The sequence below is a fragment of the Garra rufa genome, unplaced genomic scaffold, assembly GCF_049309525.1.
Source record: "Garra rufa unplaced genomic scaffold, GarRuf1.0 hap1_unplaced_001, whole genome shotgun sequence".
NCBI classification, from domain to species: domain Eukaryota; kingdom Metazoa; phylum Chordata; class Actinopteri; order Cypriniformes; family Cyprinidae; genus Garra; species Garra rufa.
In genome coordinates, this window is record NW_027394276.1 from 22,266,208 (window position 1) to 22,410,386 (window position 144,179).

Sequence of the window (144,179 nt, forward strand, 5' to 3'; positions counted from 1 at the left end):
GCTAGTAAAGACTGTTTCATATGGTCTCATCGTTTGAACCACGTTAGTTCAACAAAGTACGGCTGTTGTTAAAGACCTCACCAACTAATAACTTATATGCTATTTAACTGATTAGAGTTCTCAAAAAAAATGCAACTGTATTGAACATATAATCACTCATTTAATATTTTTTGTTCCCTGTCATTTCGCTGTATTTTCTGTTTGATTTAGCACAGGTTCCCTCTTACGTCATACTCCGAAAGTTCCCTTAGGCATTTGTGCGCATGCGCACTACTCATAAAGGGTGATTTAATAGAGGACGCACAAAAATACAGATTAAAATCATTTATATTTAGGTTAAATATAAGATATGACTTGTAGTGCATGTTAGCTTGCAAATTATGCCCAAGAACATAATTTATTATGCCATATGTCTTACTAACAAGCAACAATGCCTCTAACCACAGGTCACGTACGAAAAATAATGCCCCGTTTAAGGCATTCCACTCCACTGAAGGTGTGGAGCTGAAAATGAAAATAAATACGGCCTTTTAAAATTTAAATGTTCCAGCGATTTCATTCCGTCAACCCCTTAGAACACAGCAAGAGCTAAACTCAGGTGTTTGCAAGTAGTTTTATTCAAAACGGAGAGAGCTGCCTTCAGCCAGTGTTTTCTGTTGTACTGACATGAGAGTCAAGGATCCGAGCTCTCGGTCTGCGAGCTACATCACTAAGCCTCTTTTAAAAGCATTTAAATAAAAACAGTCCAGCGACTGTACACAATGTAAACAGTTTATCATTTTAAAGAGCTAAGCGCATATGAGCTGTTTTATGTGGTTTACGGATGAGCTTCGGGGCTGGCGTTTCTTCGTCCGTGTTCACAAAACTACATATTTTAAAGGCATTAAAAAAAAAAAAAAAAAAAAAAACACTCCAGCGATTGAACAATAATAGTAGATTAGTGTATTTAAAACGTTAAAATGCTTGCTTATTTGTGCTGCATTTTTGTGGAAACGAATAAGCTAGTAAAGACTGTTTCATATGGTCTCATCGTTTGAACCACGTTAGTTCAACAAAGTACGGCTGTTGTTAAAGACCTCACCAACTAATAACTTATATGCTATTTAACTGATTAGAGTTCTCAAAAAAAATGCAACTGTATTGAACATATAATCACTCATTTAATATTTTTTGTTCCCTGTCATTTCGCTGTATTTTCTGTTTGATTTAGCACAGGTTCCCTCTTACGTCATACTCCGAAAGTTCCCTTAGGCATTTGTGCGCATGCGCACTACTCATAAAGGGTGATTTAATAGAGGACGCACAAAAATACAGATTAAAATCATTTATATTTAGGTTAAATATAAGATATGACTTGTAGTGCATGTTAGCTTGCAAATTATGCCCAAGAACATAATTTATTATGCCATATGTCTTACTAACAAGCAACAATGCCTCTAACCACAGGTCACGTACGAAAAATAATGCCCCGTTTAAGGCATATCCACTGAAGGTGTGGAGCTGAAAATGAAAATAAATACGGCCTTTTAAAATTTAAATGTTCCAGCGATTTCATTCCGTCAACCCCTTAGAACACAGCAAGAGCTAAACTCAGGTGTTTGCAAGTAGTTTTATTCAAAACGGAGAGAGCTGCCTTCAGCCAGTGTTTTCTGTTGTACTGACATGAGAGTCAAGGATCCGAGCTCTCGGTCTGCGAGCTACATCACTAAGCCTCTTTTAAAAGCATTTAAATAAAAACAGTCCAGCGACTGTACACAATGTAAACAGTTTATCATTTTAAAGAGCTAAGCGCATATGAGCTGTTTTATGTGGTTTACGGATGAGCTTCGGGGCTGGCGTTTCTTCGTCCGTGTTCACAAAACTACATATTTTAAAGGCATTAAAAAAAAAAAAAAAAAAAAACACTCCAGCGATTGAACAATAATAGTAGATTAGTGTATTTAAAACGTTAAAATGCTTGCTTATTTGTGCTGCATTTTTGTGGAAACGAATAAGCTAGTAAAGACTGTTTCATATGGTCTCATCGTTTGAACCACGTTAGTTCAACAAAGTACGGCTGTTGTTAAAGACCTCACCAACTAATAACTTATATGCTATTTAACTGATTAGAGTTCTCAAAAAAAATGCAACTGTATTGAACATATAATCACTCATTTAATATTTTTTGTTCCCTGTCATTTCGCTGTATTTTCTGTTTGATTTAGCACAGGTTCCCTCTTACGTCATACTCCGAAAGTTCCCTTAGGCATTTGTGCGCATGCGCACTACTCATAAAGGGTGATTTAATAGAGGACGCACAAAAATACAGATTAAAATCATTTATATTTAGGTTAAATATAAGATATGACTTGTAGTGCATGTTAGCTTGCAAATTATGCCCAAGAACATAATTTATTATGCCATATGTCTTACTAACAAGCAACAATGCCTCTAACCACAGGTCACGTACGAAAAATAATGCCCCGTTTAAGGCATTCCACTCCACTGAAGGTGTGGAGCTGAAAATGAAAATAAATACGGCCTTTTAAAATTTAAATGTTCCAGCGATTTCATTCCGTCAACCCCTTAGAACACAGCAAGAGCTAAACTCAGGTGTTTGCAAGTAGTTTTATTCAAAACGGAGAGAGCTGCCTTCAGCCAGTGTTTTCTGTTGTACTGACATGAGAGTCAAGGATCCGAGCTCTCGGTCTGCGAGCTACATCACTAAGCCTCTTTTAAAAGCATTTAAATAAAAACAGTCCAGCGACTGTACACAATGTAAACAGTTTATCATTTTAAAGAGCTAAGCGCATATGAGCTGTTTTATGTGGTTTACGGATGAGCTTCGGGGCTGGCGTTTCTTCGTCCGTGTTCACAAAACTACATATTTTAAAGGCATTAAAAAAAAAAAAAAAAAAAAAACACTCCAGCGATTGAACAATAATAGTAGATTAGTGTATTTAAAACGTTAAAATGCTTGCTTATTTGTGCTGCATTTTTGTGGAAACGAATAAGCTAGTAAAGACTGTTTCATATGGTCTCATCGTTTGAACCACGTTAGTTCAACAAAGTACGGCTGTTGTTAAAGACCTCACCAACTAATAACTTATATGCTATTTAACTGATTAGAGTTCTCAAAAAAAATGCAACTGTATTGAACATATAATCACTCATTTAATATTTTTTGTTCCCTGTCATTTCGCTGTATTTTCTGTTTGATTTAGCACAGGTTCCCTCTTACGTCATACTCCGAAAGTTCCCTTAGGCATTTGTGCGCATGCGCACTACTCATAAAGGGTGATTTAATAGAGGACGCACAAAAATACAGATTAAAATCATTTATATTTAGGTTAAATATAAGATATGACTTGTAGTGCATGTTAGCTTGCAAATTATGCCCAAGAACATAATTTATTATGCCATATGTCTTACTAACAAGCAACAATGCCTCTAACCACAGGTCACGTACGAAAAATAATGCCCCGTTTAAGGCATATCCACTGAAGGTGTGGAGCTGAAAATGAAAATAAATACGGCCTTTTAAAATTTAAATGTTCCAGCGATTTCATTCCGTCAACCCCTTAGAACACAGCAAGAGCTAAACTCAGGTGTTTGCAAGTAGTTTTATTCAAAACGGAGAGAGCTGCCTTCAGCCAGTGTTTTCTGTTGTACTGACATGAGAGTCAAGGATCCGAGCTCTCGGTCTGCGAGCTACATCACTAAGCCTCTTTTAAAAGCATTTAAATAAAAACAGTCCAGCGACTGTACACAATGTAAACAGTTTATCATTTTAAAGAGCTAAGCGCATATGAGCTGTTTTATGTGGTTTACGGATGAGCTTCGGGGCTGGCGTTTCTTCGTCCGTGTTCACAAAACTACATATTTTAAAGGCATTAAAAAAAAAAAAAAAAAAAAAAAACACTCCAGCGATTGAACAATAATAGTAGATTAGTGTATTTAAAACGTTAAAATGCTTGCTTATTTGTGCTGCATTTTTGTGGAAACGAATAAGCTAGTAAAGACTGTTTCATATGGTCTCATCGTTTGAACCACGTTAGTTCAACAAAGTACGGCTGTTGTTAAAGACCTCACCAACTAATAACTTATATGCTATTTAACTGATTAGAGTTCTCAAAAAAAATGCAACTGTATTGAACATATAATCACTCATTTAATATTTTTTGTTCCCTGTCATTTCGCTGTATTTTCTGTTTGATTTAGCACAGGTTCCCTCTTACGTCATACTCCGAAAGTTCCCTTAGGCATTTGTGCGCATGCGCACTACTCATAAAGGGTGATTTAATAGAGGACGCACAAAAATACAGATTAAAATCATTTATATTTAGGTTAAATATAAGATATGACTTGTAGTGCATGTTAGCTTGCAAATTATGCCCAAGAACATAATTTATTATGCCATATGTCTTACTAACAAGCAACAATGCCTCTAACCACAGGTCACGTACGAAAAATAATGCCCCGTTTAAGGCATATCCACTGAAGGTGTGGAGCGGAAAATGAAAATAAATACGGCCTTTTAAAATTTAAATGTTCCAGCGATTTCATTCCGTCAACCCCTTAGAACACAGCAAGAGCTAAACTCAGGTGTTTGCAAGTAGTTTTATTTAAAACGGAGAGAGCTGCCTTCAGCCAGTGTTTTCTGTTGTACTGACATGAGAGTCAAGGCTCCGAGCTCTCGGTCTGCGAACTACATCACTAAGCCTCTTTTAAAAGCATTTAAATAAAAACAGTCCAGCGACTGTACACAATGTAAACAGATTATCATTTAAAGAGCTAAGCGCATATGAGCTGTTTTATGTGGTTTACGGATGAGCTTCGGGGCTGGCGTTTCTTCGTCCGTGTTCACAAAACTACATATTTTAAAGGCATTAAAAAAAAAAAAAAAAAAAAAAAACACTCCAGCGATTGAACAATAATAGTAGATTAGTGTATTTAAAACGTTAAAATGCTTGCTTATTTGTGCTGCATTTTTGTGGAAACGAATAAGCTAGTAAAGACTGTTTCATATGGTCTCATCGTTTGAACCACGTTAGTTCAACAAAGTACGGCTGTTGTTAAAGACCTCACCAACTAATAACTTATATGCTATTTAACTGATTAGAGTTCTCAAAAAAAATGCAACTGTATTGAACATATAATCACTCATTTAATATTTTTTGTTCCCTGTCATTTCGCTGTATTTTCTGTTTGATTTAGCACAGGTTCCCTCTTACGTCATACTCCGAAAGTTCCCTTAGGCATTTGTGCGCATGCGCACTACTCATAAAGGGTGATTTAATAGAGGACGCACAAAAATACAGATTAAAATCATTTATATTTAGGTTAAATATAAGATATGACTTGTAGTGCATGTTAGCTTGCAAATTATGCCCAAGAACATAATTTATTATGCCATATGTCTTACTAACAAGCAACAATGCCTCTAACCACAGGTCACGTACGAAAAATAATGCCCCGTTTAAGGCATATCCACTGAAGGTGTGGAGCTGAAAATGAAAATAAATACGGCCTTTTAAAATTTAAATGTTCCAGCGATTTCATTCCGTCAACCCCTTAGAACACAGCAAGAGCTAAACTCAGGTGTTTGCAAGTAGTTTTATTCAAAACGGAGAGAGCTGCCTTCAGCCAGTGTTTTCTGTTGTACTGACATGAGAGTCAAGGATTCGAGCTCTCGGTCTGCGAGCTACATCACTAAGCCTCTTTTAAAAGCATTTAAATAAAAACAGTCCAGCGACTGTACACAATGTAAACAGTTTATCATTTTAAAGAGCTAAGCGCATATGAGCTGTTTTATGTGGTTTACGGATGAGCTTCGGGGCTGGCGTTTCTTCGTCCGTGTTCACAAAACTACATATTTTAAAGGCATTAAAAAAAAAAAAAAAAAAAAAAAAAAAAAAAAAACACTCCAGCGATTGAACAATAATAGTAGATTAGTGTATTTAAAACGTTAAAATGCTTGCTTATTTGTGCTGCATTTTTGTGGAAACGAATAAGCTAGTAAAGACTGTTTCATATGGTCTCATCGTTTGAACCACGTTAGTTCAACAAAGTACGGCTGTTGTTAAAGACCTCACCAACTAATAACTTATATGCTATTTAACTGATTAGAGTTCTCAAAAAAAATGCAACTGTATTGAACATATAATCACTCATTTAATATTTTTTGTTCCCTGTCATTTCGCTGTATTTTCTGTTTGATTTAGCACAGGTTCCCTCTTACGTCATACTCCGAAAGTTCCCTTAGGCATTTGTGCGCATGCGCACTACTCATAAAGGGTGATTTAATAGAGGACGCACAAAAATACAGATTAAAATCATTTATATTTAGGTTAAATATAAGATATGACTTGTAGTGCATGTTAGCTTGCAAATTATGCCCAAGAACATAATTTATTATGCCATATGTCTTACTAACAAGCAACAATGCCTCTAACCACAGGTCACGTACGAAAAATAATGCCCCGTTTAAGGCATTCCACTCCACTGAAGGTGTGGAGCTGAAAATGAAAATAAATACGGCCTTTTAAAATTTAAATGTTCCAGCGATTTCATTCCGTCAACCCCTTAGAACACAGCAAGAGCTAAACTCAGGTGTTTGCAAGTAGTTTTATTCAAAACGGAGAGAGCTGCCTTCAGCCAGTGTTTTCTGTTGTACTGACATGAGAGTCAAGGCTCCGAGCTCTCGGTCTGCGAGCTACATCACTAAGCCTCTTTTAAAAGCATTTAAATAAAAACAGTCCAGCGACTGTACACAATGTAAACAGTTTATCATTTTAAAGAGCTAAGCGCATATGAGCTGTTTTATGTGGTTTACGGATGAGCTTCGGGGCTGGCGTTTCTTCGTCCGTGTTCACAAAACTACATATTTTAAAGGCATTAAAAAAAAAAAAAAAAAAAAAAAAAAAAAACACTCCAGCGATTGAACAATAATAGTAGATTAGTGTATTTAAAACGTTAAAATGCTTGCTTATTTGTGCTGCATTTTTGTGGAAACGAATAAGCTAGTAAAGACTGTTTCATATGGTCTCATCGTTTGAACCACGTTAGTTCAACAAAGTACGGCTGTTGTTAAAGACCTCACCAACTAATAACTTATATGCTATTTAACTGATTAGAGTTCTCAAAAAAAATGCAACTGTATTGAACATATAATCACTCATTTAATATTTTTTGTTCCCTGTCATTTCGCTGTATTTTCTGTTTGATTTAGCACAGGTTCCCTCTTACGTCATACTCCGAAAGTTCCCTTAGGCATTTGTGCGCATGCGCACTACTCATAAAGGGTGATTTAATAGAGGACGCACAAAAATACAGATTAAAATCATTTATATTTAGGTTAAATATAAGATATGACTTGTAGTGCATGTTAGCTTGCAAATTATGCCCAAGAACATAATTTATTATGCCATATGTCTTACTAACAAGCAACAATGCCTCTAACCACAGGTCACGTACGAAAAATAATGCCCCGTTTAAGGCATATCCACTGAAGGTGTGGAGCTGAAAATGAAAATAAATACGGCCTTTTAAAATTTAAATGTTCCAGCGATTTCATTCCGTCAACCCCTTAGAACACAGCAAGAGCTAAACTCAGGTGTTTGCAAGTAGTTTTATTCAAAACGGAGAGAGCTGCCTTCAGCCAGTGTTTTCTGTTGTACTGACATGAGAGTCAAGGATCCGAGCTCTCGGTCTGCGAGCTACATCACTAAGCCTCTTTTAAAAGCATTTAAATAAAAACAGTCCAGCGACTGTACACAATGTAAACAGTTTATCATTTTAAAGAGCTAAGCGCATATGAGCTGTTTTATGTGGTTTACGGATGAGCTTCGGGGCTGGCGTTTCTTCGTCCGTGTTCACAAAACTACATATTTTAAAGGCATTAAAAAAAAAAAAAAAAAAAAAAACACTCCAGCGATTGAACAATAATAGTAGATTAGTGTATTTAAAACGTTAAAATGCTTGCTTATTTGTGCTGCATTTTTGTGGAAACGAATAAGCTAGTAAAGACTGTTTCATATGGTCTCATCGTTTGAACCACGTTAGTTCAACAAAGTACGGCTGTTGTTAAAGACCTCACCAACTAATAACTTATATGCTATTTAACTGATTAGAGTTCTCAAAAAAATGCAACTGTATTGAACATATAATCACTCATTTAATATTTTTTGTTCCCTGTCATTTCGCTGTATTTTCTGTTTGATTTAGCACAGGTTCCCTCTTACGTCATACTCCGAAAGTTCCCTTAGGCATTTGTGCGCATGCGCACTACTCATAAAGGGTGATTTAATAGAGGACGCACAAAAATACAGATTAAAATCATTTATATTTAGGTTAAATATAAGATATGACTTGTAGTGCATGTTAGCTTGCAAATTATGCCCAAGAACATAATTTATTATGCCATATGTCTTACTAACAAGCAACAATGCCTCTAACCACAGGTCACGTACGAAAAATAATGCCCCGTTTAAGGCATATCCACTGAAGGTGTGGAGCTGAAAATGAAAATAAATACGGCCTTTTAAAATTTAAATGTTCCAGCGATTTCATTCCGTCAACCCCTTAGAACACAGCAAGAGCTAAACTCAGGTGTTTGCAAGTAGTTTTATTCAAAACGGAGAGAGCTGCCTTCAGCCAGTGTTTTCTGTTGTACTGACATGAGAGTCAAGGATCCGAGCTCTCGGTCTGCGAGCTACATCACTAAGCCTCTTTTAAAAGCATTTAAATAAAAACAGTCCAGCGACTGTACACAATGTAAACAGTTTATCATTTTAAAGAGCTAAGCGCATATGAGCTGTTTTATGTGGTTTACGGATGAGCTTCGGGGCTGGCGTTTCTTCGTCCGTGTTCACAAAACTACATATTTTAAAGGCATTAAAAAAAAAAAAAAAAAAAAAAAAACACTCCAGCGATTGAACAATAATAGTAGATTAGTGTATTTAAAACGTTAAAATGCTTGCTTATTTGTGCTGCATTTTTGTGGAAACGAATAAGCTAGTAAAGACTGTTTCATATGGTCTCATCGTTTGAACCACGTTAGTTCAACAAAGTACGGCTGTTGTTAAAGACCTCACCAACTAATAACTTATATGCTATTTAACTGATTAGAGTTCTCAAAAAAAATGCAACTGTATTGAACATATAATCACTCATTTAATATTTTTTGTTCCCTGTCATTTCGCTGTATTTTCTGTTTGATTTAGCACAGGTTCCCTCTTACGTCATACTCCGAAAGTTCCCTTAGGCATTTGTGCGCATGCGCACTACTCATAAAGGGTGATTTAATAGAGGACGCACAAAAATACAGATTAAAATCATTTATATTTAGGTTAAATATAAGATATGACTTGTAGTGCATGTTAGCTTGCAAATTATGCCCAAGAACATAATTTATTATGCCATATGTCTTACTAACAAGCAACAATGCCTCTAACCACAGGTCACGTACGAAAAATAATGCCCCGTTTAAGGCATTCCACTCCACTGAAGGTGTGGAGCTGAAAATGAAAATAAATACGGCCTTTTAAAATTTAAATGTTCCAGCGATTTCATTCCGTCAACCCCTTAGAACACAGCAAGAGCTAAACTCAGGTGTTTGCAAGTAGTTTTATTCAAAACGGAGAGAGCTGCCTTCAGCCAGTGTTTTCTGTTGTACTGACATGAGAGTCAAGGATCCGAGCTCTCGGTCTGCGAGCTACATCACTAAGCCTCTTTTAAAAGCATTTAAATAAAAACAGTCCAGCGACTGTACACAATGTAAACAGTTTATCATTTTAAAGAGCTAAGCGCATATGAGCTGTTTTATGTGGTTTACGGATGAGCTTCGGGGCTGGCGTTTCTTCGTCCGTGTTCACAAAACTACATATTTTAAAGGCATTAAAAAAAAAAAAAAAAAAAAAAACACTCCAGCGATTGAACAATAATAGTAGATTAGTGTATTTAAAACGTTAAAATGCTTGCTTATTTGTGCTGCATTTTTGTGGAAACGAATAAGCTAGTAAAGACTGTTTCATATGGTCTCATCGTTTGAACCACGTTAGTTCAACAAAGTACGGCTGTTGTTAAAGACCTCACCAACTAATAACTTATATGCTATTTAACTGATTAGAGTTCTCAAAAAAAATGCAACTGTATTGAACATATAATCACTCATTTAATATTTTTTGTTCCCTGTCATTTCGCTGTATTTTCTGTTTGATTTAGCACAGGTTCCCTCTTACGTCATACTCCGAAAGTTCCCTTAGGCATTTGTGCGCATGCGCACTACTCATAAAGGGTGATTTAATAGAGGACGCACAAAAATACAGATTAAAATCATTTATATTTAGGTTAAATATAAGATATGACTTGTAGTGCATGTTAGCTTGCAAATTATGCCCAAGAACATAATTTATTATGCCATATGTCTTACTAACAAGCAACAATGCCTCTAACCACAGGTCACGTACGAAAAATAATGCCCCGTTTAAGGCATATCCACTGAAGGTGTGGAGCTGAAAATGAAAATAAATACGGCCTTTTAAAATTTAAATGTTCCAGCGATTTCATTCCGTCAACCCCTTAGAACACAGCAAGAGCTAAACTCAGGTGTTTGCAAGTAGTTTTATTCAAAACGGAGAGAGCTGCCTTCAGCCAGTGTTTTCTGTTGTACTGACATGAGAGTCAAGGATCCGAGCTCTCGGTCTGCGAGCTACATCACTAAGCCTCTTTTAAAAGCATTTAAATAAAAACAGTCCAGCGACTGTACACAATGTAAACAGTTTATCATTTTAAAGAGCTAAGCGCATATGAGCTGTTTTATGTGGTTTACGGATGAGCTTCGGGGCTGGCGTTTCTTCGTCCGTGTTCACAAAACTACATATTTTAAAGGCATTAAAAAAAAAAAAAAAAAAAAAAAACACTCCAGCGATTGAACAATAATAGTAGATTAGTGTATTTAAAACGTTAAAATGCTTGCTTATTTGTGCTGCATTTTTGTGGAAACGAATAAGCTAGTAAAGACTGTTTCATATGGTCTCATCGTTTGAACCACGTTAGTTCAACAAAGTACGGCTGTTGTTAAAGACCTCACCAACTAATAACTTATATGCTATTTAACTGATTAGAGTTCTCAAAAAAAATGCAACTGTATTGAACATATAATCACTCATTTAATATTTTTTGTTCCCTGTCATTTCGCTGTATTTTCTGTTTGATTTAGCACAGGTTCCCTCTTACGTCATACTCCGAAAGTTCCCTTAGGCATTTGTGCGCATGCGCACTACTCATAAAGGGTGATTTAATAGAGGACGCACAAAAATACAGATTAAAATCATTTATATTTAGGTTAAATATAAGATATGACTTGTAGTGCATGTTAGCTTGCAAATTATGCCCAAGAACATAATTTATTATGCCATATGTCTTACTAACAAGCAACAATGCCTCTAACCACAGGTCACGTACGAAAAATAATGCCCCGTTTAAGGCATATCCACTGAAGGTGTGGAGCGGAAAATGAAAATAAATACGGCCTTTTAAAATTTAAATGTTCCAGCGATTTCATTCCGTCAACCCCTTAGAACACAGCAAGAGCTAAACTCAGGTGTTTGCAAGTAGTTTTATTTAAAACGGAGAGAGCTGCCTTCAGCCAGTGTTTTCTGTTGTACTGACATGAGAGTCAAGGCTCCGAGCTCTCGGTCTGCGAACTACATCACTAAGCCTCTTTTAAAAGCATTTAAATAAAAACAGTCCAGCGACTGTACACAATGTAAACAGATTATCATTTAAAGAGCTAAGCGCATATGAGCTGTTTTATGTGGTTTACGGATGAGCTTCGGGGCTGGCGTTTCTTCGTCCGTGTTCACAAAACTACATATTTTAAAGGCATTAAAAAAAAAAAAAAAAAAAAAAAACACTCCAGCGATTGAACAATAATAGTAGATTAGTGTATTTAAAACGTTAAAATGCTTGCTTATTTGTGCTGCATTTTTGTGGAAACGAATAAGCTAGTAAAGACTGTTTCATATGGTCTCATCGTTTGAACCACGTTAGTTCAACAAAGTACGGCTGTTGTTAAAGACCTCACCAACTAATAACTTATATGCTATTTAACTGATTAGAGTTCTCAAAAAAAATGCAACTGTATTGAACATATAATCACTCATTTAATATTTTTTGTTCCCTGTCATTTCGCTGTATTTTCTGTTTGATTTAGCACAGGTTCCCTCTTACGTCATACTCCGAAAGTTCCCTTAGGCATTTGTGCGCATGCGCACTACTCATAAAGGGTGATTTAATAGAGGACGCACAAAAATACAGATTAAAATCATTTATATTTAGGTTAAATATAAGATATGACTTGTAGTGCATGTTAGCTTGCAAATTATGCCCAAGAACATAATTTATTATGCCATATGTCTTACTAACAAGCAACAATGCCTCTAACCACAGGTCACGTACGAAAAATAATGCCCCGTTTAAGGCATATCCACTGAAGGTGTGGAGCTGAAAATGAAAATAAATACGGCCTTTTAAAATTTAAATGTTCCAGCGATTTCATTCCGTCAACCCCTTAGAACACAGCAAGAGCTAAACTCAGGTGTTTGCAAGTAGTTTTATTCAAAACGGAGAGAGCTGCCTTCAGCCAGTGTTTTCTGTTGTACTGACATGAGAGTCAAGGATTCGAGCTCTCGGTCTGCGAGCTACATCACTAAGCCTCTTTTAAAAGCATTTAAATAAAAACAGTCCAGCGACTGTACACAATGTAAACAGTTTATCATTTTAAAGAGCTAAGCGCATATGAGCTGTTTTATGTGGTTTACGGATGAGCTTCGGGGCTGGCGTTTCTTCGTCCGTGTTCACAAAACTACATATTTTAAAGGCATTAAAAAAAAAAAAAAAAAAAAAAAAAAAAAAAAAACACTCCAGCGATTGAACAATAATAGTAGATTAGTGTATTTAAAACGTTAAAATGCTTGCTTATTTGTGCTGCATTTTTGTGGAAACGAATAAGCTAGTAAAGACTGTTTCATATGGTCTCATCGTTTGAACCACGTTAGTTCAACAAAGTACGGCTGTTGTTAAAGACCTCACCAACTAATAACTTATATGCTATTTAACTGATTAGAGTTCTCAAAAAAAAATGCAACTGTATTGAACATATAATCACTCATTTAATATTTTTTGTTCCCTGTCATTTCGCTGTATTTTCTGTTTGATTTAGCACAGGTTCCCTCTTACGTCATACTCCGAAAGTTCCCTTAGGCATTTGTGCGCATGCGCACTACTCATAAAGGGTGATTTAATAGAGGACGCACAAAAATACAGATTAAAATCATTTATATTTAGGTTAAATATAAGATATGACTTGTAGTGCATGTTAGCTTGCAAATTATGCCCAAGAACATAATTTATTATGCCATATGTCTTACTAACAAGCAACAATGCCTCTAACCACAGGTCACGTACGAAAAATAATGCCCCGTTTAAGGCATTCCACTCCACTGAAGGTGTGGAGCTGAAAATGAAAATAAATACGGCCTTTTAAAATTTAAATGTTCCAGCGATTTCATTCCGTCAACCCCTTAGAACACAGCAAGAGCTAAACTCAGGTGTTTGCAAGTAGTTTTATTCAAAACGGAGAGAGCTGCCTTCAGCCAGTGTTTTCTGTTGTACTGACATGAGAGTCAAGGCTCCGAGCTCTCGGTCTGCGAGCTACATCACTAAGCCTCTTTTAAAAGCATTTAAATAAAAACAGTCCAGCGACTGTACACAATGTAAACAGTTTATCATTTTAAAGAGCTAAGCGCATATGAGCTGTTTTATGTGGTTTACGGATGAGCTTCGGGGCTGGCGTTTCTTCGTCCGTGTTCACAAAACTACATATTTTAAAGGCATTAAAAAAAAAAAAAAAAAAAAAAAAAAAAAACACTCCAGCGATTGAACAATAATAGTAGATTAGTGTATTTAAAACGTTAAAATGCTTGCTTATTTGTGCTGCATTTTTGTGGAAACGAATAAGCTAGTAAAGACTGTTTCATATGGTCTCATCGTTTGAACCACGTTAGTTCAACAAAGTACGGCTGTTGTTAAAGACCTCACCAACTAATAACTTATATGCTATTTAACTGATTAGAGTTCTCAAAAAAAATGCAACTGTATTGAACATATAATCACTCATTTAATATTTTTTGTTCCCTGTCATTTCGCTGTATTTTCTGTTTGATTTAGCACAGGTTCCCTCTTACGTCATACTCCGAAAGTTCCCTTAGGCATTTGTGCGCATGCGCACTACTCATAAAGGGTGATTTAATAGAGGACGCACAAAAATACAGATTAAAATCATTTATATTTAGGTTAAATATAAGATATGACTTGTAGTGCATGTTAGCTTGCAAATTATGCCCAAGAACATAATTTATTATGCCATATGTCTTACTAACAAGCAACAATGCCTCTAACCACAGGTCACGTACGAAAAATAATGCCCCGTTTAAGGCATATCCACTGAAGGTGTGGAGCTGAAAATGAAAATAAATACGGCCTTTTAAAATTTAAATGTTCCAGCGATTTCATTCCGTCAACCCCTTAGAACACAGCAAGAGCTAAACTCAGGTGTTTGCAAGTAGTTTTATTCAAAACGGAGAGAGCTGCCTTCAGCCAGTGTTTTCTGTTGTACTGACATGAGAGTCAAGGATCCGAGCTCTCGGTCTGCGAGCTACATCACTAAGCCTCTTTTAAAAGCATTTAAATAAAAACAGTCCAGCGACTGTACACAATGTAAACAGTTTATCATTTTAAAGAGCTAAGCGCATATGAGCTGTTTTATGTGGTTTACGGATGAGCTTCGGGGCTGGCGTTTCTTCGTCCGTGTTCACAAAACTACATATTTTAAAGGCATTAAAAAAAAAAAAAAAAAAAAAAAAAAACACTCCAGCGATTGAACAATAATAGTAGATTAGTGTATTTAAAACGTTAAAATGCTTGCTTATTTGTGCTGCATTTTTGTGGAAACGAATAAGCTAGTAAAGACTGTTTCATATGGTCTCATCGTTTGAACCACGTTAGTTCAACAAAGTACGGCTGTTGTTAAAGACCTCACCAACTAATAACTTATATGCTATTTAACTGATTAGAGTTCTCAAAAAAAATGCAACTGTATTGAACATATAATCACTCATTTAATATTTTTTGTTCCCTGTCATTTCGCTGTATTTTCTGTTTGATTTAGCACAGGTTCCCTCTTACGTCATACTCCGAAAGTTCCCTTAGGCATTTGTGCGCATGCGCACTACTCATAAAGGGTGATTTAATAGAGGACGCACAAAAATACAGATTAAAATCATTTATATTTAGGTTAAATATAAGATATGACTTGTAGTGCATGTTAGCTTGCAAATTATGCCCAAGAACATAATTTATTATGCCATATGTCTTACTAACAAGCAACAATGCCTCTAACCACAGGTCACGTACGAAAAATAATGCCCCGTTTAAGGCATATCCACTGAAGGTGTGGAGCGGAAAATGAAAATAAATACGGCCTTTTAAAATTTAAATGTTCCAGCGATTTCATTCCGTCAACCCCTTAGAACACAGCAAGAGCTAAACTCAGGTGTTTGCAAGTAGTTTTATTTAAAACGGAGAGAGCTGCCTTCAGCCAGTGTTTTCTGTTGTACTGACATGAGAGTCAAGGCTCCGAGCTCTCGGTCTGCGAACTACATCACTAAGCCTCTTTTAAAAGCATTTAAATAAAAACAGTCCAGCGACTGTACACAATGTAAACAGATTATCATTTAAAGAGCTAAGCGCATATGAGCTGTTTTATGTGGTTTACGGATGAGCTTCGGGGCTGGCGTTTCTTCGTCCGTGTTCACAAAACTACATATTTTAAAGGCATTAAAAAAAAAAAAAAAAAAAAAAAACACTCCAGCGATTGAACAATAATAGTAGATTAGTGTATTTAAAACGTTAAAATGCTTGCTTATTTGTGCTGCATTTTTGTGGAAACGAATAAGCTAGTAAAGACTGTTTCATATGGTCTCATCGTTTGAACCACGTTAGTTCAACAAAGTACGGCTGTTGTTAAAGACCTCACCAACTAATAACTTATGCTATTTAACTGATTAGAGTTCTCAAAAAAAATGCAACTGTATTGAACATATAATCACTCATTTAATATTTTTTGTTCCCTGTCATTTCGCTGTATTTTCTGTTTGATTTAGCGCAGGTTCCCTCTTACGTCATACTCCGAAAGTTCCCTTAGGCATTTGTGCGCATGCGCACTACTCATAAAGGGTGATTTAATAGATGACGCACAAAAATACAGATTAAAATCATTTATATTTAGGTTAAATATAAGATATGACTTGTAGAGCATGTTAGCTTGCAAATTATGCCAAAGAACATAATTTATTATGCCATATGTCTTACTAACAAGCAACAATGCCTCTAACCACAGGTCACGTACGAAAAATAATGCCCCGTTTAAGGCATATCCACTGAAGGTGTGGAGCGGAAAATGAAAATAAATACGGCCTTTTAAAATTTAAATGTTCCAGCGATTTCATTCCGTCAACCCCTTAGAACACAGCAAGAGCTAAACTCAGGTGTTTGCAAGTAGTTTTATTTAAAACGGAGAGAGCTGCCTTCAGCCAGTGTTTTCTGTTGTACTGACATGAGAGTCAAGGCTCCGAGCTCTCGGTCTGCGAACTACATCACTAAGCCTCTTTTAAAAGCATTTAAATAAAAACAGTCCAGCGACTGTACACAATGTAAACAGATTATCATTTTAAAGAGCTAAGCGCATATGAGCTGTTTTATGTGGTTTACGGATGAGCTTCGGGGCTGGCGTTTCTTCGTCCGTGTTCACAAAACTACATATTTTAAAGGCATTAAAAAAAATAAATGAAAAAAAAAAACACTTCAGCGATTGAACAATAATAGTAGATTAGTGTATTTAAAACGTTAAAATGCTTGCTTATTTGTGCTGCATTTTTGTGGAAACGAATAAGCTAGTAAAGACTGTTTCATATGGTCTCATCGTTTGAACCACGTTAGTTCAACAAAGTACGGCTGTTGTTAAAGACCTCACCAACTAATAACTTATGCTATTTAACTGATTAGAGTTCTCAAAAAAAAATGCAACTGTATTGAACATATAATCACTCATTTAATATTTTTTGTTCCCTGTCATTTCGCTGTATTTTCTGTTTGATTTAGCACAGGTTCCCTCTTACGTCATACTCCGAAAGTTCCCTTAGGCATTTGTGCGCATGCGCACTACTCATAAAGGGTGATTTAATAGAGGACGCACAAAAATACAGATTAAAATCATTTATATTTAGGTTAAATATAAGATATGACTTGTAGTGCATGTTAGCTTGCAAATTATGCCCAAGAACATAATTTATTATGCCATATGTCTTACTAACAAGCAACAATGCCTCTAACCACAGGTCACGTACGAAAAATAATGCTCCGTTTAAGGCATTCCACTCCACTGAAGGTGTGGAGCTGAAAATGAAAATAAATACGGCCTTTTAAAATTTAAATGTTCCAGCGATTTCATTCCGTCAACCCCTTAGAACACAGCAAGAACTAAACTCAGGTGTTTGCAAGTAGTTTTATTTAAAACGGAGAGAGCTGCCTTCAGCCAGTGTTTTCTGTTGTACTGACATGAGAGTCAAGGCTCCGAGCTCTCGGTCTGCGAACTACATCACTAAGCCTTTTTTTAAAAGCATTTAAATAAAAACAGTCCAGCGACTGTACACAATGTAAACAGATTATCATTTTAAAGAGCTAAGCGCATATGAGCTGTTTTATGTGGTTTACGGATGAGCTTCGGGGCTGGCGTTTCTTCGTCCGTGTTCACAAAACTACATATTTTAAAGGCATTAAAAAAAAAAAAAAACACGCCAGCGATTGAACAATAATAGTAGATTAGTGTATTTAAAACGTTAAAATGCTTGCTTATTTGTGCTGCATTTTTGTGGAAACGAATAAGCTAGTAAAGACTGTTTCATATGGTCTCATCGTTTGAACCACGTTAGTTCAACAAAGTACGGCTGTTGTTAAAGACCTCACCAACTAATAACTTATGCTATTTAACTGATTAGAGTTCTCAAAAAAATGCAACTGTATTGAACATATAATCACTCATTTAATATTTTTTGTTCCCTGTCATTTCGCTGTATTTTCTGTTTGATTTAGCACAGGTTCCCTCTTACGTCATACTCCGAAAGTTCCCTTAGGCATTTGTGCGCATGCGCACTACTCATAAAGGGTGATTTAATAGAGGACGCACAAAAATACAGATTAAAATCATTTATATTTAGGTTAAATATAAGATATGACTTGTAGTGCATGTTAGCTTGCAAATTATGCCCAAGAACATAATTTATTATGCCATATGTCTTACTAACAAGCAACAATGCCTCTAACCACAGGTCACGTACGAAAAATAATGCCCCGTTTAAGGCATATCCACTGAAGGTGTGGAGCTGAAAATGAAAATAAATACGGCCTTTTAAAATTTAAATGTTCCAGCGATTTCATTCCGTCAACCCCTTAGAACACAGCAAGAGCTAAACTCAGGTGTTTGCAAGTAGTTTTATTCAAAACGGAGAGAGCTGCCTTCAGCCAGTGTTTTCTGTTGTACTGACATGAGAGTCAAGGATCCGAGCTCTCGGTCTGCGAGCTACATCACTAAGCCTCTTTTAAAAGCATTTAAATAAAAACAGTCCAGCGACTGTACACAATGTAAACAGTTTATCATTTTAAAGAGCTAAGCGCATATGAGCTGTTTTATTTGGTTTACGGATGAGCTTCGGGGCTGGCGTTTCTTCGTCCGTGTTCACAAAACTACATATTTTAAAGGCATTAAAAAAAAAAAAAAAAAAAAAACACTCCAGCGATTGAACAATAATAGTAGATTAGTGTATTTAAAACGTTAAAATGCTTGCTTATTTGTGCTGCATTTTTGTGGAAACGAATAAGCTAGTAAAGACTGTTTCATATGGTCTCATCGTTTGAACCACGTTAGTTCAACAAAGTACGGCTGTTGTTAAAGACCTCACCAACTAATAACTTATATGCTATTTAACTGATTAGAGTTCTCAAAAAAAATGCAACTGTATTGAACATATAATCACTCATTTAATATTTTTTGTTCCCTGTCATTTCGCTGTATTTTCTGTTTGATTTAGCACAGGTTCCCTCTTACGTCATACTCCGAAAGTTCCCTTAGGCATTTGTGCGCATGCGCACTACTCATAAAGGGTGATTTAATAGAGGACGCACAAAAATACAGATTAAAATCATTTATATTTAGGTTAAATATAAGATATGACTTGTAGTGCATGTTAGCTTGCAAATTATGCCCAAGAACATAATTTATTATGCCATATGTCTTACTAACAAGCAACAATGCCTCTAACCACAGGTCACGTACGAAAAATAATGCCCCGTTTAAGGCATATCCACTGAAGGTGTGGAGCGGAAAATGAAAATAAATACGGCCTTTTAAAATTTAAATGTTCCAGCGATTTCATTCCGTCAACCCCTTAGAACACAGCAAGAGCTAAACTCAGGTGTTTGCAAGTAGTTTTATTTAAAACGGAGAGAGCTGCCTTCAGCCAGTGTTTTCTGTTGTACTGACATGAGAGTCAAGGCTCCGAGCTCTCGGTCTGCGAACTACATCACTAAGCCTCTTTTAAAAGCATTTAAATAAAAACAGTCCAGCGACTGTACACAATGTAAACAGATTATCATTTAAAGAGCTAAGCGCATATGAGCTGTTTTATGTGGTTTACGGATGAGCTTCGGGGCTGGCGTTTCTTCGTCCGTGTTCACAAAACTACATATTTTAAAGGCATTAAAAAAAAAAAAAAAAAAAAAAAACACTCCAGCGATTGAACAATAATAGTAGATTAGTGTATTTAAAACGTTAAAATGCTTGCTTATTTGTGCTGCATTTTTGTGGAAACGAATAAGCTAGTAAAGACTGTTTCATATGGTCTCATCGTTTGAACCACGTTAGTTCAACAAAGTACGGCTGTTGTTAAAGACCTCACCAACTAATAACTTATATGCTATTTAACTGATTAGAGTTCTCAAAAAAAATGCAACTGTATTGAACATATAATCACTCATTTAATATTTTTTGTTCCCTGTCATTTCGCTGTATTTTCTGTTTGATTTAGCACAGGTTCCCTCTTACGTCATACTCCGAAAGTTCCCTTAGGCATTTGTGCGCATGCGCACTACTCATAAAGGGTGATTTAATAGAGGACGCACAAAAATACAGATTAAAATCATTTATATTTAGGTTAAATATAAGATATGACTTGTAGTGCATGTTAGCTTGCAAATTATGCCCAAGAACATAATTTATTATGCCATATGTCTTACTAACAAGCAACAATGCCTCTAACCACAGGTCACGTACGAAAAATAATGCCCCGTTTAAGGCATTCCACTCCACTGAAGGTGTGGAGCTGAAAATGAAAATAAATACGGCCTTTTAAAATTTAAATGTTCCAGCGATTTCATTCCGTCAACCCCTTAGAACACAGCAAGAGCTAAACTCAGGTGTTTGCAAGTAGTTTTATTCAAAACGGAGAGAGCTGCCTTCAGCCAGTGTTTTCTGTTGTACTGACATGAGAGTCAAGGATCCGAGCTCTCGGTCTGCGAGCTACATCACTAAGCCTCTTTTAAAAGCATTTAAATAAAAACAGTCCAGCGACTGTACACAATGTAAACAGTTTATCATTTTAAAGAGCTAAGCGCATATGAGCTGTTTTATGTGGTTTACGGATGAGCTTCGGGGCTGGCGTTTCTTCGTCCGTGTTCACAAAACTACATATTTTAAAGGCATTAAAAAAAAAAAAAAAAAAAAAAACACTCCAGCGATTGAACAATAATAGTAGATTAGTGTATTTAAAACGTTAAAATGCTTGCTTATTTGTGCTGCATTTTTGTGGAAACGAATAAGCTAGTAAAGACTGTTTCATATGGTCTCATCGTTTGAACCACGTTAGTTCAACAAAGTACGGCTGTTGTTAAAGACCTCACCAACTAATAACTTATATGCTATTTAACTGATTAGAGTTCTCAAAAAAAATGCAACTGTATTGAACATATAATCACTCATTTAATATTTTTTGTTCCCTGTCATTTCGCTGTATTTTCTGTTTGATTTAGCACAGGTTCCCTCTTACGTCATACTCCGAAAGTTCCCTTAGGCATTTGTGCGCATGCGCACTACTCATAAAGGGTGATTTAATAGAGGACGCACAAAAATACAGATTAAAATCATTTATATTTAGGTTAAATATAAGATATGACTTGTAGTGCATGTTAGCTTGCAAATTATGCCCAAGAACATAATTTATTATGCCATATGTCTTACTAACAAGCAACAATGCCTCTAACCACAGGTCACGTACGAAAAATAATGCCCCGTTTAAGGCATATCCACTGAAGGTGTGGAGCTGAAAATGAAAATAAATACGGCCTTTTAAAATTTAAATGTTCCAGCGATTTCATTCCGTCAACCCCTTAGAACACAGCAAGAGCTAAACTCAGGTGTTTGCAAGTAGTTTTATTCAAAACGGAGAGAGCTGCCTTCAGCCAGTGTTTTCTGTTGTACTGACATGAGAGTCAAGGATCCGAGCTCTCGGTCTGCGAGCTACATCACTAAGCCTCTTTTAAAAGCATTTAAATAAAAACAGTCCAGCGACTGTACACAATGTAAACAGTTTATCATTTTAAAGAGCTAAGCGCATATGAGCTGTTTTATGTGGTTTACGGATGAGCTTCGGGGCTGGCGTTTCTTCGTCCGTGTTCACAAAACTACATATTTTAAAGGCATTAAAAAAAAAAAAAAAAAAAAAAAACACTCCAGCGATTGAACAATAATAGTAGATTAGTGTATTTAAAACGTTAAAATGCTTGCTTATTTGTGCTGCATTTTTGTGGAAACGAATAAGCTAGTAAAGACTGTTTCATATGGTCTCATCGTTTGAACCACGTTAGTTCAACAAAGTACGGCTGTTGTTAAAGACCTCACCAACTAATAACTTATATGCTATTTAACTGATTAGAGTTCTCAAAAAAAATGCAACTGTATTGAACATATAATCACTCATTTAATATTTTTTGTTCCCTGTCATTTCGCTGTATTTTCTGTTTGATTTAGCACAGGTTCCCTCTTACGTCATACTCCGAAAGTTCCCTTAGGCATTTGTGCGCATGCGCACTACTCATAAAGGGTGATTTAATAGAGGACGCACAAAAATACAGATTAAAATCATTTATATTTAGGTTAAATATAAGATATGACTTGTAGTGCATGTTAGCTTGCAAATTATGCCCAAGAACATAATTTATTATGCCATATGTCTTACTAACAAGCAACAATGCCTCTAACCACAGGTCACGTACGAAAAATAATGCCCCGTTTAAGGCATATCCACTGAAGGTGTGGAGCGGAAAATGAAAATAAATACGGCCTTTTAAAATTTAAATGTTCCAGCGATTTCATTCCGTCAACCCCTTAGAACACAGCAAGAGCTAAACTCAGGTGTTTGCAAGTAGTTTTATTTAAAACGGAGAGAGCTGCCTTCAGCCAGTGTTTTCTGTTGTACTGACATGAGAGTCAAGGCTCCGAGCTCTCGGTCTGCGAACTACATCACTAAGCCTCTTTTAAAAGCATTTAAATAAAAACAGTCCAGCGACTGTATAGGAAACAGTAGTGTATGTTTGATATTTTACTTACTAGATCATTGGTTTAAAGCACTTTGGAGAAGAAGGTTCACTCTGAGTCTGCTGATGTGCAACAGGCCATCATCATGGAAGAATCTAGGAACAAAACATGCAATTTGTCACAGAGACCACAATATTTAATATGCAGTTGCTGGTTTATTAGAAGGATAAACAAGTTAAAGTACAGGTACAATGCAGAATATATATATATATATATATATATATATACCACATTTAGCTAACAGAATATGTTTTTAGTTTTAAGTAGAGTTACATTTAACTGTGAAAAGCTTCTTAAAATTACAATAATAAATAAACATTTAATTTTGCAAAAGAAATTAACTAACACATGGTTATATAGGTTAAATATATTGTGGGGGAAATGCATTAAGTTATTTTTATGAGCTTCTTCAGTTCACCTGTATTTCCTGCTTCTGTCAGCAGCTCTCTTAAGATATTTTGAAACTTTTGAGCTTCCCTTCCGTTGTGGAGGCTTTATTTCTGTCCCCCTGAAAGAATCTATTTTGTCAGTATGTGTTTACCTTACAAGATCAAAAAGCATTTTCACTTGTTTTCAGCCATTTAGGTTCAATAAACGAGCCTACTTCCAATAACCCACAGACAAACTGTCAGCAAAAAAGCTAAAAGTTTCCTAAACAAGAGCTTAATCTCTAGAGTTAGCATACCTCGTCTGTGAGATGCTCACGGACTTTTTCGAGGACGATAAAACGTGTGAATTACAGTAAGGAACAGTTTTATGTAATAATTGTGTGATTTTAAGTACTAAACTTACCTAAAAGCAGCGACAACATCAGACTGAGTTTTTGTGTCTGGTGTCGTGCTGCCGCCCCGTTTCCACGGCAACCTCTCCAAACTTTTAGACAATCAAAATATTAAAATACGTCAAAGTCACGCAGTATTTACAAAAGTAAACATCTAGAATTAAATCATTACATTATTAATCTAGTTTCATTCATTATCCAATAATGAATTTAAAACAGCAGATTTTTAGTTTAAAAAAGAACCGCAACAATAGCTGGCTCACCTCAGGGACGGAGACTTTCTGGCTGGCAGCCTGTAACAGTAAAAAAAACACGATGAAAAACGTTAGTTAGGACAAAATAGTGTAACACTACTGAAATAAAAACTAAAAACAAACTCTGAGCTAAGCTTTTTGCTGATCGGTGTCTAACGTTAGCTCGTCCCCTCAGAGAAACTGATGGAAACACAGTAAAATAAAATCTCTTAACGTTAGCTAAACATGTTAACGTTATTTGGAAATGAGCCAAAGTCTCAAGTAGGGCTCACGGTGTTTTTACCTGTACTACAGTGCACCAAGCGCCTTACTAGTTATGAAGTGTCACAGAATTAACAAAATAATATATTTTTTCCAATTTAACTCAAGTGAAAACTTACCTGAAAGCCACGGATGTCGCCGGAGGAGTCGCCATCTCCCTGGTGGGTTGCTAAGAGACGAATAACCGTACAAGTTCAAACAGAAAAGCGCGGCAACGGCCTTCTGTAGTGAGTCGGACTCAGGGCCGACCTTTGATGAGCTGGCAAAAAAGAGCACTGACCGAATTACACCCGCCTAACGTTACGCCTGGCCGATCCTTTTTAGATCTTAGAGTTTATGAGGCCGACGTTCTGCTCACGGGCCGACATTGGCCCGACGTACGTGTGCTGTCTGGGTAATGTTACTGTCTGTATCTATCTCGATCATCTTCTGAACTCAAAGGGAAAAAACCCAGCGTGCTCGTTTCCACGGACGCGGTCGGATCCGCTTTGTTGTTCCCGCCCACTGAAACCCGGGCTGAATCCGTGTTACAGCACTGAAACGGATGTGGATTTGCCGGTTTGAAAACGGATCCGGCACGGAGTCAGCTGCTGTCTGGGCTCATTTCCACGGACGCGGCCCGGGTCCGCTCTGCGACTGTTGTTCCTGCCGACTGAAACCCGGGCTCGGGCCGAATCCGTGTTACAGCACTGAAACAGATGCGACTGTTATGCGGATTTGCCGGTTTGAAAACGGATCCGGCACGGAGTCAGCTGCTGTCTGGGTAGTTGGTGAGGTCTTTAACAACAGCCGTACTTTGTTGAACTAACGTGGTTCAAACGATGAGACCATATGAAACAGTCTTTACTAGCTTATTCGTTTCCACAAAAATGCAGCACAAATAAGCAAGCATTTTAACGTTTTAAATACACTAATCTACTATTATTGTTCAATCGCTGAAGTGTTTTTTTTTTTAATGCCTTTAAAATATGTAGTTTTGTGAACACGGACGAAGAAACGCCAGCCCCGAAGCTCATCCGTAAACCACATAAAACAGCTCATATGCGCTTAGCTCTTTAAAATGATAAACTGTTTACATTGTGTACAGTCGCTGGACTGTTTTTATTTAAATGCTTTTAAAAGAGGCTTAGTGATGTAGCTCGCAGACCGAGAGCTCGGATCCTTGACTCTCATGTCAGTACAACAGAAAACACTGGCTGAAGGCAGCTCTCTCCGTTTTGAATAAAACTACTTGCAAACACCTGAGTTTAGCTCTTGCTGTGTTCTAAGGGGTTGACGGAATGAAATCGCTGGAACATTTAAATTTTAAAAGGCCGTATTTATTTTCATTTTCAGCTCCACACCTTCAGTGGATATGCCTTAAACGGGGCATTATTTTTCGTACGTGACCTGTGGTTAGAGGCATTGTTGCTTGTTAGTAAGACATATGGCATAATAAATTATGTTCTTGGGCATAATTTGCAAGCTAACATGCACTACAAGTCATATCTTATATTTAACCTAAATATAAATGATTTTAATCTGTATTTTTGTGCGTCCTCTATTAAATCACCCTTTATGAGTAGTGCGCATGCGCACAAATGCCTAAGGGAACTTTCGGAGTATGACGTAAGAGGGAACCTGTGCTAAATCAAACAGAAAATACAGCGAAATGACAGGGAACAAAAAATATTAAATGAGTGATTATATGTTCAATACAGTTGCATTTTTTTTGAGAACTCTAATCAGTTAAATAGCATATAAGTTATTAGTTGGTGAGGTCTTTAACAACAGCCGTACTTTGTTGAACTAACGTGGTTCAAACGATGAGACCATATGAAACAGTCTTTACTAGCTTATTCGTTTCCACAAAAATGCAGCACAAATAAGCAAGCATTTTAACGTTTTAAATACACTAATCTACTATTATTGTTCAATCGCTGGAGTGTTTTTTTTTTTTTTTTTTTTTTTTTTTTTAATGCCTTTAAAATATGTAGTTTTGTGAACACGGACGAAGAAACGCCAGCCCCGAAGCTCATCCGTAAACCACATAAAACAGCTCATATGCGCTTAGCTCTTTAAAATGATAATCTGTTTACATTGTGTACAGTCGCTGGACTGTTTTTATTTAAATGCTTTTAAAAGAGGCTTAGTGATGTAGTTCGCAGACCGAGAGCTCGGAGCCTTGACTCTCATGTCAGTACAACAGAAAACACTGGCTGAAGGCAGCTCTCTCCGTTTTAAATAAAACTACTTGCAAACACCTGAGTTTAGCTCTTGCTGTGTTCTAAGGGGTTGACGGAATGAAATCGCTGGAACATTTAAATTTTAAAAGGCCGTATTTATTTTCATTTTCCGCTCCACACCTTCAGTGGATATGCCTTAAACGGGGCATTATTTTTCGTACGTGACCTGTGGTTAGAGGCATTGTTGCTTGTTAGTAAGACATATGGCATAATAAATTATGTTCTTTGGCATAATTTGCAAGCTAACATGCTCTACAAGTCATATCTTATATTTAACCTAAATATAAATGATTTTAATCTGTATTTTTGTGCGTCATCTATTAAATCACCCTTTATGAGTAGTGCGCATGCGCACAAATGCCTAAGGGAACTTTCGGAGTATGACGTAAGAGGGAACCTGTGCTAAATCAAACAGAAAATACAGCGAAATGACAGGGAACAAAAAATATTAAATGAGTGATTATATGTTCAATACAGTTGCATTTTTTTTGAGAACTCTAATCAGTTAAATAGCATAAGTTATTAGTTGGTGAGGTCTTTAACAACAGCCGTACTTTGTTGAACTAACGTGGTTCAAACGATGAGACCATATGAAACAGTCTTTACTAGCTTATTCGTTTCCACAAAAATGCAGCACAAATAAGCAAGCATTTTAACGTTTTAAATACACTAATCTACTATTATTGTTCAATCGCTGGAGTGTTTTTTTTTTTTTTTTTTTTTTTTAATGCCTTTAAAATATGTAGTTTTGTGAACACGGACGAAGAAACGCCAGCCCCGAAGCTCATCCGTAAACCACATAAAACAGCTCATATGCGCTTAGCTCTTTAAAATGATAAACTGTTTACATTGTGTACAGTCGCTGGACTGTTTTTATTTAAATGCTTTTAAAAGAGGCTTAGTGATGTAGCTCGCAGACCGAGAGCTCGAATCCTTGACTCTCATGTCAGTACAACAGAAAACACTGGCTGAAGGCAGCTCTCTCCGTTTTGAATAAAACTACTTGCAAACACCTGAGTTTAGCTCTTGCTGTGTTCTAAGGGGTTGACGGAATGAAATCGCTGGAACATTTAAATTTTAAAAGGCCGTATTTATTTTCATTTTCAGCTCCACACCTTCAGTGGATATGCCTTAAACGGGGCATTATTTTTCGTACGTGACCTGTGGTTAGAGGCATTGTTGCTTGTTAGTAAGACATATGGCATAATAAATTATGTTCTTGGGCATAATTTGCAAGCTAACATGCACTACAAGTCATATCTTATATTTAACCTAAATATAAATGATTTTAATCTGTATTTTTGTGCGTCCTCTATTAAATCACCCTTTATGAGTAGTGCGCATGCGCACAAATGCCTAAGGGAACTTTCGGAGTATGACGTAAGAGGGAACCTGTGCTAAATCAAACAGAAAATACAGCGAAATGACAGGGAACAAAAAATATTAAATGAGTGATTATATGTTCAATACAGTTGCATTTTTTTTGAGAACTCTAATCAGTTAAATAGCATATAAGTTATTAGTTGGTGAGGTCTTTAACAACAGCCGTACTTTGTTGAACTAACGTGGTTCAAACGATGAGACCATATGAAACAGTCTTTACTAGCTTATTCGTTTCCACAAAAATGCAGCACAAATAAGCAAGCATTTTAACGTTTTAAATACACTAATCTACTATTATTGTTCAATCGCTGGAGTGTTTTTTTTTTTTTTTTTTTTTTAATGCCTTTAAAATATGTAGTTTTGTGAACACGGACGAAGAAACGCCAGCCCCGAAGCTCATCCGTAAACCACATAAAACAGCTCATATGCGCTTAGCTCTTTAAAATGATAAACTGTTTACATTGTGTACAGTCGCTGGACTGTTTTTATTTAAATGCTTTTAAAAGAGGCTTAGTGATGTAGCTCGCAGACCGAGAGCTCGAATCCTTGACTCTCATGTCAGTACAACAGAAAACACTGGCTGAAGGCAGCTCTCTCCGTTTTGAATAAAACTACTTGCAAACACCTGAGTTTAGCTCTTGCTGTGTTCTAAGGGGTTGACGGAATGAAATCGCTGGAACATTTAAATTTTAAAAGGCCGTATTTATTTTCATTTTCAGCTCCACACCTTCAGTGGATATGCCTTAAACGGGGCATTATTTTTCGTACGTGACCTGTGGTTAGAGGCATTGTTGCTTGTTAGTAAGACATATGGCATAATAAATTATGTTCTTGGGCATAATTTGCAAGCTAACATGCACTACAAGTCATATCTTATATTTAACCTAAATATAAATGATTTTAATCTGTATTTTTGTGCGTCCTCTATTAAATCACCCTTTATGAGTAGTGCGCATGCGCACAAATGCCTAAGGGAACTTTCGGAGTATGACGTAAGAGGGAACCTGTGCTAAATCAAACAGAAAATACAGCGAAATGACAGGGAACAAAAAATATTAAATGAGTGATTATATGTTCAATACAGTTGCATTTTTTTTGAGAACTCTAATCAGTTAAATAGCATATAAGTTATTAGTTGGTGAGGTCTTTAACAACAGCCATACTTTGTTGAACTAACGTGGTTCAAACGATGAGACCATATGAAACAGTCTTTACTAGCTTATTCGTTTCCACAAAAATGCAGCACAAATAAGCAAGCATTTTAACGTTTTAAATACAGTAATCTACTATTATTGTTCAATCGCTGAAGTGTTTTTTTTTTTATTATTTTTTTTTTTTAATGCCTTTAAAATATGTAGTTTTGTGAACACGGACGAAGAAACGCCAGCCCCGAAGCTCATCCGTAAACCACATAAAACAGCTCATATGCGCTTAGCTCTTTAAAATGATAATCTGTTTACATTGTGTACAGTCGCTGGACTGTTTTTATTTAAATGCTTTTAAAAGAGGCTTAGTGATGTAGTTCGCAGACCGAGAGCTCGGAGCCTTGACTCTCATGTCAGTACAACAGAAAACACTGGCTGAAGGCAGCTCTCTCCGTTTTAAATAAAACTACTCGCAAACACCTGATTTTAGCTCTTGGTGTGTTCTAAAAGGGGTTGTCGGAATGAAATCGCTGGAACATTTAAATTTTAAAAGGCCGTATTTATTTTCATTTTTCCGCTCCACCCCTTCAGTGGAGTGGAATGGCCTAAACGGGGCATTATTTTTCGTACGTGACCTGTGGCATTGTTTCGTGTTAGTAAGACATATGGCTTAATAAATTATGTTCTTGGGTATAATGTGCAAGCTAACATGCAGTACAAGCAATATCCTACGTTTAACCTAAATATAAATGATTTTATTCAGTATTTTTGTGCGTCCTCTATAAAGCACCATTTATGAGTAGTGCGCATGCGCACAAATGCCTAAGGGAACTTTCGGAGTATGACGTAAGAGGGAACCTGTGCTAAATCAAACAGAAAATACAGCGAAATGACAGGGAACAAAAAATATTAAATGAGTGATTATATGTTCAATACAGTTGCATTTTTTTGAGAACTCTAATCAGTTAAATAGCATAAGTTATTAGTTGGTGAGGTCATTAAAAACGGCCGTACTTTGTTGAACTATGTGGTTCAAACGATGAGACCATATTCATGAAACAGTCTTTACTAGCTAATTCGTTTCCACAAAATTGCAGCACAAATAAGCAAGCATTTTAACGTTTTCAATACACTAATCTACTAGTACTGTTCAATCGCTGGAGTGTTTTTATTTTTTATTTGTTTTAATGCCTTTAAAATATGTAGTTTTGTGAACACGGACGAAGAAACGCCAGCCCTGAAGCTCATCAGTAAACCATATAAAACAGCTCATATGCGCTTAATATAGCTCTTTAAAATGATATTATGTTTACATTGCGTACAGTCGCTGGAGTGTTTTTATTTAAATGCTTTTAAAAGAGGCTCAGTGATGTAGTTCGCAGACCGAGAGCTCGGAGCCTTGACTCTCATGTCAGTACAACAGAAAACACTGGCTGAAGTCAGCTCTCTCCGTTTTAAATAAAACTACTCGCAAACACCTGAAATTAGCTCTTGGTGTGTTCTAAGGGGTTGATGGAATGAAATCGCTGGAACATTTAAATTTTAAAAGGCCGTATTTATTTTCATTTTTGAATGGCTTTAACGGGGCATTATTTTTCGTACGTGACCTGTGGTTAGAGGCATTGTTTCTTGTTAGTAAGACATATGGCTTAATAAATTATGTTCTTGGGTATAATTTGCAAGCTAATGTAACCCATATTAGGATTGAGCTGGTTAGAGGAAATTAACTATAAATTAGTATGAATTTATTTTCACAAAAGAATATTAATTTCTTTTAAAAATAGTCTAAAAAAGGCTATTCTGAAAAGTGAAAACTAAAAAAATAATAATTTTTAACTAAAAAGAAAGCATAATGTTTTGTCATATGGTCGGCGCTCTGTGTGATGTCACTGTGATGAGACGCATAGCGAGAGAAGAGAAACACGCTAGAAAATCGCGGGTGTCAGAAGAGAGATTAAAAGTGTGATGTTTGATGATTGAAGCGGATGCTAGTGGATCGTGAGGCCTGTATCTCCAGATGCGGTTTATAATTTGATATTGATATCACCCGGATTTGGTGAGTTTTAAACCAAACAATGTTTAATTTGTTGTAATTTTGAGTCAATGTGTTATATTGGCATTCTAATGTGTTTATGTGAGTGTATATGTAGTTACTGTTAAAGGTTGTGTGTTAATATACTATGCACTTAAGAATGTACTGGTGTATGTGATGAAATGCTTACTAGCTCTGCATTATTATCACACATGTGAATGTTATAATTGCACATTAAGTGACAAAAGTGCTCAGATTGTATTTTTATAATCACTGTTGGTGTTTAAATGTCATTTTCTTGAGCTGTGAGGGTAATACAGTCATATAAATTGTCTGAAATATTTGTGATCCTGTTTGTGTAAACAGGTCAAGTTTTTTTTTGTGAGGTTGAAACTGTGATCTGAGATGGCGAGCCACCCGGAACCGTAGGCAGAGACGAGAGGGATTTCTGTTCTACATTGTGATCTGTGCCTTAATTGCTGTTACCAACGGGATTCATCTATTGTGTGGTATTTCTCATCCGTTACTCTACCACTAAGTTCTATAAAGAGTTGTCCGTGCCTGGTTGGACATTACACCACAAGAAATGCACTACCATTACTGCACCAAGAGACTTTACATTCGTTGGATTCATTCGATTTCAAGGCACTTTCGTTACATTTGCATATACACACACACTGACACTCACTCATTTCATGGACTAAAATTGTTTACATTGAATTACTGTAAGTTTTTACAGTCAAGTGTTTTTTTTTTTTTTGTTATACAAATCTGATTGTTACAGCTGTTTCATATTGTGGGTTTTGTTTTGAGTCAGGTTTATTCAAAGAAACAATTTAAACCTCAAAGGAAACCACCTAGCAGAAGTTAAAATATACCAGTATTAAAGTAAAATAAATTGAAATATAAGTAATATTATACATATCAAAATAAATAGTCCAGTGAACAAATACATCATAAATAGATGTTTGGAAAATAACCCCCAAAAAAAGCATACTTTCCTGGAGGAAAAAAGAAGAACTCATTATTGTATTTTATTTTATTTATTCATTTTGCTGTCATTACATTCCATTATTTTACTCATTTCAATTTAAAGTAAAAAGTTACATTGGTAAAGTCATTCTCTTGGTCTGTCTGGTCCTTGTGTTGATTTAATTGCCTAATTTTTGCCCTCCATAGCGAATCTGGTGATCTGGCCTGTTACTGTGTGTCCTATCATTCATATTGATACACAAGGGAAGTAGAGTATCTATTGTACACTAGGTGTTACTGGCTACACTATAATGCAGTACAAGCTATATCCTCCGTTTAACCTAAATATAAATGATTTTATTCAGTATTTTTGTGCGTCCTCTATAAAGCACCATTTATGAGTAGTGCGCATGCGCACAAATGCCTAAGGGAACTTTCCGAGTATGACGTAAGAGGGAACCTGTGCTAAATCAAACAGAAAATACAGCGAAATGACAGGGAATAAAAAACATTAAATGAGTGATTATATGTTCAATACAGTTGCATTTTTTTGAGAACTCTAATCAGTTGAATAGCATAAGTTATTAGTTGGTGAGGTCATTAAAAACGGCCGTACTTTGTTGAACTATGTGGTTCAAACGATGAGACCATATACATGAAACAGTATTTACTAGCTAATTCGTTTCCACAAAAATGCAGCACAAATAAGCAAGCATTTTAACGTTTTCAATACACTAATCTACTATTATTGTTCAATCGCTGGAGTGTTTTTTTTTTTTTTTTTTTAATGCCTTTAAAATATGTAGTTTTGTGAACACGGACGAAGAAACGCCAGCCCCGAAGCTCATCCGTAAACCACATAAAACAGCTCATATGCGCTTAGCTCTTTAAAATGATAAACTGTTTACATTGTGTACAGTCGCTGGACTGTTTTTATTTAAATGCTTTTAAAAAAAGGCTTAGTGATGTAGTTCGCAGACCGAGAGCTCGGAGCCTTGACTCTCATGTCAGTACAACAGAAAACACTGGCTGAAGGCAGCTCTCTCCGTTTTAAATAAAACTACTTGCAAACACCTGAGTTTAGTTCTTGCTGTGTTCTAAGGGGTTGACGGAATGAAATCGCTGGAACATTTAAATTTTAAAAGGCCGTATTTATTTTCATTTTCAGCTCCACACCTTCAGTGGAGTGGAATGCCTTAAACGGAGCATTATTTTTCGTACGTGACCTGTGGTTAGAGGCATTGTTGCTTGTTAGTAAGACATATGGCATAATAAATTATGTTCTTGGGCATAATTTGCAAGCTAACATGCACTACAAGTCATATCTTATATTTAACCTAAATATAAATGATTTTAATCTGTATTTTTGTGCGTCCTCTATTAAATCACCCTTTATGAGTAGTGCGCATGCGCACAAATGCCTAAGGGAACTTTCGGAGTATGACGTAAGAGGGAACCTGTGCTAAATCAAACAGAAAATACAGCGAAATGACAGGGAACAAAAAATATTAAATGAGTGATTATATGTTCAATACAGTTGCATTTTTTTTTGAGAACTCTAATCAGTTAAATAGCATAAGTTATTAGTTGGTGAGGTCTTTAACAACAGCCGTACTTTGTTGAACTAACGTGGTTCAAACGATGAGACCATATGAAACAGTCTTTACTAGCTTATTCGTTTCCACAAAAATGCAGCACAAATAAGCAAGCATTTTAACGTTTTAAATACACTAATCTACTATTATTGTTCAATCGCTGAAGTGTTTTTTTTTTTCATTTATTTTTTTTAATGCCTTTAAAATATGTAGTTTTGTGAACACGGACGAAGAAACGCCAGCCCCGAAGCTCATCCGTAAACCACATAAAACAGCTCATATGCGCTTAGCTCTTTAAAATGATAATCTGTTTACATTGTGTACAGTCGCTGGACTGTTTTTATTTAAATGCTTTTAAAAGAGGCTTAGTGATGTAGTTCGCAGACCGAGAGCTCGGAGCCTTGACTCTCATGTCAGTACAACAGAAAACACTGGCTGAAGGCAGCTCTCTCCGTTTTAAATAAAACTACTTGCAAACACCTGAGTTTAGCTCTTGCTGTGTTCTAAGGGGTTGACGGAATGAAATCGCTGGAACATTTAAATTTTAAAAGGCCGTATTTATTTTCATTTTCCGCTCCACACCTTCAGTGGATATGCCTTAAACGGGGCATTATTTTTCGTACGTGACCTGTGGTTAGAGGCATTGTTGCTTGTTAGTAAGACATATGGCATAATAAATTATGTTCTTGGGCATAATTTGCAAGCTAACATGCACTACAAGTCATATCTTATATTTAACCTAAATATAAATGATTTTAATCTGTATTTTTGTGCGTCCTCTATTAAATCACCCTTTATGAGTAGTGCGCATGCGCACAAATGCCTAAGGGAACTTTCGGAGTATGACGTAAGAGGGAACCTGTGCTAAATCAAACAGAAAATACAGCGAAATGACAGGGAACAAAAAATATTAAATGAGTGATTATATGTTCAATACAGTTGCATTTTTTTTGAGAACTCTAATCAGTTAAATAGCATATAAGTTATTAGTTGGTGAGGTCTTTAACAACAGCCGTACTTTGTTGAACTAACGTGGTTCAAACGATGATACCATATGAAACAGTCTTTACTAGCTTATTCGTTTCCACAAAAATGCAGCACAAATAAGCAAGCATTTTAACGTTTTAAATACACTAATCTACTATTATTGTTCAATCGCTGAAGTGTTTTTTTTTTTATTATTTTTTTTTTTTAATGCCTTTAAAATATGTAGTTTTGTGAACACGGACGAAGAAACGCCAGCCCCGAAGCTCATCCGTAAACCACATAAAACAGCTCATATGCGCTTAGCTCTTTAAAATGATAATCTGTTTACATTGTGTACAGTCGCTGGACTGTTTTTATTTAAATGCTTTTAAAAGAGGCTTAGTGATGTAGTTCGCAGACCGAGAGCTCGGAGCCTTGACTCTCATGTCAGTACAACAGAAAACACTGGCTGAAGGCAGCTCTCTCCGTTTTAAATAAAACTACTCGCAAACACCTGATTTTAGCTCTTGGTGTGTTCTAAAAGGGGTTGTCGGAATGAAATCGCTGGAACATTTAAATTTTAAAAGGCCGTATTTATTTTCATTTTTCCGCTCCACCCCTTCAGTGGAGTGGAATGGCCTAAACGGGGCATTATTTTTCGTACGTGACCTGTGGCATTGTTTCGTGTTAGTAAGACATATGGCTTAATAAATTATGTTCTTGGGTATAATGTGCAAGCTAACATGCAGTACAAGCAATATCCTACGTTTAACCTAAATATAAATGATTTTATTCAGTATTTTTGTGCGTCCTCTATAAAGCACCATTTATGAGTAGTGCGCATGCGCACAAATGCCTAAGGGAACTTTCGGAGTATGACGTAAGAGGGAACCTGTGCTAAATCAAACAGAAAATACAGCGAAATGACAGGGAACAAAAAATATTAAATGAGTGATTATATGTTCAATACAGTTGCATTTTTTTTGAGAACTCTAATCAGTTAAATAGCATAAGTTATTAGTTGGTGAGGTCATTAAAAACGGCCGTACTTTGTTGAACTATGTGGTTCAAACGATGAGACCATATTCATGAAACAGTCTTTACTAGCTAATTCGTTTCCACAAAATTGCAGCACAAATAAGCAAGCATTTTAACGTTTTCAATACACTAATCTACTAGTACTGTTCAATCGCTGGAGTGTTTTTATTTTTTATTTGTTTTAATGCCTTTAAAATATGTAGTTTTGTGAACACGGACGAAGAAACGCCAGCCCTGAAGCTCATCAGTAAACCATATAAAACAGCTCATATGCGCTTAATATAGCTCTTTAAAATGATATTATGTTTACATTGCGTACAGTCGCTGGAGTGTTTTTATTTAAATGCTTTTAAAAGAGGCTCAGTGATGTAGTTCGCAGACCGAGAGCTCGGAGCCTTGACTCTCATGTCAGTACAACAGAAAACACTGGCTGAAGTCAGCTCTCTCCGTTTTAAATAAAACTACTCGCAAACACCTGAAATTAGCTCTTGGTGTGTTCTAAGGGGTTGATGGAATGAAATCGCTGGAACATTTAAATTTTAAAAGGCCGTATTTATTTTCATTTTTGAATGGCTTTAACGGGGCATTATTTTTCGTACGTGACCTGTGGTTAGAGGCATTGTTTCTTGTTAGTAAGACATATGGCTTAATAAATTATGTTCTTGGGTATAATTTGCAAGCTAATGTAACCCATATTAGGATTGAGCTGGTTAGAGGAAATTAACTATAAATTAGTATGAATTTATTTTCACAAAAGAATATTAATTTCTTTTAAAAATAGTCTAAAAAAGGCTATTCTGAAAAGTGAAAACTAAAAAAATAATAATTTTTAACTAAAAAGAAAGCATAATGTTTTGTCATATGGTCGGCGCTCTGTGTGATGTCACTGTGATGAGACGCATAGCGAGAGAAGAGAAACACGCTAGAAAATCGCGGGTGTCAGAAGAGAGATTAAAAGTGTGATGTTTGATGATTGAAGCGGATGCTAGTGGATCGTGAGGCCTGTATCTCCAGATGCGGTTTATAATTTGATATTGATATCACCCGGATTTGGTGAGTTTTAAACCAAACAATGTTTAATTTGTTGTAATTTTGAGTCAATGTGTTATATTGGCATTCTAATGTGTTTATGTGAGTGTATATGTAGTTACTGTTAAAGGTTGTGTGTTAATATACTATGCACTTAAGAATGTACTGGTGTATGTGATGAAATGCTTACTAGCTCTGCATTATTATCACACATGTGAATGTTATAATTGCACATTAAGTGACAAAAGTGCTCAGATTGTATTTTTATAATCACTGTTGGTGTTTAAATGTCATTTTCTTGAGCTGTGAGGGTAATACAGTCATATAAATTGTCTGAAATATTTGTGATCCTGTTTGTGTAAACAGGTCAAGTTTTTTTTGTGAGGTTGAAACTGTGATCTGAGATGGCGAGCCACCCGGAACCGTAGGCAGAGACGAGAGGGATTTCTGTTCTACATTGTGATCTGTGCCTTAATTGCTGTTACCAACGGGATTCATCTATTGTGTGGTATTTCTCATCCGTTACTCTACCACTAAGTTCTATAAAGAGTTGTCCGTGCCTGGTTGGACATTACACCACAAGAAATGCACTACCATTACTGCACCAAGAGACTTTACATTCGTTGGATTCATTCGATTTCAAGGCACTTTCGTTACATTTGCATATACACACACACTGACACTCACTCATTTCATGGACTAAAATTGTTTACATTGAATTACTGTAAGTTTTTACAGTCAAGTGTTTTTTTTTTTTTTGTTATACAAATCTGATTGTTACAGCTGTTTCATATTGTGGGTTTTGTTTTGAGTCAGGTTTATTCAAAGAAACAATTTAAACCTCAAAGGAAACCACCTAGCAGAAGTTAAAATATACCAGTATTAAAGTAAAATAAATTGAAATATAAGTAATATTATACATATCAAAATAAATAGTCCAGTGAACAAATACATCATAAATAGATGTTTGGAAAATAACCCCCAAAAAAAGCATACTTTCCTGGAGGAAAAAAGAAGAACTCATTATTGTATTTTATTTTATTTATTCATTTTGCTGTCATTACATTCCATTATTTTACTCATTTCAATTTAAAGTAAAAAGTTACATTGGTAAAGTCATTCTCTTGGTCTGTCTGGTCCTTGTGTTGATTTAATTGCCTAATTTTTGCCCTCCATAGCGAATCTGGTGATCTGGCCTGTTACTGTGTGTCCTATCATTCATATTGATACACAAGGGAAGTAGAGTATCTATTGTACACTAGGTGTTACTGGCTACACTATAATGCAGTACAAGCTATATCCTCCGTTTAACCTAAATATAAATGATTTTATTCAGTATTTTTGTGCGTCCTCTATAAAGCACCATTTATGAGTAGTGCGCATGCGCACAAATGCCTAAGGGAACTTTCCGAGTATGACGTAAGAGGGAACCTGTGCTAAATCAAACAGAAAATACAGCGAAATGACAGGGAATAAAAAACATTAAATGAGTGATTATATGTTCAATACAGTTGCATTTTTTTGAGAACTCTAATCAGTTGAATAGCATAAGTTATTAGTTGGTGAGGTCATTAAAAACGGCCGTACTTTGTTGAACTATGTGGTTCAAACGATGAGACCATATACATGAAACAGTATTTACTAGCTAATTCGTTTCCACAAAAATGCAGCACAAATAAGCAAGCATTTTAACGTTTTCAATACACTAATCTACTATTATTGTTCAATCGCTGGAGTGTTTTTTTTTTTTTTTTTTAATGCCTTTAAAATATGTAGTTTTGTGAACACGGACGAAGAAACGCCAGCTCCGAAGCTCATCCGTAAACCACATAAAACAGCTCATATGCGCTTAGCTCTTTAAAATGATAATCTGTTTACATTGTGTACAGTCGCTGGACTGTTTTTATTTAAATGCTTTTAAAAGAGGCTTAGTGATGTAGTTCGCAGACCGAGAGCTCGGAGCCTTGACTCTCATGTCAGTACAACAGAAAACACTGGCTGAAGGCAGCTCTCTCCGTTTTAAATAAAACTACTTGCAAACACCTGAGTTTAGCTCTTGGTGTGATCTAAGGGGTTGACGGAATGAAATCGCTGGAACATTTAAATTTTAAAGGGCCGTATTTATTTTCATTTTCCGCTCCACACCTTCAGTGGAGTGGAATGCCTTAAACGGGGCATTATTTTTCGTACGTGACCTGTGGTTAGAGGCATTATTGCTTGTTAGTAAGACATATGGCATAATAAATTATGTTCTTGGGCATAATTTGCAAGCTAACATGCACTACAAGTCATATCTTATATTTAACCTAAATATAAATGATTTTAATCTGTATTTTTGTGCGTCCTCTATTAAATCACCCTTTATGAGTAGTGCGCATGCGCACAAATGCCTAAGGGAACTTTCGGAGTATGACGTAAGAGGGAACCTGTGCTAAATCAAACAGGAAATACAGCGAAATGACAGGGAACAAAAAATATTAAATGAGTGATTATATGTTCAATACAGTTGCATTTTTTTGAGAACTCTAATCAGTTAAATAGCATAAGTTATTAGTTGGTGAGGTCTTTAACAACAGCCGTACTTTGTTGAACTAACGTGGTTCAAACGATGAGACCATATGAAACAGTCTTTACTAGCTTATTCGTTTCCACAAAAATGCAGCACAAATAAGCAAGCATTTTAACGTTTTAAATACACTAATCTACTATTATTGTTCAATCGCTGGAGTGTTTTTTTTTTTTGTTGTTTGTTTTTTTTAATGCCTTTAAAATATGTAGTTTTGTGAACACGGACGAAGAAACGCCAGCCCCGAAGCTCATCCGTAAACCACATAAAACAGCTCATATGCGCTTAGCTCTTTAAAATGATAATCTGTTTACATTGTGTACAGTCGCTGGACTGTTTTTATTTAAATGCTTTTAAAAGAGGCTTAGTGATGTAGTTCGCAGACCGAGAGCTCGGAGCCTTGACTCTCATGTCAGTACAACAGAAAACACTGGCTGAAGGCAGCTCTCTCCGTTTTAAATAAAACTACTTGCAAACACCTGAGTTTAGCTCTTGGTGTGTTCTAAGGGGTTGACGGAATGAAATCGCTGGAACATTTAAATTTTAAAAGGCCGTATTTATTTTCATTTTCCGCTCCACACCTTCAGTGGAGTGGAATGCCTTGAACGGGGCATTATTTTTCGTACGTGACCTGTGTTTAGAGGCATTGTTGCTTGTTAGTAAGACATATGGCATAATAAATTATGTTCTTGGGCATAATTTGCAAGCTAACATGCACTACAAGTCATATCTTATATTTAACCTAAATATAAATGATTTTAATCTGTATTTTTGTGCGTCCTCTATTAAATCACCCTTTATGAGTAGTGCGCATGCGCACAAATGCCTAAGGGAACTTTCGGAGTATGACGTAAGAGGGAACCTGTGCTAAATCAAACAGAAAATACAGCGAAATGACAGGGAACAAAAAATATTAAATGAGTGATTATATGTTCAATACAGTTGCATTTTTTTGAGAACTCTAGCATAAGTTATTAGTTGGTGAGGTCTTTAACAACAGCCGTACTTTGTTGAACTAACGTGGTTCAAACGATGAGACCATTATGAAACAGTCTTTACTAGCTTATTCGTTTCCACAAAAATGCAGCACAAATAAGCAAGCATTTTAACGTTTTAAATACACTAATCTACTATTATTGTTCAATCGCTGGAGTGTTTTTTTTTTTTTTTTAATGCCTTTAAAATATGTAGTTTTGTGAACACGGACGAAGAAACGCCAGCTCCGAAGCTCATCCGTAAACCACATAAAACAGCTCATATGCGCTTAGCTCTTTAAAATGATAATCTGTTTACATTGTGTACAGTCGCTGGACTGTTTTTATTTAAATGCTTTTAAAAGAGGCTTAGTGATGTAGTTCGCAGACCGAGAGCTCGGAGCCTTGACTCTCATGTCAGTACAACAGAAAACACTGGCTGAAGGCAGCTCTCTCCGTTTTAAATAAAACTACTTGCAAACACCTGAGTTTAGCTCTTGGTGTGATCTAAGGGGTTGACGGAATGAAATCGCTGGAACATTTAAATTTTAAAAGGCCGTATTTATTTTCATTTTCCGCTCCACACCTTCAGTGGAGTGGAATGCCTTAAACGGGGCATTATTTTTCGTACGTGACCTGTGTTTAGAGGCATTGTTGCTTGTTAGTAAGACATATGGCATAATAAATTATGTTCTTGGGCATAATTTGCAAGCTAACATGCACTACAAATCATATCTTATATTTAACCTAAATATAAATGATTTTAATCTGTATTTTTGTGCGTCCTCTATTAAATCACCCTTTATGAGTAGTGCGCATGCGCACAAATGCCTAAGGGAACTTTCGGAGTATGACGTAAGAGGGAACCTGTGCTAAATCAAACAGAAAATACAGCGAAATGACAGGGAACAAAAAATATTAAATGAGTGATTATATGTTCAATACAGTTGCATTTTTTTGAGAACTCTAATCAGTTAAATAGCATAAGTTATTAGTTGGTGAGGTCTTTAACAACAGCCGTACTTTGTTGAACTAACGTGGTTCAAACATGAGACCATATGAAACAGTCTTTACTAGCTTATTCGTTTCCACAAAAATGCAGCACAAATAAGCAAGCATTTTAACGTTTTAAATACACTAATCTACTATTATTGTTCAATCGCTGGCGTGTTTTTTTTTTTTTTTTTTAATGCCTTTAAAATATGTAGTTTTGTGAACACGGACGAAGAAACGCCAGCCCCGAAGCTCATCCGTAAACCACATAAAACAGCTCATATGCGCTTAGCTCTTTAAAATGATAATCTGTTTACATTGTGTACAGTCGCTGGACTGTTTTTATTTAAATGCTTTTAAAAGAGGCTTAGTGATGTAGTTCGCAGACCGAGAGCTCGGAGCCTTGACTCTCATGTCAGTACAACAGAAAACACTGGCTGAAGGCAGCTCTCTCCGTTTTAAATAAAACTACTTGCAAACACCTGAGTTTAGCTCTTGGTGTGTTCTAAGGGGTTGACGGAATGAAATCGCTGGAACATTTAAATTTTAAAAGGCCGTATTTATTTTCATTTTTCACTCCACCCCTTCAGTGGAGTGGAATGCCTTAAACGGGGCATTATTTTTCGTACGTGACCTGTGGTTAGAGGCATTGTTGCTTGTTAGTAAGACATATGGCATAATAAATTATGTTCTTGGGCATAATTTGCAAGCTAACATGCACTACAAGTCATATCTTATATTTAACCTAAATATAAATGATTTTAATCTGTATTTTTGTGCGTCCTCTATTAAATCACCCTTTATGAGTAGTGCGCATGCGCACAAATGCCTAAGGGAACTTTCGGAGTATGACGTAAGAGGGAACCTGTGCTAAATCAAACAGAAAATACAGCGAAATGACAGGGAACAAAAAATATTAAATGAGTGATTATATGTTCAATACAGTTGCATTTTTTTGAGAACTCTAATCAGTTAAATAGCATAAGTTATTAGTTGGTGAGGTCTTTAACAACAGCCGTACTTTGTTGAACTAACGTGGTTCAAACGATGAGACCATATGAAACAGTCTTTACTAGCTTATTCGTTTCCACAAAAATGCAGCACAAATAAGCAAGCATTTTAACGTTTTAAATACACTAATCTACTATTATTGTTCAATCGCTGGCGTGTTTTTTTTTTTTTTTTAATGCCTTTAAAATATGTAGTTTTGTGAACACGGACGAAGAAACGCCAGCCCCGAAGCTCATCCGTAAACCACATAAAACAGCTCATATGCGCTTAGCTCTTTAAAATGATAATCTGTTTACATTGTGTACAGTCGCTGGACTGTTTTTATTTAAATGCTTTTAAAAGAGGCTTAGTGATGTAGTTCGCAGACCGAGAGCTCGGAGCCTTGACTCTCATGTCAGTACAACAGAAAACACTGGCTGAAGGCAGCTCTCTCCGTTTTAAATAAAACTACTTGCAAACACCTGAGTTTAGCTCTTGGTGTGTTCTAAGGGGTTGACGGAATGAAATCGCTGGAACATTTAAATTTTAAAAGGCCGTATTTATTTTCATTTTCCGCTCCACACCTTCAGTGGAGTGGAATGCCTTAAACGGGGCATTATTTTTCGTACGTGACCTGTGTTTAGAGGCATTGTTGCTTGTTAGTAAGACATATGGCATAATAAATTATGTTCTTGGGCATAATTTGCAAGCTAACATGCACTACAAATCATATCTTATATTTAACCTAAATATAAATGATTTTAATCTGTATTTTTGTGCGTCCTCTATTAAATCACCCTTTATGAGTAGTGCGCATGCGCACAAATGCCTAAGGGAACTTTCGGAGTATGACGTAAGAGGGAACCTGTGCTAAATCAAACAGAAAATACAGCGAAATGACAGGGAACAAAAAATATTAAATGAGTGATTATATGTTCAATACAGTTGCATTTTTTTGAGAACTCTAATCAGTTAAATAGCATAAGTTATTAGTTGGTGAGGTCTTTAACAACAGCCGTACTTTGTTGAACTAACGTGGTTCAAACGATGAGACCATTATGAAACAGTCTTTACTAGCTTATTCGTTTCCACAAAAATGCAGCACAAATAAGCAAGCATTTTAACGTTTTAAATACACTAATCTACTATTATTGTTCAATCGCTGGAGTGTTTTTTTTTTTTTTTTTTTTTTTTTTTTTAATGCCTTTAAAATATGTAGTTTTGTGAACACGGACGAAGAAACGCCAGCCCCGAAGCTCATCCGTAAACCACATAAAACAGCTCATATGCGCTTAGCTCTTTAAAATGATAATCTGTTTACATTGTGTACAGTCGCTGGACTGTTTTTATTTAAATGCTTTTAAAAGAGGCTTAGTGATGTAGTTCGCAGACCGAGAGCTCGGAGCCTTGACTCTCATGTCAGTACAACAGAAAACACTGGCTGAAGGCAGCTCTCTCCGTTTTAAATAAAACTACTTGCAAACACCTGAGTTTAGCTCTTGGTGTGTTCTAAGGGGTTGACGGAATGAAATCGCTGGAACATTTAAATTTTAAAAGGCCGTATTTATTTTCATTTTCCGCTCCACACCTTCAGTGGAGTGGAATGCCTTAAACGGGGCATTATTTTTCGTACGTGACCTGTGGTTAGAGGCATTGTTGCTTGTTAGTAAGACATATGGCATAATAAATTATGTTCTTGGGCATAATTTGCAAGCTAACATGCACTACAAGTCATATCTTATATTTAACCTAAATATAAATGATTTTAATCTGTATTTTTGTGCGTCCTCTATTAAATCACCCTTTATGAGTAGTGCGCATGCGCACAAATGCCTAAGGGAACTTTCGGAGTATGACGTAAGAGGGAACCTGTGCTAAATCAAACAGAAAATACAGCGAAATGACAGGGAACAAAAAATATTAAATGAGTGATTATATGTTCAATACAGTTGCATTTTTTTGAGAACTCTAATCAGTTAAATAGCATAAGTTATTAGTTGGTGAGGTCTTTAACAACAGCCGTACTTTGTTGAACTAACGTGGTTCAAACGATGAGACCATATGAAACAGTCTTTACTAGCTTATTCGTTTCCACAAAAATGCAGCACAAATAAGCAAGCATTTTAACGTTTTAAATACACTAATCTACTATTATTGTTCAATCGCTGGCGTGTTTTTTTTTTTTTTTTTAATGCCTTTAAAATATGTAGTTTTGTGAACACGGACGAAGAAACGCCAGCCCCGAAGCTCATCCGTAAACCACATAAAACAGCTCATATGCGCTTAGCTCTTTAAAATGACAATCTGTTTACATTGTGTACAGTCGCTGGACTGTTTTTATTTAAATGCTTTTAAAAGAGGCTTAGTGATGTAGTTCGCAGACCGAGAGCTCGGAGCCTTGACTCTCATGTCAGTACAGCAGAAAACACTGGCTGAAGGCAGCTCTCTCCGTTTTAAATAAAACTACTTGCAAACACCTGAGTTTAGCTCTTGGTGTGTTCTAAGGGGTTGACGGAATGAAATCGCTGGAACATTTAAATTTTAAAAGGCCGTATTTATTTTCATTTTCCGCTCCACACCTTCAGTGGAGTGGAATGCCTTAAACGGGGCATTATTTTTCGTACGTGACCTGTGGTTAGAGGCATTGTTGCTTGTTAGTAAGACATATGGCATAATAAATTATGTTCTTGGGCATAATTTGCAAGCTAACATGCACTACAAGTCATATCTTATATTTAACCTAAATATAAATGATTTTAATCTGTATTTTTGTGCGTCCTCTATTAAATCACCCTTTATGAGTAGTGCGCATGCGCACAAATGCCTAAGGGAACTTTCGGAGTATGACGTAAGAGGGAACCTGTGCTAAATCAAACAGAAAATACAGCGAAATGACAGGGAACAAAAAATATTACATGAGTGATTATATGTTCAATACAGTTGCATTTTTTTGAGAACTCTAATCAGTTAAATAGCATAAGTTATTAGTTGGTGAGGTCTTTAACAACAGCCGTACTTTGTTGAACTAACGTGGTTCAAACGATGAGACCATATGAAACAGTCTTTACTAGCTTATTCGTTTCCACAAAAATGCAGCACAAATAAGCAAGCATTTTAACGTTTTAAATACACTAATCTACTATTATTGTTCAATCGCTGGAGTGTTTTTTTTTTATTTTTTTATTTTTTTTTTAATGCCTTTAAAATATGTAGTTTTGTGAACACGGACGAAGAAACGCCAGCCCCGAAGCTCATCCGTAAACCACATAAAACAGCTCATATGCGCTTAGCTCTTTAAAATGATAATCTGTTTACATTGTGTACAGTCGCTGGACTGTTTTTATTTAAATGCTTTTAAAAGAGGCTTAGTGATGTAGTTCGCAGACCGAGAGCTCGGAGGCTTGACTCTCATGTCAGTACAGCAGAAAACACTGGCTGAAGGCAGCTCTCTCCGTTTTAAATAAAACTACTTGCAAACACCTGAGTTTAGCTCTTGGTGTGTTCTAAGGGGTTGACGGAATGAAATCGCTGGAACATTTAAATTTTAAAAGGCCGTATTTATTTTCATTTTCCGCTCCACACCTTCAGTGGAGTGGAATGCCTTAAACGGGGCATTATTTTTCGTACGTGACCTGTGGTTAGAGGCATTGTTGCTTGTTAGTAAGACATATGGCATAATAAATTATGTTCTTGGGCATAATTTGCAAGCTAACATGCACTACAAGTCATATCTTATATTTAACCTAAATATAAATGATTTTAATCTGTATTTTTGTGCGTCCTCTATTAAATCACCCTTTATGAGTAGTGCGCATGCGCACAAATGCCTAAGGGAACTTTCGGAGTATGACGTAAGAGGGAACCTGTGCTAAATCAAACAGAAAATACAGCGAAATGACAGGGAACAAAAAATATTAAATGAGTGATTATATGTTCAATACAGTTGCATTTTTTTGAGAACTCTAATCAGTTAAATAGCATAAGTTATTAGTTGGTGAGGTCTTTAACAACAGCCGTACTTTGTTGAACTAACGTGGTTCAAACGATGAGACCATATGAAACAGTCTTTACTAGCTTATTCGTTTCCACAAAAATGCAGCACAAATAAGCAAGCATTTTAACGTTTTAAATACACTAATCTACTATTATTGTTCAATCGCTGACGTGTTTTTTTTTTTTTTTAATGCCTTTAAAATATGTAGTTTTGTGAACACGGACGAAGAAACGCCAGCCCCGAAGCTCATCCGTAAACCACATAAAACAGCTCATATGCGCTTAGCTCTTTAAAATGATAATCTGTTTACATTGTGTACAGTCGCTGGACTGTTTTTATTTAAATGCTTTTAAAAGAGGCTTAGTGATGTAGTTCGCAGACCGAGAGCTCGGAGCCTTGACTCTCATGTCAGTACAACAGAAAACACTGGCTGAAGGCAGCTCTCTCCGTTTTAAATAAAACTACTTGCAAACACCTGAGTTTAGCTCTTGGTGTGTTCTAAGGGGTTGACGGAATGAAATCGCTGGAACATTTAAATTTTAAAAGGCCGTATTTATTTTCATTTTCCGCTCCACACCTTCAGTGGAGTGGAATGCCTTAAACGGGGCATTATTTTTCGTACGTGACCTGTGGTTAGAGGCATTGTTGCTTGTTAGTAAGACATATGGCATAATAAATTATGTTCTTGGGCATAATTTGCAAGCTAACATGCACTACAAGTCATATCTTATATTTAACCTAAATATAAATGATTTTAATCTGTATTTTTGTGCGTCCTCTATTAAATCACCCTTTATGAGTAGTGCGCATGCGCACAAATGCCTAAGGGAACTTTCGGAGTATGACGTAAGAGGGAACCTGTGCTAAATCAAACAGGAAATACAGCGAAATGACAGGGAACAAAAAATATTAAATGAGTGATTATATGTTCAATACAGTTGCATTTTTTTGAGAACTCTAATCAGTTAAATAGCATAAGTTATTAGTTGGTGAGGTCTTTAACAACAGCCGTACTTTGTTGAACTAACGTGGTTCAAACGATGAGACCATTATGAAACAGTCTTTACTAGCTTATTCGTTTCCACAAAAATGCAGCACAAATAAGCAAGCATTTTAACGTTTTAAATACACTAATCTACTATTATTGTTCAATCGCTGGAGTGTTTTTTTTTTTTTTTTTTTTAATGCCTTTAAAATATGTAGTTTTGTGAACACGGACGAAGAAACGCCAGCTCCGAAGCTCATCCGTAAACCACATAAAACAGCTCATATGCGCTTAGCTCTTTAAAATGATAATCTGTTTACATTGTGTACAGTCGCTGGACTGTTTTTATTTAAATGCTTTTAAAAGAGGCTTAGTGATGTAGTTCGCAGACCGAGAGCTCGGAGCCTTGACTCTCATGTCAGTACAACAGAAAACACTGGCTGAAGGCAGCTCTCTCCGTTTTAAATAAAACTACTTGCAAACACCTGAGTTTAGCTCTTGGTGTGATCTAAGGGGTTGACGGAATGAAATCGCTGGAACATTTAAATTTTAAAAGGCCGTATTTATTTTCATTTTCCGCTCCACACCTTCAGTGGAGTGGAATGCCTTGAACGGGGCATTATTTTTCGTACGTGACCTGTGGTTAGAGGCATTGTTGCTTGTTAGTAAGACATATGGCATAATAAATTATGTTCTTGGGCATAATTTGCAAGCTAACATGCACTACAAGTCATATCTTATATTTAACCTAAATATAAATGATTTTAATCTGTATTTTTGTGCGTCCTCTATTAAATCACCCTTTATGAGTAGTGCGCATGCGCACAAATGCCTAAGGGAACTTTCGGAGTATGACGTAAGAGGGAACCTGTGCTAAATCAAACAGAAAATACAGCGAAATGACAGGGAACAAAAAATATTAAATGAGTGATTATATGTTCAATACAGTTGCATTTTTTGAGAACTCTAATCAGTTAAATAGCATAAGTTATTAGTTGGTGAGGTCTTTAACAACAGCCGTACTTTGTTGAACTAACGTGGTTCAAACGATGAGACCATTATGAAACAGTCTTTACTAGCTTATTCGTTTCCACAAAAATGCAGCACAAATAAGCAAGCATTTTAACGTTTTAAATACACTAATCTACTATTATTGTTCAATCGCTGGAGTGTTTTTTTTTTTTTTTTTTTTAATGCCTTTAAAATATGTAGTTTTGTGAACACGGACGAAGAAACGCCAGCTCCGAAGCTCATCCGTAAACCACATAAAACAGCTCATATGCGCTTAGCTCTTTAAAATGATAATCTGTTTACATTGTGTACAGTCGCTGGACTGTTTTTATTTAAATGCTTTTAAAAGAGGCTTAGTGATGTAGTTCGCAGACCGAGAGCTCGGAGCCTTGACTCTCATGTCAGTACAACAGAAAACACTGGCTGAAGGCAGCTCTCTCCGTTTTAAATAAAACTACTTGCAAACACCTGAGTTTAGCTCTTGGTGTGATCTAAGGGGTTGACGGAATGAAATCGCTGGAACATTTAAATTTTAAAGGGCCGTATTTATTTTCATTTTCCGCTCCACACCTTCAGTGGAGTGGAATGCCTTAAACGGGGCATTATTTTTCGTACGTGACCTGTGGTTAGAGGCATTATTGCTTGTTAGTAAGACATATGGCATAATAAATTATGTTCTTGGGCATAATTTGCAAGCTAACATGCACTACAAGTCATATCTTATATTTAACCTAAATATAAATGATTTTAATCTGTATTTTTGTGCGTCCTCTATTAAATCACCCTTTATGAGTAGTGCGCATGCGCACAAATGCCTAAGGGAACTTTCGGAGTATGACGTAAGAGGAAACCTGTGCTAAATCAAACAGAAAATACAGCGAAATGACAGGGAACAAAAAATATTAAATGAGTGATTATATGTTCAATACAGTTGCATTTTTTTGAGAACTCTAATCAGTTAAATAGCATAAGTTATTAGTTGGTGAGGTCTTTAACAACAGCCGTACTTTGTTGAACTAACGTGGTTCAAACGATGAGACCATATGAAACAGTCTTTACTAGCTTATTCGTTTCCACAAAAATGCAGCACAAATAAGCAAGCATTTTAACGTTTTAAATACACTAATCTACTATTATTGTTCAATCGCTGGAGTGTTTTTTTTTTTTTTTTTTTAATGCCTTTAAAATATGTAGTTTTGTGAACACGGACGAAGAAACGCCAGCCCCGAAGCTCATCCGTAAACCACATAAAACAGCTCATATGCGCTTAGCTCTTTAAAATGATAATCTGTTTACATTGTGTAGTCGCTGGACTGTTTTTATTTAAATGCTTTTAAAAGAGGCTTAGTGATGTAGTTCGCAGACCGAGAGCTCGGAGCCTTGACTCTCATGTCAGTACAACAGAAAACACTGGCTGAAGGCAGCTCTCTCCGTTTTAAATAAAACTACTTGCAAACACCTGAGTTTAGCTCTTGGTGTGTTCTAAGGGGTTGACGGAATGAAATCGCTGGAACATTTAAATTTTAAAAGGCCGTATTTATTTTCATTTTCCGCTCCACACCTTCAGTGGAGTGGAATGCCTTAAACGGGGCATTATTTTTCGTACGTGACCTGTGTTTAGAGGCATTGTTGCTTGTTAGTAAGACATATGGCATAATAAATTATGTTCTTGGGCATAATTTGCAAGCTAACATGCACTACAAATCATATCTTATATTTAACCTAAATATAAATGATTTTAATCTGTATTTTTGTGCGTCCTCTATTAAATCACCCTTTATGAGTAGTGCGCATGCGCACAAATGCCTAAGGGAACTTTCGGAGTATGACGTAAGAGGGAACCTGTGCTAAATCAAACAGAAAATACAGCGAAATGACAGGGAACAAAAAATATTAAATGAGTGATTATATGTTCAATACAGTTGCATTTTTTTGAGAACTCTAATCAGTTAAATAGCATAAGTTATTAGTTGGTGAGGTCTTTAACAAAAGCCGTACTTTGTTGAACTAACGTGGTTCAAACGATGAGACCATTATGAAACAGTCTTTACTAGCTTATTCGTTTCCACAAAAATGCAGCACAAATAAGCAAGCATTTTAACGTTTTAAATACACTAATCTACTATTATTGTTCAATCGCTGGAGTGTTTTTTTTTTTTTTTTTTTAATGCCTTTAAAATATGTAGTTTTGTGAACACGGACGAAGAAACGCCAGCTCCGAAGCTCATCCGTAAACCACATAAAACAGCTCATATGCGCTTAGCTCTTTAAAATGATAATCTGTTTACATTGTGTACAGTCGCTGGACTGTTTTTATTTAAATGCTTTTAAAAGAGGCTTAGTGATGTAGTTCGCAGACCGAGAGCTCGGAGCCTTGACTCTCATGTCAGTACAACAGAAAACACTGGCTGAAGGCAGCTCTCTCCGTTTTAAATAAAACTACTTGCAAACACCTGAGTTTAGCTCTTGGTGTGATCTAAGGGGTTGACGGAATGAAATCGCTGGAACATTTAAATTTTAAAGGGCCGTATTTATTTTCATTTTCCGCTCCACACCTTCAGTGGAGTGGAATGCCTTAAACGGGGCATTATTTTTCGTACGTGACCTGTGGTTAGAGGCATTATTGCTTGTTAGTAAGACATATGGCATAATAAATTATGTTCTTGGGCATAATTTGCAAGCTAACATGCACTACAAGTCATATCTTATATTTAACCTAAATATAAATGATTTTAATCTGTATTTTTGTGCGTCCTCTATTAAATCACCCTTTATGAGTAGTGCGCATGCGCACAAATGCCTAAGGGAACTTTCGGAGTATGACGTAAGAGGAAACCTGTGCTAAATCAAACAGAAAATACAGCGAAATGACAGGGAACAAAAAATATTAAATGAGTGATTATATGTTCAATACAGTTGCATTTTTTTGAGAACTCTAATCAGTTAAATAGCATAAGTTATTAGTTGGTGAGGTCTTTAACAACAGCCGTACTTTGTTGAACTAACGTGGTTCAAACGATGAGACCATATGAAACAGTCTTTACTAGCTTATTCGTTTCCACAAAAATGCAGCACAAATAAGCAAGCATTTTAACGTTTTAAATACACTAATCTACTATTATTGTTCAATCGCTGGAGTGTTTTTTTTTTTTTTTTTTTTTTTTTAATGCCTTTAAAATATGTAGTTTTGTGAACACGGACGAAGAAACGCCAGCCCCGAAGCTCATCCGTAAACCACATAAAACAGCTCATATGCGCTTAGCTCTTTAAAATGATAATCTGTTTACATTGTGTAGTCGCTGGACTGTTTTTATTTAAATGCTTTTAAAAGAGGCTTAGTGATGTAGTTCGCAGACCGAGAGCTCGGAGCCTTGACTCTCATGTCAGTACAACAGAAAACACTGGCTGAAGGCAGCTCTCTCCGTTTTAAATAAAACTACTTGCAAACACCTGAGTTTAGCTCTTGGTGTGTTCTAAGGGGTTGACGGAATGAAATCGCTGGAACATTTAAATTTTAAAAGGCCGTATTTATTTTCATTTTCCGCTCCACACCTTCAGTGGAGTGGAATGCCTTAAACGGGGCATTATTTTTCGTACGTGACCTGTGTTTAGAGGCATTGTTGCTTGTTAGTAAGACATATGGCATAATAAATTATGTTCTTGGGCATAATTTGCAAGCTAACATGCACTACAAATCATATCTTATATTTAACCTAAATATAAATGATTTTAATCTGTATTTTTGTGCGTCCTCTATTAAATCACCCTTTATGAGTAGTGCGCATGCGCACAAATGCCTAAGGGAACTTTCGGAGTATGACGTAAGAGGGAACCTGTGCTAAATCAAACAGAAAATACAGCGAAATGACAGGGAACAAAAAATATTAAATGAGTGATTATATGTTCAATACAGTTGCATTTTTTTGAGAACTCTAATCAGTTAAATAGCATAAGTTATTAGTTGGTGAGGTCTTTAACAACAGCCGTACTTTGTTGAACTAACGTGGTTCAAACGATGAGACCATTATGAAACAGTCTTTACTAGCTTATTCGTTTCCACAAAAATGCAGCACAAATAAGCAAGCATTTTAACGTTTTAAATACACTAATCTACTATTATTGTTCAATCGCTGGAGTGTTTTTTTTTTTTTTTTTTTAATGCCTTTAAAATATGTAGTTTTGTGAACACGGACGAAGAAACGCCAGCTCCGAAGCTCATCCGTAAACCACATAAAACAGCTCATATGCGCTTAGCTCTTTAAAATGATAATCTGTTTACATTGTGTACAGTCGCTGGACTGTTTTTATTTAAATGCTTTTAAAAGAGGCTTAGTGATGTAGTTCGCAGACCGAGAGCTCGGAGCCTTGACTCTCATGTCAGTACAACAGAAAACACTGGCTGAAGGCAGCTCTCTCCGTTTTAAATAAAACTACTTGCAAACACCTGAGTTTAGCTCTTGGTGTGATCTAAGGGGTTGACGGAATGAAATCGCTGGAACATTTAAATTTTAAAGGGCCGTATTTAATTTCATTTTCCGCTCCACACCTTTAGTGGAGTGGAATGCCTTAAATGGGGCATTATTTTTCGTACGTGACCTGTGTTTAGAGGCATTGTTGCTTGTTAGTAAGACATATGGCATAATAAATTATGTTCTTGGGCATAATTTGCAAGCCAACATGCACTACAAATCATATCTTATATTTAACCTAAATATAAATGATTTTAATCTGTATTTTTGTGCGTCCTCTATTAAATCACCCTTTATGAGTAGTGCGCATGCGCACAAATGCCTAAGGGAACTTTCGGAGTATGACGTAAGAGGGAACCTGTGCTAAATCAAACAGAAAATACAGCGAAATGACAGGGAACAAAAAATATTAAATGAGTGATTATATGTTCAATACAGTTGCATTTTTTTGAGAACTCTAATCAGTTAAATAGCATAAGTTATTAGTTGGTGAGGTCTTTAACAACAGCCGTACTTTGTTGAACTAACGTGGTTCAAACGATGAGACCATTATGAAACAGTCTTTACTAGCTTATTCGTTTCCACAAAAATGCAGCACAAATAAGCAAGCATTTTAACGTTTTAAATACACTAATCTACTATTATTGTTCAATCGCTGGAGTGTTTTTTTTTTTTTTTTTTTAATGCCTTTAAAATATGTAGTTTTGTGAACACGGACGAAGAAACGCCAGCTCCGAAGCTCATCCGTAAACCACATAAAACAGCTCATATGCGCTTAGCTCTTTAAAATGATAATCTGTTTACATTGTGTACAGTCGCTGGACTGTTTTTATTTAAATGCTTTTAAAAGAGGCTTAGTGATGTAGTTCGCAGACCGAGAGCTCGGAGCCTTGACTCTCATGTCAGTACAACAGAAAACACTGGCTGAAGGCAGCTCTCTCCGTTTTAAATAAAACTACTTGCAAACACCTGAGTTTAGTTCTTGGTGTGATCTAAGGGGTTGACGGAATGAAATCGCTGGAACATTTAAATTTTAAAGGGCCGTATTTATTTTCATTTTCCGCTCCACACCTTCAGTGGAGTGGAATGCCTTAAACGGGGCATTATTTTTCGTACGTGACCTGTGGTTAGAGGCATTATTGCTTGTTAGTAAGACATATGGCATAATAAATTATGTTCTTGGGCATAATTTGCAAGCTAACATGCACTACAAGTCATATCTTATATTTAACCTAAATATAAATGATTTTAATCTGTATTTTTGTGCGTCCTCTATTAAATCACCCTTTATGAGTAGTGCGCATGCGCACAAATGCCTAAGGGAACTTTCGGAGTATGACGTAAGAGGGAACCTGTGCTAAATCAAACAGGAAATACAGCGAAATGACAGGGAACAAAAAATATTAAATGAGTGATTATATGTTCAATACAGTTGCATTTTTTTGAGAACTCTAATCAGTTAAATAGCATAAGTTATTAGTTGGTGAGGTCTTTAACAACAGCCGTACTTTGTTGAACTAACGTGGTTCAAACGATGAGACCATATGAAACAGTCTTTACTAGCTTATTCGTTTCCACAAAAATGCAGCACAAATAAGCAAGCATTTTAACGTTTTAAATACACTAATCTACTATTATTGTTCAATCGCTATAGTGTTTTTTTTTTTTTTTTTTTTTTTTTTTTTAATGCCTTTAAAATATGTAGTTTTGTGAACACGGACGAAGAAACGCCAGCCCCGAAGCTCATCCGTAAACCACATAAAACAGCTCATATGCGCTTAGCTCTTTAAAATGATAAACTGTTTACATTGTGTACAGTCGCTGGACTGTTTTTATTTAAATGCTTTTAAAAGAGGCTTAGTGATGTAGCTCGCAGACCGAGAGCTCGAATCCTTGACTCTCATGTCAGTACAACAGAAAACACTGGCTGAAGGCAGCTCTCTCCGTTTTGAATAAAACTACTTGCAAACACCTGAGTTTAGCTCTTGCTGTGTTCTAAGGGGTTGACGGAATGAAATCGCTGGAACATTTAAATTTTAAAAGGCCGTATTTATTTTCATTTTCAGCTCCACACCTTCAGTGGATATGCCTTAAACGGGGCATTATTTTTCGTACGTGACCTGTGGTTAGAGGCATTGTTGCTTGTTAGTAAGACATATGGCATAATAAATTATGTTCTTGGGCATAATTTGCAAGCTAACATGCACTACAAGTCATATCTTATATTTAACCTAAATATAAATGATTTTAATCTGTATTTTTGTGCGTCCTCTATTAAATCACCCTTTATGAGTAGTGCGCATGCGCACAAATGCCTAAGGGAACTTTCGGAGTATGACGTAAGAGGGAACCTGTGCTAAATCAAACAGAAAATACAGCGAAATGACAGGGAACAAAAAATATTAAATGAGTGATTATATGTTCAATACAGTTGCATTTTTTTTGAGAACTCTAATCAGTTAAATAGCATATAAGTTATTAGTTGGTGAGGTCTTTAACAACAGCCGTACTTTGTTGAACTAACGTGGTTCAAACGATGAGACCATATGAAACAGTCTTTACTAGCTTATTCGTTTCCACAAAAATGCAGCACAAATAAGCAAGCATTTTAACGTTTTAAATACACTAATCTACTATTATTGTTCAATCGCTGGAGTGTTTTTTTTTTTTTTTTTTTTTTTTAATGCCTTTAAAATATGTAGTTTTGTGAACACGGACGAAGAAACGCCAGCCCCGAAGCTCATCCGTAAACCACATAAAACAGCTCATATGCGCTTAGCTCTTTAAAATGATAAACTGTTTACATTGTGTACAGTCGCTGGACTGTTTTTATTTAAATGCTTTTAAAAGAGGCTTAGTGATGTAGCTCGCAGACCGAGAGCTCGAATCCTTGACTCTCATGTCAGTACAACAGAAAACACTGGCTGAAGGCAGCTCTCTCCGTTTTGAATAAAACTACTTGCAAACACCTGAGTTTAGCTCTTGCTGTGTTCTAAGGGGTTGACGGAATGAAATCGCTGGAACATTTAAATTTTAAAAGGCCGTATTTATTTTCATTTTCAGCTCCACACCTTCAGTGGATATGCCTTAAACGGGGCATTATTTTTCGTACGTGACCTGTGGTTAGAGGCATTGTTGCTTGTTAGTAAGACATATGGCATAATAAATTATGTTCTTGGGCATAATTTGCAAGCTAACATGCACTACAAGTCATATCTTATATTTAACCTAAATATAAATGATTTTAATCTGTATTTTTGTGCGTCCTCTATTAAATCACCCTTTATGAGTAGTGCGCATGCGCACAAATGCCTAAGGGAACTTTCGGAGTATGACGTAAGAGGGAACCTGTGCTAAATCAAACAGAAAATACAGCGAAATGACAGGGAACAAAAAATATTAAATGAGTGATTATATGTTCAATACAGTTGCATTTTTTTTGAGAACTCTAATCAGTTAAATAGCATATAAGTTATTAGTTGGTGAGGTCTTTAACAACAGCCGTACTTTGTTGAACTAACGTGGTTCAAACGATGAGACCATATGAAACAGTCTTTACTAGCTTATTCGTTTCCACAAAAATGCAGCACAAATAAGCAAGCATTTTAACGTTTTAAATACAGTAATCTACTATTATTGTTCAATCGCTGAAGTGTTTTTTTTTTTATTATTTTTTTTTTTTAATGCCTTTAAAATATGTAGTTTTGTGAACACGGACGAAGAAACGCCAGCCCCGAAGCTCATCCGTAAACCACATAAAACAGCTCATATGCGCTTAGCTCTTTAAAATGATAATCTGTTTACATTGTGTACAGTCGCTGGACTGTTTTTATTTAAATGCTTTTAAAAGAGGCTTAGTGATGTAGTTCGCAGACCGAGAGCTCGGAGCCTTGACTCTCATGTCAGTACAACAGAAAACACTGGCTGAAGGCAGCTCTCTCCGTTTTAAATAAAACTACTCGCAAACACCTGATTTTAGCTCTTGGTGTGTTCTAAAAGGGGTTGTCGGAATGAAATCGCTGGAACATTTAAATTTTAAAAGGCCGTATTTATTTTCATTTTTCCGCTCCACCCCTTCAGTGGAGTGGAATGGCCTAAACGGGGCATTATTTTTCGTACGTGACCTGTGGCATTGTTTCGTGTTAGTAAGACATATGGCTTAATAAATTATGTTCTTGGGTATAATGTGCAAGCTAACATGCAGTACAAGCAATATCCTACGTTTAACCTAAATATAAATGATTTTATTCAGTATTTTTGTGCGTCCTCTATAAAGCACCATTTATGAGTAGTGCGCATGCGCACAAATGCCTAAGGGAACTTTCGGAGTATGACGTAAGAGGGAACCTGTGCTAAATCAAACAGAAAATACAGCGAAATGACAGGGAACAAAAAATATTAAATGAGTGATTATATGTTCAATACAGTTGCATTTTTTTTGAGAACTCTAATCAGTTAAATAGCATAAGTTATTAGTTGGTGAGGTCATTAAAAACGGCCGTACTTTGTTGAACTATGTGGTTCAAACGATGAGACCATATTCATGAAACAGTCTTTACTAGCTAATTCGTTTCCACAAAATTGCAGCACAAATAAGCAAGCATTTTAACGTTTTCAATACACTAATCTACTAGTACTGTTCAATCGCTGGAGTGTTTTTATTTTTTATTTGTTTTAATGCCTTTAAAATATGTAGTTTTGTGAACACGGACGAAGAAACGCCAGCCCTGAAGCTCATCAGTAAACCATATAAAACAGCTCATATGCGCTTAATATAGCTCTTTAAAATGATATTATGTTTACATTGCGTACAGTCGCTGGAGTGTTTTTATTTAAATGCTTTTAAAAGAGGCTCAGTGATGTAGTTCGCAGACCGAGAGCTCGGAGCCTTGACTCTCATGTCAGTACAGCAGAAAACACTGGCTGAAGGCAGCTCTCTCCGTTTTAAATAAAACTACTTGCAAACACCTGAGTTTAGCTCTTGGTGTGTTCTAAGGGGTTGACGGAATGAAATCGCTGGAACATTTAAATTTTAAAAGGCCGTATTTATTTTCATTTTCCGCTCCACACCTTCAGTGGAGTGGAATGCCTTAAACGGGGCATTATTTTTCGTACGTGACCTGTGGTTAGAGGCATTGTTGCTTGTTAGTAAGACATATGGCATAATAAATTATGTTCTTGGGCATAATTTGCAAGCTAACATGCACTACAAGTCATATCTTATATTTAACCTAAATATAAATGATTTTAATCTGTATTTTTGTGCGTCCTCTATTAAATCACCCTTTATGAGTAGTGCGCATGCGCACAAATGCCTAAGGGAACTTTCGGAGTATGACGTAAGAGGGAACCTGTGCTAAATCAAACAGAAAATACAGCGAAATGACAGGGAACAAAAAATATTAAATGAGTGATTATATGTTCAATACAGTTGCATTTTTTTGAGAACTCTAATCAGTTAAATAGCATAAGTTATTAGTTGGTGAGGTCTTTAACAACAGCCGTACTTTGTTGAACTAACGTGGTTCAAACGATGAGACCATATGAAACAGTCTTTACTAGCTTATTCGTTTCCACAAAAATGCAGCACAAATAAGCAAGCATTTTAACGTTTTAAATACACTAATCTACTATTATTGTTCAATCGCTGACGTGTTTTTTTTTTTTTTTTAATGCCTTTAAAATATGTAGTTTTGTGAACACGGACGAAGAAACGCCAGCCCCGAAGCTCATCCGTAAACCACATAAAACAGCTCATATGCGCTTAGCTCTTTAAAATGATAATCTGTTTACATTGTGTACAGTCGCTGGACTGTTTTTATTTAAATGCTTTTAAAAGAGGCTTAGTGATGTAGTTCGCAGACCGAGAGCTCGGAGCCTTGACTCTCATGTCAGTACAACAGAAAACACTGGCTGAAGGCAGCTCTCTCCGTTTTAAATAAAACTACTTGCAAACACCTGAGTTTAGCTCTTGGTGTGTTCTAAGGGGTTGACGGAATGAAATCGCTGGAACATTTAAATTTTAAAAGGCCGTATTTATTTTCATTTTCCGCTCCACACCTTCAGTGGAGTGGAATGCCTTAAACGGGGCATTATTTTTCGTACGTGACCTGTGGTTAGAGGCATTGTTGCTTGTTAGTAAGACATATGGCATAATAAATTATGTTCTTGGGCATAATTTGCAAGCTAACATGCACTACAAGTCATATCTTATATTTAACCTAAATATAAATGATTTTAATCTGTATTTTTGTGCGTCCTCTATTAAATCACCCTTTATGAGTAGTGCGCATGCGCACAAATGCCTAAGGGAACTTTCGGAGTATGACGTAAGAGGGAACCTGTGCTAAATCAAACAGGAAATACAGCGAAATGACAGGGAACAAAAAATATTAAATGAGTGATTATATGTTCAATACAGTTGCATTTTTTTGAGAACTCTAATCAGTTAAATAGCATAAGTTATTAGTTGGTGAGGTCTTTAACAACAGCCGTACTTTGTTGAACTAACGTGGTTCAAACGATGAGACCATTATGAAACAGTCTTTACTAGCTTATTCGTTTCCACAAAAATGCAGCACAAATAAGCAAGCATTTTAACGTTTTAAATACACTAATCTACTATTATTGTTCAATCGCTGGAGTGTTTTTTTTTTTTTTTTTTTTTAATGCCTTTAAAATATGTAGTTTTGTGAACACGGACGAAGAAACGCCAGCTCCGAAGCTCATCCGTAAACCACATAAAACAGCTCATATGCGCTTAGCTCTTTAAAATGATAATCTGTTTACATTGTGTACAGTCGCTGGACTGTTTTTATTTAAATGCTTTTAAAAGAGGCTTAGTGATGTAGTTCGCAGACCGAGAGCTCGGAGCCTTGACTCTCATGTCAGTACAACAGAAAACACTGGCTGAAGGCAGCTCTCTCCGTTTTAAATAAAACTACTTGCAAACACCTGAGTTTAGCTCTTGGTGTGATCTAAGGGGTTGACGGAATGAAATCGCTGGAACATTTAAATTTTAAAAGGCCGTATTTATTTTCATTTTCCGCTCCACACCTTCAGTGGAGTGGAATGCCTTGAACGGGGCATTATTTTTCGTACGTGACCTGTGGTTAGAGGCATTGTTGCTTGTTAGTAAGACATATGGCATAATAAATTATGTTCTTGGGCATAATTTGCAAGCTAACATGCACTACAAGTCATATCTTATATTTAACCTAAATATAAATGATTTTAATCTGTATTTTTGTGCGTCCTCTATTAAATCACCCTTTATGAGTAGTGCGCATGCGCACAAATGCCTAAGGGAACTTTCGGAGTATGACGTAAGAGGGAACCTGTGCTAAATCAAACAGAAAATACAGCGAAATGACAGGGAACAAAAAATATTAAATGAGTGATTATATGTTCAATACAGTTGCATTTTTTGAGAACTCTAATCAGTTAAATAGCATAAGTTATTAGTTGGTGAGGTCTTTAACAACAGCCGTACTTTGTTGAACTAACGTGGTTCAAACGATGAGACCATTATGAAACAGTCTTTACTAGCTTATTCGTTTCCACAAAAATGCAGCACAAATAAGCAAGCATTTTAACGTTTTAAATACACTAATCTACTATTATTGTTCAATCGCTGGAGTGTTTTTTTTTTTTTTTTTTTTAATGCCTTTAAAATATGTAGTTTTGTGAACACGGACGAAGAAACGCCAGCTCCGAAGCTCATCCGTAAACCACATAAAACAGCTCATATGCGCTTAGCTCTTTAAAATGATAATCTGTTTACATTGTGTACAGTCGCTGGACTGTTTTTATTTAAATGCTTTTAAAAGAGGCTTAGTGATGTAGTTCGCAGACCGAGAGCTCGGAGCCTTGACTCTCATGTCAGTACAACAGAAAACACTGGCTGAAGGCAGCTCTCTCCGTTTTAAATAAAACTACTTGCAAACACCTGAGTTTAGCTCTTGGTGTGATCTAAGGGGTTGACGGAATGAAATCGCTGGAACATTTAAATTTTAAAGGGCCGTATTTATTTTCATTTTCCGCTCCACACCTTCAGTGGAGTGGAATGCCTTAAACGGGGCATTATTTTTCGTACGTGACCTGTGGTTAGAGGCATTATTGCTTGTTAGTAAGACATATGGCATAATAAATTATGTTCTTGGGCATAATTTGCAAGCTAACATGCACTACAAGTCATATCTTATATTTAACCTAAATATAAATGATTTTAATCTGTATTTTTGTGCGTCCTCTATTAAATCACCCTTTATGAGTAGTGCGCATGCGCACAAATGCCTAAGGGAACTTTCGGAGTATGACGTAAGAGGAAACCTGTGCTAAATCAAACAGAAAATACAGCGAAATGACAGGGAACAAAAAATATTAAATGAGTGATTATATGTTCAATACAGTTGCATTTTTTTGAGAACTCTAATCAGTTAAATAGCATAAGTTATTAGTTGGTGAGGTCTTTAACAACAGCCGTACTTTGTTGAACTAACGTGGTTCAAACGATGAGACCATATGAAACAGTCTTTACTAGCTTATTCGTTTCCACAAAAATGCAGCACAAATAAGCAAGCATTTTAACGTTTTAAATACACTAATCTACTATTATTGTTCAATCGCTGGAGTGTTTTTTTTTTTTTTTTTTTAATGCCTTTAAAATATGTAGTTTTGTGAACACGGACGAAGAAACGCCAGCCCCGAAGCTCATCCGTAAACCACATAAAACAGCTCATATGCGCTTAGCTCTTTAAAATGATAATCTGTTTACATTGTGTAGTCGCTGGACTGTTTTTATTTAAATGCTTTTAAAAGAGGCTTAGTGATGTAGTTCGCAGACCGAGAGCTCGGAGCCTTGACTCTCATGTCAGTACAACAGAAAACACTGGCTGAAGGCAGCTCTCTCCGTTTTAAATAAAACTACTTGCAAACACCTGAGTTTAGCTCTTGGTGTGTTCTAAGGGGTTGACGGAATGAAATCGCTGGAACATTTAAATTTTAAAAGGCCGTATTTATTTTCATTTTCCGCTCCACACCTTCAGTGGAGTGGAATGCCTTAAACGGGGCATTATTTTTCGTACGTGACCTGTGTTTAGAGGCATTGTTGCTTGTTAGTAAGACATATGGCATAATAAATTATGTTCTTGGGCATAATTTGCAAGCTAACATGCACTACAAATCATATCTTATATTTAACCTAAATATAAATGATTTTAATCTGTATTTTTGTGCGTCCTCTATTAAATCACCCTTTATGAGTAGTGCGCATGCGCACAAATGCCTAAGGGAACTTTCGGAGTATGACGTAAGAGGGAACCTGTGCTAAATCAAACAGAAAATACAGCGAAATGACAGGGAACAAAAAATATTAAATGAGTGATTATATGTTCAATACAGTTGCATTTTTTTGAGAACTCTAATCAGTTAAATAGCATAAGTTATTAGTTGGTGAGGTCTTTAACAAAAGCCGTACTTTGTTGAACTAACGTGGTTCAAACGATGAGACCATTATGAAACAGTCTTTACTAGCTTATTCGTTTCCACAAAAATGCAGCACAAATAAGCAAGCATTTTAACGTTTTAAATACACTAATCTACTATTATTGTTCAATCGCTGGAGTGTTTTTTTTTTTTTTTTTTTAATGCCTTTAAAATATGTAGTTTTGTGAACACGGACGAAGAAACGCCAGCTCCGAAGCTCATCCGTAAACCACATAAAACAGCTCATATGCGCTTAGCTCTTTAAAATGATAATCTGTTTACATTGTGTACAGTCGCTGGACTGTTTTTATTTAAATGCTTTTAAAAGAGGCTTAGTGATGTAGTTCGCAGACCGAGAGCTCGGAGCCTTGACTCTCATGTCAGTACAACAGAAAACACTGGCTGAAGGCAGCTCTCTCCGTTTTAAATAAAACTACTTGCAAACACCTGAGTTTAGCTCTTGGTGTGATCTAAGGGGTTGACGGAATGAAATCGCTGGAACATTTAAATTTTAAAGGGCCGTATTTATTTTCATTTTCCGCTCCACACCTTCAGTGGAGTGGAATGCCTTAAACGGGGCATTATTTTTCGTACGTGACCTGTGGTTAGAGGCATTATTGCTTGTTAGTAAGACATATGGCATAATAAATTATGTTCTTGGGCATAATTTGCAAGCTAACATGCACTACAAGTCATATCTTATATTTAACCTAAATATAAATGATTTTAATCTGTATTTTTGTGCGTCCTCTATTAAATCACCCTTTATGAGTAGTGCGCATGCGCACAAATGCCTAAGGGAACTTTCGGAGTATGACGTAAGAGGAAACCTGTGCTAAATCAAACAGAAAATACAGCGAAATGACAGGGAACAAAAAATATTAAATGAGTGATTATATGTTCAATACAGTTGCATTTTTTTGAGAACTCTAATCAGTTAAATAGCATAAGTTATTAGTTGGTGAGGTCTTTAACAACAGCCGTACTTTGTTGAACTAACGTGGTTCAAACGATGAGACCATATGAAACAGTCTTTACTAGCTTATTCGTTTCCACAAAAATGCAGCACAAATAAGCAAGCATTTTAACGTTTTAAATACACTAATCTACTATTATTGTTCAATCGCTGGAGTGTTTTTTTTTTTTGTTGTTTGTTTTTTTTAATGCCTTTAAAATATGTAGTTTTGTGAACACGGACGAAGAAACGCCAGCCCCGAAGCTCATCCGTAAACCACATAAAACAGCTCATATGCGCTTAGCTCTTTAAAATGATAATCTGTTTACATTGTGTACAGTCGCTGGACTGTTTTTATTTAAATGCTTTTAAAAGAGGCTTAGTGATGTAGTTCGCAGACCGAGAGCTCGGAGCCTTGACTCTCATGTCAGTACAACAGAAAACACTGGCTGAAGGCAGCTCTCTCCGTTTTAAATAAAACTACTTGCAAACACCTGAGTTTAGCTCTTGGTGTGTTCTAAGGGGTTGACGGAATGAAATCGCTGGAACATTTAAATTTTAAAAGGCCGTATTTATTTTCATTTTCCGCTCCACACCTTCAGTGGAGTGGAATGCCTTGAACGGGGCATTATTTTTCGTACGTGACCTGTGTTTAGAGGCATTGTTGCTTGTTAGTAAGACATATGGCATAATAAATTATGTTCTTGGGCATAATTTGCAAGCTAACATGCACTACAAGTCATATCTTATATTTAACCTAAATATAAATGATTTTAATCTGTATTTTTGTGCGTCCTCTATTAAATCACCCTTTATGAGTAGTGCGCATGCGCACAAATGCCTAAGGGAACTTTCGGAGTATGACGTAAGAGGGAACCTGTGCTAAATCAAACAGAAAATACAGCGAAATGACAGGGAACAAAAAATATTAAATGAGTGATTATATGTTCAATACAGTTGCATTTTTTTGAGAACTCTAATCAGTTAAATAGCATAAGTTATTAGTTGGTGAGGTCTTTAACAACAGCCGTACTTTGTTGAACTAACGTGGTTCAAACGATGAGACCATATGAAACAGTCTTTACTAGCTTATTCGTTTCCACAAAAATGCAGCACAAATAAGCAAGCATTTTAACGTTTTAAATACACTAATCTACTATTATTGTTCAATCGCTGACGTGTTTTTTTTTTTTTTTTAATGCCTTTAAAATATGTAGTTTTGTGAACACGGACGAAGAAACGCCAGCTCCGAAGCTCATCCGTAAACCACATAAAACAGCTCATATGCGCTTAGCTCTTTAAAATGATAATCTGTTTACATTGTGTACAGTCGCTGGACTGTTTTTATTTAAATGCTTTTAAAAGAGGCTTAGTGATGTAGTTCGCAGACCGAGAGCTCGGAGCCTTGACTCTCATGTCAGTACAACAGAAAACACTGGCTGAAGGCAGCTCTCTCCGTTTTAAATAAAACTACTTGCAAACACCTGAGTTTAGCTCTTGGAGTGATCTAAGGGGTTGACGGAATGAAATCGCTGGAACATTTAAATTTTAAAGGGCCGTATTTATTTTCATTTTCCGCTCCACACCTTCAGTGGAGTGGAATGCCTTAAACGGGGCATTATTTTTCGTACGTGACCTGTGGTTAGAGGCATTATTGCTTGTTAGTAAGACATATGGCATAATAAATTATGTTCTTGGGCATAATTTGCAAGCTAACATGCACTACAAGTCATATCTTATATTTAACCTAAATATAAATGATTTTAATCTGTATTTTTGTGCGTCCTCTATTAAATCACCCTTTATGAGTAGTGCGCATGCGCACAAATGCCTAAGGGAACTTTCGGAGTATGACGTAAGAGGGAACCTGTGCTAAATCAAACAGAAAATACAGCGAAATGACAGGGAACAAAAAATATTAAATGAGTGATTATATGTTCAATACAGTTGCATTTTTTTGAGAACTCTAATCAGTTAAATAGCATAAGTTATTAGTTGGTGAGGTCTTTAACAACAGCCGTACTTTGTTGAACTAACGTGGTTCAAACGATGAGACCATATGAAACAGTCTTTACTAGCTTATTCGTTTCCACAAAAATGCAGCACAAATAAGCAAGCATTTTAACGTTTTAAATACACTAATCTACTATTATTGTTCAATCGCTGACGTGTTTTTTTTTTTTTTTTAATGCCTTTAAAATATGTAGTTTTGTGAACACGGACGAAGAAACGCCAGCCCCGAAGCTCATCCGTAAACCACATAAAACAGCTCATATGCGCTTAGCTCTTTAAAATGATAATCTGTTTACATTGTGTACAGTCGCTGGACTGTTTTTATTTAAATGCTTTTAAAAGAGGCTTAGTGATGTAGTTCGCAGACCGAGAGCTCGGAGCCTTGACTCTCATGTCAGTACAACAGAAAACACTGGCTGAAGGCAGCTCTCTCCGTTTTAAATAAAACTACTTGCAAACACCTGAGTTTAGCTCTTGGTGTGTTCTAAGGGGTTGACGGAATGAAATCGCTGGAACATTTAAATTTTAAAAGGCCGTATTTATTTTCATTTTCCGCTCCACACCTTCAGTGGAGTGGAATGCCTTAAACGGGGCATTATTTTTCGTACGTGACCTGTGGTTAGAGGCATTGTTGCTTGTTAGTAAGACATATGGCATAATAAATTATGTTCTTGGGCATAATTTGCAAGCTAACATGCACTACAAGTCATATCTTATATTTAACCTAAATATAAATGATTTTAATCTGTATTTTTGTGCGTCCTCTATTAAATCACCCTTTATGAGTAGTGCGCATGCGCACAAATGCCTAAGGGAACTTTCGGAGTATGACGTAAGAGGGAACCTGTGCTAAATCAAACAGGAAATACAGCGAAATGACAGGGAACAAAAAATATTAAATGAGTGATTATATGTTCAATACAGTTGCATTTTTTTGAGAACTCTAATCAGTTAAATAGCATAAGTTATTAGTTGGTGAGGTCTTTAACAACAGCCGTACTTTGTTGAACTAACGTGGTTCAAACGATGAGACCATTATGAAACAGTCTTTACTAGCTTATTCGTTTCCACAAAAATGCAGCACAAATAAGCAAGCATTTTAACGTTTTAAATACACTAATCTACTATTATTGTTCAATCGCTGGAGTGTTTTTTTTTTTTTTTTTTTAATGCCTTTAAAATATGTAGTTTTGTGAACACGGACGAAGAAACGCCAGCTCCGAAGCTCATCCGTAAACCACATAAAACAGCTCATATGCGCTTAGCTCTTTAAAATGATAATCTGTTTACATTGTGTACAGTCGCTGGACTGTTTTTATTTAAATGCTTTTAAAAGAGGCTTAGTGATGTAGTTCGCAGACCGAGAGCTCGGAGCCTTGACTCTCATGTCAGTACAACAGAAAACACTGGCTGAAGGCAGCTCTCTCCGTTTTAAATAAAACTACTTGCAAACACCTGAGTTTAGCTCTTGGTGTGATCTAAGGGGTTGACGGAATGAAATCGCTGGAACATTTAAATTTTAAAAGGCCGTATTTATTTTCATTTTCCGCTCCACACCTTCAGTGGAGTGGAATGCCTTGAACGGGGCATTATTTTTCGTACGTGACCTGTGGTTAGAGGCATTGTTGCTTGTTAGTAAGACATATGGCATAATAAATTATGTTCTTGGGCATAATTTGCAAGCTAACATGCACTACAAGTCATATCTTATATTTAACCTAAATATAAATGATTTTAATCTGTATTTTTGTGCGTCCTCTATTAAATCACCCTTTATGAGTAGTGCGCATGCGCACAAATGCCTAAGGGAACTTTCGGAGTATGACGTAAGAGGGAACCTGTGCTAAATCAAACAGAAAATACAGCGAAATGACAGGGAACAAAAAATATTAAATGAGTGATTATATGTTCAATACAGTTGCATTTTTTGAGAACTCTAATCAGTTAAATAGCATAAGTTATTAGTTGGTGAGGTCTTTAACAACAGCCGTACTTTGTTGAACTAACGTGGTTCAAACGATGAGACCATTATGAAACAGTCTTTACTAGCTTATTCGTTTCCACAAAAATGCAGCACAAATAAGCAAGCATTTTAACGTTTTAAATACACTAATCTACTATTATTGTTCAATCGCTGGAGTGTTTTTTTTTTTTTTTTTTTTAATGCCTTTAAAATATGTAGTTTTGTGAACACGGACGAAGAAACGCCAGCTCCGAAGCTCATCCGTAAACCACATAAAACAGCTCATATGCGCTTAGCTCTTTAAAATGATAATCTGTTTACATTGTGTACAGTCGCTGGACTGTTTTTATTTAAATGCTTTTAAAAGAGGCTTAGTGATGTAGTTCGCAGACCGAGAGCTCGGAGCCTTGACTCTCATGTCAGTACAACAGAAAACACTGGCTGAAGGCAGCTCTCTCCGTTTTAAATAAAACTACTTGCAAACACCTGAGTTTAGCTCTTGGTGTGATCTAAGGGGTTGACGGAATGAAATCGCTGGAACATTTAAATTTTAAAGGGCCGTATTTATTTTCATTTTCCGCTCCACACCTTCAGTGGAGTGGAATGCCTTAAACGGGGCATTATTTTTCGTACGTGACCTGTGGTTAGAGGCATTATTGCTTGTTAGTAAGACATATGGCATAATAAATTATGTTCTTGGGCATAATTTGCAAGCTAACATGCACTACAAGTCATATCTTATATTTAACCTAAATATAAATGATTTTAATCTGTATTTTTGTGCGTCCTCTATTAAATCACCCTTTATGAGTAGTGCGCATGCGCACAAATGCCTAAGGGAACTTTCGGAGTATGACGTAAGAGGAAACCTGTGCTAAATCAAACAGAAAATACAGCGAAATGACAGGGAACAAAAAATATTAAATGAGTGATTATATGTTCAATACAGTTGCATTTTTTTGAGAACTCTAATCAGTTAAATAGCATAAGTTATTAGTTGGTGAGGTCTTTAACAACAGCCGTACTTTGTTGAACTAACGTGGTTCAAACGATGAGACCATATGAAACAGTCTTTACTAGCTTATTCGTTTCCACAAAAATGCAGCACAAATAAGCAAGCATTTTAACGTTTTAAATACACTAATCTACTATTATTGTTCAATCGCTGGAGTGTTTTTTTTTTTTTTTTTTTTAATGCCTTTAAAATATGTAGTTTTGTGAACACGGACGAAGAAACGCCAGCCCCGAAGCTCATCCGTAAACCACATAAAACAGCTCATATGCGCTTAGCTCTTTAAAATGATAATCTGTTTACATTGTGTAGTCGCTGGACTGTTTTTATTTAAATGCTTTTAAAAGAGGCTTAGTGATGTAGTTCGCAGACCGAGAGCTCGGAGCCTTGACTCTCATGTCAGTACAACAGAAAACACTGGCTGAAGGCAGCTCTCTCCGTTTTAAATAAAACTACTTGCAAACACCTGAGTTTAGCTCTTGGTGTGTTCTAAGGGGTTGACGGAATGAAATCGCTGGAACATTTAAATTTTAAAAGGCCGTATTTATTTTCATTTTCCGCTCCACACCTTCAGTGGAGTGGAATGCCTTAAACGGGGCATTATTTTTCGTACGTGACCTGTGTTTAGAGGCATTGTTGCTTGTTAGTAAGACATATGGCATAATAAATTATGTTCTTGGGCATAATTTGCAAGCTAACATGCACTACAAATCATATCTTATATTTAACCTAAATATAAATGATTTTAATCTGTATTTTTGTGCGTCCTCTATTAAATCACCCTTTATGAGTAGTGCGCATGCGCACAAATGCCTAAGGGAACTTTCGGAGTATGACGTAAGAGGGAACCTGTGCTAAATCAAACAGAAAATACAGCGAAATGACAGGGAACAAAAAATATTAAATGAGTGATTATATGTTCAATACAGTTGCATTTTTTTGAGAACTCTAATCAGTTAAATAGCATAAGTTATTAGTTGGTGAGGTCTTTAACAAAAGCCGTACTTTGTTGAACTAACGTGGTTCAAACGATGAGACCATTATGAAACAGTCTTTACTAGCTTATTCGTTTCCACAAAAATGCAGCACAAATAAGCAAGCATTTTAACGTTTTAAATACACTAATCTACTATTATTGTTCAATCGCTGGAGTGTTTTTTTTTTTTTTTTTTTTAATGCCTTTAAAATATGTAGTTTTGTGAACACGGACGAAGAAACGCCAGCTCCGAAGCTCATCCGTAAACCACATAAAACAGCTCATATGCGCTTAGCTCTTTAAAATGATAATCTGTTTACATTGTGTACAGTCGCTGGACTGTTTTTATTTAAATGCTTTTAAAAGAGGCTTAGTGATGTAGTTCGCAGACCGAGAGCTCGGAGCCTTGACTCTCATGTCAGTACAACAGAAAACACTGGCTGAAGGCAGCTCTCTCCGTTTTAAATAAAACTACTTGCAAACACCTGAGTTTAGCTCTTGGTGTGATCTAAGGGGTTGACGGAATGAAATCGCTGGAACATTTAAATTTTAAAGGGCCGTATTTATTTTCATTTTCCGCTCCACACCTTCAGTGGAGTGGAATGCCTTAAACGGGGCATTATTTTTCGTACGTGACCTGTGGTTAGAGGCATTATTGCTTGTTAGTAAGACATATGGCATAATAAATTATGTTCTTGGGCATAATTTGCAAGCTAACATGCACTACAAGTCATATCTTATATTTAACCTAAATATAAATGATTTTAATCTGTATTTTTGTGCGTCCTCTATTAAATCACCCTTTATGAGTAGTGCGCATGCGCACAAATGCCTAAGGGAACTTTCGGAGTATGACGTAAGAGGAAACCTGTGCTAAATCAAACAGAAAATACAGCGAAATGACAGGGAACAAAAAATATTAAATGAGTGATTATATGTTCAATACAGTTGCATTTTTTTGAGAACTCTAATCAGTTAAATAGCATAAGTTATTAGTTGGTGAGGTCTTTAACAACAGCCGTACTTTGTTGAACTAACGTGGTTCAAACGATGAGACCATTATGAAACAGTCTTTACTAGCTTATTCGTTTCCACAAAAATGCAGCACAAATAAGCAAGCATTTTAACGTTTTAAATACACTAATCTACTATTATTGTTCAATCGCTGGAGTGTTTTTTTTTTTTTTTTTTTAATGCCTTTAAAATATGTAGTTTTGTGAACACGGACGAAGAAACGCCAGCTCCGAAGCTCATCCGTAAACCACATAAAACAGCTCATATGCGCTTAGCTCTTTAAAATGATAATCTGTTTACATTGTGTACAGTCGCTGGACTGTTTTTATTTAAATGCTTTTAAAAGAGGCTTAGTGATGTAGTTCGCAGACCGAGAGCTCGGAGCCTTGACTCTCATGTCAGTACAACAGAAAACACTGGCTGAAGGCAGCTCTCTCCGTTTTAAATAAAACTACTTGCAAACACCTGAGTTTAGCTCTTGGTGTGATCTAAGGGGTTGACGGAATGAAATCGCTGGAACATTTAAATTTTAAAGGGCCGTATTTATTTTCATTTTCCGCTCCACACCTTCAGTGGAGTGGAATGCCTTAAACGGGGCATTATTTTTCGTACGTGACCTGTGGTTAGAGGCATTATTGCTTGTTAGTAAGACATATGGCATAATAAATTATGTTCTTGGGCATAATTTGCAAGCTAACATGCACTACAAGTCATATCTTATATTTAACCTAAATATAAATGATTTTAATCTGTATTTTTGTGCGTCCTCTATTAAATCACTCTTTATGAGTAGTGCGCATGCGCACAAATGCCTAAGGGAACTTTCGGAGTATGACGTAAGAGGGAACCTGTGCTAAATCAAACAGAAAATACAGCGAAATGACAGGGAACAAAAAATATTAAATGAGTGATTATATGTTCAATACAGTTGCATTTTTTTGAGAACTCTAATCAGTTAAATAGCATAAGTTATTAGTTGGTGAGGTCTTTAACAACAGCCGTACTTTGTTGAACTAACGTGGTTCAAACGATGAGACCATATGAAACAGTCTTTACTAGCTTATTCGTTTCCACAAAAATGCAGCACAAATAAGCAAGCATTTTAACGTTTTAAATACACTAATCTACTATTATTGTTCAATCGCTGGAGTGTTTTTTTTTTTTTTTTTTTTTAATGCCTTTAAAATATGTAGTTTTGTGAACACGGACGAAGAAACGCCAGCCCCGAAGCTCATCCGTAAACCACATAAAACAGCTCATATGCGCTTAGCTCTTTAAAATGATAATCTGTTTACATTGTGTACAGTCGCTGGACTGTTTTTATTTAAATGCTTTTAAAAGAGGCTTAGTGATGTAGTTCGCAGACCGAGAGCTCGGAGCCTTGACTCTCATGTCAGTACAACAGAAAACACTGGCTGAAGGCAGCTCTCTCCGTTTTAAATAAAACTACTTGCAAACACCTGAGTTTAGCTCTTGCTGTGTTCTAAGGGGTTGACGGAATGAAATCGCTGGAACATTTAAATTTTAAAAGGCCGTATTTATTTTCATTTTCCGCTCCACACCTTCAGTGGAGTGGAATGCCTTAAACGGGGCATTATTTTTCGTACGTGACCTGTGGTTAGAGGCATTGTTGCTTGTTAGTAAGACATATGGCATAATAAATTATGTTCTTGGGCATAATTTGCAAGCTAACATGCACTACAAGTCATATCTTATATTTAACCTAAATATAAATGATTTTAATCTGTATTTTTGTGCGTCCTCTATTAAATCACCCTTTATGAGTAGTGCGCATGCGCACAAATGCCTAAGGGAACTTTCGGAGTATGACGTAAGAGGGAACCTGTGCTAAATCAAACAGAAAATACAGCGAAATGACAGGGAACAAAAAATATTAAATGAGTGATTATATGTTCAATACAGTTGCATTTTTTTGAGAACTCTAATCAGTTAAATAGCATAAGTTATTAGTTGGTGAGGTCTTTAACAACAGCCGTACTTTGTTGAACTAACGTGGTTCAAACGATGAGACCATATGAAACAGTCTTTACTAGCTTATTCGTTTCCACAAAAATGCAGCACAAATAAGCAAGCATTTTAACGTTTTAAATACACTAATCTACTATTATTGTTCAATCGCTGGCGTGTTTTTTTTTTTTTTTTAATGCCTTTAAAATATGTAGTTTTGTGAACACGGACGAAGAAACGCCAGCCCCGAAGCTCATCCGTAAACCACATAAAACAGCTCATATGCGCTTAGCTCTTTAAAATGATAATCTGTTTACATTGTGTAGTCGCTGGACTGTTTTTATTTAAATGCTTTTAAAAGAGGCTTAGTGATGTAGTTCGCAGACCGAGAGCTCGGAGCCTTGACTCTCATGTCAGTACAACAGAAAACACTGGCTGAAGGCAGCTCTCTCCGTTTTAAATAAAACTACTTGCAAACACCTGAGTTTAGCTCTTGGTGTGTTCTAAGGGGTTGACGGAATGAAATCGCTGGAACATTTAAATTTTAAAAGGCCGTATTTATTTTCATTTTCCGCTCCACACCTTCAGTGGAGTGGAATGCCTTAAACGGGGCATTATTTTTCGTACGTGACCTGTGTTTAGAGGCATTGTTGCTTGTTAGTAAGACATATGGCATAATAAATTATGTTCTTGGGCATAATTTGCAAGCTAACATGCACTACAAATCATATCTTATATTTAACCTAAATATAAATGATTTTAATCTGTATTTTTGTGCGTCCTCTATTAAATCACCCTTTATGAGTAGTGCGCATGCGCACAAATGCCTAAGGGAACTTTCGGAGTATGACGTAAGAGGGAACCTGTGCTAAATCAAACAGAAAATACAGCGAAATGACAGGGAACAAAAAATATTAAATGAGTGATTATATGTTCAATACAGTTGCATTTTTTTGAGAACTCTAATCAGTTAAATAGCATAAGTTATTAGTTGGTGAGGTCTTTAACAACAGCCGTACTTTGTTGAACTAACGTGGTTCAAACGATGAGACCATTATGAAACAGTCTTTACTAGCTTATTCGTTTCCACAAAAATGCAGCACAAATAAGCAAGCATTTTAACGTTTTAAATACACTAATCTACTATTATTGTTCAATCGCTGGAGTGTTTTTTTTTTTTTTTTTTTTTTTTTTAATGCCTTTAAAATATGTAGTTTTGTGAACACGGACGAAGAAACGCCAGCTCCGAAGCTCATCCGTAAACCACATAAAACAGCTCATATGCGCTTAGCTCTTTAAAATGATAATCTGTTTACATTGTGTACAGTCGCTGGACTGTTTTTATTTAAATGCTTTTAAAAGAGGCTTAGTGATGTAGTTCGCAGACCGAGAGCTCGGAGCCTTGACTCTCATGTCAGTACAACAGAAAACACTGGCTGAAGGCAGCTCTCTCCGTTTTAAATAAAACTACTTGCAAACACCTGAGTTTAGCTCTTGGAGTGATCTAAGGGGTTGACGGAATGAAATCGCTGGAACATTTAAATTTTAAAGGGCCGTATTTATTTTCATTTTCCGCTCCACACCTTCAGTGGAGTGGAATGCCTTAAACGGGGCATTATTTTTCGTACGTGACCTGTGGTTAGAGGCATTATTGCTTGTTAGTAAGACATATGGCATAATAAATTATGTTCTTGGGCATAATTTGCAAGCTAACATGCACTACAAGTCATATCTTATATTTAACCTAAATATAAATGATTTTAATCTGTATTTTTGTGCGTCCTCTATTAAATCACCCTTTATGAGTAGTGCGCATGCGCACAAATGCCTAAGGGAACTTTCGGAGTATGACGTAAGAGGGAACCTGTGCTAAATCAAACAGAAAATACAGCGAAATGACAGGGAACAAAAAATATTAAATGAGTGATTATATGTTCAATACAGTTGCATTTTTTTGAGAACTCTAATCAGTTAAATAGCATAAGTTATTAGTTGGTGAGGTCTTTAACAACAGCCGTACTTTGTTGAACTAACGTGGTTCAAACGATGAGACCATATGAAACAGTCTTTACTAGCTTATTCGTTTCCACAAAAATGCAGCACAAATAAGCAAGCATTTTAACGTTTTAAATACACTAATCTACTATTATTGTTCAATCGCTGGAGTGTTTTTTTTTTTTTTTTTTTTTTTTTTTAATGCCTTTAAAATATGTAGTTTTGTGAACACGGACGAAGAAACGCCAGCCCCGAAGCTCATCCGTAAACCACATAAAACAGCTCATATGCGCTTAGCTCTTTAAAATGATAATCTGTTTACATTGTGTAGTCGCTGGACTGTTTTTATTTAAATGCTTTTAAAAGAGGCTTAGTGATGTAGTTCGCAGACCGAGAGCTCGGAGCCTTGACTCTCATGTCAGTACAACAGAAAACACTGGCTGAAGGCAGCTCTCTCCGTTTTAAATAAAACTACTTGCAAACACCTGAGTTTAGCTCTTGGTGTGTTCTAAGGGGTTGACGGAATGAAATCGCTGGAACATTTAAATTTTAAAAGGCCGTATTTATTTTCATTTTCCGCTCCACACCTTCAGTGGAGTGGAATGCCTTAAACGGGGCATTATTTTTCGTACGTGACCTGTGTTTAGAGGCATTGTTGCTTGTTAGTAAGACATATGGCATAATAAATTATGTTCTTGGGCATAATTTGCAAGCTAACATGCACTACAAATCATATCTTATATTTAACCTAAATATAAATGATTTTAATCTGTATTTTTGTGCGTCCTCTATTAAATCACCCTTTATGAGTAGTGCGCATGCGCACAAATGCCTAAGGGAACTTTCGGAGTATGACGTAAGAGGGAACCTGTGCTAAATCAAACAGAAAATACAGCGAAATGACAGGGAACAAAAAATATTAAATGAGTGATTATATGTTCAATACAGTTGCATTTTTTTGAGAACTCTAATCAGTTAAATAGCATAAGTTATTAGTTGGTGAGGTCTTTAACAACAGCCGTACTTTGTTGAACTAACGTGGTTCAAACGATGAGACCATTATGAAACAGTCTTTACTAGCTTATTCGTTTCCACAAAAATGCAGCACAAATAAGCAAGCATTTTAACGTTTTAAATACACTAATCTACTATTATTGTTCAATCGCTGGAGTGTTTTTTTTTTTTTTTTTTTTTTTTTTTTAATGCCTTTAAAATATGTAGTTTTGTGAACACGGACGAAGAAACGCCAGCTCCGAAGCTCATCCGTAAACCACATAAAACAGCTCATATGCGCTTAGCTCTTTAAAATGATAATCTGTTTACATTGTGTACAGTCGCTGGACTGTTTTTATTTAAATGCTTTTAAAAGAGGCTTAGTGATGTAGTTCGCAGACCGAGAGCTCGGAGCCTTGACTCTCATGTCAGTACAACAGAAAACACTGGCTGAAGGCAGCTCTCTCCGTTTTAAATAAAACTACTTGCAAACACCTGAGTTTAGCTCTTGGAGTGATCTAAGGGGTTGACGGAATGAAATCGCTGGAACATTTAAATTTTAAAGGGCCGTATTTATTTTCATTTTCCGCTCCACACCTTCAGTGGAGTGGAATGCCTTAAACGGGGCATTATTTTTCGTACGTGACCTGTGTTTAGAGGCATTGTTGCTTGTTAGTAAGACATATGGCATAATAAATTATGTTCTTGGGCATAATTTGCAAGCTAACATGCACTACAAATCATATCTTATATTTAACCTAAATATAAATGATTTTAATCTGTATTTTTGTGCGTCCTCTATTAAATCACCCTTTATGAGTAGTGCGCATGCGCACAAATGCCTAAGGGAACTTTCGGAGTATGACGTAAGAGGGAACCTGTGCTAAATCAAACAGAAAATACAGCGAAATGACAGGGAACAAAAAATATTAAATGAGTGATTATATGTTCAATACAGTTGCATTTTTTTGAGAACTCTAATCAGTTAAATAGCATAAGTTATTAGTTGGTGAGGTCTTTAACAACAGCCGTACTTTGTTGAACTAACGTGGTTCAAACGATGAGACCATTATGAAACAGTCTTTACTAGCTTATTCGTTTCCACAAAAATGCAGCACAAATAAGCAAGCATTTTAACGTTTTAAATACACTAATCTACTATTATTGTTCAATCGCTGGAGTGTTTTTTTTTTTTTTTAATGCCTTTAAAATATGTAGTTTTGTGAACACGGACGAAGAAACGCCAGCTCCGAAGCTCATCCGTAAACCACATAAAACAGCTCATATGCGCTTAGCTCTTTAAAATGATAATCTGTTTACATTGTGTACAGTCGCTGGACTGTTTTTATTTAAATGCTTTTAAAAGAGGCTTAGTGATGTAGTTCGCAGACCGAGAGCTCGGAGCCTTGACTCTCATGTCAGTACAACAGAAAACACTGGCTGAAGGCAGCTCTCTCCGTTTTAAATAAAACTACTTGCAAACACCTGAGTTTAGCTCTTGGTGTGATCTAAGGGGTTGACGGAATGAAATCGCTGGAACATTTAAATTTTAAAGGGCCGTATTTAATTTCATTTTCCGCTCCACACCTTTAGTGGAGTGGAATGCCTTAAATGGGGCATTATTTTTCGTACGTGACCTGTGTTTAGAGGCATTGTTGCTTGTTAGTAAGACATATGGCATAATAAATTATGTTCTTGGGCATAATTTGCAAGCCAACATGCACTACAAATCATATCTTATATTTAACCTAAATATAAATGATTTTAATCTGTATTTTTGTGCGTCCTCTATTAAATCACCCTTTATGAGTAGTGCGCATGCGCACAAATGCCTAAGGGAACTTTCGGAGTATGACGTAAGAGGGAACCTGTGCTAAATCAAACAGAAAATACAGCGAAATGACAGGGAACAAAAAATATTAAATGAGTGATTATATGTTCAATACAGTTGCATTTTTTTGAGAACTCTAATCAGTTAAATAGCATAAGTTATTAGTTGGTGAGGTCTTTAACAACAGCCGTACTTTGTTGAACTAACGTGGTTCAAACGATGAGACCATTATGAAACAGTCTTTACTAGCTTATTCGTTTCCACAAAAATGCAGCACAAATAAGCAAGCATTTTAACGTTTTAAATACACTAATCTACTATTATTGTTCAATCGCTGGAGTGTTTTTTTTTTTTTTTTTTTTTTTTTTTTCTTTAATGCCTTTAAAATATGTAGTTTTGTGAACACGGACGAAGAAACGCCAGCTCCGAAGCTCATCCGTAAACCACATAAAACAGCTCATATGCGCTTAGCTCTTTAAAATGATAATCTGTTTACATTGTGTACAGTCGCTGGACTGTTTTTATTTAAATGCTTTTAAAAGAGGCTTAGTGATGTAGTTCGCAGACCGAGAGCTCGGAGCCTTGACTCTCATGTCAGTACAACAGAAAACACTGGCTGAAGGCAGCTCTCTCCGTTTTAAATAAAACTACTTGCAAACACCTGAGTTTAGCTCTTGGTGTGATCTAAGGGGTTGACGGAATGAAATCGCTGGAACATTTAAATTTTAAAGGGCCGTATTTATTTTCATTTTCCGCTCCACACCTTCAGTGGAGTGGAATGCCTTAAACGGGGCATTATTTTTCGTACGTGACCTGTGGTTAGAGGCATTATTGCTTGTTAGTAAGACATATGGCATAATAAATTATGTTCTTGGGCATAATTTGCAAGCTAACATGCACTACAAGTCATATCTTATATTTAACCTAAATATAAATGATTTTAATCTGTATTTTTGTGCGTCCTCTATTAAATCACCCTTTATGAGTAGTGCGCATGCGCACAAATGCCTAAGGGAACTTTCGGAGTATGACGTAAGAGGAAACCTGTGCTAAATCAAACAGAAAATACAGCGAAATGACAGGGAACAAAAAATATTAAATGAGTGATTATATGTTCAATACAGTTGCATTTTTTTGAGAACTCTAATCAGTTAAATAGCATAAGTTATTAGTTGGTGAGGTCTTTAACAACAGCCGTACTTTGTTGAACTAACGTGGTTCAAACGATGAGACCATATGAAACAGTCTTTACTAGCTTATTCGTTTCCACAAAAATGCAGCACAAATAAGCAAGCATTTTAACGTTTTAAATACACTAATCTACTATTATTGTTCAATCGCTGGAGTGTTTTTTTTTTTTTTTTTTTTTTTTTAATGCCTTTAAAATATGTAGTTTTGTGAACACGGACGAAGAAACGCCAGCCCCGAAGCTCATCCGTAAACCACATAAAACAGCTCATATGCGCTTAGCTCTTTAAAATGATAATCTGTTTACATTGTGTAGTCGCTGGACTGTTTTTATTTAAATGCTTTTAAAAGAGGCTTAGTGATGTAGTTCGCAGACCGAGAGCTCGGAGCCTTGACTCTCATGTCAGTACAACAGAAAACACTGGCTGAAGGCAGCTCTCTCCGTTTTAAATAAAACTACTTGCAAACACCTGAGTTTAGCTCTTGGTGTGTTCTAAGGGGTTGACGGAATGAAATCGCTGGAACATTTAAATTTTAAAAGGCCGTATTTATTTTCATTTTCCGCTCCACACCTTCAGTGGAGTGGAATGCCTTAAACGGGGCATTATTTTTCGTACGTGACCTGTGTTTAGAGGCATTGTTGCTTGTTAGTAAGACATATGGCATAATAAATTATGTTCTTGGGCATAATTTGCAAGCTAACATGCACTACAAATCATATCTTATATTTAACCTAAATATAAATGATTTTAATCTGTATTTTTGTGCGTCCTCTATTAAATCACCCTTTATGAGTAGTGCGCATGCGCACAAATGCCTAAGGGAACTTTCGGAGTATGACGTAAGAGGGAACCTGTGCTAAATCAAACAGAAAATACAGCGAAATGACAGGGAACAAAAAATATTAAATGAGTGATTATATGTTCAATACAGTTGCATTTTTTTGAGAACTCTAATCAGTTAAATAGCATAAGTTATTAGTTGGTGAGGTCTTTAACAACAGCCGTACTTTGTTGAACTAACGTGGTTCAAACGATGAGACCATTATGAAACAGTCTTTACTAGCTTATTCGTTTCCACAAAAATGCAGCACAAATAAGCAAGCATTTTAACGTTTTAAATACACTAATCTACTATTATTGTTCAATCGCTGGAGTGTTTTTTTTTTTTTTTTTTTTAATGCCTTTAAAATATGTAGTTTTGTGAACACGGACGAAGAAACGCCAGCTCCGAAGCTCATCCGTAAACCACATAAAACAGCTCATATGCGCTTAGCTCTTTAAAATGATAATCTGTTTACATTGTGTACAGTCGCTGGACTGTTTTTATTTAAATGCTTTTAAAAGAGGCTTAGTGATGTAGTTCGCAGACCGAGAGCTCGGAGCCTTGACTCTCATGTCAGTACAACAGAAAACACTGGCTGAAGGCAGCTCTCTCCGTTTTAAATAAAACTACTTGCAAACACCTGAGTTTAGCTCTTGGTGTGATCTAAGGGGTTGACGGAATGAAATCGCTGGAACATTTAAATTTTAAAGGGCCGTATTTAATTTCATTTTCCGCTCCACACCTTTAGTGGAGTGGAATGCCTTAAATGGGGCATTATTTTTCGTACGTGACCTGTGTTTAGAGGCATTGTTGCTTGTTAGTAAGACATATGGCATAATAAATTATGTTCTTGGGCATAATTTGCAAGCCAACATGCACTACAAATCATATCTTATATTTAACCTAAATATAAATGATTTTAATCTGTATTTTTGTGCGTCCTCTATTAAATCACCCTTTATGAGTAGTGCGCATGCGCACAAATGCCTAAGGGAACTTTCGGAGTATGACGTAAGAGGGAACCTGTGCTAAATCAAACAGAAAATACAGCGAAATGACAGGGAACAAAAAATATTAAATGAGTGATTATATGTTCAATACAGTTGCATTTTTTTGAGAACTCTAATCAGTTAAATAGCATAAGTTATTAGTTGGTGAGGTCTTTAACAACAGCCGTACTTTGTTGAACTAACGTGGTTCAAACGATGAGACCATTATGAAACAGTCTTTACTAGCTTATTCGTTTCCACAAAAATGCAGCACAAATAAGCAAGCATTTTAACGTTTTAAATACACTAATCTACTATTATTGTTCAATCGCTGGAGTGTTTTTTTTTTTTTTTTTTTAATGCCTTTAAAATATGTAGTTTTGTGAACACGGACGAAGAAACGCCAGCTCCGAAGCTCATCCGTAAACCACATAAAACAGCTCATATGCGCTTAGCTCTTTAAAATGATAATCTGTTTACATTGTGTACAGTCGCTGGACTGTTTTTATTTAAATGCTTTTAAAAGAGGCTTAGTGATGTAGTTCGCAGACCGAGAGCTCGGAGCCTTGACTCTCATGTCAGTACAACAGAAAACACTGGCTGAAGGCAGCTCTCTCCGTTTTAAATAAAACTACTTGCAAACACCTGAGTTTAGCTCTTGGTGTGATCTAAGGGGTTGACGGAATGAAATCGCTGGAACATTTAAATTTTAAAGGGCCGTATTTATTTTCATTTTCCGCTCCACACCTTCAGTGGAGTGGAATGCCTTAAACGGGGCATTATTTTTCGTACGTGACCTGTGGTTAGAGGCATTATTGCTTGTTAGTAAGACATATGGCATAATAAATTATGTTCTTGGGCATAATTTGCAAGCTAACATGCACTACAAGTCATATCTTATATTTAACCTAAATATAAATGATTTTAATCTGTATTTTTGTGCGTCCTCTATTAAATCACCCTTTATGAGTAGTGCGCATGCGCACAAATGCCTAAGGGAACTTTCGGAGTATGACGTAAGAGGGAACCTGTGCTAAATCAAACAGGAAATACAGCGAAATGACAGGGAACAAAAAATATTAAATGAGTGATTATATGTTCAATACAGTTGCATTTTTTTGAGAACTCTAATCAGTTAAATAGCATAAGTTATTAGTTGGTGAGGTCTTTAACAACAGCCGTACTTTGTTGAACTAACGTGGTTCAAACGATGAGACCATATGAAACAGTCTTTACTAGCTTATTCGTTTCCACAAAAATGCAGCACAAATAAGCAAGCATTTTAACGTTTTAAATACACTAATCTACTATTATTGTTCAATCGCTATAGTGTTTTTTTTTTTTTTTTTTTTTTTTTTTAATGCCTTTAAAATATGTAGTTTTGTGAACACGGACGAAGAAACGCCAGCCCCGAAGCTCATCCGTAAACCACATAAAACAGCTCATATGCGCTTAGCTCTTTAAAATGATAAACTGTTTACATTGTGTACAGTCGCTGGACTGTTTTTATTTAAATGCTTTTAAAAGAGGCTTAGTGATGTAGCTCGCAGACCGAGAGCTCGAATCCTTGACTCTCATGTCAGTACAACAGAAAACACTGGCTGAAGGCAGCTCTCTCCGTTTTGAATAAAACTACTTGCAAACACCTGAGTTTAGCTCTTGCTGTGTTCTAAGGGGTTGACGGAATGAAATCGCTGGAACATTTAAATTTTAAAAGGCCGTATTTATTTTCATTTTCAGCTCCACACCTTCAGTGGATATGCCTTAAACGGGGCATTATTTTTCGTACGTGACCTGTGGTTAGAGGCATTGTTGCTTGTTAGTAAGACATATGGCATAATAAATTATGTTCTTGGGCATAATTTGCAAGCTAACATGCACTACAAGTCATATCTTATATTTAACCTAAATATAAATGATTTTAATCTGTATTTTTGTGCGTCCTCTATTAAATCACCCTTTATGAGTAGTGCGCATGCGCACAAATGCCTAAGGGAACTTTCGGAGTATGACGTAAGAGGGAACCTGTGCTAAATCAAACAGAAAATACAGCGAAATGACAGGGAACAAAAAATATTAAATGAGTGATTATATGTTCAATACAGTTGCATTTTTTTTGAGAACTCTAATCAGTTAAATAGCATATAAGTTATTAGTTGGTGAGGTCTTTAACAACAGCCGTACTTTGTTGAACTAACGTGGTTCAAACGATGAGACCATATGAAACAGTCTTTACTAGCTTATTCGTTTCCACAAAAATGCAGCACAAATAAGCAAGCATTTTAACGTTTTAAATACACTAATCTACTATTATTGTTCAATCGCTGGAGTGTTTTTTTTTTTTTTTTTTTTTTTAATGCCTTTAAAATATGTAGTTTTGTGAACACGGACGAAGAAACGCCAGCCCCGAAGCTCATCCGTAAACCACATAAAACAGCTCATATGCGCTTAGCTCTTTAAAATGATAAACTGTTTACATTGTGTACAGTCGCTGGACTGTTTTTATTTAAATGCTTTTAAAAGAGGCTTAGTGATGTAGCTCGCAGACCGAGAGCTCGAATCCTTGACTCTCATGTCAGTACAACAGAAAACACTGGCTGAAGGCAGCTCTCTCCGTTTTGAATAAAACTACTTGCAAACACCTGAGTTTAGCTCTTGCTGTGTTCTAAGGGGTTGACGGAATGAAATCGCTGGAACATTTAAATTTTAAAAGGCCGTATTTATTTTCATTTTCAGCTCCACACCTTCAGTGGATATGCCTTAAACGGGGCATTATTTTTCGTACGTGACCTGTGGTTAGAGGCATTGTTGCTTGTTAGTAAGACATATGGCATAATAAATTATGTTCTTGGGCATAATTTGCAAGCTAACATGCACTACAAGTCATATCTTATATTTAACCTAAATATAAATGATTTTAATCTGTATTTTTGTGCGTCCTCTATTAAATCACCCTTTATGAGTAGTGCGCATGCGCACAAATGCCTAAGGGAACTTTCGGAGTATGACGTAAGAGGGAACCTGTGCTAAATCAAACAGAAAATACAGCGAAATGACAGGGAACAAAAAATATTAAATGAGTGATTATATGTTCAATACAGTTGCATTTTTTTTGAGAACTCTAATCAGTTAAATAGCATATAAGTTATTAGTTGGTGAGGTCTTTAACAACAGCCGTACTTTGTTGAACTAACGTGGTTCAAACGATGAGACCATATGAAACAGTCTTTACTAGCTTATTCGTTTCCACAAAAATGCAGCACAAATAAGCAAGCATTTTAACGTTTTAAATACAGTAATCTACTATTATTGTTCAATCGCTGAAGTGTTTTTTTTTTTATTATTTTTTTTTTTTAATGCCTTTAAAATATGTAGTTTTGTGAACACGGACGAAGAAACGCCAGCCCCGAAGCTCATCCGTAAACCACATAAAACAGCTCATATGCGCTTAGCTCTTTAAAATGATAATCTGTTTACATTGTGTACAGTCGCTGGACTGTTTTTATTTAAATGCTTTTAAAAGAGGCTTAGTGATGTAGTTCGCAGACCGAGAGCTCGGAGCCTTGACTCTCATGTCAGTACAACAGAAAACACTGGCTGAAGGCAGCTCTCTCCGTTTTAAATAAAACTACTCGCAAACACCTGATTTTAGCTCTTGGTGTGTTCTAAAAGGGGTTGTCGGAATGAAATCGCTGGAACATTTAAATTTTAAAAGGCCGTATTTATTTTCATTTTTCCGCTCCACCCCTTCAGTGGAGTGGAATGGCCTAAACGGGGCATTATTTTTCGTACGTGACCTGTGGCATTGTTTCGTGTTAGTAAGACATATGGCTTAATAAATTATGTTCTTGGGTATAATGTGCAAGCTAACATGCAGTACAAGCAATATCCTACGTTTAACCTAAATATAAATGATTTTATTCAGTATTTTTGTGCGTCCTCTATAAAGCACCATTTATGAGTAGTGCGCATGCGCACAAATGCCTAAGGGAACTTTCGGAGTATGACGTAAGAGGGAACCTGTGCTAAATCAAACAGAAAATACAGCGAAATGACAGGGAACAAAAAATATTAAATGAGTGATTATATGTTCAATACAGTTGCATTTTTTTTGAGAACTCTAATCAGTTAAATAGCATAAGTTATTAGTTGGTGAGGTCATTAAAAACGGCCGTACTTTGTTGAACTATGTGGTTCAAACGATGAGACCATATTCATGAAACAGTCTTTACTAGCTAATTCGTTTCCACAAAATTGCAGCACAAATAAGCAAGCATTTTAACGTTTTCAATACACTAATCTACTAGTACTGTTCAATCGCTGGAGTGTTTTTATTTTTTATTTGTTTTAATGCCTTTAAAATATGTAGTTTTGTGAACACGGACGAAGAAACGCCAGCCCTGAAGCTCATCAGTAAACCATATAAAACAGCTCATATGCGCTTAATATAGCTCTTTAAAATGATATTATGTTTACATTGCGTACAGTCGCTGGAGTGTTTTTATTTAAATGCTTTTAAAAGAGGCTCAGTGATGTAGTTCGCAGACCGAGAGCTCGGAGCCTTGACTCTCATGTCAGTACAACAGAAAACACTGGCTGAAGTCAGCTCTCTCCGTTTTAAATAAAACTACTCGCAAACACCTGAAATTAGCTCTTGGTGTGTTCTAAGGGGTTGATGGAATGAAATCGCTGGAACATTTAAATTTTAAAAGGCCGTATTTATTTTCATTTTTGAATGGCTTTAACGGGGCATTATTTTTCGTACGTGACCTGTGGTTAGAGGCATTGTTTCTTGTTAGTAAGACATATGGCTTAATAAATTATGTTCTTGGGTATAATTTGCAAGCTAATGTAACCCATATTAGGATTGAGCTGGTTAGAGGAAATTAACTATAAATTAGTATGAATTTATTTTCACAAAAGAATATTAATTTCTTTTAAAAATAGTCTAAAAAAGGCTATTCTGAAAAGTGAAAACTAAAAAAATAATAATTTTTAACTAAAAAGAAAGCATAATGTTTTGTCATATGGTCGGCGCTCTGTGTGATGTCACTGTGATGAGACGCATAGCGAGAGAAGAGAAACACGCTAGAAAATCGCGGGTGTCAGAAGAGAGATTAAAAGTGTGATGTTTGATGATTGAAGCGGATGCTAGTGGATCGTGAGGCCTGTATCTCCAGATGCGGTTTATAATTTGATATTGATATCACCCGGATTTGGTGAGTTTTAAACCAAACAATGTTTAATTTGTTGTAATTTTGAGTCAATGTGTTATATTGGCATTCTAATGTGTTTATGTGAGTGTATATGTAGTTACTGTTAAAGGTTGTGTGTTAATATACTATGCACTTAAGAATGTACTGGTGTATGTGATGAAATGCTTACTAGCTCTGCATTATTATCACACATGTGAATGTTATAATTGCACATTAAGTGACAAAAGTGCTCAGATTGTATTTTTATAATCACTGTTGGTGTTTAAATGTCATTTTCTTGAGCTGTGAGGGTAATACAGTCATATAAATTGTCTGAAATATTTGTGATCCTGTTTGTGTAAACAGGTCAAGTTTTTTTTGTGAGGTTGAAACTGTGATCTGAGATGGCGAGCCACCCGGAACCGTAGGCAGAGACGAGAGGGATTTCTGTTCTACATTGTGATCTGTGCCTTAATTGCTGTTACCAACGGGATTCATCTATTGTGTGGTATTTCTCATCCGTTACTCTACCACTAAGTTCTATAAAGAGTTGTCCGTGCCTGGTTGGACATTACACCACAAGAAATGCACTACCATTACTGCACCAAGAGACTTTACATTCGTTGGATTCATTCGATTTCAAGGCACTTTCGTTACATTTGCATATACACACACACTGACACTCACTCATTTCATGGACTAAAATTGTTTACATTGAATTACTGTAAGTTTTTACAGTCAAGTGTTTTTTTTTTTTTTGTTATACAAATCTGATTGTTACAGCTGTTTCATATTGTGGGTTTTGTTTTGAGTCAGGTTTATTCAAAGAAACAATTTAAACCTCAAAGGAAACCACCTAGCAGAAGTTAAAATATACCAGTATTAAAGTAAAATAAATTGAAATATAAGTAATATTATACATATCAAAATAAATAGTCCAGTGAACAAATACATCATAAATAGATGTTTGGAAAATAACCCCCAAAAAAAGCATACTTTCCTGGAGGAAAAAAGAAGAACTCATTATTGTATTTTATTTTATTTATTCATTTTGCTGTCATTACATTCCATTATTTTACTCATTTCAATTTAAAGTAAAAAGTTACATTGGTAAAGTCATTCTCTTGGTCTGTCTGGTCCTTGTGTTGATTTAATTGCCTAATTTTTGCCCTCCATAGCGAATCTGGTGATCTGGCCTGTTACTGTGTGTCCTATCATTCATATTGATACACAAGGGAAGTAGAGTATCTATTGTACACTAGGTGTTACTGGCTACACTATAATGCAGTACAAGCTATATCCTCCGTTTAACCTAAATATAAATGATTTTATTCAGTATTTTTGTGCGTCCTCTATAAAGCACCATTTATGAGTAGTGCGCATGCGCACAAATGCCTAAGGGAACTTTCCGAGTATGACGTAAGAGGGAACCTGTGCTAAATCAAACAGAAAATACAGCGAAATGACAGGGAATAAAAAACATTAAATGAGTGATTATATGTTCAATACAGTTGCATTTTTTTGAGAACTCTAATCAGTTGAATAGCATAAGTTATTAGTTGGTGAGGTCATTAAAAACGGCCGTACTTTGTTGAACTATGTGGTTCAAACGATGAGACCATATACATGAAACAGTATTTACTAGCTAATTCGTTTCCACAAAAATGCAGCACAAATAAGCAAGCATTTTAACGTTTTCAATACACTAATCTACTATTATTGTTCAATCGCTGGAGTGTTTTTTTTTTTTTTTTTTAATGCCTTTAAAATATGTAGTTTTGTGAACACGGACGAAGAAACGCCAGCTCCGAAGCTCATCCGTAAACCACATAAAACAGCTCATATGCGCTTAGCTCTTTAAAATGATAATCTGTTTACATTGTGTACAGTCGCTGGACTGTTTTTATTTAAATGCTTTTAAAAGAGGCTTAGTGATGTAGTTCGCAGACCGAGAGCTCGGAGCCTTGACTCTCATGTCAGTACAACAGAAAACACTGGCTGAAGGCAGCTCTCTCCGTTTTAAATAAAACTACTTGCAAACACCTGAGTTTAGCTCTTGGTGTGATCTAAGGGGTTGACGGAATGAAATCGCTGGAACATTTAAATTTTAAAGGGCCGTATTTATTTTCATTTTCCGCTCCACACCTTCAGTGGAGTGGAATGCCTTAAACGGGGCATTATTTTTCGTACGTGACCTGTGGTTAGAGGCATTATTGCTTGTTAGTAAGACATATGGCATAATAAATTATGTTCTTGGGCATAATTTGCAAGCTAACATGCACTACAAGTCATATCTTATATTTAACCTAAATATAAATGATTTTAATCTGTATTTTTGTGCGTCCTCTATTAAATCACCCTTTATGAGTAGTGCGCATGCGCACAAATGCCTAAGGGAACTTTCGGAGTATGACGTAAGAGGGAACCTGTGCTAAATCAAACAGGAAATACAGCGAAATGACAGGGAACAAAAAATATTAAATGAGTGATTATATGTTCAATACAGTTGCATTTTTTTGAGAACTCTAATCAGTTAAATAGCATAAGTTATTAGTTGGTGAGGTCTTTAACAACAGCCGTACTTTGTTGAACTAACGTGGTTCAAACGATGAGACCATATGAAACAGTCTTTACTAGCTTATTCGTTTCCACAAAAATGCAGCACAAATAAGCAAGCATTTTAACGTTTTAAATACACTAATCTACTATTATTGTTCAATCGCTGGAGTGTTTTTTTTTTTTGTTGTTTGTTTTTTTTAATGCCTTTAAAATATGTAGTTTTGTGAACACGGACGAAGAAACGCCAGCCCCGAAGCTCATCCGTAAACCACATAAAACAGCTCATATGCGCTTAGCTCTTTAAAATGATAATCTGTTTACATTGTGTACAGTCGCTGGACTGTTTTTATTTAAATGCTTTTAAAAGAGGCTTAGTGATGTAGTTCGCAGACCGAGAGCTCGGAGCCTTGACTCTCATGTCAGTACAACAGAAAACACTGGCTGAAGGCAGCTCTCTCCGTTTTAAATAAAACTACTTGCAAACACCTGAGTTTAGCTCTTGGTGTGTTCTAAGGGGTTGACGGAATGAAATCGCTGGAACATTTAAATTTTAAAAGGCCGTATTTATTTTCATTTTCCGCTCCACACCTTCAGTGGAGTGGAATGCCTTGAACGGGGCATTATTTTTCGTACGTGACCTGTGTTTAGAGGCATTGTTGCTTGTTAGTAAGACATATGGCATAATAAATTATGTTCTTGGGCATAATTTGCAAGCTAACATGCACTACAAGTCATATCTTATATTTAACCTAAATATAAATGATTTTAATCTGTATTTTTGTGCGTCCTCTATTAAATCACCCTTTATGAGTAGTGCGCATGCGCACAAATGCCTAAGGGAACTTTCGGAGTATGACGTAAGAGGGAACCTGTGCTAAATCAAACAGAAAATACAGCGAAATGACAGGGAACAAAAAATATTAAATGAGTGATTATATGTTCAATACAGTTGCATTTTTTTGAGAACTCTAGCATAAGTTATTAGTTGGTGAGGTCTTTAACAACAGCCGTACTTTGTTGAACTAACGTGGTTCAAACGATGAGACCATTATGAAACAGTCTTTACTAGCTTATTCGTTTCCACAAAAATGCAGCACAAATAAGCAAGCATTTTAACGTTTTAAATACACTAATCTACTATTATTGTTCAATCGCTGGAGTGTTTTTTTTTTTTTTTTAATGCCTTTAAAATATGTAGTTTTGTGAACACGGACGAAGAAACGCCAGCTCCGAAGCTCATCCGTAAACCACATAAAACAGCTCATATGCGCTTAGCTCTTTAAAATGATAATCTGTTTACATTGTGTACAGTCGCTGGACTGTTTTTATTTAAATGCTTTTAAAAGAGGCTTAGTGATGTAGTTCGCAGACCGAGAGCTCGGAGCCTTGACTCTCATGTCAGTACAACAGAAAACACTGGCTGAAGGCAGCTCTCTCCGTTTTAAATAAAACTACTTGCAAACACCTGAGTTTAGCTCTTGGTGTGATCTAAGGGGTTGACGGAATGAAATCGCTGGAACATTTAAATTTTAAAAGGCCGTATTTATTTTCATTTTCCGCTCCACACCTTCAGTGGAGTGGAATGCCTTAAACGGGGCATTATTTTTCGTACGTGACCTGTGTTTAGAGGCATTGTTGCTTGTTAGTAAGACATATGGCATAATAAATTATGTTCTTGGGCATAATTTGCAAGCTAACATGCACTACAAATCATATCTTATATTTAACCTAAATATAAATGATTTTAATCTGTATTTTTGTGCGTCCTCTATTAAATCACCCTTTATGAGTAGTGCGCATGCGCACAAATGCCTAAGGGAACTTTCGGAGTATGACGTAAGAGGGAACCTGTGCTAAATCAAACAGAAAATACAGCGAAATGACAGGGAACAAAAAATATTAAATGAGTGATTATATGTTCAATACAGTTGCATTTTTTTGAGAACTCTAATCAGTTAAATAGCATAAGTTATTAGTTGGTGAGGTCTTTAACAACAGCCGTACTTTGTTGAACTAACGTGGTTCAAACATGAGACCATATGAAACAGTCTTTACTAGCTTATTCGTTTCCACAAAAATGCAGCACAAATAAGCAAGCATTTTAACGTTTTAAATACACTAATCTACTATTATTGTTCAATCGCTGGCGTGTTTTTTTTTTTTTTTTTTAATGCCTTTAAAATATGTAGTTTTGTGAACACGGACGAAGAAACGCCAGCCCCGAAGCTCATCCGTAAACCACATAAAACAGCTCATATGCGCTTAGCTCTTTAAAATGATAATCTGTTTACATTGTGTACAGTCGCTGGACTGTTTTTATTTAAATGCTTTTAAAAGAGGCTTAGTGATGTAGTTCGCAGACCGAGAGCTCGGAGCCTTGACTCTCATGTCAGTACAACAGAAAACACTGGCTGAAGGCAGCTCTCTCCGTTTTAAATAAAACTACTTGCAAACACCTGAGTTTAGCTCTTGGTGTGTTCTAAGGGGTTGACGGAATGAAATCGCTGGAACATTTAAATTTTAAAAGGCCGTATTTATTTTCATTTTTCACTCCACCCCTTCAGTGGAGTGGAATGCCTTAAACGGGGCATTATTTTTCGTACGTGACCTGTGGTTAGAGGCATTGTTGCTTGTTAGTAAGACATATGGCATAATAAATTATGTTCTTGGGCATAATTTGCAAGCTAACATGCACTACAAGTCATATCTTATATTTAACCTAAATATAAATGATTTTAATCTGTATTTTTGTGCGTCCTCTATTAAATCACCCTTTATGAGTAGTGCGCATGCGCACAAATGCCTAAGGGAACTTTCGGAGTATGACGTAAGAGGGAACCTGTGCTAAATCAAACAGAAAATACAGCGAAATGACAGGGAACAAAAAATATTAAATGAGTGATTATATGTTCAATACAGTTGCATTTTTTTGAGAACTCTAATCAGTTAAATAGCATAAGTTATTAGTTGGTGAGGTCTTTAACAACAGCCGTACTTTGTTGAACTAACGTGGTTCAAACGATGAGACCATATGAAACAGTCTTTACTAGCTTATTCGTTTCCACAAAAATGCAGCACAAATAAGCAAGCATTTTAACGTTTTAAATACACTAATCTACTATTATTGTTCAATCGCTGGCGTGTTTTTTTTTTTTTTTTAATGCCTTTAAAATATGTAGTTTTGTGAACACGGACGAAGAAACGCCAGCCCCGAAGCTCATCCGTAAACCACATAAAACAGCTCATATGCGCTTAGCTCTTTAAAATGATAATCTGTTTACATTGTGTACAGTCGCTGGACTGTTTTTATTTAAATGCTTTTAAAAGAGGCTTAGTGATGTAGTTCGCAGACCGAGAGCTCGGAGCCTTGACTCTCATGTCAGTACAACAGAAAACACTGGCTGAAGGCAGCTCTCTCCGTTTTAAATAAAACTACTTGCAAACACCTGAGTTTAGCTCTTGGTGTGTTCTAAGGGGTTGACGGAATGAAATCGCTGGAACATTTAAATTTTAAAAGGCCGTATTTATTTTCATTTTCCGCTCCACACCTTCAGTGGAGTGGAATGCCTTAAACGGGGCATTATTTTTCGTACGTGACCTGTGTTTAGAGGCATTGTTGCTTGTTAGTAAGACATATGGCATAATAAATTATGTTCTTGGGCATAATTTGCAAGCTAACATGCACTACAAATCATATCTTATATTTAACCTAAATATAAATGATTTTAATCTGTATTTTTGTGCGTCCTCTATTAAATCACCCTTTATGAGTAGTGCGCATGCGCACAAATGCCTAAGGGAACTTTCGGAGTATGACGTAAGAGGGAACCTGTGCTAAATCAAACAGAAAATACAGCGAAATGACAGGGAACAAAAAATATTAAATGAGTGATTATATGTTCAATACAGTTGCATTTTTTTGAGAACTCTAATCAGTTAAATAGCATAAGTTATTAGTTGGTGAGGTCTTTAACAACAGCCGTACTTTGTTGAACTAACGTGGTTCAAACGATGAGACCATTATGAAACAGTCTTTACTAGCTTATTCGTTTCCACAAAAATGCAGCACAAATAAGCAAGCATTTTAACGTTTTAAATACACTAATCTACTATTATTGTTCAATCGCTGGAGTGTTTTTTTTTTTTTTTTTTTTTTTTTTTTTAATGCCTTTAAAATATGTAGTTTTGTGAACACGGACGAAGAAACGCCAGCCCCGAAGCTCATCCGTAAACCACATAAAACAGCTCATATGCGCTTAGCTCTTTAAAATGATAATCTGTTTACATTGTGTACAGTCGCTGGACTGTTTTTATTTAAATGCTTTTAAAAGAGGCTTAGTGATGTAGTTCGCAGACCGAGAGCTCGGAGCCTTGACTCTCATGTCAGTACAACAGAAAACACTGGCTGAAGGCAGCTCTCTCCGTTTTAAATAAAACTACTTGCAAACACCTGAGTTTAGCTCTTGGTGTGTTCTAAGGGGTTGACGGAATGAAATCGCTGGAACATTTAAATTTTAAAAGGCCGTATTTATTTTCATTTTCCGCTCCACACCTTCAGTGGAGTGGAATGCCTTAAACGGGGCATTATTTTTCGTACGTGACCTGTGGTTAGAGGCATTGTTGCTTGTTAGTAAGACATATGGCATAATAAATTATGTTCTTGGGCATAATTTGCAAGCTAACATGCACTACAAGTCATATCTTATATTTAACCTAAATATAAATGATTTTAATCTGTATTTTTGTGCGTCCTCTATTAAATCACCCTTTATGAGTAGTGCGCATGCGCACAAATGCCTAAGGGAACTTTCGGAGTATGACGTAAGAGGGAACCTGTGCTAAATCAAACAGAAAATACAGCGAAATGACAGGGAACAAAAAATATTAAATGAGTGATTATATGTTCAATACAGTTGCATTTTTTTGAGAACTCTAATCAGTTAAATAGCATAAGTTATTAGTTGGTGAGGTCTTTAACAACAGCCGTACTTTGTTGAACTAACGTGGTTCAAACGATGAGACCATATGAAACAGTCTTTACTAGCTTATTCGTTTCCACAAAAATGCAGCACAAATAAGCAAGCATTTTAACGTTTTAAATACACTAATCTACTATTATTGTTCAATCGCTGGCGTGTTTTTTTTTTTTTTTTAATGCCTTTAAAATATGTAGTTTTGTGAACACGGACGAAGAAACGCCAGCCCCGAAGCTCATCCGTAAACCACATAAAACAGCTCATATGCGCTTAGCTCTTTAAAATGACAATCTGTTTACATTGTGTACAGTCGCTGGACTGTTTTTATTTAAATGCTTTTAAAAGAGGCTTAGTGATGTAGTTCGCAGACCGAGAGCTCGGAGCCTTGACTCTCATGTCAGTACAGCAGAAAACACTGGCTGAAGGCAGCTCTCTCCGTTTTAAATAAAACTACTTGCAAACACCTGAGTTTAGCTCTTGGTGTGTTCTAAGGGGTTGACGGAATGAAATCGCTGGAACATTTAAATTTTAAAAGGCCGTATTTATTTTCATTTTCCGCTCCACACCTTCAGTGGAGTGGAATGCCTTAAACGGGGCATTATTTTTCGTACGTGACCTGTGGTTAGAGGCATTGTTGCTTGTTAGTAAGACATATGGCATAATAAATTATGTTCTTGGGCATAATTTGCAAGCTAACATGCACTACAAGTCATATCTTATATTTAACCTAAATATAAATGATTTTAATCTGTATTTTTGTGCGTCCTCTATTAAATCACCCTTTATGAGTAGTGCGCATGCGCACAAATGCCTAAGGGAACTTTCGGAGTATGACGTAAGAGGGAACCTGTGCTAAATCAAACAGAAAATACAGCGAAATGACAGGGAACAAAAAATATTACATGAGTGATTATATGTTCAATACAGTTGCATTTTTTTGAGAACTCTAATCAGTTAAATAGCATAAGTTATTAGTTGGTGAGGTCTTTAACAACAGCCGTACTTTGTTGAACTAACGTGGTTCAAACGATGAGACCATATGAAACAGTCTTTACTAGCTTATTCGTTTCCACAAAAATGCAGCACAAATAAGCAAGCATTTTAACGTTTTAAATACACTAATCTACTATTATTGTTCAATCGCTGGAGTGTTTTTTTTTTATTTTTTTATTTTTTTTTTAATGCCTTTAAAATATGTAGTTTTGTGAACACGGACGAAGAAACGCCAGCCCCGAAGCTCATCCGTAAACCACATAAAACAGCTCATATGCGCTTAGCTCTTTAAAATGATAATCTGTTTACATTGTGTACAGTCGCTGGACTGTTTTTATTTAAATGCTTTTAAAAGAGGCTTAGTGATGTAGTTCGCAGACCGAGAGCTCGGAGGCTTGACTCTCATGTCAGTACAGCAGAAAACACTGGCTGAAGGCAGCTCTCTCCGTTTTAAATAAAACTACTTGCAAACACCTGAGTTTAGCTCTTGGTGTGTTCTAAGGGGTTGACGGAATGAAATCGCTGGAACATTTAAATTTTAAAAGGCCGTATTTATTTTCATTTTCCGCTCCACACCTTCAGTGGAGTGGAATGCCTTAAACGGGGCATTATTTTTCGTACGTGACCTGTGGTTAGAGGCATTGTTGCTTGTTAGTAAGACATATGGCATAATAAATTATGTTCTTGGGCATAATTTGCAAGCTAACATGCACTACAAGTCATATCTTATATTTAACCTAAATATAAATGATTTTAATCTGTATTTTTGTGCGTCCTCTATTAAATCACCCTTTATGAGTAGTGCGCATGCGCACAAATGCCTAAGGGAACTTTCGGAGTATGACGTAAGAGGGAACCTGTGCTAAATCAAACAGAAAATACAGCGAAATGACAGGGAACAAAAAATATTAAATGAGTGATTATATGTTCAATACAGTTGCATTTTTTTGAGAACTCTAATCAGTTAAATAGCATAAGTTATTAGTTGGTGAGGTCTTTAACAACAGCCGTACTTTGTTGAACTAACGTGGTTCAAACGATGAGACCATTATGAAACAGTCTTTACTAGCTTATTCGTTTCCACAAAAATGCAGCACAAATAAGCAAGCATTTTAACGTTTTAAATACACTAATCTACTATTATTGTTCAATCGCTGGAGTGTTTTTTTTTTTTTTTTTTTAATGCCTTTAAAATATGTAGTTTTGTGAACACGGACGAAGAAACGCCAGCTCCGAAGCTCATCCGTAAACCACATAAAACAGCTCATATGCGCTTAGCTCTTTAAAATGATAATCTGTTTACATTGTGTACAGTCGCTGGACTGTTTTTATTTAAATGCTTTTAAAAGAGGCTTAGTGATGTAGTTCGCAGACCGAGAGCTCGGAGCCTTGACTCTCATGTCAGTACAACAGAAAACACTGGCTGAAGGCAGCTCTCTCCGTTTTAAATAAAACTACTTGCAAACACCTGAGTTTAGCTCTTGGTGTGATCTAAGGGGTTGACGGAATGAAATCGCTGGAACATTTAAATTTTAAAGGGCCGTATTTATTTTCATTTTCCGCTCCACACCTTCAGTGGAGTGGAATGCCTTAAACGGGGCATTATTTTTCGTACGTGACCTGTGGTTAGAGGCATTATTGCTTGTTAGTAAGACATATGGCATAATAAATTATGTTCTTGGGCATAATTTGCAAGCTAACATGCACTACAAGTCATATCTTATATTTAACCTAAATATAAATGATTTTAATCTGTATTTTTGTGCGTCCTCTATTAAATCACCCTTTATGAGTAGTGCGCATGCGCACAAATGCCTAAGGGAACTTTCGGAGTATGACGTAAGAGGAAACCTGTGCTAAATCAAACAGAAAATACAGCGAAATGACAGGGAACAAAAAATATTAAATGAGTGATTATATGTTCAATACAGTTGCATTTTTTTGAGAACTCTAATCAGTTAAATAGCATAAGTTATTAGTTGGTGAGGTCTTTAACAACAGCCGTACTTTGTTGAACTAACGTGGTTCAAACGATGAGACCATTATGAAACAGTCTTTACTAGCTTATTCGTTTCCACAAAAATGCAGCACAAATAAGCAAGCATTTTAACGTTTTAAATACACTAATCTACTATTATTGTTCAATCGCTGGAGTGTTTTTTTTTTTTTTTTTTTAATGCCTTTAAAATATGTAGTTTTGTGAACACGGACGAAGAAACGCCAGCTCCGAAGCTCATCCGTAAACCACATAAAACAGCTCATATGCGCTTAGCTCTTTAAAATGATAATCTGTTTACATTGTGTACAGTCGCTGGACTGTTTTTATTTAAATGCTTTTAAAAGAGGCTTAGTGATGTAGTTCGCAGACCGAGAGCTCGGAGCCTTGACTCTCATGTCAGTACAACAGAAAACACTGGCTGAAGGCAGCTCTCTCCGTTTTAAATAAAACTACTTGCAAACACCTGAGTTTAGCTCTTGGTGTGATCTAAGGGGTTGACGGAATGAAATCGCTGGAACATTTAAATTTTAAAGGGCCGTATTTATTTTCATTTTCCGCTCCACACCTTCAGTGGAGTGGAATGCCTTAAACGGGGCATTATTTTTCGTACGTGACCTGTGGTTAGAGGCATTATTGCTTGTTAGTAAGACATATGGCATAATAAATTATGTTCTTGGGCATAATTTGCAAGCTAACATGCACTACAAGTCATATCTTATATTTAACCTAAATATAAATGATTTTAATCTGTATTTTTGTGCGTCCTCTATTAAATCACTCTTTATGAGTAGTGCGCATGCGCACAAATGCCTAAGGGAACTTTCGGAGTATGACGTAAGAGGGAACCTGTGCTAAATCAAACAGAAAATACAGCGAAATGACAGGGAACAAAAAATATTAAATGAGTGATTATATGTTCAATACAGTTGCATTTTTTTGAGAACTCTAATCAGTTAAATAGCATAAGTTATTAGTTGGTGAGGTCTTTAACAACAGCCGTACTTTGTTGAACTAACGTGGTTCAAACGATGAGACCATATGAAACAGTCTTTACTAGCTTATTCGTTTCCACAAAAATGCAGCACAAATAAGCAAGCATTTTAACGTTTTAAATACACTAATCTACTATTATTGTTCAATCGCTGGAGTGTTTTTTTTTTTTTTTTTTTTTAATGCCTTTAAAATATGTAGTTTTGTGAACACGGACGAAGAAACGCCAGCCCCGAAGCTCATCCGTAAACCACATAAAACAGCTCATATGCGCTTAGCTCTTTAAAATGATAATCTGTTTACATTGTGTACAGTCGCTGGACTGTTTTTATTTAAATGCTTTTAAAAGAGGCTTAGTGATGTAGTTCGCAGACCGAGAGCTCGGAGCCTTGACTCTCATGTCAGTACAACAGAAAACACTGGCTGAAGGCAGCTCTCTCCGTTTTAAATAAAACTACTTGCAAACACCTGAGTTTAGCTCTTGCTGTGTTCTAAGGGGTTGACGGAATGAAATCGCTGGAACATTTAAATTTTAAAAGGCCGTATTTATTTTCATTTTCCGCTCCACACCTTCAGTGGAGTGGAATGCCTTAAACGGGGCATTATTTTTCGTACGTGACCTGTGGTTAGAGGCATTGTTGCTTGTTAGTAAGACATATGGCATAATAAATTATGTTCTTGGGCATAATTTGCAAGCTAACATGCACTACAAGTCATATCTTATATTTAACCTAAATATAAATGATTTTAATCTGTATTTTTGTGCGTCCTCTATTAAATCACCCTTTATGAGTAGTGCGCATGCGCACAAATGCCTAAGGGAACTTTCGGAGTATGACGTAAGAGGGAACCTGTGCTAAATCAAACAGAAAATACAGCGAAATGACAGGGAACAAAAAATATTAAATGAGTGATTATATGTTCAATACAGTTGCATTTTTTTGAGAACTCTAATCAGTTAAATAGCATAAGTTATTAGTTGGTGAGGTCTTTAACAACAGCCGTACTTTGTTGAACTAACGTGGTTCAAACGATGAGACCATATGAAACAGTCTTTACTAGCTTATTCGTTTCCACAAAAATGCAGCACAAATAAGCAAGCATTTTAACGTTTTAAATACACTAATCTACTATTATTGTTCAATCGCTGGCGTGTTTTTTTTTTTTTTTTAATGCCTTTAAAATATGTAGTTTTGTGAACACGGACGAAGAAACGCCAGCCCCGAAGCTCATCCGTAAACCACATAAAACAGCTCATATGCGCTTAGCTCTTTAAAATGATAATCTGTTTACATTGTGTAGTCGCTGGACTGTTTTTATTTAAATGCTTTTAAAAGAGGCTTAGTGATGTAGTTCGCAGACCGAGAGCTCGGAGCCTTGACTCTCATGTCAGTACAACAGAAAACACTGGCTGAAGGCAGCTCTCTCCGTTTTAAATAAAACTACTTGCAAACACCTGAGTTTAGCTCTTGGTGTGTTCTAAGGGGTTGACGGAATGAAATCGCTGGAACATTTAAATTTTAAAAGGCCGTATTTATTTTCATTTTCCGCTCCACACCTTCAGTGGAGTGGAATGCCTTAAACGGGGCATTATTTTTCGTACGTGACCTGTGTTTAGAGGCATTGTTGCTTGTTAGTAAGACATATGGCATAATAAATTATGTTCTTGGGCATAATTTGCAAGCTAACATGCACTACAAATCATATCTTATATTTAACCTAAATATAAATGATTTTAATCTGTATTTTTGTGCGTCCTCTATTAAATCACCCTTTATGAGTAGTGCGCATGCGCACAAATGCCTAAGGGAACTTTCGGAGTATGACGTAAGAGGGAACCTGTGCTAAATCAAACAGAAAATACAGCGAAATGACAGGGAACAAAAAATATTAAATGAGTGATTATATGTTCAATACAGTTGCATTTTTTTGAGAACTCTAATCAGTTAAATAGCATAAGTTATTAGTTGGTGAGGTCTTTAACAACAGCCGTACTTTGTTGAACTAACGTGGTTCAAACGATGAGACCATTATGAAACAGTCTTTACTAGCTTATTCGTTTCCACAAAAATGCAGCACAAATAAGCAAGCATTTTAACGTTTTAAATACACTAATCTACTATTATTGTTCAATCGCTGGAGTGTTTTTTTTTTTTTTTTTTTTTTTTTTAATGCCTTTAAAATATGTAGTTTTGTGAACACGGACGAAGAAACGCCAGCTCCGAAGCTCATCCGTAAACCACATAAAACAGCTCATATGCGCTTAGCTCTTTAAAATGATAATCTGTTTACATTGTGTACAGTCGCTGGACTGTTTTTATTTAAATGCTTTTAAAAGAGGCTTAGTGATGTAGTTCGCAGACCGAGAGCTCGGAGCCTTGACTCTCATGTCAGTACAACAGAAAACACTGGCTGAAGGCAGCTCTCTCCGTTTTAAATAAAACTACTTGCAAACACCTGAGTTTAGCTCTTGGAGTGATCTAAGGGGTTGACGGAATGAAATCGCTGGAACATTTAAATTTTAAAGGGCCGTATTTATTTTCATTTTCCGCTCCACACCTTCAGTGGAGTGGAATGCCTTAAACGGGGCATTATTTTTCGTACGTGACCTGTGGTTAGAGGCATTATTGCTTGTTAGTAAGACATATGGCATAATAAATTATGTTCTTGGGCATAATTTGCAAGCTAACATGCACTACAAGTCATATCTTATATTTAACCTAAATATAAATGATTTTAATCTGTATTTTTGTGCGTCCTCTATTAAATCACCCTTTATGAGTAGTGCGCATGCGCACAAATGCCTAAGGGAACTTTCGGAGTATGACGTAAGAGGGAACCTGTGCTAAATCAAACAGAAAATACAGCGAAATGACAGGGAACAAAAAATATTAAATGAGTGATTATATGTTCAATACAGTTGCATTTTTTTGAGAACTCTAATCAGTTAAATAGCATAAGTTATTAGTTGGTGAGGTCTTTAACAACAGCCGTACTTTGTTGAACTAACGTGGTTCAAACGATGAGACCATATGAAACAGTCTTTACTAGCTTATTCGTTTCCACAAAAATGCAGCACAAATAAGCAAGCATTTTAACGTTTTAAATACACTAATCTACTATTATTGTTCAATCGCTGGAGTGTTTTTTTTTTTTTTTTTTTTTTTTTTTAATGCCTTTAAAATATGTAGTTTTGTGAACACGGACGAAGAAACGCCAGCCCCGAAGCTCATCCGTAAACCACATAAAACAGCTCATATGCGCTTAGCTCTTTAAAATGATAATCTGTTTACATTGTGTAGTCGCTGGACTGTTTTTATTTAAATGCTTTTAAAAGAGGCTTAGTGATGTAGTTCGCAGACCGAGAGCTCGGAGCCTTGACTCTCATGTCAGTACAACAGAAAACACTGGCTGAAGGCAGCTCTCTCCGTTTTAAATAAAACTACTTGCAAACACCTGAGTTTAGCTCTTGGTGTGTTCTAAGGGGTTGACGGAATGAAATCGCTGGAACATTTAAATTTTAAAAGGCCGTATTTATTTTCATTTTCCGCTCCACACCTTCAGTGGAGTGGAATGCCTTAAACGGGGCATTATTTTTCGTACGTGACCTGTGTTTAGAGGCATTGTTGCTTGTTAGTAAGACATATGGCATAATAAATTATGTTCTTGGGCATAATTTGCAAGCTAACATGCACTACAAATCATATCTTATATTTAACCTAAATATAAATGATTTTAATCTGTATTTTTGTGCGTCCTCTATTAAATCACCCTTTATGAGTAGTGCGCATGCGCACAAATGCCTAAGGGAACTTTCGGAGTATGACGTAAGAGGGAACCTGTGCTAAATCAAACAGAAAATACAGCGAAATGACAGGGAACAAAAAATATTAAATGAGTGATTATATGTTCAATACAGTTGCATTTTTTTGAGAACTCTAATCAGTTAAATAGCATAAGTTATTAGTTGGTGAGGTCTTTAACAACAGCCGTACTTTGTTGAACTAACGTGGTTCAAACGATGAGACCATTATGAAACAGTCTTTACTAGCTTATTCGTTTCCACAAAAATGCAGCACAAATAAGCAAGCATTTTAACGTTTTAAATACACTAATCTACTATTATTGTTCAATCGCTGGAGTGTTTTTTTTTTTTTTTTTTTTTTTTTTTAATGCCTTTAAAATATGTAGTTTTGTGAACACGGACGAAGAAACGCCAGCTCCGAAGCTCATCCGTAAACCACATAAAACAGCTCATATGCGCTTAGCTCTTTAAAATGATAATCTGTTTACATTGTGTACAGTCGCTGGACTGTTTTTATTTAAATGCTTTTAAAAGAGGCTTAGTGATGTAGTTCGCAGACCGAGAGCTCGGAGCCTTGACTCTCATGTCAGTACAACAGAAAACACTGGCTGAAGGCAGCTCTCTCCGTTTTAAATAAAACTACTTGCAAACACCTGAGTTTAGCTCTTGGAGTGATCTAAGGGGTTGACGGAATGAAATCGCTGGAACATTTAAATTTTAAAGGGCCGTATTTATTTTCATTTTCCGCTCCACACCTTCAGTGGAGTGGAATGCCTTAAACGGGGCATTATTTTTCGTACGTGACCTGTGTTTAGAGGCATTGTTGCTTGTTAGTAAGACATATGGCATAATAAATTATGTTCTTGGGCATAATTTGCAAGCTAACATGCACTACAAATCATATCTTATATTTAACCTAAATATAAATGATTTTAATCTGTATTTTTGTGCGTCCTCTATTAAATCACCCTTTATGAGTAGTGCGCATGCGCACAAATGCCTAAGGGAACTTTCGGAGTATGACGTAAGAGGGAACCTGTGCTAAATCAAACAGAAAATACAGCGAAATGACAGGGAACAAAAAATATTAAATGAGTGATTATATGTTCAATACAGTTGCATTTTTTTGAGAACTCTAATCAGTTAAATAGCATAAGTTATTAGTTGGTGAGGTCTTTAACAACAGCCGTACTTTGTTGAACTAACGTGGTTCAAACGATGAGACCATTATGAAACAGTCTTTACTAGCTTATTCGTTTCCACAAAAATGCAGCACAAATAAGCAAGCATTTTAACGTTTTAAATACACTAATCTACTATTATTGTTCAATCGCTGGAGTGTTTTTTTTTTTTTTTTTTTTTTTTTTAATGCCTTTAAAATATGTAGTTTTGTGAACACGGACGAAGAAACGCCAGCTCCGAAGCTCATCCGTAAACCACATAAAACAGCTCATATGCGCTTAGCTCTTTAAAATGATAATCTGTTTACATTGTGTACAGTCGCTGGACTGTTTTTATTTAAATGCTTTTAAAAGAGGCTTAGTGATGTAGTTCGCAGACCGAGAGCTCGGAGCCTTGACTCTCATGTCAGTACAACAGAAAACACTGGCTGAAGGCAGCTCTCTCCGTTTTAAATAAAACTACTTGCAAACACCTGAGTTTAGCTCTTGGTGTGATCTAAGGGGTTGACGGAATGAAATCGCTGGAACATTTAAATTTTAAAGGGCCGTATTTATTTTCATTTTCCGCTCCACACCTTCAGTGGAGTGGAATGCCTTAAACGGGGCATTATTTTTCGTACGTGACCTGTGGTTAGAGGCATTATTGCTTGTTAGTAAGACATATGGCATAATAAATTATGTTCTTGGGCATAATTTGCAAGCTAACATGCACTACAAGTCATATCTTATATTTAACCTAAATATAAATGATTTTAATCTGTATTTTTGTGCGTCCTCTATTAAATCACCCTTTATGAGTAGTGCGCATGCGCACAAATGCCTAAGGGAACTTTCGGAGTATGACGTAAGAGGGAACCTGTGCTAAATCAAACAGGAAATACAGCGAAATGACAGGGAACAAAAAATATTAAATGAGTGATTATATGTTCAATACAGTTGCATTTTTTTGAGAACTCTAATCAGTTAAATAGCATAAGTTATTAGTTGGTGAGGTCTTTAACAACAGCCGTACTTTGTTGAACTAACGTGGTTCAAACGATGAGACCATATGAAACAGTCTTTACTAGCTTATTCGTTTCCACAAAAATGCAGCACAAATAAGCAAGCATTTTAACGTTTTAAATACACTAATCTACTATTATTGTTCAATCGCTGGAGTGTTTTTTTTTTTTTTTTTTTTTTTTTTTAATGCCTTTAAAATATGTAGTTTTGTGAACACGGACGAAGAAACGCCAGCCCCGAAGCTCATCCGTAAACCACATAAAACAGCTCATATGCGCTTAGCTCTTTAAAATGATAATCTGTTTACATTGTGTACAGTCGCTGGACTGTTTTTATTTAAATGCTTTTAAAAGAGGCTTAGTGATGTAGTTCGCAGACCGAGAGCTCGGAGCCTTGACTCTCATGTCAGTACAACAGAAAACACTGGCTGAAGGCAGCTCTCTCCGTTTTAAATAAAACTACTTGCAAACACCTGAGTTTAGCTCTTGGTGTGTTCTAAGGGGTTGACGGAATGAAATCGCTGGAACATTTAAATTTTAAAAGGCCGTATTTATTTTCATTTTCCGCTCCACACCTTCAGTGGAGTGGAATGCCTTGAACGGGGCATTATTTTTCGTACGTGACCTGTGTTTAGAGGCATTGTTGCTTGTTAGTAAGACATATGGCATAATAAATTATGTTCTTGGGCATAATTTGCAAGCTAACATGCACTACAAGTCATATCTTATATTTAACCTAAATATAAATGATTTTAATCTGTATTTTTGTGCGTCCTCTATTAAATCACCCTTTATGAGTAGTGCGCATGCGCACAAATGCCTAAGGGAACTTTCGGAGTATGACGTAAGAGGGAACCTGTGCTAAATCAAACAGAAAATACAGCGAAATGACAGGGAACAAAAAATATTAAATGAGTGATTATATGTTCAATACAGTTGCATTTTTTTGAGAACTCTAGCATAAGTTATTAGTTGGTGAGGTCTTTAACAACAGCCGTACTTTGTTGAACTAACGTGGTTCAAACGATGAGACCATTATGAAACAGTCTTTACTAGCTTATTCGTTTCCACAAAAATGCAGCACAAATAAGCAAGCATTTTAACGTTTTAAATACACTAATCTACTATTATTGTTCAATCGCTGGAGTGTTTTTTTTTTTTTTTTAATGCCTTTAAAATATGTAGTTTTGTGAACACGGACGAAGAAACGCCAGCTCCGAAGCTCATCCGTAAACCACATAAAACAGCTCATATGCGCTTAGCTCTTTAAAATGATAATCTGTTTACATTGTGTACAGTCGCTGGACTGTTTTTATTTAAATGCTTTTAAAAGAGGCTTAGTGATGTAGTTCGCAGACCGAGAGCTCGGAGCCTTGACTCTCATGTCAGTACAACAGAAAACACTGGCTGAAGGCAGCTCTCTCCGTTTTAAATAAAACTACTTGCAAACACCTGAGTTTAGCTCTTGCTGTGTTCTAAGGGGTTGACGGAATGAAATCGCTGGAACATTTAAATTTTAAAAGGCCGTATTTATTTTCATTTTCCGCTCCACACCTTCAGTGGAGTGGAATGCCTTAAACGGGGCATTATTTTTCGTACGTGACCTGTGGTTAGAGGCATTGTTGCTTGTTAGTAAGACATATGGCATAATAAATTATGTTCTTGGGCATAATTTGCAAGCTAACATGCACTACAAGTCATATCTTATATTTAACCTAAATATAAATGATTTTAATCTGTATTTTTGTGCGTCCTCTATTAAATCACCCTTTATGAGTAGTGCGCATGCGCACAAATGCCTAAGGGAACTTTCGGAGTATGACGTAAGAGGGAACCTGTGCTAAATCAAACAGAAAATACAGCGAAATGACAGGGAACAAAAAATATTAAATGAGTGATTATATGTTCAATACAGTTGCATTTTTTTGAGAACTCTAATCAGTTAAATAGCATAAGTTATTAGTTGGTGAGGTCTTTAACAACAGCCGTACTTTGTTGAACTAACGTGGTTCAAACGATGAGACCATATGAAACAGTCTTTACTAGCTTATTCGTTTCCACAAAAATGCAGCACAAATAAGCAAGCATTTTAACGTTTTAAATACACTAATCTACTATTATTGTTCAATCGCTGGAGTGTTTTTTTTTTTTTTTTTTAATGCCTTTAAAATATGTAGTTTTGTGAACACGGACGAAGAAACGCCAGCCCCGAAGCTCATCCGTAAACCACATAAAACAGCTCATATGCGCTTAGCTCTTTAAAATGATAATCTGTTTACATTGTGTACAGTCGCTGGACTGTTTTTATTTAAATGCTTTTAAAAGAGGCTTAGTGATGTAGTTCGCAGACCGAGAGGTCGGAGCCTTGACTCTCATGTCAGTACAACAGAAAACACTGGCTGAAGGCAGCTCTCTCCGTTTTAAATAAAACTACTTGCAAACACCTGAGTTTAGCTCTTGCTGTGTTCTAAGGGGTTGACGGAATGAAATCGCTGGAACATTTAAATTTTAAAAGGCCGTATTTATTGTCATTTTCCGCTCCACACCTTCAGTGGAGTGGAATGCCTTAAACGGGGCATTATTTTTCGTACGTGACCTGTGTTTAGAGGCATTGTTGCTTGTTAGTAAGACATATGGCATAATAAATTATGTTCTTGGGCATAATTTGCAAGCTAACATGCACTACAAGTCATATCTTATATTTAACCTAAATATAAATGATTTTAATCTGTATTTTTGTGCGTCCTCTATTAAATCACCCTTTATGAGTAGTGCGCATGCGCACAAATGCCTAAGGGAACTTTCGGAGTATGACGTAAGAGGGAACCTGTGCTAAATCAAACAGAAAATACAGCGAAATGACAGGGAACAAAAAATATTAAATGAGTGATTATATGTTCAATACAGTTGCATTTTTTTGAGAACTCTAATCAGTTAAATAGCATAAGTTATTAGTTGGTGAGGTCTTTAACAACAGCCGTACTTTGTTGAACTAACGTGGTTCAAACGATGAGACCATATGAAACAGTCTTTACTAGCTTATTCGTTTCCACAAAAATGCAGCACAAATAAGCAAGCATTTTAACGTTTTAAATACACTAATCTACTATTATTGTTCAATCGCTGGAGTGTTTTTTTTTTTTTTAATGCCTTTAAAATATGTAGTTTTGTGAACACGGACGAAGAAACGCCAGCCCCGAAGCTCATCCGTAAACCACATAAAACAGCTCATATGCGCTTAGCTCTTTAAAATGATAATCTGTTTACATTGTGTACAGTCGCTGGACTGTTTTTATTTAAATGCTTTTAAAAGAGGCTTAGTGATGTAGTTCGCAGACCGAGAGCTCGGAGCCTTGACTCTCATGTCAGTACAACAGAAAACACTGGCTGAAGGCAGCTCTCTCCGTTTTAAATAAAACTACTTGCAAACACCTGAGTTTAGCTCTTGGTGTGTTCTAAGGGGTTGACGGAATGAAATCGCTGGAACATTTAAATTTTAAAAGGCCGTATTTATTTTCATTTTCCGCTCCACACCTTCAGTGGAGTGGAATGCCTTAAACGGGGCATTATTTTTCGTACGTGACCTGTGTTTAGAGGCATTGTTGCTTGTTAGTAAGACATATGGCATAATAAATTATGTTCTTGGGCATAATTTGCAAGCTAACATGCACTACAAATCATATCTTATATTTAACCTAAATATAAATGATTTTAATCTGTATTTTTGTGCGTCCTCTATTAAATCACCCTTTATGAGTAGTGCGCATGCGCACAAATGCCTAAGGGAACTTTCGGAGTATGACGTAAGAGGGAACCTGTGCTAAATCAAACAGAAAATACAGCGAAATGACAGGGAACAAAAAATATTAAATGAGTGATTATATGTTCAATACAGTTGCATTTTTTTGAGAACTCTAATCAGTTAAATAGCATAAGTTATTAGTTGGTGAGGTCTTTAACAACAGCCGTACTTTGTTGAACTAACGTGGTTCAAACGATGAGACCATTATGAAACAGTCTTTGCTAGCTTATTCGTTTCCACAAAAATGCAGCACAAATAAGCAAGCATTTTAACGTTTTAAATACACTAATCTACTATTATTGTTCAATCGCTGGAGTGTTTTTTTTTTTTTTTTTTTTTTTTTTTTTTTTTTTTTTTTTTAATGCCTTTAAAATATGTAGTTTTGTGAACACGGACGAAGAAACGCCAGCTCCGAAGCTCATCCGTAAACCACATAAAACAGCTCATATGCGCTTAGCTCTTTAAAATGATAATCTGTTTACATTGTGTACAGTCGCTGGACTGTTTTTATTTAAATGCTTTTAAAAGAGGCTTAGTGATGTAGTTCGCAGACCGAGAGCTCGGAGCCTTGACTCTCATGTCAGTACAACAGAAAACACTGGCTGAAGGCAGCTCTCTCCGTTTTAAATAAAACTACTTGCAAACACCTGAGTTTAGCTCTTGGTGTGATCTAAGGGGTTGACGGAATGAAATCGCTGGAACATTTAAATTTTAAAGGGCCGTATTTATTTTCATTTTCCGCTCCACACCTTCAGTGGAGTGGAATGCCTTAAACGGGGCATTATTTTTCGTACGTGACCTGTGGTTAGAGGCATTATTGCTTGTTAGTAAGACATATGGCATAATAAATTATGTTCTTGGGCATAATTTGCAAGCTAACATGCACTACAAGTCATATCTTATATTTAACCTAAATATAAATGATTTTAATCTGTATTTTTGTGCGTCCTCTATTAAATCACCCTTTATGAGTAGTGCGCATGCGCACAAATGCCTAAGGGAACTTTCGGAGTATGACGTAAGAGGGAACCTGTGCTAAATCAAACAGGAAATACAGCGAAATGACAGGGAACAAAAAATATTAAATGAGTGATTATATGTTCAATACAGTTGCATTTTTTTGAGAACTCTAATCAGTTAAATAGCATAAGTTATTAGTTGGTGAGGTCTTTAACAACAGCCGTACTTTGTTGAACTAACGTGGTTCAAACGATGAGACCATATGAAACAGTCTTTACTAGCTTATTCGTTTCCACAAAAATGCAGCACAAATAAGCAAGCATTTTAACGTTTTAAATACACTAATCTACTATTATTGTTCAATCGCTGGAGTGTTTTTTTTTTTTTTTTTTTTTTTTTTTAATGCCTTTAAAATATGTAGTTTTGTGAACACGGACGAAGAAACGCCAGCCCCGAAGCTCATCCGTAAACCACATAAAACAGCTCATATGCGCTTAGCTCTTTAAAATGATAATCTGTTTACATTGTGTACAGTCGCTGGACTGTTTTTATTTAAATGCTTTTAAAAGAGGCTTAGTGATGTAGTTCGCAGACCGAGAGCTCGGAGCCTTGACTCTCATGTCAGTACAACAGAAAACACTGGCTGAAGGCAGCTCTCTCCGTTTTAAATAAAACTACTTGCAAACACCTGAGTTTAGCTCTTGGTGTGTTCTAAGGGGTTGACGGAATGAAATCGCTGGAACATTTAAATTTTAAAAGGCCGTATTTATTTTCATTTTCCGCTCCACACCTTCAGTGGAGTGGAATGCCTTGAACGGGGCATTATTTTTCGTACGTGACCTGTGTTTAGAGGCATTGTTGCTTGTTAGTAAGACATATGGCATAATAAATTATGTTCTTGGGCATAATTTGCAAGCTAACATGCACTACAAGTCATATCTTATATTTAACCTAAATATAAATGATTTTAATCTGTATTTTTGTGCGTCCTCTATTAAATCACCCTTTATGAGTAGTGCGCATGCGCACAAATGCCTAAGGGAACTTTCGGAGTATGACGTAAGAGGGAACCTGTGCTAAATCAAACAGAAAATACAGCGAAATGACAGGGAACAAAAAATATTAAATGAGTGATTATATGTTCAATACAGTTGCATTTTTTTGAGAACTCTAGCATAAGTTATTAGTTGGTGAGGTCTTTAACAACAGCCGTACTTTGTTGAACTAACGTGGTTCAAACGATGAGACCATTATGAAACAGTCTTTACTAGCTTATTCGTTTCCACAAAAATGCAGCACAAATAAGCAAGCATTTTAACGTTTTAAATACACTAATCTACTATTATTGTTCAATCGCTGGAGTGTTTTTTTTTTTTTTTTAATGCCTTTAAAATATGTAGTTTTGTGAACACGGACGAAGAAACGCCAGCTCCGAAGCTCATCCGTAAACCACATAAAACAGCTCATATGCGCTTAGCTCTTTAAAATGATAATCTGTTTACATTGTGTACAGTCGCTGGACTGTTTTTATTTAAATGCTTTTAAAAGAGGCTTAGTGATGTAGTTCGCAGACCGAGAGCTCGGAGCCTTGACTCTCATGTCAGTACAACAGAAAACACTGGCTGAAGGCAGCTCTCTCCGTTTTAAATAAAACTACTTGCAAACACCTGAGTTTAGCTCTTGGTGTGATCTAAGGGGTTGACGGAATGAAATCGCTGGAACATTTAACTTTTAAAAGGCCGTATTTATTTTCATTTTCCGCTCCACACCTTCAGTGGAGTGCAGGAATGCCTTAAACGGGGCATTATTTTTCGTACGTGACCTGTGTTTAGAGGCATTGTTGCTTGTTAGTAAGACATATGGCATAATAAATTATGTTCTTGGGCATAATTTGCAAGCTAACATGCACTACAAATCATATCTTATATTTAACCTAAATATAAATGATTTTAATCTGTATTTTTGTGCGTCCTCTATTAAATCACCCTTTATGAGTAGTGCGCATGCGCACAAATGCCTAAGGGAACTTTCGGAGTATGACGTAAGAGGGAACCTGTGCTAAATCAAACAGAAAATACAGCGAAATGACAGGGAACAAAAAATATTAAATGAGTGATTATATGTTCAATACAGTTGCATTTTTTTGAGAACTCTAATCAGTTAAATAGCATAAGTTATTAGTTGGTGAGGTCTTTAACAACAGCCGTACTTTGTTGAACTAACGTGGTTCAAACGATGAGACCATTATGAAACAGTCTTTACTAGCTTATTCGTTTCCACAAAAATGCAGCACAAATAAGCAAGCATTTTAACGTTTTAAATACACTAATCTACTATTATTGTTCAATCGCTGGAGTGTTTTTTTTTTTTTTTTTTTAATGCCTTTAAAATATGTAGTTTTGTGAACACGGACGAAGAAACGCCAGCTCCGAAGCTCATCCGTAAACCACATAAAACAGCTCATATGCGCTTAGCTCTTTAAAATGATAATCTGTTTACATTGTGTACAGTCGCTGGACTGTTTTTATTTAAATGCTTTTAAAAGAGGCTTAGTGATGTAGTTCGCAGACCGAGAGCTCGGAGCCTTGACTCTCATGTCAGTACAACAGAAAACACTGGCTGAAGGCAGCTCTCTCCGTTTTAAATAAAACTACTTGCAAACACCTGAGTTTAGCTCTTGGTGTGATCTAAGGGGTTGACGGAATGAAATCGCTGGAACATTTAAATTTTAAAGGGCCGTATTTATTTTCATTTTCCGCTCCACACCTTCAGTGGAGTGGAATGCCTTAAACGGGGCATTATTTTTCGTACGTGACCTGTGGTTAGAGGCATTATTGCTTGTTAGTAAGACATATGGCATAATAAATTATGTTCTTGGGCATAATTTGCAAGCTAACATGCACTACAAGTCATATCTTATATTTAACCTAAATATAAATGATTTTAATCTGTATTTTTGTGCGTCCTCTATTAAATCACTCTTTATGAGTAGTGCGCATGCGCACAAATGCCTAAGGGAACTTTCGGAGTATGACGTAAGAGGGAACCTGTGCTAAATCAAACAGAAAATACAGCGAAATGACAGGGAACAAAAAATATTAAATGAGTGATTATATGTTCAATACAGTTGCATTTTTTTGAGAACTCTAATCAGTTAAATAGCATAAGTTATTAGTTGGTGAGGTCTTTAACAACAGCCGTACTTTGTTGAACTAACGTGGTTCAAACGATGAGACCATATGAAACAGTCTTTACTAGCTTATTCGTTTCCACAAAAATGCAGCACAAATAAGCAAGCATTTTAACGTTTTAAATACACTAATCTACTATTATTGTTCAATCGCTGGAGTGTTTTTTTTTTTTTTTTTTTTTTTTTAATGCCTTTAAAATATGTAGTTTTGTGAACACGGACGAAGAAACGCCAGCCCCGAAGCTCATCCGTAAACCACATAAAACAGCTCATATGCGCTTAGCTCTTTAAAATGATAATCTGTTTACATTGTGTACAGTCGCTGGACTGTTTTTATTTAAATGCTTTTAAAAGAGGCTTAGTGATGTAGTTCGCAGACCGAGAGGTCGGAGCCTTGACTCTCATGTCAGTACAACAGAAAACACTGGCTGAAGGCAGCTCTCTCCGTTTTAAATAAAACTACTTGCAAACACCTGAGTTTAGCTCTTGCTGTGTTCTAAGGGGTTGACGGAATGAAATCGCTGGAACATTTAAATTTTAAAAGGCCGTATTTATTTTCATTTTCCGCTCCACACCTTCAGTGGAGTGGAATGCCTTAAACGGGGCATTATTTTTCGTACGTGACCTGTGGTTAGAGGCATTGTTGCTTGTTAGTAAGACATATGGCATAATAAATTATGTTCTTGGGCATAATTTGCAAGCTAACATGCACTACAAGTCATATCTTATATTTAACCTAAATATAAATGATTTTAATCTGTATTTTTGTGCGTCCTCTATTAAATCACCCTTTATGAGTAGTGCGCATGCGCACAAATGCCTAAGGGAACTTTCGGAGTATGACGTAAGAGGGAACCTGTGCTAAATCAAACAGAAAATACAGCGAAATGACAGGGAACAAAAAATATTAAATGAGTGATTATATGTTCAATACAGTTGCATTTTTTTGAGAACTCTAATCAGTTAAATAGCATAAGTTATTAGTTGGTGAGGTCTTTAACAACAGCCGTACTTTGTTGAACTAACGTGGTTCAAACGATGAGACCATATGAAACAGTCTTTACTAGCTTATTCGTTTCCACAAAAATGCAGCACAAATAAGCAAGCATTTTAACGTTTTAAATACACTAATCTACTATTATTGTTCAATCGCTGGAGTGTTTTTATTTTATTTTATTTTTTTTATTTATTTTTTTTTAATGCCTTTAAAATATGTAGTTTTGTGAACACGGACGAAGAAACGCCAGCTCCGAAGCTCATCCGTAAACCACATAAAACAGCTCATATGCGCTTAGCTCTTTAAAATGATAATCTGTTTACATTGTGTACAGTCGCTGGACTGTTTTTATTTAAATGCTTTTAAAAGAGGCTTAGTGATGTAGTTCGCAGACCGAGAGCTCGGAGCCTTGACTCTCATGTCAGTACAACAGAAAACACTGGCTGAAGGCAGCTCTCTCCGTTTTAAATAATTGCAAACACCTGAGTTTAGCTCTTGGTGTGTTCTAAGGGGTTGACGGAATGAAATCGCTGGAACATTTAAATTTTAAAAGGCCGTATTTATTTTCATTTTCCGCTCCACACCTTCAGTGGAGTGGAATGCCTTAAACGGGGCATTATTTTTCGTACGTGACCTGTGGTTAGAGGCATTGTTGCTTGTTAGTAAGACATATGGCATAATAAATTATGTTATTGGGCATAATTTGCAAGCTAACATGCACTACAAGTCATATCTTATATTTAACCTAAATATAAATGATTTTAATCTGTATTTTTGTGCGTCCTCTATTAAATCACCCTTTATGAGTAGTGCGCATGCGCACAAATGCCTAAGGGAACTTTCGGAGTATGACGTAAGAGGGAACCTGTGCTAAATCAAACAGAAAATACAGCGAAATGACAGGGAACAAAAAATATTAAATGAGTGATTATATGTTCAATACAGTTGCATTTTTTTGAGAACTCTAATCAGTTAAATAGCATAAGTTATTAGTTGGTGAGGTCTTTAACAACAGCCGTACTTTGTTGAACTAACGTGGTTCAAACGATGAGACCATATGAAACAGTCTTTACTAGCTTATTCGTTTCCACAAAAATGCAGCACAAATAAGCAAGCATTTTAACGTTTTAAATACACTAATCTACTATTATTGTTCAATCGCTGGAGTGTTTTTTTTTTTTTTTAATGCCTTTAAAATATGTAGTTTTGTGAACACGGACGAAGAAACGCCAGCTCCGAAGCTCATCCGTAAACCACATAAAACAGCTCATATGCGCTTAGCTCTTTAAAATGATAATCTGTTTACATTGTGTACAGTCGCTGGACTGTTTTTATTTAAATGCTTTTAAAAGAGGCTTAGTGATGTAGTTCGCAGACCGAGAGGTCGGAGCCTTGACTCTCATGTCAGTACAACAGAAAACACTGGCTGAAGGCAGCTCTCTCCGTTTTAAATAAAACTACTTGCAAACACCTGAGTTTAGCTCTTGCTGTGTTCTAAGGGGTTGACGGAATGAAATCGCTGGAACATTTAAATTTTAAAAGGCCGTATTTATTTTCATTTTCCGCTCCACACCTTCAGTGGAGTGGAATGCCTTAAACGGGGCATTATTTTTCGTACGTGACCTGTGTTTAGAGGCATTGTTGCTTGTTAGTAAGACATATGGCATAATAAATTATGTTCTTGGGCATAATTTGCAAGCTAACATGCACTACAAGTCATATCTTATATTTAACCTAAATATAAATGATTTTAATCTGTATTTTTGTGCGTCCTCTATTAAATCACCCTTTATGAGTAGTGCGCATGCGCACAAATGCCTAAGGGAACTTTCGGAGTATGACGTAAGAGGGAACCTGTGCTAAATCAAACAGAAAATACAGCGAAATGACAGGGAACAAAAAATATTAAATGAGTGATTATATGTTCAATACAGTTGCATTTTTTTGAGAACTCTAATCAGTTAAATAGCATAAGTTATTAGTTGGTGAGGTCTTTAACAACAGCCGTACTTTGTTGAACTAACGTGGTTCAAACGATGAGACCATATGAAACAGTCTTTACTAGCTTATTCGTTTCCACAAAAATGCAGCACAAATAAGCAAGCATTTTAACGTTTTAAATACACTAATCTACTATTATTGTTCAATCACTGGAGTGTTTTTATTTTATTTTATTTTTTTTATTTTTTTTTTTTTAATGCCTTTAAAATATGTAGTTTTGTGAACACGGACGAAGAAACGCCAGCTCCGAAGCTCATCCGTAAACCACATAAAACAGCTCATATGCGCTTAGCTCTTTAAAATGATAATCTGTTTACATTGTGTACAGTCGCTGGACTGTTTTTATTTAAATGCTTTTAAAAGAGGCTTAGTGATGTAGTTCGCAGACCGAGAGCTCGGAGCCTTGACTCTCATGTCAGTACAACAGAAAACACTGGCTGAAGGCAGCTCTCTCCGTTTTAAATAAAACTACTTGCAAACACCTGAGTTTAGCTCTTGGTGTGATCTAAGGGGTTGACGGAATGAAATCGCTGGAACATTTAAATTTTAAAGGGCCGTATTTATTTTCATTTTCCGCTCCACACCTTCAGTGGAGTGGAATGCCTTAAACGGGGCATTATTTTTCGTACGTGACCTGTGGTTAGAGGCATTATTGCTTGTTAGTAAGACATATGGCATAATAAATTATGTTCTTGGGCATAATTTGCAAGCTAACATGCACTACAAGTCATATCTTATATTTAACCTAAATATAAATGATTTTAATCTGTATTTTTGTGCGTCCTCTATTAAATCACCCTTTATGAGTAGTGCGCATGCGCACAAATGCCTAAGGGAACTTTCGGAGTATGACGTAAGAGGGAACCTGTGCTAAATCAAACAGGAAATACAGCGAAATGACAGGGAACAAAAAATATTAAATGAGTGATTATATGTTCAATACAGTTGCATTTTTTTGAGAACTCTAATCAGTTAAATAGCATAAGTTATTAGTTGGTGAGGTCTTTAACAACAGCCGTACTTTGTTGAACTAACGTGGTTCAAACGATGAGACCATATGAAACAGTCTTTACTAGCTTATTCGTTTCCACAAAAATGCAGCACAAATAAGCAAGCATTTTAACGTTTTAAATACACTAATCTACTATTATTGTTCAATCGCTATAGTGTTTTTTTTTTTTTTTTTTTTTTTTTTTAATGCCTTTAAAATATGTAGTTTTGTGAACACGGACGAAGAAACGCCAGCCCCGAAGCTCATCCGTAAACCACATAAAACAGCTCATATGCGCTTAGCTCTTTAAAATGATAAACTGTTTACATTGTGTACAGTCGCTGGACTGTTTTTATTTAAATGCTTTTAAAAGAGGCTTAGTGATGTAGCTCGCAGACCGAGAGCTCGAATCCTTGACTCTCATGTCAGTACAACAGAAAACACTGGCTGAAGGCAGCTCTCTCCGTTTTGAATAAAACTACTTGCAAACACCTGAGTTTAGCTCTTGCTGTGTTCTAAGGGGTTGACGGAATGAAATCGCTGGAACATTTAAATTTTAAAAGGCCGTATTTATTTTCATTTTCAGCTCCACACCTTCAGTGGATATGCCTTAAACGGGGCATTATTTTTCGTACGTGACCTGTGGTTAGAGGCATTGTTGCTTGTTAGTAAGACATATGGCATAATAAATTATGTTCTTGGGCATAATTTGCAAGCTAACATGCACTACAAGTCATATCTTATATTTAACCTAAATATAAATGATTTTAATCTGTATTTTTGTGCGTCCTCTATTAAATCACCCTTTATGAGTAGTGCGCATGCGCACAAATGCCTAAGGGAACTTTCGGAGTATGACGTAAGAGGGAACCTGTGCTAAATCAAACAGAAAATACAGCGAAATGACAGGGAACAAAAAATATTAAATGAGTGATTATATGTTCAATACAGTTGCATTTTTTTTGAGAACTCTAATCAGTTAAATAGCATATAAGTTATTAGTTGGTGAGGTCTTTAACAACAGCCGTACTTTGTTGAACTAACGTGGTTCAAACGATGAGACCATATGAAACAGTCTTTACTAGCTTATTCGTTTCCACAAAAATGCAGCACAAATAAGCAAGCATTTTAACGTTTTAAATACACTAATCTACTATTATTGTTCAATCGCTGGAGTGTTTTTTTTTTTTTTTTTTTTTTTAATGCCTTTAAAATATGTAGTTTTGTGAACACGGACGAAGAAACGCCAGCCCCGAAGCTCATCCGTAAACCACATAAAACAGCTCATATGCGCTTAGCTCTTTAAAATGATAAACTGTTTACATTGTGTACAGTCGCTGGACTGTTTTTATTTAAATGCTTTTAAAAGAGGCTTAGTGATGTAGCTCGCAGACCGAGAGCTCGAATCCTTGACTCTCATGTCAGTACAACAGAAAACACTGGCTGAAGGCAGCTCTCTCCGTTTTGAATAAAACTACTTGCAAACACCTGAGTTTAGCTCTTGCTGTGTTCTAAGGGGTTGACGGAATGAAATCGCTGGAACATTTAAATTTTAAAAGGCCGTATTTATTTTCATTTTCAGCTCCACACCTTCAGTGGATATGCCTTAAACGGGGCATTATTTTTCGTACGTGACCTGTGGTTAGAGGCATTGTTGCTTGTTAGTAAGACATATGGCATAATAAATTATGTTCTTGGGCATAATTTGCAAGCTAACATGCACTACAAGTCATATCTTATATTTAACCTAAATATAAATGATTTTAATCTGTATTTTTGTGCGTCCTCTATTAAATCACCCTTTATGAGTAGTGCGCATGCGCACAAATGCCTAAGGGAACTTTCGGAGTATGACGTAAGAGGGAACCTGTGCTAAATCAAACAGAAAATACAGCGAAATGACAGGGAACAAAAAATATTAAATGAGTGATTATATGTTCAATACAGTTGCATTTTTTTTGAGAACTCTAATCAGTTAAATAGCATATAAGTTATTAGTTGGTGAGGTCTTTAACAACAGCCGTACTTTGTTGAACTAACGTGGTTCAAACGATGAGACCATATGAAACAGTCTTTACTAGCTTATTCGTTTCCACAAAAATGCAGCACAAATAAGCAAGCATTTTAACGTTTTAAATACAGTAATCTACTATTATTGTTCAATCGCTGAAGTGTTTTTTTTTTTATTATTTTTTTTTTTTAATGCCTTTAAAATATGTAGTTTTGTGAACACGGACGAAGAAACGCCAGCCCCGAAGCTCATCCGTAAACCACATAAAACAGCTCATATGCGCTTAGCTCTTTAAAATGATAATCTGTTTACATTGTGTACAGTCGCTGGACTGTTTTTATTTAAATGCTTTTAAAAGAGGCTTAGTGATGTAGTTCGCAGACCGAGAGCTCGGAGCCTTGACTCTCATGTCAGTACAACAGAAAACACTGGCTGAAGGCAGCTCTCTCCGTTTTAAATAAAACTACTCGCAAACACCTGATTTTAGCTCTTGGTGTGTTCTAAAAGGGGTTGTCGGAATGAAATCGCTGGAACATTTAAATTTTAAAAGGCCGTATTTATTTTCATTTTTCCGCTCCACCCCTTCAGTGGAGTGGAATGGCCTAAACGGGGCATTATTTTTCGTACGTGACCTGTGGCATTGTTTCGTGTTAGTAAGACATATGGCTTAATAAATTATGTTCTTGGGTATAATGTGCAAGCTAACATGCAGTACAAGCAATATCCTACGTTTAACCTAAATATAAATGATTTTATTCAGTATTTTTGTGCGTCCTCTATAAAGCACCATTTATGAGTAGTGCGCATGCGCACAAATGCCTAAGGGAACTTTCGGAGTATGACGTAAGAGGGAACCTGTGCTAAATCAAACAGAAAATACAGCGAAATGACAGGGAACAAAAAATATTAAATGAGTGATTATATGTTCAATACAGTTGCATTTTTTTTGAGAACTCTAATCAGTTAAATAGCATAAGTTATTAGTTGGTGAGGTCATTAAAAACGGCCGTACTTTGTTGAACTATGTGGTTCAAACGATGAGACCATATTCATGAAACAGTCTTTACTAGCTAATTCGTTTCCACAAAATTGCAGCACAAATAAGCAAGCATTTTAACGTTTTCAATACACTAATCTACTAGTACTGTTCAATCGCTGGAGTGTTTTTATTTTTTATTTGTTTTAATGCCTTTAAAATATGTAGTTTTGTGAACACGGACGAAGAAACGCCAGCCCTGAAGCTCATCAGTAAACCATATAAAACAGCTCATATGCGCTTAATATAGCTCTTTAAAATGATATTATGTTTACATTGCGTACAGTCGCTGGAGTGTTTTTATTTAAATGCTTTTAAAAGAGGCTCAGTGATGTAGTTCGCAGACCGAGAGCTCGGAGCCTTGACTCTCATGTCAGTACAACAGAAAACACTGGCTGAAGTCAGCTCTCTCCGTTTTAAATAAAACTACTCGCAAACACCTGAAATTAGCTCTTGGTGTGTTCTAAGGGGTTGATGGAATGAAATCGCTGGAACATTTAAATTTTAAAAGGCCGTATTTATTTTCATTTTTGAATGGCTTTAACGGGGCATTATTTTTCGTACGTGACCTGTGGTTAGAGGCATTGTTTCTTGTTAGTAAGACATATGGCTTAATAAATTATGTTCTTGGGTATAATTTGCAAGCTAATGTAACCCATATTAGGATTGAGCTGGTTAGAGGAAATTAACTATAAATTAGTATGAATTTATTTTCACAAAAGAATATTAATTTCTTTTAAAAATAGTCTAAAAAAGGCTATTCTGAAAAGTGAAAACTAAAAAAATAATAATTTTTAACTAAAAAGAAAGCATAATGTTTTGTCATATGGTCGGCGCTCTGTGTGATGTCACTGTGATGAGACGCATAGCGAGAGAAGAGAAACACGCTAGAAAATCGCGGGTGTCAGAAGAGAGATTAAAAGTGTGATGTTTGATGATTGAAGCGGATGCTAGTGGATCGTGAGGCCTGTATCTCCAGATGCGGTTTATAATTTGATATTGATATCACCCGGATTTGGTGAGTTTTAAACCAAACAATGTTTAATTTGTTGTAATTTTGAGTCAATGTGTTATATTGGCATTCTAATGTGTTTATGTGAGTGTATATGTAGTTACTGTTAAAGGTTGTGTGTTAATATACTATGCACTTAAGAATGTACTGGTGTATGTGATGAAATGCTTACTAGCTCTGCATTATTATCACACATGTGAATGTTATAATTGCACATTAAGTGACAAAAGTGCTCAGATTGTATTTTTATAATCACTGTTGGTGTTTAAATGTCATTTTCTTGAGCTGTGAGGGTAATACAGTCATATAAATTGTCTGAAATATTTGTGATCCTGTTTGTGTAAACAGGTCAAGTTTTTTTTGTGAGGTTGAAACTGTGATCTGAGATGGCGAGCCACCCGGAACCGTAGGCAGAGACGAGAGGGATTTCTGTTCTACATTGTGATCTGTGCCTTAATTGCTGTTACCAACGGGATTCATCTATTGTGTGGTATTTCTCATCCGTTACTCTACCACTAAGTTCTATAAAGAGTTGTCCGTGCCTGGTTGGACATTACACCACAAGAAATGCACTACCATTACTGCACCAAGAGACTTTACATTCGTTGGATTCATTCGATTTCAAGGCACTTTCGTTACATTTGCATATACACACACACTGACACTCACTCATTTCATGGACTAAAATTGTTTACATTGAATTACTGTAAGTTTTTACAGTCAAGTGTTTTTTTTTTTTTTGTTATACAAATCTGATTGTTACAGCTGTTTCATATTGTGGGTTTTGTTTTGAGTCAGGTTTATTCAAAGAAACAATTTAAACCTCAAAGGAAACCACCTAGCAGAAGTTAAAATATACCAGTATTAAAGTAAAATAAATTGAAATATAAGTAATATTATACATATCAAAATAAATAGTCCAGTGAACAAATACATCATAAATAGATGTTTGGAAAATAACCCCCAAAAAAAGCATACTTTCCTGGAGGAAAAAAGAAGAACTCATTATTGTATTTTATTTTATTTATTCATTTTGCTGTCATTACATTCCATTATTTTACTCATTTCAATTTAAAGTAAAAAGTTACATTGGTAAAGTCATTCTCTTGGTCTGTCTGGTCCTTGTGTTGATTTAATTGCCTAATTTTTGCCCTCCATAGCGAATCTGGTGATCTGGCCTGTTACTGTGTGTCCTATCATTCATATTGATACACAAGGGAAGTAGAGTATCTATTGTACACTAGGTGTTACTGGCTACACTATAATGCAGTACAAGCTATATCCTCCGTTTAACCTAAATATAAATGATTTTATTCAGTATTTTTGTGCGTCCTCTATAAAGCACCATTTATGAGTAGTGCGCATGCGCACAAATGCCTAAGGGAACTTTCCGAGTATGACGTAAGAGGGAACCTGTGCTAAATCAAACAGAAAATACAGCGAAATGACAGGGAATAAAAAACATTAAATGAGTGATTATATGTTCAATACAGTTGCATTTTTTTGAGAACTCTAATCAGTTGAATAGCATAAGTTATTAGTTGGTGAGGTCATTAAAAACGGCCGTACTTTGTTGAACTATGTGGTTCAAACGATGAGACCATATACATGAAACAGTATTTACTAGCTAATTCGTTTCCACAAAAATGCAGCACAAATAAGCAAGCATTTTAACGTTTTCAATACACTAATCTACTATTATTGTTCAATCGCTGGAGTGTTTTTTTTTTTTTTTTTTAATGCCTTTAAAATATGTAGTTTTGTGAACACGGACGAAGAAACGCCAGCTCCGAAGCTCATCCGTAAACCACATAAAACAGCTCATATGCGCTTAGCTCTTTAAAATGATAATCTGTTTACATTGTGTACAGTCGCTGGACTGTTTTTATTTAAATGCTTTTAAAAGAGGCTTAGTGATGTAGTTCGCAGACCGAGAGCTCGGAGCCTTGACTCTCATGTCAGTACAACAGAAAACACTGGCTGAAGGCAGCTCTCTCCGTTTTAAATAAAACTACTTGCAAACACCTGAGTTTAGCTCTTGGTGTGATCTAAGGGGTTGACGGAATGAAATCGCTGGAACATTTAAATTTTAAAGGGCCGTATTTATTTTCATTTTCCGCTCCACACCTTCAGTGGAGTGGAATGCCTTAAACGGGGCATTATTTTTCGTACGTGACCTGTGGTTAGAGGCATTATTGCTTGTTAGTAAGACATATGGCATAATAAATTATGTTCTTGGGCATAATTTGCAAGCTAACATGCACTACAAGTCATATCTTATATTTAACCTAAATATAAATGATTTTAATCTGTATTTTTGTGCGTCCTCTATTAAATCACCCTTTATGAGTAGTGCGCATGCGCACAAATGCCTAAGGGAACTTTCGGAGTATGACGTAAGAGGGAACCTGTGCTAAATCAAACAGGAAATACAGCGAAATGACAGGGAACAAAAAATATTAAATGAGTGATTATATGTTCAATACAGTTGCATTTTTTTGAGAACTCTAATCAGTTAAATAGCATAAGTTATTAGTTGGTGAGGTCTTTAACAACAGCCGTACTTTGTTGAACTAACGTGGTTCAAACGATGAGACCATATGAAACAGTCTTTACTAGCTTATTCGTTTCCACAAAAATGCAGCACAAATAAGCAAGCATTTTAACGTTTTAAATACACTAATCTACTATTATTGTTCAATCGCTGGAGTGTTTTTTTTTTTTGTTGTTTGTTTTTTTTAATGCCTTTAAAATATGTAGTTTTGTGAACACGGACGAAGAAACGCCAGCCCCGAAGCTCATCCGTAAACCACATAAAACAGCTCATATGCGCTTAGCTCTTTAAAATGATAATCTGTTTACATTGTGTACAGTCGCTGGACTGTTTTTATTTAAATGCTTTTAAAAGAGGCTTAGTGATGTAGTTCGCAGACCGAGAGCTCGGAGCCTTGACTCTCATGTCAGTACAACAGAAAACACTGGCTGAAGGCAGCTCTCTCCGTTTTAAATAAAACTACTTGCAAACACCTGAGTTTAGCTCTTGGTGTGTTCTAAGGGGTTGACGGAATGAAATCGCTGGAACATTTAAATTTTAAAAGGCCGTATTTATTTTCATTTTCCGCTCCACACCTTCAGTGGAGTGGAATGCCTTGAACGGGGCATTATTTTTCGTACGTGACCTGTGTTTAGAGGCATTGTTGCTTGTTAGTAAGACATATGGCATAATAAATTATGTTCTTGGGCATAATTTGCAAGCTAACATGCACTACAAGTCATATCTTATATTTAACCTAAATATAAATGATTTTAATCTGTATTTTTGTGCGTCCTCTATTAAATCACCCTTTATGAGTAGTGCGCATGCGCACAAATGCCTAAGGGAACTTTCGGAGTATGACGTAAGAGGGAACCTGTGCTAAATCAAACAGAAAATACAGCGAAATGACAGGGAACAAAAAATATTAAATGAGTGATTATATGTTCAATACAGTTGCATTTTTTTGAGAACTCTAGCATAAGTTATTAGTTGGTGAGGTCTTTAACAACAGCCGTACTTTGTTGAACTAACGTGGTTCAAACGATGAGACCATTATGAAACAGTCTTTACTAGCTTATTCGTTTCCACAAAAATGCAGCACAAATAAGCAAGCATTTTAACGTTTTAAATACACTAATCTACTATTATTGTTCAATCGCTGGAGTGTTTTTTTTTTTTTTTTAATGCCTTTAAAATATGTAGTTTTGTGAACACGGACGAAGAAACGCCAGCTCCGAAGCTCATCCGTAAACCACATAAAACAGCTCATATGCGCTTAGCTCTTTAAAATGATAATCTGTTTACATTGTGTACAGTCGCTGGACTGTTTTTATTTAAATGCTTTTAAAAGAGGCTTAGTGATGTAGTTCGCAGACCGAGAGCTCGGAGCCTTGACTCTCATGTCAGTACAACAGAAAACACTGGCTGAAGGCAGCTCTCTCCGTTTTAAATAAAACTACTTGCAAACACCTGAGTTTAGCTCTTGGTGTGATCTAAGGGGTTGACGGAATGAAATCGCTGGAACATTTAAATTTTAAAAGGCCGTATTTATTTTCATTTTCCGCTCCACACCTTCAGTGGAGTGGAATGCCTTAAACGGGGCATTATTTTTCGTACGTGACCTGTGTTTAGAGGCATTGTTGCTTGTTAGTAAGACATATGGCATAATAAATTATGTTCTTGGGCATAATTTGCAAGCTAACATGCACTACAAATCATATCTTATATTTAACCTAAATATAAATGATTTTAATCTGTATTTTTGTGCGTCCTCTATTAAATCACCCTTTATGAGTAGTGCGCATGCGCACAAATGCCTAAGGGAACTTTCGGAGTATGACGTAAGAGGGAACCTGTGCTAAATCAAACAGAAAATACAGCGAAATGACAGGGAACAAAAAATATTAAATGAGTGATTATATGTTCAATACAGTTGCATTTTTTTGAGAACTCTAATCAGTTAAATAGCATAAGTTATTAGTTGGTGAGGTCTTTAACAACAGCCGTACTTTGTTGAACTAACGTGGTTCAAACATGAGACCATATGAAACAGTCTTTACTAGCTTATTCGTTTCCACAAAAATGCAGCACAAATAAGCAAGCATTTTAACGTTTTAAATACACTAATCTACTATTATTGTTCAATCGCTGGCGTGTTTTTTTTTTTTTTTTTTAATGCCTTTAAAATATGTAGTTTTGTGAACACGGACGAAGAAACGCCAGCCCCGAAGCTCATCCGTAAACCACATAAAACAGCTCATATGCGCTTAGCTCTTTAAAATGATAATCTGTTTACATTGTGTACAGTCGCTGGACTGTTTTTATTTAAATGCTTTTAAAAGAGGCTTAGTGATGTAGTTCGCAGACCGAGAGCTCGGAGCCTTGACTCTCATGTCAGTACAACAGAAAACACTGGCTGAAGGCAGCTCTCTCCGTTTTAAATAAAACTACTTGCAAACACCTGAGTTTAGCTCTTGGTGTGTTCTAAGGGGTTGACGGAATGAAATCGCTGGAACATTTAAATTTTAAAAGGCCGTATTTATTTTCATTTTTCACTCCACCCCTTCAGTGGAGTGGAATGCCTTAAACGGGGCATTATTTTTCGTACGTGACCTGTGGTTAGAGGCATTGTTGCTTGTTAGTAAGACATATGGCATAATAAATTATGTTCTTGGGCATAATTTGCAAGCTAACATGCACTACAAGTCATATCTTATATTTAACCTAAATATAAATGATTTTAATCTGTATTTTTGTGCGTCCTCTATTAAATCACCCTTTATGAGTAGTGCGCATGCGCACAAATGCCTAAGGGAACTTTCGGAGTATGACGTAAGAGGGAACCTGTGCTAAATCAAACAGAAAATACAGCGAAATGACAGGGAACAAAAAATATTAAATGAGTGATTATATGTTCAATACAGTTGCATTTTTTTGAGAACTCTAATCAGTTAAATAGCATAAGTTATTAGTTGGTGAGGTCTTTAACAACAGCCGTACTTTGTTGAACTAACGTGGTTCAAACGATGAGACCATATGAAACAGTCTTTACTAGCTTATTCGTTTCCACAAAAATGCAGCACAAATAAGCAAGCATTTTAACGTTTTAAATACACTAATCTACTATTATTGTTCAATCGCTGGCGTGTTTTTTTTTTTTTTTTAATGCCTTTAAAATATGTAGTTTTGTGAACACGGACGAAGAAACGCCAGCCCCGAAGCTCATCCGTAAACCACATAAAACAGCTCATATGCGCTTAGCTCTTTAAAATGATAATCTGTTTACATTGTGTACAGTCGCTGGACTGTTTTTATTTAAATGCTTTTAAAAGAGGCTTAGTGATGTAGTTCGCAGACCGAGAGCTCGGAGCCTTGACTCTCATGTCAGTACAACAGAAAACACTGGCTGAAGGCAGCTCTCTCCGTTTTAAATAAAACTACTTGCAAACACCTGAGTTTAGCTCTTGGTGTGTTCTAAGGGGTTGACGGAATGAAATCGCTGGAACATTTAAATTTTAAAAGGCCGTATTTATTTTCATTTTCCGCTCCACACCTTCAGTGGAGTGGAATGCCTTAAACGGGGCATTATTTTTCGTACGTGACCTGTGTTTAGAGGCATTGTTGCTTGTTAGTAAGACATATGGCATAATAAATTATGTTCTTGGGCATAATTTGCAAGCTAACATGCACTACAAATCATATCTTATATTTAACCTAAATATAAATGATTTTAATCTGTATTTTTGTGCGTCCTCTATTAAATCACCCTTTATGAGTAGTGCGCATGCGCACAAATGCCTAAGGGAACTTTCGGAGTATGACGTAAGAGGGAACCTGTGCTAAATCAAACAGAAAATACAGCGAAATGACAGGGAACAAAAAATATTAAATGAGTGATTATATGTTCAATACAGTTGCATTTTTTTGAGAACTCTAATCAGTTAAATAGCATAAGTTATTAGTTGGTGAGGTCTTTAACAACAGCCGTACTTTGTTGAACTAACGTGGTTCAAACGATGAGACCATTATGAAACAGTCTTTACTAGCTTATTCGTTTCCACAAAAATGCAGCACAAATAAGCAAGCATTTTAACGTTTTAAATACACTAATCTACTATTATTGTTCAATCGCTGGAGTGTTTTTTTTTTTTTTTTTTTTTTTTTTTTTAATGCCTTTAAAATATGTAGTTTTGTGAACACGGACGAAGAAACGCCAGCCCCGAAGCTCATCCGTAAACCACATAAAACAGCTCATATGCGCTTAGCTCTTTAAAATGATAATCTGTTTACATTGTGTACAGTCGCTGGACTGTTTTTATTTAAATGCTTTTAAAAGAGGCTTAGTGATGTAGTTCGCAGACCGAGAGCTCGGAGCCTTGACTCTCATGTCAGTACAGCAGAAAACACTGGCTGAAGGCAGCTCTCTCCGTTTTAAATAAAACTACTTGCAAACACCTGAGTTTAGCTCTTGGTGTGTTCTAAGGGGTTGACGGAATGAAATCGCTGGAACATTTAAATTTTAAAAGGCCGTATTTATTTTCATTTTCCGCTCCACACCTTCAGTGGAGTGGAATGCCTTAAACGGGGCATTATTTTTCGTACGTGACCTGTGGTTAGAGGCATTGTTGCTTGTTAGTAAGACATATGGCATAATAAATTATGTTCTTGGGCATAATTTGCAAGCTAACATGCACTACAAGTCATATCTTATATTTAACCTAAATATAAATGATTTTAATCTGTATTTTTGTGCGTCCTCTATTAAATCACCCTTTATGAGTAGTGCGCATGCGCACAAATGCCTAAGGGAACTTTCGGAGTATGACGTAAGAGGGAACCTGTGCTAAATCAAACAGAAAATACAGCGAAATGACAGGGAACAAAAAATATTAAATGAGTGATTATATGTTCAATACAGTTGCATTTTTTTGAGAACTCTAATCAGTTAAATAGCATAAGTTATTAGTTGGTGAGGTCTTTAACAACAGCCGTACTTTGTTGAACTAACGTGGTTCAAACGATGAGACCATATGAAACAGTCTTTACTAGCTTATTCGTTTCCACAAAAATGCAGCACAAATAAGCAAGCATTTTAACGTTTTAAATACACTAATCTACTATTATTGTTCAATCGCTGACGTGTTTTTTTTTTTTTTTTAATGCCTTTAAAATATGTAGTTTTGTGAACACGGACGAAGAAACGCCAGCCCCGAAGCTCATCCGTAAACCACATAAAACAGCTCATATGCGCTTAGCTCTTTAAAATGATAATCTGTTTACATTGTGTACAGTCGCTGGACTGTTTTTATTTAAATGCTTTTAAAAGAGGCTTAGTGATGTAGTTCGCAGACCGAGAGCTCGGAGCCTTGACTCTCATGTCAGTACAACAGAAAACACTGGCTGAAGGCAGCTCTCTCCGTTTTAAATAAAACTACTTGCAAACACCTGAGTTTAGCTCTTGGTGTGTTCTAAGGGGTTGACGGAATGAAATCGCTGGAACATTTAAATTTTAAAAGGCCGTATTTATTTTCATTTTCCGCTCCACACCTTCAGTGGAGTGGAATGCCTTAAACGGGGCATTATTTTTCGTACGTGACCTGTGGTTAGAGGCATTGTTGCTTGTTAGTAAGACATATGGCATAATAAATTATGTTCTTGGGCATAATTTGCAAGCTAACATGCACTACAAGTCATATCTTATATTTAACCTAAATATAAATGATTTTAATCTGTATTTTTGTGCGTCCTCTATTAAATCACCCTTTATGAGTAGTGCGCATGCGCACAAATGCCTAAGGGAACTTTCGGAGTATGACGTAAGAGGGAACCTGTGCTAAATCAAACAGGAAATACAGCGAAATGACAGGGAACAAAAAATATTAAATGAGTGATTATATGTTCAATACAGTTGCATTTTTTTGAGAACTCTAATCAGTTAAATAGCATAAGTTATTAGTTGGTGAGGTCTTTAACAACAGCCGTACTTTGTTGAACTAACGTGGTTCAAACGATGAGACCATTATGAAACAGTCTTTACTAGCTTATTCGTTTCCACAAAAATGCAGCACAAATAAGCAAGCATTTTAACGTTTTAAATACACTAATCTACTATTATTGTTCAATCGCTGGAGTGTTTTTTTTTTTTTTTTTTTTTTAATGCCTTTAAAATATGTAGTTTTGTGAACACGGACGAAGAAACGCCAGCTCCGAAGCTCATCCGTAAACCACATAAAACAGCTCATATGCGCTTAGCTCTTTAAAATGATAATCTGTTTACATTGTGTACAGTCGCTGGACTGTTTTTATTTAAATGCTTTTAAAAGAGGCTTAGTGATGTAGTTCGCAGACCGAGAGCTCGGAGCCTTGACTCTCATGTCAGTACAACAGAAAACACTGGCTGAAGGCAGCTCTCTCCGTTTTAAATAAAACTACTTGCAAACACCTGAGTTTAGCTCTTGGTGTGATCTAAGGGGTTGACGGAATGAAATCGCTGGAACATTTAAATTTTAAAAGGCCGTATTTATTTTCATTTTCCGCTCCACACCTTCAGTGGAGTGGAATGCCTTGAACGGGGCATTATTTTTCGTACGTGACCTGTGGTTAGAGGCATTGTTGCTTGTTAGTAAGACATATGGCATAATAAATTATGTTCTTGGGCATAATTTGCAAGCTAACATGCACTACAAGTCATATCTTATATTTAACCTAAATATAAATGATTTTAATCTGTATTTTTGTGCGTCCTCTATTAAATCACCCTTTATGAGTAGTGCGCATGCGCACAAATGCCTAAGGGAACTTTCGGAGTATGACGTAAGAGGGAACCTGTGCTAAATCAAACAGAAAATACAGCGAAATGACAGGGAACAAAAAATATTAAATGAGTGATTATATGTTCAATACAGTTGCATTTTTTGAGAACTCTAATCAGTTAAATAGCATAAGTTATTAGTTGGTGAGGTCTTTAACAACAGCCGTACTTTGTTGAACTAACGTGGTTCAAACGATGAGACCATTATGAAACAGTCTTTACTAGCTTATTCGTTTCCACAAAAATGCAGCACAAATAAGCAAGCATTTTAACGTTTTAAATACACTAATCTACTATTATTGTTCAATCGCTGGAGTGTTTTTTTTTTTTTTTTTTTTAATGCCTTTAAAATATGTAGTTTTGTGAACACGGACGAAGAAACGCCAGCTCCGAAGCTCATCCGTAAACCACATAAAACAGCTCATATGCGCTTAGCTCTTTAAAATGATAATCTGTTTACATTGTGTACAGTCGCTGGACTGTTTTTATTTAAATGCTTTTAAAAGAGGCTTAGTGATGTAGTTCGCAGACCGAGAGCTCGGAGCCTTGACTCTCATGTCAGTACAACAGAAAACACTGGCTGAAGGCAGCTCTCTCCGTTTTAAATAAAACTACTTGCAAACACCTGAGTTTAGCTCTTGGTGTGATCTAAGGGGTTGACGGAATGAAATCGCTGGAACATTTAAATTTTAAAGGGCCGTATTTATTTTCATTTTCCGCTCCACACCTTCAGTGGAGTGGAATGCCTTAAACGGGGCATTATTTTTCGTACGTGACCTGTGGTTAGAGGCATTATTGCTTGTTAGTAAGACATATGGCATAATAAATTATGTTCTTGGGCATAATTTGCAAGCTAACATGCACTACAAGTCATATCTTATATTTAACCTAAATATAAATGATTTTAATCTGTATTTTTGTGCGTCCTCTATTAAATCACCCTTTATGAGTAGTGCGCATGCGCACAAATGCCTAAGGGAACTTTCGGAGTATGACGTAAGAGGAAACCTGTGCTAAATCAAACAGAAAATACAGCGAAATGACAGGGAACAAAAAATATTAAATGAGTGATTATATGTTCAATACAGTTGCATTTTTTTGAGAACTCTAATCAGTTAAATAGCATAAGTTATTAGTTGGTGAGGTCTTTAACAACAGCCGTACTTTGTTGAACTAACGTGGTTCAAACGATGAGACCATATGAAACAGTCTTTACTAGCTTATTCGTTTCCACAAAAATGCAGCACAAATAAGCAAGCATTTTAACGTTTTAAATACACTAATCTACTATTATTGTTCAATCGCTGGAGTGTTTTTTTTTTTTTTTTTTTTAATGCCTTTAAAATATGTAGTTTTGTGAACACGGACGAAGAAACGCCAGCCCCGAAGCTCATCCGTAAACCACATAAAACAGCTCATATGCGCTTAGCTCTTTAAAATGATAATCTGTTTACATTGTGTAGTCGCTGGACTGTTTTTATTTAAATGCTTTTAAAAGAGGCTTAGTGATGTAGTTCGCAGACCGAGAGCTCGGAGCCTTGACTCTCATGTCAGTACAACAGAAAACACTGGCTGAAGGCAGCTCTCTCCGTTTTAAATAAAACTACTTGCAAACACCTGAGTTTAGCTCTTGGTGTGTTCTAAGGGGTTGACGGAATGAAATCGCTGGAACATTTAAATTTTAAAAGGCCGTATTTATTTTCATTTTCCGCTCCACACCTTCAGTGGAGTGGAATGCCTTAAACGGGGCATTATTTTTCGTACGTGACCTGTGTTTAGAGGCATTGTTGCTTGTTAGTAAGACATATGGCATAATAAATTATGTTCTTGGGCATAATTTGCAAGCTAACATGCACTACAAATCATATCTTATATTTAACCTAAATATAAATGATTTTAATCTGTATTTTTGTGCGTCCTCTATTAAATCACCCTTTATGAGTAGTGCGCATGCGCACAAATGCCTAAGGGAACTTTCGGAGTATGACGTAAGAGGGAACCTGTGCTAAATCAAACAGAAAATACAGCGAAATGACAGGGAACAAAAAATATTAAATGAGTGATTATATGTTCAATACAGTTGCATTTTTTTGAGAACTCTAATCAGTTAAATAGCATAAGTTATTAGTTGGTGAGGTCTTTAACAAAAGCCGTACTTTGTTGAACTAACGTGGTTCAAACGATGAGACCATTATGAAACAGTCTTTACTAGCTTATTCGTTTCCACAAAAATGCAGCACAAATAAGCAAGCATTTTAACGTTTTAAATACACTAATCTACTATTATTGTTCAATCGCTGGAGTGTTTTTTTTTTTTTTTTTTTAATGCCTTTAAAATATGTAGTTTTGTGAACACGGACGAAGAAACGCCAGCTCCGAAGCTCATCCGTAAACCACATAAAACAGCTCATATGCGCTTAGCTCTTTAAAATGATAATCTGTTTACATTGTGTACAGTCGCTGGACTGTTTTTATTTAAATGCTTTTAAAAGAGGCTTAGTGATGTAGTTCGCAGACCGAGAGCTCGGAGCCTTGACTCTCATGTCAGTACAACAGAAAACACTGGCTGAAGGCAGCTCTCTCCGTTTTAAATAAAACTACTTGCAAACACCTGAGTTTAGCTCTTGGTGTGATCTAAGGGGTTGACGGAATGAAATCGCTGGAACATTTAAATTTTAAAGGGCCGTATTTATTTTCATTTTCCGCTCCACACCTTCAGTGGAGTGGAATGCCTTAAACGGGGCATTATTTTTCGTACGTGACCTGTGGTTAGAGGCATTATTGCTTGTTAGTAAGACATATGGCATAATAAATTATGTTCTTGGGCATAATTTGCAAGCTAACATGCACTACAAGTCATATCTTATATTTAACCTAAATATAAATGATTTTAATCTGTATTTTTGTGCGTCCTCTATTAAATCACCCTTTATGAGTAGTGCGCATGCGCACAAATGCCTAAGGGAACTTTCGGAGTATGACGTAAGAGGAAACCTGTGCTAAATCAAACAGAAAATACAGCGAAATGACAGGGAACAAAAAATATTAAATGAGTGATTATATGTTCAATACAGTTGCATTTTTTTGAGAACTCTAATCAGTTAAATAGCATAAGTTATTAGTTGGTGAGGTCTTTAACAACAGCCGTACTTTGTTGAACTAACGTGGTTCAAACGATGAGACCATTATGAAACAGTCTTTACTAGCTTATTCGTTTCCACAAAAATGCAGCACAAATAAGCAAGCATTTTAACGTTTTAAATACACTAATCTACTATTATTGTTCAATCGCTGGAGTGTTTTTTTTTTTTTTTTTTAATGCCTTTAAAATATGTAGTTTTGTGAACACGGACGAAGAAACGCCAGCTCCGAAGCTCATCCGTAAACCACATAAAACAGCTCATATGCGCTTAGCTCTTTAAAATGATAATCTGTTTACATTGTGTACAGTCGCTGGACTGTTTTTATTTAAATGCTTTTAAAAGAGGCTTAGTGATGTAGTTCGCAGACCGAGAGCTCGGAGCCTTGACTCTCATGTCAGTACAACAGAAAACACTGGCTGAAGGCAGCTCTCTCCGTTTTAAATAAAACTACTTGCAAACACCTGAGTTTAGCTCTTGGTGTGATCTAAGGGGTTGACGGAATGAAATCGCTGGAACATTTAAATTTTAAAGGGCCGTATTTATTTTCATTTTCCGCTCCACACCTTCAGTGGAGTGGAATGCCTTAAACGGGGCATTATTTTTCGTACGTGACCTGTGGTTAGAGGCATTATTGCTTGTTAGTAAGACATATGGCATAATAAATTATGTTCTTGGGCATAATTTGCAAGCTAACATGCACTACAAGTCATATCTTATATTTAACCTAAATATAAATGATTTTAATCTGTATTTTTGTGCGTCCTCTATTAAATCACTCTTTATGAGTAGTGCGCATGCGCACAAATGCCTAAGGGAACTTTCGGAGTATGACGTAAGAGGGAACCTGTGCTAAATCAAACAGAAAATACAGCGAAATGACAGGGAACAAAAAATATTAAATGAGTGATTATATGTTCAATACAGTTGCATTTTTTTGAGAACTCTAATCAGTTAAATAGCATAAGTTATTAGTTGGTGAGGTCTTTAACAACAGCCGTACTTTGTTGAACTAACGTGGTTCAAACGATGAGACCATATGAAACAGTCTTTACTAGCTTATTCGTTTCCACAAAAATGCAGCACAAATAAGCAAGCATTTTAACGTTTTAAATACACTAATCTACTATTATTGTTCAATCGCTGGAGTGTTTTTTTTTTTTTTTTTTTTTAATGCCTTTAAAATATGTAGTTTTGTGAACACGGACGAAGAAACGCCAGCCCCGAAGCTCATCCGTAAACCACATAAAACAGCTCATATGCGCTTAGCTCTTTAAAATGATAATCTGTTTACATTGTGTACAGTCGCTGGACTGTTTTTATTTAAATGCTTTTAAAAGAGGCTTAGTGATGTAGTTCGCAGACCGAGAGCTCGGAGCCTTGACTCTCATGTCAGTACAACAGAAAACACTGGCTGAAGGCAGCTCTCTCCGTTTTAAATAAAACTACTTGCAAACACCTGAGTTTAGCTCTTGCTGTGTTCTAAGGGGTTGACGGAATGAAATCGCTGGAACATTTAAATTTTAAAAGGCCGTATTTATTTTCATTTTCCGCTCCACACCTTCAGTGGAGTGGAATGCCTTAAACGGGGCATTATTTTTCGTACGTGACCTGTGGTTAGAGGCATTGTTGCTTGTTAGTAAGACATATGGCATAATAAATTATGTTCTTGGGCATAATTTGCAAGCTAACATGCACTACAAGTCATATCTTATATTTAACCTAAATATAAATGATTTTAATCTGTATTTTTGTGCGTCCTCTATTAAATCACCCTTTATGAGTAGTGCGCATGCGCACAAATGCCTAAGGGAACTTTCGGAGTATGACGTAAGAGGGAACCTGTGCTAAATCAAACAGAAAATACAGCGAAATGACAGGGAACAAAAAATATTAAATGAGTGATTATATGTTCAATACAGTTGCATTTTTTTGAGAACTCTAATCAGTTAAATAGCATAAGTTATTAGTTGGTGAGGTCTTTAACAACAGCCGTACTTTGTTGAACTAACGTGGTTCAAACGATGAGACCATATGAAACAGTCTTTACTAGCTTATTCGTTTCCACAAAAATGCAGCACAAATAAGCAAGCATTTTAACGTTTTAAATACACTAATCTACTATTATTGTTCAATCGCTGGCGTGTTTTTTTTTTTTTTTTTAATGCCTTTAAAATATGTAGTTTTGTGAACACGGACGAAGAAACGCCAGCCCCGAAGCTCATCCGTAAACCACATAAAACAGCTCATATGCGCTTAGCTCTTTAAAATGACAATCTGTTTACATTGTGTACAGTCGCTGGACTGTTTTTATTTAAATGCTTTTAAAAGAGGCTTAGTGATGTAGTTCGCAGACCGAGAGCTCGGAGCCTTGACTCTCATGTCAGTACAGCAGAAAACACTGGCTGAAGGCAGCTCTCTCCGTTTTAAATAAAACTACTTGCAAACACCTGAGTTTAGCTCTTGGTGTGTTCTAAGGGGTTGACGGAATGAAATCGCTGGAACATTTAAATTTTAAAAGGCCGTATTTATTTTCATTTTCCGCTCCACACCTTCAGTGGAGTGGAATGCCTTAAACGGGGCATTATTTTTCGTACGTGACCTGTGGTTAGAGGCATTGTTGCTTGTTAGTAAGACATATGGCATAATAAATTATGTTCTTGGGCATAATTTGCAAGCTAACATGCACTACAAGTCATATCTTATATTTAACCTAAATATAAATGATTTTAATCTGTATTTTTGTGCGTCCTCTATTAAATCACCCTTTATGAGTAGTGCGCATGCGCACAAATGCCTAAGGGAACTTTCGGAGTATGACGTAAGAGGGAACCTGTGCTAAATCAAACAGAAAATACAGCGAAATGACAGGGAACAAAAAATATTACATGAGTGATTATATGTTCAATACAGTTGCATTTTTTTGAGAACTCTAATCAGTTAAATAGCATAAGTTATTAGTTGGTGAGGTCTTTAACAACAGCCGTACTTTGTTGAACTAACGTGGTTCAAACGATGAGACCATATGAAACAGTCTTTACTAGCTTATTCGTTTCCACAAAAATGCAGCACAAATAAGCAAGCATTTTAACGTTTTAAATACACTAATCTACTATTATTGTTCAATCGCTGGAGTGTTTTTTTTTTATTTTTTTATTTTTTTTTTAATGCCTTTAAAATATGTAGTTTTGTGAACACGGACGAAGAAACGCCAGCCCCGAAGCTCATCCGTAAACCACATAAAACAGCTCATATGCGCTTAGCTCTTTAAAATGATAATCTGTTTACATTGTGTACAGTCGCTGGACTGTTTTTATTTAAATGCTTTTAAAAGAGGCTTAGTGATGTAGTTCGCAGACCGAGAGCTCGGAGGCTTGACTCTCATGTCAGTACAGCAGAAAACACTGGCTGAAGGCAGCTCTCTCCGTTTTAAATAAAACTACTTGCAAACACCTGAGTTTAGCTCTTGGTGTGTTCTAAGGGGTTGACGGAATGAAATCGCTGGAACATTTAAATTTTAAAAGGCCGTATTTATTTTCATTTTCCGCTCCACACCTTCAGTGGAGTGGAATGCCTTAAACGGGGCATTATTTTTCGTACGTGACCTGTGGTTAGAGGCATTGTTGCTTGTTAGTAAGACATATGGCATAATAAATTATGTTCTTGGGCATAATTTGCAAGCTAACATGCACTACAAGTCATATCTTATATTTAACCTAAATATAAATGATTTTAATCTGTATTTTTGTGCGTCCTCTATTAAATCACCCTTTATGAGTAGTGCGCATGCGCACAAATGCCTAAGGGAACTTTCGGAGTATGACGTAAGAGGGAACCTGTGCTAAATCAAACAGAAAATACAGCGAAATGACAGGGAACAAAAAATATTAAATGAGTGATTATATGTTCAATACAGTTGCATTTTTTTGAGAACTCTAATCAGTTAAATAGCATAAGTTATTAGTTGGTGAGGTCTTTAACAACAGCCGTACTTTGTTGAACTAACGTGGTTCAAACGATGAGACCATATGAAACAGTCTTTACTAGCTTATTCGTTTCCACAAAAATGCAGCACAAATAAGCAAGCATTTTAACGTTTTAAATACACTAATCTACTATTATTGTTCAATCGCTGACGTGTTTTTTTTTTTTTTTTAATGCCTTTAAAATATGTAGTTTTGTGAACACGGACGAAGAAACGCCAGCCCCGAAGCTCATCCGTAAACCACATAAAACAGCTCATATGCGCTTAGCTCTTTAAAATGATAATCTGTTTACATTGTGTACAGTCGCTGGACTGTTTTTATTTAAATGCTTTTAAAAGAGGCTTAGTGATGTAGTTCGCAGACCGAGAGCTCGGAGCCTTGACTCTCATGTCAGTACAACAGAAAACACTGGCTGAAGGCAGCTCTCTCCGTTTTAAATAAAACTACTTGCAAACACCTGAGTTTAGCTCTTGGTGTGTTCTAAGGGGTTGACGGAATGAAATCGCTGGAACATTTAAATTTTAAAAGGCCGTATTTATTTTCATTTTCCGCTCCACACCTTCAGTGGAGTGGAATGCCTTAAACGGGGCATTATTTTTCGTACGTGACCTGTGGTTAGAGGCATTGTTGCTTGTTAGTAAGACATATGGCATAATAAATTATGTTCTTGGGCATAATTTGCAAGCTAACATGCACTACAAGTCATATCTTATATTTAACCTAAATATAAATGATTTTAATCTGTATTTTTGTGCGTCCTCTATTAAATCACCCTTTATGAGTAGTGCGCATGCGCACAAATGCCTAAGGGAACTTTCGGAGTATGACGTAAGAGGGAACCTGTGCTAAATCAAACAGGAAATACAGCGAAATGACAGGGAACAAAAAATATTAAATGAGTGATTATATGTTCAATACAGTTGCATTTTTTTGAGAACTCTAATCAGTTAAATAGCATAAGTTATTAGTTGGTGAGGTCTTTAACAACAGCCGTACTTTGTTGAACTAACGTGGTTCAAACGATGAGACCATTATGAAACAGTCTTTACTAGCTTATTCGTTTCCACAAAAATGCAGCACAAATAAGCAAGCATTTTAACGTTTTAAATACACTAATCTACTATTATTGTTCAATCGCTGGAGTGTTTTTTTTTTTTTTTTTTTAATGCCTTTAAAATATGTAGTTTTGTGAACACGGACGAAGAAACGCCAGCTCCGAAGCTCATCCGTAAACCACATAAAACAGCTCATATGCGCTTAGCTCTTTAAAATGATAATCTGTTTACATTGTGTACAGTCGCTGGACTGTTTTTATTTAAATGCTTTTAAAAGAGGCTTAGTGATGTAGTTCGCAGACCGAGAGCTCGGAGCCTTGACTCTCATGTCAGTACAACAGAAAACACTGGCTGAAGGCAGCTCTCTCCGTTTTAAATAAAACTACTTGCAAACACCTGAGTTTAGCTCTTGGTGTGATCTAAGGGGTTGACGGAATGAAATCGCTGGAACATTTAAATTTTAAAAGGCCGTATTTATTTTCATTTTCCGCTCCACACCTTCAGTGGAGTGGAATGCCTTGAACGGGGCATTATTTTTCGTACGTGACCTGTGGTTAGAGGCATTGTTGCTTGTTAGTAAGACATATGGCATAATAAATTATGTTCTTGGGCATAATTTGCAAGCTAACATGCACTACAAGTCATATCTTATATTTAACCTAAATATAAATGATTTTAATCTGTATTTTTGTGCGTCCTCTATTAAATCACCCTTTATGAGTAGTGCGCATGCGCACAAATGCCTAAGGGAACTTTCGGAGTATGACGTAAGAGGGAACCTGTGCTAAATCAAACAGAAAATACAGCGAAATGACAGGGAACAAAAAATATTAAATGAGTGATTATATGTTCAATACAGTTGCATTTTTTGAGAACTCTAATCAGTTAAATAGCATAAGTTATTAGTTGGTGAGGTCTTTAACAACAGCCGTACTTTGTTGAACTAACGTGGTTCAAACGATGAGACCATTATGAAACAGTCTTTACTAGCTTATTCGTTTCCACAAAAATGCAGCACAAATAAGCAAGCATTTTAACGTTTTAAATACACTAATCTACTATTATTGTTCAATCGCTGGAGTGTTTTTTTTTTTTTTTTTTTAATGCCTTTAAAATATGTAGTTTTGTGAACACGGACGAAGAAACGCCAGCTCCGAAGCTCATCCGTAAACCACATAAAACAGCTCATATGCGCTTAGCTCTTTAAAATGATAATCTGTTTACATTGTGTACAGTCGCTGGACTGTTTTTATTTAAATGCTTTTAAAAGAGGCTTAGTGATGTAGTTCGCAGACCGAGAGCTCGGAGCCTTGACTCTCATGTCAGTACAACAGAAAACACTGGCTGAAGGCAGCTCTCTCCGTTTTAAATAAAACTACTTGCAAACACCTGAGTTTAGCTCTTGGTGTGATCTAAGGGGTTGACGGAATGAAATCGCTGGAACATTTAAATTTTAAAGGGCCGTATTTATTTTCATTTTCCGCTCCACACCTTCAGTGGAGTGGAATGCCTTAAACGGGGCATTATTTTTCGTACGTGACCTGTGGTTAGAGGCATTATTGCTTGTTAGTAAGACATATGGCATAATAAATTATGTTCTTGGGCATAATTTGCAAGCTAACATGCACTACAAGTCATATCTTATATTTAACCTAAATATAAATGATTTTAATCTGTATTTTTGTGCGTCCTCTATTAAATCACCCTTTATGAGTAGTGCGCATGCGCACAAATGCCTAAGGGAACTTTCGGAGTATGACGTAAGAGGAAACCTGTGCTAAATCAAACAGAAAATACAGCGAAATGACAGGGAACAAAAAATATTAAATGAGTGATTATATGTTCAATACAGTTGCATTTTTTTGAGAACTCTAATCAGTTAAATAGCATAAGTTATTAGTTGGTGAGGTCTTTAACAACAGCCGTACTTTGTTGAACTAACGTGGTTCAAACGATGAGACCATATGAAACAGTCTTTACTAGCTTATTCGTTTCCACAAAAATGCAGCACAAATAAGCAAGCATTTTAACGTTTTAAATACACTAATCTACTATTATTGTTCAATCGCTGGAGTGTTTTTTTTTTTTTTTAATGCCTTTAAAATATGTAGTTTTGTGAACACGGACGAAGAAACGCCAGCTCCGAAGCTCATCCGTAAACCACATAAAACAGCTCATATGCGCTTAGCTCTTTAAAATGATAATCTGTTTACATTGTGTACAGTCGCTGGACTGTTTTTATTTAAATGCTTTTAAAAGAGGCTTAGTGATGTAGTTCGCAGACCGAGAGCTCGGAGCCTTGACTCTCATGTCAGTACAACAGAAAACACTGGCTGAAGGCAGCTCTCTCCGTTTTAAATAAAACTACTTGCAAACACCTGAGTTTAGCTCTTGGTGTGATCTAAGGGGTTGACGGAATGAAATCGCTGGAACATTTAAATTTTAAAGGGCCGTATTTAATTTCATTTTCCGCTCCACACCTTTAGTGGAGTGGAATGCCTTAAATGGGGCATTATTTTTCGTACGTGACCTGTGTTTAGAGGCATTGTTGCTTGTTAGTAAGACATATGGCATAATAAATTATGTTCTTGGGCATAATTTGCAAGCCAACATGCACTACAAATCATATCTTATATTTAACCTAAATATAAATGATTTTAATCTGTATTTTTGTGCGTCCTCTATTAAATCACCCTTTATGAGTAGTGCGCATGCGCACAAATGCCTAAGGGAACTTTCGGAGTATGACGTAAGAGGGAACCTGTGCTAAATCAAACAGAAAATACAGCGAAATGACAGGGAACAAAAAATATTAAATGAGTGATTATATGTTCAATACAGTTGCATTTTTTTGAGAACTCTAATCAGTTAAATAGCATAAGTTATTAGTTGGTGAGGTCTTTAACAACAGCCGTACTTTGTTGAACTAACGTGGTTCAAACGATGAGACCATTATGAAACAGTCTTTACTAGCTTATTCGTTTCCACAAAAATGCAGCACAAATAAGCAAGCATTTTAACGTTTTAAATACACTAATCTACTATTATTGTTCAATCGCTGGAGTGTTTTTTTTTTTTTTTTTTTTTTTTTTTTCTTTAATGCCTTTAAAATATGTAGTTTTGTGAACACGGACGAAGAAACGCCAGCTCCGAAGCTCATCCGTAAACCACATAAAACAGCTCATATGCGCTTAGCTCTTTAAAATGATAATCTGTTTACATTGTGTACAGTCGCTGGACTGTTTTTATTTAAATGCTTTTAAAAGAGGCTTAGTGATGTAGTTCGCAGACCGAGAGCTCGGAGCCTTGACTCTCATGTCAGTACAACAGAAAACACTGGCTGAAGGCAGCTCTCTCCGTTTTAAATAAAACTACTTGCAAACACCTGAGTTTAGCTCTTGGTGTGATCTAAGGGGTTGACGGAATGAAATCGCTGGAACATTTAAATTTTAAAGGGCCGTATTTATTTTCATTTTCCGCTCCACACCTTCAGTGGAGTGGAATGCCTTAAACGGGGCATTATTTTTCGTACGTGACCTGTGGTTAGAGGCATTATTGCTTGTTAGTAAGACATATGGCATAATAAATTATGTTCTTGGGCATAATTTGCAAGCTAACATGCACTACAAGTCATATCTTATATTTAACCTAAATATAAATGATTTTAATCTGTATTTTTGTGCGTCCTCTATTAAATCACCCTTTATGAGTAGTGCGCATGCGCACAAATGCCTAAGGGAACTTTCGGAGTATGACGTAAGAGGAAACCTGTGCTAAATCAAACAGAAAATACAGCGAAATGACAGGGAACAAAAAATATTAAATGAGTGATTATATGTTCAATACAGTTGCATTTTTTTGAGAACTCTAATCAGTTAAATAGCATAAGTTATTAGTTGGTGAGGTCTTTAACAACAGCCGTACTTTGTTGAACTAACGTGGTTCAAACGATGAGACCATATGAAACAGTCTTTACTAGCTTATTCGTTTCCACAAAAATGCAGCACAAATAAGCAAGCATTTTAACGTTTTAAATACACTAATCTACTATTATTGTTCAATCGCTGGAGTGTTTTTTTTTTTTTTTTTTTTTTTTTAATGCCTTTAAAATATGTAGTTTTGTGAACACGGACGAAGAAACGCCAGCCCCGAAGCTCATCCGTAAACCACATAAAACAGCTCATATGCGCTTAGCTCTTTAAAATGATAATCTGTTTACATTGTGTAGTCGCTGGACTGTTTTTATTTAAATGCTTTTAAAAGAGGCTTAGTGATGTAGTTCGCAGACCGAGAGCTCGGAGCCTTGACTCTCATGTCAGTACAACAGAAAACACTGGCTGAAGGCAGCTCTCTCCGTTTTAAATAAAACTACTTGCAAACACCTGAGTTTAGCTCTTGGTGTGTTCTAAGGGGTTGACGGAATGAAATCGCTGGAACATTTAAATTTTAAAAGGCCGTATTTATTTTCATTTTCCGCTCCACACCTTCAGTGGAGTGGAATGCCTTAAACGGGGCATTATTTTTCGTACGTGACCTGTGTTTAGAGGCATTGTTGCTTGTTAGTAAGACATATGGCATAATAAATTATGTTCTTGGGCATAATTTGCAAGCTAACATGCACTACAAATCATATCTTATATTTAACCTAAATATAAATGATTTTAATCTGTATTTTTGTGCGTCCTCTATTAAATCACCCTTTATGAGTAGTGCGCATGCGCACAAATGCCTAAGGGAACTTTCGGAGTATGACGTAAGAGGGAACCTGTGCTAAATCAAACAGAAAATACAGCGAAATGACAGGGAACAAAAAATATTAAATGAGTGATTATATGTTCAATACAGTTGCATTTTTTTGAGAACTCTAATCAGTTAAATAGCATAAGTTATTAGTTGGTGAGGTCTTTAACAACAGCCGTACTTTGTTGAACTAACGTGGTTCAAACGATGAGACCATTATGAAACAGTCTTTACTAGCTTATTCGTTTCCACAAAAATGCAGCACAAATAAGCAAGCATTTTAACGTTTTAAATACACTAATCTACTATTATTGTTCAATCGCTGGAGTGTTTTTTTTTTTTTTTTTTTTTAATGCCTTTAAAATATGTAGTTTTGTGAACACGGACGAAGAAACGCCAGCTCCGAAGCTCATCCGTAAACCACATAAAACAGCTCATATGCGCTTAGCTCTTTAAAATGATAATCTGTTTACATTGTGTACAGTCGCTGGACTGTTTTTATTTAAATGCTTTTAAAAGAGGCTTAGTGATGTAGTTCGCAGACCGAGAGCTCGGAGCCTTGACTCTCATGTCAGTACAACAGAAAACACTGGCTGAAGGCAGCTCTCTCCGTTTTAAATAAAACTACTTGCAAACACCTGAGTTTAGCTCTTGGTGTGATCTAAGGGGTTGACGGAATGAAATCGCTGGAACATTTAAATTTTAAAGGGCCGTATTTAATTTCATTTTCCGCTCCACACCTTTAGTGGAGTGGAATGCCTTAAATGGGGCATTATTTTTCGTACGTGACCTGTGTTTAGAGGCATTGTTGCTTGTTAGTAAGACATATGGCATAATAAATTATGTTCTTGGGCATAATTTGCAAGCCAACATGCACTACAAATCATATCTTATATTTAACCTAAATATAAATGATTTTAATCTGTATTTTTGTGCGTCCTCTATTAAATCACCCTTTATGAGTAGTGCGCATGCGCACAAATGCCTAAGGGAACTTTCGGAGTATGACGTAAGAGGGAACCTGTGCTAAATCAAACAGAAAATACAGCGAAATGACAGGGAACAAAAAATATTAAATGAGTGATTATATGTTCAATACAGTTGCATTTTTTTGAGAACTCTAATCAGTTAAATAGCATAAGTTATTAGTTGGTGAGGTCTTTAACAACAGCCGTACTTTGTTGAACTAACGTGGTTCAAACGATGAGACCATTATGAAACAGTCTTTACTAGCTTATTCGTTTCCACAAAAATGCAGCACAAATAAGCAAGCATTTTAACGTTTTAAATACACTAATCTACTATTATTGTTCAATCGCTGGAGTGTTTTTTTTTTTTTTTTTTTAATGCCTTTAAAATATGTAGTTTTGTGAACACGGACGAAGAAACGCCAGCTCCGAAGCTCATCCGTAAACCACATAAAACAGCTCATATGCGCTTAGCTCTTTAAAATGATAATCTGTTTACATTGTGTACAGTCGCTGGACTGTTTTTATTTAAATGCTTTTAAAAGAGGCTTAGTGATGTAGTTCGCAGACCGAGAGCTCGGAGCCTTGACTCTCATGTCAGTACAACAGAAAACACTGGCTGAAGGCAGCTCTCTCCGTTTTAAATAAAACTACTTGCAAACACCTGAGTTTAGCTCTTGGTGTGATCTAAGGGGTTGACGGAATGAAATCGCTGGAACATTTAAATTTTAAAGGGCCGTATTTATTTTCATTTTCCGCTCCACACCTTCAGTGGAGTGGAATGCCTTAAACGGGGCATTATTTTTCGTACGTGACCTGTGGTTAGAGGCATTATTGCTTGTTAGTAAGACATATGGCATAATAAATTATGTTCTTGGGCATAATTTGCAAGCTAACATGCACTACAAGTCATATCTTATATTTAACCTAAATATAAATGATTTTAATCTGTATTTTTGTGCGTCCTCTATTAAATCACCCTTTATGAGTAGTGCGCATGCGCACAAATGCCTAAGGGAACTTTCGGAGTATGACGTAAGAGGGAACCTGTGCTAAATCAAACAGGAAATACAGCGAAATGACAGGGAACAAAAAATATTAAATGAGTGATTATATGTTCAATACAGTTGCATTTTTTTGAGAACTCTAATCAGTTAAATAGCATAAGTTATTAGTTGGTGAGGTCTTTAACAACAGCCGTACTTTGTTGAACTAACGTGGTTCAAACGATGAGACCATATGAAACAGTCTTTACTAGCTTATTCGTTTCCACAAAAATGCAGCACAAATAAGCAAGCATTTTAACGTTTTAAATACACTAATCTACTATTATTGTTCAATCGCTATAGTGTTTTTTTTTTTTTTTTTTTTTTTTTTTAATGCCTTTAAAATATGTAGTTTTGTGAACACGGACGAAGAAACGCCAGCCCCGAAGCTCATCCGTAAACCACATAAAACAGCTCATATGCGCTTAGCTCTTTAAAATGATAAACTGTTTACATTGTGTACAGTCGCTGGACTGTTTTTATTTAAATGCTTTTAAAAGAGGCTTAGTGATGTAGCTCGCAGACCGAGAGCTCGAATCCTTGACTCTCATGTCAGTACAACAGAAAACACTGGCTGAAGGCAGCTCTCTCCGTTTTGAATAAAACTACTTGCAAACACCTGAGTTTAGCTCTTGCTGTGTTCTAAGGGGTTGACGGAATGAAATCGCTGGAACATTTAAATTTTAAAAGGCCGTATTTATTTTCATTTTCAGCTCCACACCTTCAGTGGATATGCCTTAAACGGGGCATTATTTTTCGTACGTGACCTGTGGTTAGAGGCATTGTTGCTTGTTAGTAAGACATATGGCATAATAAATTATGTTCTTGGGCATAATTTGCAAGCTAACATGCACTACAAGTCATATCTTATATTTAACCTAAATATAAATGATTTTAATCTGTATTTTTGTGCGTCCTCTATTAAATCACCCTTTATGAGTAGTGCGCATGCGCACAAATGCCTAAGGGAACTTTCGGAGTATGACGTAAGAGGGAACCTGTGCTAAATCAAACAGAAAATACAGCGAAATGACAGGGAACAAAAAATATTAAATGAGTGATTATATGTTCAATACAGTTGCATTTTTTTTGAGAACTCTAATCAGTTAAATAGCATATAAGTTATTAGTTGGTGAGGTCTTTAACAACAGCCGTACTTTGTTGAACTAACGTGGTTCAAACGATGAGACCATATGAAACAGTCTTTACTAGCTTATTCGTTTCCACAAAAATGCAGCACAAATAAGCAAGCATTTTAACGTTTTAAATACACTAATCTACTATTATTGTTCAATCGCTGGAGTGTTTTTTTTTTTTTTTTTTTTTTTAATGCCTTTAAAATATGTAGTTTTGTGAACACGGACGAAGAAACGCCAGCCCCGAAGCTCATCCGTAAACCACATAAAACAGCTCATATGCGCTTAGCTCTTTAAAATGATAAACTGTTTACATTGTGTACAGTCGCTGGACTGTTTTTATTTAAATGCTTTTAAAAGAGGCTTAGTGATGTAGCTCGCAGACCGAGAGCTCGAATCCTTGACTCTCATGTCAGTACAACAGAAAACACTGGCTGAAGGCAG